The 144,179-nt window shown below is 40.2% G+C and overlaps 5 protein-coding genes across 9 annotated transcripts in view; 2 read left to right on the top strand and 3 right to left on the bottom strand.

Moving 5' to 3' along the window:
* The window catches only part of tmcc2 (transmembrane and coiled-coil domain family 2), a 16,990-nt gene extending 2,962 nt beyond the window's left edge, over positions 1-14,028 (bottom strand). The window contains exons 1-4 of one of the 2 annotated variants that reach the window (XM_061932396.2): positions 13,858-14,028; positions 6,153-6,554; positions 3,672-4,321; positions 1,384-1,519 (exon numbers count right to left, since the gene is read on the bottom strand). In XM_061932396.2, coding sequence (XP_061788380.1) covers positions 1,384-1,519; positions 3,672-4,321; positions 6,153-6,554; positions 13,858-13,860 — 1,191 coding nt within the window. In that variant the 5' untranslated portion in view covers positions 13,861-14,028. The remainder of the gene's footprint in view (positions 1-1,383; positions 1,520-3,671; positions 4,322-6,152; positions 6,555-13,857) is intronic. The other variant, XM_061932397.2, reaches the window with a different exon arrangement.
* Positions 14,029-20,966: 6,938 nt separating this feature from the next.
* Positions 20,967-27,917, bottom strand: cdkn1a (cyclin dependent kinase inhibitor 1A). Of its 2 annotated transcripts, none has more exons than XM_061932469.2 (3): positions 27,784-27,917; positions 22,748-23,183; positions 20,967-22,626 (listed from the first exon to the last, which is right to left on the bottom strand). In XM_061932469.2, exons 1-3 carry the CDS (start codon positions 27,790-27,792, stop codon positions 22,571-22,573), a joined length of 501 nt encoding a protein of 166 aa, XP_061788453.1. In that variant the 5' UTR covers positions 27,793-27,917; the 3' UTR covers positions 20,967-22,570. The 2 variants fall into 2 exon arrangements, with proteins under 2 accessions (XP_061788453.1, XP_061788455.2); XM_061932471.2 differs by lacking the exon at positions 27,784-27,917 and adding an exon at positions 24,388-24,678.
* A 15,743-nt stretch (positions 27,918-43,660) lies between these two features.
* srsf3b (serine and arginine rich splicing factor 3b) lies at positions 43,661-55,774 on the bottom strand. 2 transcript variants are annotated; one of them, XM_061932868.2, is made up of 6 exons: positions 55,616-55,774; positions 52,031-52,241; positions 51,812-51,955; positions 48,980-49,018; positions 48,821-48,907; positions 43,661-44,192 (listed from the first exon to the last, which is right to left on the bottom strand). In XM_061932868.2, exons 2-6 carry the CDS (start codon positions 52,231-52,233, stop codon positions 44,165-44,167), a joined length of 501 nt encoding a protein of 166 aa, XP_061788852.1. In that variant the 5' UTR covers positions 52,234-52,241; positions 55,616-55,774; the 3' UTR covers positions 43,661-44,164. The 2 variants fall into 2 exon arrangements, 1 of the variants encoding a protein (XP_061788852.1); XR_009811857.2 differs by lacking the exon at positions 43,661-44,192 and adding an exon at positions 49,563-50,006.
* A 24,118-nt stretch (positions 55,775-79,892) lies between these two features.
* On the top strand, positions 79,893-106,895 carry LOC133578361 (S-adenosylhomocysteine hydrolase-like protein 1). 2 transcript variants are annotated; one of them, XM_061932729.2, is made up of 17 exons: positions 79,894-80,372; positions 87,284-87,395; positions 87,484-87,627; positions 88,266-88,366; positions 92,656-92,758; positions 97,561-97,655; positions 97,738-97,844; positions 97,908-98,024; positions 100,508-100,571; positions 100,750-100,838; positions 100,932-101,002; positions 101,064-101,158; positions 102,314-102,412; positions 102,500-102,568; positions 102,717-102,795; positions 102,868-102,988; positions 103,298-106,895. In XM_061932729.2, the coding sequence occupies exons 1-17, from the start codon at positions 80,085-80,087 to the stop codon at positions 103,302-103,304; spliced, it is 1,761 nt and encodes a 586-aa protein (XP_061788713.2). In that variant the 5' UTR covers positions 79,894-80,084; the 3' UTR covers positions 103,305-106,895. The 2 variants fall into 2 exon arrangements, with proteins under 2 accessions (XP_061788714.2, XP_061788713.2); XM_061932730.2 differs by lacking the exon at positions 103,298-106,895 and having other exon boundaries at positions 79,893-80,372; positions 102,868-102,992.
* A 6,131-nt stretch (positions 106,896-113,026) lies between these two features.
* strip1 (striatin interacting protein 1) lies at positions 113,027-143,944 on the top strand. Its single transcript, XM_061932671.2, has 20 exons — positions 113,027-113,393; positions 117,991-118,060; positions 118,134-118,208; positions 118,290-118,424; positions 118,489-118,609; positions 122,586-122,761; positions 122,967-123,094; positions 130,710-130,892; positions 130,998-131,218; positions 131,301-131,366; positions 131,433-131,496; positions 131,578-131,649; positions 131,818-131,892; positions 135,222-135,319; positions 135,680-135,806; positions 139,183-139,283; positions 139,437-139,503; positions 139,620-139,724; positions 139,797-140,001; positions 143,402-143,944. Exons 1-20 carry the CDS (start codon positions 113,337-113,339, stop codon positions 143,647-143,649), a joined length of 2,394 nt encoding a protein of 797 aa, XP_061788655.2. The 5' UTR covers positions 113,027-113,336; the 3' UTR covers positions 143,650-143,944.
* The last annotated feature ends 235 nt before the right edge of the window (positions 143,945-144,179 follow it).

Below are 144,179 nucleotides of genomic sequence, written 5' to 3'. Positions count from 1 at the left end.
TGTTTCAAAAAAGCTGGCACAAGTGGCAAAAAAGACTGAGAAAGTGGAGGAATGCTCATCAAACACTTATTTGGAACATCCCACAGGTGAACAGGCTAATTGGGAACAGGTGGGTGCCATGATTGGGTATAAAAGCAGCTTCCATGAAATGCTCAGTCATTCACAAACAAGGATGGGGCGAGGGTCACCACTTTGTGAACAAATGTGTGAGCAAATTGTTGAACAGTTTAAGAACAACATTTCTCAACGAGCTATTGCAAGGAATTTAGGGATTTCGCCATCTACGGTATGTAATATCAAAAGGTTCAGAGAATCTGGAGAAATCACTGCACGTAAGCAGCAATGCCCGTGACCTTGGATCCCTCAGGCGGTACTGCATCAAAAAGCGACATCAGTGTGTAAAGGATATCACCACATGGGCTCAGGAACAGTTCAGGAAACCACTGTCAGTAACTACAGTTGGTCGCTATATCTGTAAGTGTAAGTTAAAACTCCACTATGCAAAGCGAAAGCCATTTATCAACAACACCCAGAAAGGCCGCCGGCTTCGCTGGACCCGAGCTCATCTAAGGTGGACTGATGCAAAGTGGAAAAGTGTTCTGTGGTCTGACGAGTCCACATTTCAAATAGTTTTTGGAAACTGTGGACGTCGTGTCCTCCGGAACAAAGAGGAAAAGAACCAAAACTCACTTTTCTTTGTTCTCTAAATTTGAAAATGTTGTAATTTGCTTTTAACTGTATTTCCATTTTCTTTTATTTACTTGGCTGGTTTCAAAAATTGCATTCATTTACAAGTCTTACATTTTCAACTGCTGTACTCATAAAATCTGCACTAAATCTATGACTTTATTAGACTATCTTAGATTAGTTTTTCCTTTGTTCTCTTTAATTTTACATTTATTGTATTTATTTTTTAACATCATTTTAATAAAATGTATTTAAAAAGAATGTCACTGATTTATTTGTACTAATCTTTCAAAGTTTATTTACCAACTGCTGCAATAAAAAAAAGCAAGAATTAGACAAAAACATCATTGAATTCTTGTTTTATTCCACATTAATAGTTTTTATTTTATATATTTAATTTTACATTATTCTTTTTTATGTGATTTAGTTGTATTTTATTTTCATGAATCCACTTACATTGCACTCATTTTACAAATGTAACTCACCATCTAATATTTATTTTCTTCTATGTGTCTTGTGTATATTTCTACGCAGCGAAAAAGAGATGATTTATGATTATTCTTCATTTATTTTTCTTTGCCACTATTTATGCACTTCCTTTAATTAGGAGCCTCACTGAAAAATATGTTATGCTCGCATAATGATAATAAAGAATCTTGAATGAAATTTATTATGATTGATAATGATGGCGCTAACCTGGATGTCTCGTGCTCGCTCATAGGACTGATAGGCCACTTTCTCCTCCATGCTGGCCAGTTCCTGTTTGAGGTTGCTCATCTCGTTCTGATGAAGCTCCGTCAGGTCACTCAGCTGTTCTTCTAGTCGTTCATACCTAAAAACATCCAAATAAAACATTTTTAGCAACATTTTCCTTCCCATTTGTATTTTTTTAATGACCAAAAAAAGAGTTCTTAGAAAATGTAAATAGGATATTAGTATACAAAAAAGCCATGCACTTTAATTAGCAGACAACATGACTGATTCTATATTTCCTCATATAGTGGCCTTACTCAACTGGAGTAAATACCAGGCCTCTATTAGGGCAAAGACGTTTTCATTTTATTATATTACTGAATTGTCATCATTTCCCCACAAATGGTGGTAGTTGCGAATGCAGACAAGACCACTTTTTGAGGAAATACGGAACAACTGGTGTTTGGGGAGTGGCGCTATTCGAGGAAATAGGGATCATTCGGTGTTTGGAACATGGTGTCAATTATGCTGGAGGTCGCTATTTAAGGAATAATGGAACATTTGGTGTTTGGGGCATGGCGTAAATTACAGCGAAGGTCGCTATTTGAGAAAATACGGAACATTTGGTGTTAAAGGGGATTAACTTTGGCATGGCATCAGGGTGGAGACTGCTATTTGAGAAAATAAGGAACATTTGGTGTTAATTGCAACTTATTGGGGCATGGTGTTAATTTTAGTAGAGGCTGTTATTTGAGGAAATATGGAACATTTTGAGTTTTTTATCTGAAAATATTATTACAAACTGAATGAACTGGATGTAAGGTAGGATGTGTTTGAGTTGTGTTTAAAAATGGCAAATTAAATTGTTAGTGCAGTATGCCATTGGAGTGTCTATATCAGGCCTGGGCAAATTAAGGCCCGGGAGCCGCATGCGGCCCGTTAAGTTTATCAATTCGGCCCGCCGGACATTCCCAAATAATTTTTTTAGATCTTTAAGATGGAAACTGTAGCTGCCATTATGATGTGCAGTGATGTTTTCAAATGACCGTAAGTCTTGAACTATACAAAGTATTTCAATGGTTGGAATCTGTGCTTTTGCATGATATACTAGTTACTATGGTAACCTAATTAGTTACTATGGCAATCTAAGTCACAGCAGCTCAGACGAGGCACCAAGCAGTGTGGGTGGGGTGCGTTTCTACAGAGTGTTTCCAGAGCGACCAGCCTGAAATGCGGGTGTCAGGGACAGACGCGGAAGGAGATTTTGACAACAAAGTTCTAAAGCTTTGTGATGTATCAGATGTATCAGATTGTAGGTGGGGGTTTTTTTACCCTTCACGTTCATATTTTGCTGTTTGTTGCATTTTTTTTTGCGTTTCGCTTAATTGTAAAATATGTCGATCGAGAGGGGGTGTGACGTTCATATGTTGTCAATATTCCGTGTTTTATCGGTCATAGTTAATATTGTAAATCCCACATTCATTATTTTCATGTACATTCTGGGGGTCTCATTCAGTAAAAAAATGTTAAATTCCATTCCATTTTTTAAGGCGGTCTGTCATAACGTTTTTAGCATTCAATCAGACATTATTGGGAGGTTTTGTATTAGTGTTCCTAAAAATCAGATATACCGGCCCCCAGACACATTTTTTTCTCTAAATTTGTCCCCCCCACCCCCCACCCCCGAGTCAAAATAATTGTACCGGTATGTGTGTAACAGGGTCAATTTTGTCTTCTAAATGTAATGTATTTTATAACCTTTTATTATTGTTATAATTACACAAAATGTGTAAGTTACATGAAAGTTTGATTGATGTTTTGTCAATATGTGAAACCCTTGTCTCACCATGTCCCCCTGACTGCCTCTTTATATGTGTTGGACATGCCTTTCTACCTCCCTTTTGTTCACAATGTCTACGTGAAAGGTCGGCGTCCGTGTGATGACAGAAAATGTTATTTATTGTCTCATTAAGAACTTTATTTCACTATTATTTCTTATTCTGTATTGTTGAATTTGGGAAGGGGCTCGATATATTGACTACACCATTTGTATTTCCTGTATATTGTCAGGTACTGTATGTTATTTTGATTTCACTGTGTTATCGTATATGTAACAGCCCTTGTGTCCACAATATCTACTTGAGAGGGGCTCGACATTTTGCAAAAAATATTGATTAGACCCTTTTGTATTTCCTGTATATCGTCAGATGCATCGAACAAGTATAATGCATCTCTACTTGTCGTGTTCTTAAAAGTCTTCCCACACAACGCAGAGGAAAACGTGTGTGCACCTGTATCTCTCCTCTTGCAGGCACTGTGTCATGTAGGAGTAGTCGCTCTGCAGCTGGCCCTTCATGTCCTCGATGGTGTCTTCCATGTGGGCCTGACTAGCTTTGATCTCCTGCAGGCCCTCAAGGAGAGAGTCCCACGAGCTGTGCACATGATGGTGATGATGATGGTGCCCGTCTAACCTGGGACTCCCCATAGTGGGTCCTAACACTCCTCCTCCTAATCCTCCTACTACTCCTCCTACTCCCACTCCTCCTCCCACCCCGCCAGAGTTGCTGCACGCAGCTGAGCCGGACGTGGCGCTGGAGCACTCATCGTCGCTGCCGTACTTCGGACTGGAGACCAGCGTGGCGCTGCCACTCAGGGCACGGGGCGTGGGGGTGTCGTCTGCGTGGCACCCGACGCCGTCCTCCAGCGTGTCCTTTAGGTGAGCGATGTTATCCGCGCTGCCAAACTTGTTCCTGATGAGGCTGGCAAACTCTCTCGGCTTAGAGACCACGGCAGTGTGAGTGAGGGCTGACACGCCACCTTTGACCCCTTCCACAACGCCACCGCCGAAGCCACTTATCCCTGCTCGGACATTGGCCCCGACGTCCTTTAATCCTTGCTGCATGTCCCGCAGGACGTCTTTTGGCTGACGGGCCGGTCCATTCTGTAGAGAGCAAAGAAAGACAGTGGCACTTACTCAATGATCTGGAAGAAGGTGCCATATTATATGTTTGAACACATTTAAATATGTCTGAGTATGGTATATAGTCGGTTGATGCTGGAATTTAGACAGTATAAAACACAGCACTTTATAATGACCAATATAATAATATTAATACAATTAATAAATAATACATATCATTTGTCTTGGGAATTGTACAATTTCAAAAGATTGAAACCAGTAAATATACAGTTGTGGTCAAAAGTTGACATACACTTGTAAAGAACATAATGTCATGGCTGTATTTAGTTTCCAATCATTTCTACAACTCTTATTTTTTTGTGATAGAGTGATTGGAGCACATACTTGTTGGTCACAAAAAACATTCATTAAGTTTGGTTCTTTTATGAATTTATTATGGGTCTACTGAACATGTGACCAAATCTGCTGGGTCAAAAGTATACATACAGCAATGTTAATATTTGGTTACATGTCCCTTGGCAAGTTTCACTGCAATAAGGCGCTTTTGGTAGCCATCCACAAGCTTCTGGCAAGCTTCTGGTTGAATTTTTGACCACTCCTCTTGACAAAATTGGTGCAGTTCAGCTAAATTTGTTGGTTTTCTGACATGGACTTGTTTCTTCAGCATTGTCCACACGTTTAAGTCAGGACTTTGGGAAGGCCATTCTAAAACCTTAATTCTAGCCTGATTTAGCCATTCCTTTACCACTTTTGACGTGTGTTTGGGGTCATTGTCCTGTTGGAACACCCAACTGCGCCCAAGACCCAACCTCCGGGCTGATGATTTTAGGTTGTCCTGAAGAATTTGGAGGTAATCCTCCTTTTTCATTGTCCCATTTACACTCTGTAAAGCACCAGTTTTATTGGCAGCAAAACAGGCCCAGAGCATAATACTACCACCACCATGCTTGACGGTAGGTATGTTGTTCATGGGATTAAAGGCCTAACCTTTTCTTCTCCAAACATATTGCTGGGTATTGTGGCCAAACAGCTCAATTTTTCCTCCAGAAGGTCTTATATTTATCCATGCGATGTCAGATGAAACAAAAATGTAGCTGCCAATGGACATGTAACCAAATATTAACATTGCTGTCTGTATACTTTTGACTTTTGCTCACATTTTCAGTAGACCCATAATAAATTCATAAAAAAATCAAACTTCATGAATGTTTTTTGTGACCAACAAGTATGTGCTGCAATCACTCTATCACAAAAAACATAAGAGTTGTAGAAATTATTGGAAACTCAAGACAGCCATGACATTATGTTCTTTACAAGTGTATGTAAACTTTTGATTACGACTGTAAGTTCAACTTGTTACTTCAAACCACTATCTGGCAAGTTTTGACCCTCAAGGACTTCCGTACTTGGTAGCACGGGGCTATCCATTTTTGGGGATACCAGGAAGTAGCCCAGCTCGCGACCTCGCGACAACATTTAGCGAACACATAAACACTGTAAAATGTGTTTCATAGCTTCAAAAGGCAGCAGTGACTTGTGTCGTGATATTACCTCTTAAACCTGACGCCAGCGAGCTCTATTAGCGCTAACTAGGGACTGTACCGCCAACGGAGGAGCGAAGGACAGCTTGGTGGTAACACACCAGCTGGCACCGATGTGCATTGTGGGACTCCTACCATACGCTATGTTAATAATACTGTTATTCCCTAGATTAGCCATTAAAACACATCATAATAAAGGTGAGTCAAAATTTGTCTAATTAATCTGACCCAAAAATAGTGTTTTATTATAATGACTTACTGTCATGATTATAACTACTACAGCACTATCAATTGATGATGACGTCACCCACCTGCTCGATCTCCTTTAGCTTCTTGTGATAATGCTCCAACTTTTTGTGCAAGTGTGCGATGGTCTGTGCCGACTTTTGGTTCTTCTTCTCAAACACCTGCTTGATCCTAGACGCCTGCTGCTTGTCGGCGTTGTGGGCCAACTTCAGGTACTCTGCCACGTTGTCGTCGCGGGCCTCCTGTTCTACGCGGATCTGCTCGGTCACCTTCAGGATCTTCTGCTGCAGGTGCTCCAGGGCGGCCCGCGTCCGATGAGGCTCGCCGGCCCCCATGCCGCCCTCCGCGCCTGCCGCTGTGACCCCCGATGATGACCCCGCCGCGCCCTCTGCGCTGATGTTACTGTCAGAGCCGCCATGGCTGGTGGTGGCGGGGAGGCTGAGCGTCGTCGCCTCGCTCTTGTCCAGCTGTGAGGATGAGAAGGTTAGTGTAACTGGTCCCACACTAGGGGTGTGAATCTTTGGAAACCTGACGATTCGATCCGATTCTAATTCCAGGGGTGATGATTCAGAATCGATTCTTGATTTGGTGAACATAGTTTTGTTTTTGATTGATTGATTGAGACTTTTATTGGTAGGTTGCACAGTGAAGTACATATTCCGTACAATTGACCACTAAATGGTAACACCCCAATAAGTTTTTCAACTTGTTTAAGTCGGGGTCTACTTAAATTGATTCATGATACAGATATATACTATCATATATACTATCATCATAATACAGTCATCACACTAATTTCAGCGGTTCTTGAACTCACCATAGTGTGGACTGTGACGCAACAGTTTGTTTACATGTAAAATCTTCCACTCCTTCTTTGTCTCATTTTGTCCACCAAAAGTTTCATGCTGTGCGTAAATGCCCAAAGGTGCACTTTGTTGATGTTATTGACTTGTTGGAGTGCTAATCAGGCATATTTGGTCACTGCATGACTGCAAGCTAATCAATGCTAACATGCTATTCAGGCTAGCTGTATGTACATATTGCATCATTGTGCCTCATTTGTAGGTATATTTGAGCTCATTTACTATCCTTTACTTGTACCCTCTTTGTATATAATTTAGTTTTGTATGTCTCATGACTAGAGATGTCCGATAATGGCTTTTTTGCCGATATTCCGATATTGTCCAACACTTAATTACCGATTCCGATATCAACCGATACCGATATATACAGTCGTGGAATTAACACAGTATTATGCCTAATTTTGTTGTGATGCCCCGCTGGATGCATTAAACAATGTAACAAGGTTTTCCAAAATAAATCAACTCAAGTTATGGAAAAAAATGCCAACATGGCACTGCCATATTTATTATTGAAGTCACAAAGTGCTTTTTTTTTTTTTAACATGCCTCAAAACAGCAGCTTGGAATTTGGGACATGCTCTCCCTGAGAGAGCATGAGGAAGTTGAGGTGGGCGGGGTTGGGGGGGGGCCTTCTCTGTGGTCGGCCCTAAGCTCCGGAACACCATGTTCAAACTGCTCCCACAGTGCAGTGTTTTAAGTCTCGTCTTAAGACCCTCTTTTATTCTTTGGCTTTTAACACTACGTGTGTTGTGTGATCCTCTGTCCTCTGTGGTTTTTTTTATTTTTTTATAAATTTTGATTTCTATTTACTGTTTTAATTGGGGAGAGCATGTCCCAAATTCCAAGCTGCTGTTTTGAGGCATGTTAAAAAAAAAAAAAGCACTTTGTGACTTCAATAATAAACATGGCACTGCCATATTTATTATTGAAGTCACAAAGTGCTTTTTTTTTTTAATAAACATGGCACTGCCATATTTATTATTGAAGTCACAAAGTGCTTTTTTTTTTTTTAACATGCCTCAAAACAGCAGCTTGGAATTTGGGACATGCTCTCCCTGAGAGAGCATGAGGAAGTTGAGGTGGGCGGGGTTGGGGGGGGGGCCTTCTCTGTGGTCGGCCCTAAGCTCCGGAACACCCTGCCCCTCCATGTTCAAACTGCTCCCACAGTGCAGTGTTTTAAGTCTCGTCTTAAGACCCACTTTTATTCTTTGGCTTTTAACACTACGTGTGTTGTGTGATCCTCTGTCCTCTGTGGGGTTTTTTTTTATAAATTTTGATTTCTATTTACTGTTTTAATTGGTTTTACCCTTAAAAATCGTTTTTAATCATATTTATTTTTATATTGGTTTTATATGTATTTATTTTTTGTTTTTATTCAGTCATTGGTGGAGCTAAGGATAATATTTGAATATTATGTTTAATATTGTTTTTAATATTGTCTTTAATATTGTTGTGCAGCACTTTGGAAACATTTTTGTTGTTTAAATGTGCTATATAAATACAGTGGATTGGATTGGATGGGGGGGGGGGGGGTGTTTAGGGGGGGGGGGGGGTTAGGTGGTAGCGGGGGTGTATATTGTAGCGTCCCGGAAGAGTTAGTGCTGCAAGGGGTTCTGGGTATTTGTTCTGTTGTGTTTATGTTGTGATACGGTGCAGATGTTCTCCCAAAATGTGTATGTCATTCTTGTTTGGTGTGGGTTCACAGTGTTGCGCATATTTGTAACAGTGTTAAAGTTGTTTATATGGCCACCCTCTGTGTGACCTGTATGGCTGTTGACCAAGTATGCTTGCATTCACTTGTGTGTGTGAAAAGCCGTAGATATTATGTGACTGGGCCGGCACGCAAAGGCAGTGCCTTTAAGGTTTATTGCCGCTCTGTACTTCTCCCTACGTCTGTGTAAATTGTACTTTTTGAAACCGATACCGATAATTTCCGATATCACATTTTAAAGCATTTATCGGCTGATAATATCGGCAGCCCGATATTATCGGACATCTCTACTCATGACACATTATCTGTATGTAATATTGGCTGCATTTCTGATGTTTGTGTGCCAAGTTGTTCCAGACCACAGTAAACGTTACCATTTTGTTCCAGACCACAGCAAGTGTTATCCAGTTTGCAAAGATTGTAATAAATCTATTAAAAGAAGACAGCCTGTCATTTCCTTAACTTGGACACACACATCTATACCTTTGGCCTTTCTAAGCCAGTAATTTCCAGGAGTTATCTCACCTTCTGAGTAGCCTCTGATTTACTAATGTTTTGTAATGTAAAAAAGTGAAGAACAAATATTAAATTTCAACATTTCTGTCAACGAAGATTTGCTTCAGCCTGCTACACATAGTCATTTTGATAGTAGGCTATTATAGCTAATATAGACACTTACGTCATGTGTTGCCTTCATTATAACACTTATATACAGCTTTTCATTTTTTGCGGCTCCAGACAGATTTGTTTTTTGTATTTTTGGTCCAATATCGCTCTTTCAAGGTTTTGGGTTGCTGACCCCTGTGTTAAGAAATACAACTACCCATCAGTCAGTTACAGACGTGGGAATTAGACCATTTTGTTTTTCTTCAGTGATTAGGTCCAGGGTGTACCCCGCCTACCGCCCGAATGCAGCTGAGATAGGCTCCAGCACCCCCTGTGACTCCAAAAGGGACAAGCGGTAGGAAATGGATAGATTAATAATAATAATAATAATAATAATACATTTTATTTGGTATAGCGCTTTTCAGGGTACTCAAAGACGCTTTACAGGATAAAAATGTAAATATAAAACAGTTCAAAGTAATAATAGGCTAACCCAGCATTATGTTGTGTAATGTTAGCATGTAGTTCACATCACATTTAAGTCCCCCTGTGCCACTCCTTAATGTTATGTTGTTGTATTTGATTAATGGCATATGGTCTTTTTATGTTGTAAAAGTGCTGAGTTATGTTGTTTATGTCAAATTTGGTTAAAATACTTTGTAACTAAAAAAAAAATCCAGGCTTTGCTACATGTCTTAAATTGAAGCATGGTACTTTGCCAACTTTGTGAGAATCACCTGCAGATGTAGTAGCTGTAAAGCAATGGCGAATGTACACATTAGCACTTCTTGGGGACACATACTTGGGGACAAAAACAGCTCTTCAGCATTAAAGCTACAGACACACAATACAGTGTGTTACCTGTAGAGCAGGCCTGGGCAATTATTTTGACTCGGGGGGCCTAATTTAGAGAAACAAATGTTCTCTGGGGGCCGGTATGTCTGATTTTTAGGAACACTAATACAAAACCTCGCAATGTCTGATTGAATGCTAAAAACATTATGACAAACCGCCTTTAAAAACGGAATGGAATTGAAAATGATTTTACTGAATGAGACACCCAGAATGTATATGAAAATAAAGAATGTGGGATTTACAATATTAACTATGAATGATAAAACACTAAACATTGACAACATATGAACGCAACAAAAATGCAACAAACGCAGAGAAATTTGAACGCAGGGGTAAAAAAAAAACCCCCACCTACAATCTGATACATCACCTAGCTTTAGAACTTTCTTATAAAAATCTCCTTCCACGTCTGTCCCTGACACACGCATTTCAGGCTGGCTGCTCTGGAAACACTGTGTGGAAACGCACCCCACCCACACTGCTTGGTGCCTCGTCTGAGCTGCTGTGACTTAGACTAATTAGCTAACTAATTAGATTACTATAGAAACTAGTATATCATGCAAAAGCGCAGATTCCAACCATTGAAATACTTTGTATAGTTCAAGACTTACGGTCATTTGAAAACATCACTGCACATTATAATGGCAGCTACAGTTTCCATCTTAAAGATCTAAAAAAAATTTGGGGGAATGTCCGGCGGGCCAGATTGAAAAGCTTAACAGGCCGCATGTGGCCCCCGGGCCTTCATTTGCCCAGGTCTGCTGTAGAGGGTATTAAAAACACTTTAAAACCGTTACATTCCAGCATCAAGGCTACATTTTCAACAACACACTTCGAATACACTATTCTGGCACCCAGGGAACTTTTTCACACACCCCTGTATTAAACTACCGTTGAAAATCTGATCCATGAATCCATCCATTTACCCCCGCTTGTCCCTTTCAAGGTTGCAGGGGAGCTGGAGCCTATCCCAGCTGCACTCGGGCGGAAGTCACCACCTCATTGCAATGTTTCTGTATGTGTGAAGCCAGCAAGTGACTAGCTCAATATATAGTTTCTTCTACTTAAGGATATTAAATACCCTAATTATCCACTGTAATTAGGATAAACCCAAAAGCAATGTGTACTTGCTAATATTATCTGCTTAGTCTGTTGTTGAAGTTGAGCGCTGCTGCTACCTAGCTGGAGGCTTGTGTATCGTTCAAGCATGAAGAAAGACGCTGATAGCATAAGTACCCCACCGACTGGCAGGCTGACCGTCTCTCCCACTCTTCTTTCCATCACCAGAAGGCGCATTTGTCCCTCTCTTTTACCATCATGTCTATAGTACATCTAATGTTAATTATCATCGAGCTAGCAAATGTTGAAAAGGGGACCTTACTTTTGACCGCTTTCTATCAGGCAAGCTTGAAAAATTAGATTACCTAAAGCAGGAGTCCCCAAACATTTTGACTGAGGGGCTACATTGGGTTAAAGGAATTTGCTCAGGGGCCGGGCTCACCCCAGCTACTTCGTCCAGCTCTTCCTGGGAGATCCCGAGGCGTTCCCAGGCCAGCTGGGAGACATAGTCTGACCACAGTGTCCTGGGTCTTCCTGTGGTCTCCTACCGGTCGGGCGTGCCCTAAACACCGTTCCAGAGAGGCGTTCGGGGTGGCATTCTGACAAGATGCTCGAACCACCACGAACGACAAAGGTTCTTACCCTATCTCTAAGGGAGAGCCCCGACACCCGATGGAAGAAACTCATTTCGGCCGCTTGTACCCAGGATCTTGTTCTTTTGGTCAAAATCCAAAGCTCATGACCATAGGTGAGGACGGGAATGTAGCTCGACCGGTAAATTGACAGTTTTGCCTTTCGGCTTAGCTCTTTCTTCACCACGACGGATCGATACAGGGTCCGCATCACTGCAGACGCCGCACCGATCCGCCTCTCCATCTCAAGATCCACTCTTCCCTCACTCGTGAACAAGACCCCGAGGTACTAGAACTCCTCCACTTGGGGCAAGATCTCTTCTCCAACTTGGCAATGACACTTCACCCTTTTCTGGGTGAGAACTATTGACTCTGACTTCGAAGTGCTGATTTTCATCCTAGTCGCTTCACACTCAGCTGCGAACCGATCCAGTGAGAGCTGAAGATCCTGGCCAGAGGAAGCCAGCGAAAAGCAAAGACCTAATCCTGCAGCCACCAAACCGGATCCCCTTAATGGCCTGACTGCTCCAAGAAATTCTGTCCATTAAATTTGTACACAGAATCTGTGACAAAGAGCAGCCCTGGCGGAGTCCAACCCTCGCTGGAAACGGGTCCGACTTACTGCCGAAATGCAGACCAAGCTCTATGTCCACGCAATGCTGCAGAGTCTTGTCAACCAAGACAGCCCCACAGCATCCAGCGCCTTAAGGAACTCTAGGCGGATCTCATCTACTCCTGGGACCCTGCCACCGAGGAGCTTTTAACTACCTCGGCAACCTCAGCCCCAGAAATAGGAGAGCCCATTCCATAGTCCCCAGGCACTGCTTCCTCATTGGAAGACGTGTAGGTGGGATTGAGGAGGTTTTCGAAGTATTCCTTCCACCGATCCACAACATCCCCAGACGACGTCAGCAGCACACCGTTCCTACTATACACGATGTTGACAGTGCACTGCGTCCCCCTCCTGAGGCGGCGGATGGTGGTCCAGAATCGCTTTAAAGCCTTCCGGAAGTCGTTCTTCACGGCTTCTCTGAACTCCTCCCGTGTCCGAGTTTTTGCCTTTGCAACCACCAAAGCCGCACACCGCTTGGCCTGTCGGTACCTGTCCGCTTCCTCCGGAGTCCCATGAGCCAAAAGGACCCGATAGGACTCTTTCTTCAGCTTGACGGCATCCGATGTCCACCAGCGGGTTCTGGGATTACCGCCACAGCAGGCACCGACCACCCTGCAGCCACAGCTCTGATGGGTTGCCTCGACAATAGAAGTACGGAACTTGGTCCACTCAGACTCAATGTCAAGCGCCTCCCTCGTAACATGTTCAAAATTCTTCCAAAGGTGGGAATTAAAACTCTCTCCCAGCAGACCCTCACAATACGTTTGAGCCTGCCAGGTCTGTCCGGCATCCTCCTAAAAAATTGTTGAAGCTGAATCAACAGGGCTTCTGCTGGTTGCATCCAACAACTGCATCCTCATTTTGCCCATCTTTGCAAGTGAAAAACGTCATTAATTAAGAAGGTTTAAAGGCTCCAGGAAGGGGATCCCCTGGTTACATGGTTACACTGTCGCCTGGCAGATGGCGGCCAGTTTTATGCCCACCCGCCCTCGCCTCCCCCTGACATCAAAACAGTGTAATCAGAGCCTGCAAACATGAGCTCAGCGCAGACACATGACACTGAGCATCTCGGCTGCCGTGCTCTCATTTCTCTGGACGGGTTAGTGGGAGGATTTAACCATGCATATACCCCCCCACCCTTCCCCACCCACACCCCTCCCTTGCATGGTGGTGTGATGATACGCACTGTGTCTCTGTAAGCTAAAAGCCATGCGGGCCTGCGAAAGTAGGTTACTATAAAAAACAAACAAACAGATGACTGTGCCCGGGTGGAGGGGATATGGCGGCGGATGGATAGAGACAACAACAACACTGCAGCAGCAGCAGCAATGGATGTCGCCAGGCGGCGGCGATGAGAATGACACGGGAGAACACGACGGGACACGATGGGGGGTGAGGACGAGTGGACTGAATTGAAAGGAGAAACATTACCATACTGTTTTAATCCAATTGCTGCCGTGCCATCGCAAGTCTGCCTTCCAGGCCCATCCTCCTCCCTCCTCACCTCCTCTTCCTCCCCCTGAGCCCCCCACCCCACCTCGTCACCCTCAGCCGACGCCTGGCTGACGGATCACCTCAGCGCATCCTCTGCAGCTCCGTTGTTGACGGAATCCATCGCTGCAGTCTTGCTTTGTAGGCTGCAGCGCGCCCCTCTCGCTCCCCCCCGCCCCCTTCTCTCTCTCTATCTCTCTGTCTACATGCAAACCTGCCCTATAATGGATGTGGGAGCAAAGGAACAGATGATGGAGGGGGGTTGGGATGGGTTAGCGCAGGCGTACCGGCGCCAGCGCTGCTGCTGAGGCTGGAGAGGAGGTGGGAGGGGCAGAGGGTGCACAGTAGGGATGGGAAGGGGATGAACATGCGTGTTTGTCTGTCTAAACGCCTCCTATTCATCATCAGCTGTAGCCGGTCACTTAAGGAGGTCCAATCTTGCTCATTTCAGGGGTTTTGAAATGATTTTGGTCTTGAAATTGTTTACACTATACTGCAGACCTGGGCAAATTAAAGCCCGGGGGCCGCATGCAGGCCGTTAAGCTCTTCAATCTGGCATGACGGACATTCCCAAATAATTTTTTTAGATTTTTAAGATGGAAACTGTAGCTGCCATTATGCTGTGGCATAGGGCATGGCATTTATTGCAGTGGAGGCCGCTATTTTAGAAAATATGGATCATTTTGTGATATCTTTAGTTTATTTGAGCATGGCATCAATTACTTCAATTACGCTCTTTAAGGGAATATGGAACATTTGGTGTTTGGGGAGTGGCGTCCATTACAGTGCAGGGCACTATTCAAGGAGATATGGATCATTTGGTGTTTGGAACATGGTGTCAATTACAGTGGAGGTCGCTATTTGAGAAAATATGCAACATTTGGTGTTTGGAGCACGGCGTTAATTACAGTGGAGGCTGTTTTTGAAAAAATACGGACCATTTGGTGTTTGAGGAGTGGCATCAATTACTGTGGAGGCCAGAATTTGAGAAAATATGGATCATTTGATTGTTTTTCTATTAAGGGATGGCATTAAGTGCAATGGAGGCCACTTTTTGAGGAAATGTGGATACTTTTGTGTTATGGGGTGATTTATTAGGGCATGACATTTATTACAGTGGAGGCCGCTATTTTAGAAAATATGGATAATTTTGTGATATCTTTAATTTATTTGAGCATGGCATCAATTACAGTGGAGTCCGCTCTTTGAGGGAATACGGAACATGTGGTGTTGAGTGTGAATAACTCTGGCATGGCGTCAGGGTAGAGACTGCTATTTGAGGAAATATGGAACATTTGGAGTTTTTTTATCTGAAAATATTATTACAAACTGAATTACAGTGGATGTAAGGTAGGATGTGTTGAGTTGTGTTAAAAAGTGTAAATTAAATTGGAGTGTCTATGTCAGACCTGAGCAAATTAAGGCCCGGGGGCCACATGCGGCCCATTGAGCTTTTCATCTGGCTTGCCGGACATTTCCAAATAATTTTTTTCGATCATTAAGATGGAAACTGTAGCTGCTATTATGATGTGCAGTGATGTTTTCAAATGACCGTAAGTCTTGAACTATACAAAGTATTTCAATGGTTGGAATCTGCGCTTTTGCATGATATACTAAAAACCCCGTTTCCATATGAGTTGGGAAATTGTGTTAGATGTAAATATAAACGGAATACAATGATTTGCAAATCCTTTTCAACCCATATTCAATTGAATGCACTACAAAGACAAGATATTTGATGTTCATACTCATAAACTTTATTTTTTTTTTTTGCAAATAATAATTAACTTAGAATTTCATGGCTGTAACACGTGCCAAACTAGTTGGGAAAGGGCATGTTCACCACTGTGTTACATGGCCTTTCCTTTTAACAACACTCAATAAACGATTGGGAACTGAGGAAACTAATTGTTGAAGCTTTGAAAGTGGAATTCTTTCCCATTCTTGTTTTATGTAGAGCTTCAGTCGTTCAACAGTCCGGGGTCTCCGCCGTCGTATTTTACGCTTCATAATGTGCCACACAATTTTTAATGGGATTAAGGTCTGGACTGCAGGCGGGCCAGGAAAGTACCCGCACTCTTTTTTTACAAAGCCACGCTGTTGTAACACGTGCTGAATGTGGCTTGGCATTGTCTTGCTGAAATAAGCAGGGGCGTCCATGAAAAAGATGGCACTTAGATGGCAGCATATGTTGTTCCAAAACCTGTATGTACCTTTCAGCATTAATGGTGCCTTCACAGATGTGTAAGTTATCCATGCCTTGGGCACTAATGCACCCCCATACCATCACAGATGCTGGCTTTTCAACTTTGCGTCGATAACAGTCTGGATGGTTCGCTTCCCCTTTGGTCCGGATGACACGATGTCGAATATTTCCAAAAACAATTTGAAATGTGGGCTCGTCAGACCACAGAACACTTTTCCACTTTGCATCAGTCCATCTTAGATGATCTCAGGCCCAGAGAAGCCGGCGCCGTTTCTGGATGTTGTTGATAAATGGCTTTCGCTTTTTAGAGCTTTAACTTGCACTTACAGATGTAGCGACAAACTGTATTTAGTGACAGTGGTTTTCTGAAGTGTTCCTGAGCCCATGTGGTGATATCCTTTAGAGATTGATGTCGGTTTTTGATACAGTGCCGTCTGAGGGATCGAAGGTCATGGTCATTCAATGTTTGGTTTCCGGCCATGCCGCTTACGTGGAGTGATTTTTCCAGATTCTTTGAACCTTTTGATGATATTATGGACCGTAGATGTTGAAATCCCTACATTTCTTGCAATTGCACTTTGAGAAACGTTGTTCTTAAACTGTTTGACTATTTGCTCACGCAGTTGTGGACAAAGGGGTGTACCTCGCCCCATCCTTTCTTGTGAAAGACTGGGCATTTTTTGGGAAGCTGTTTTTCATACCCAATCAGGGCACCCACCTGTTCCCAATTAGCCTGCACACCTGTGGGATGTTCCAAATAAGTGTTTGATGAGCATTCCTCAACTTTATCAGTATTTATTGCCACCTTTCCCAACTTCTTTGTCACGTGTTGCTGGCATCAAATTCTAAAGTTAATGATTATTTGCACAAAAAAAAATGTTTATCAGTTTGAACATCAAATATGTTGTCTTTGTAGTGCATTCAATTAAATATGGGTTGAAAATTATTTGCAAATCATTTTATTCCGTTTATATTTACATCTAACACAATTTCCCAACTCATATGGAAAAGGGGGTTGTACATTCTGGGTGTCTCTTTCAGTAAAAAAAAGTCAAATTCCATTCCAATTTTTAAGGCGGTCTGTCATAACGTTTTTAGCATTCAATCAGACATTATTGTGAGGTTTTGTATTAGATGTACCGGCCCCCAGACACATTTTTTTCTCTAAAGTTGGCCCCCCAAGTCAAAATAATTGACCAGGTCTGTTGTACAGGGTAGATCCACATTCTTCTCCTCTTGGCTGAATCCTCCCACCCGTCCTCTGACAACAATCCAAATTTTAAAACCCCATGGTTTTTTTATGGCATCAGGGGTAACCAAAGTGCACCCAGAGGGCCAATTCCGCCCACAGTTCTTTTTTTATTGGCCCTTCGGCGTATTAAAAAACCCAAAAGGTAATAATAGAATATATATATTACACTGATATCGTCCTGAGAACTCTAGACTGGACTCTCACATTATTAACTGTATCACTCGCATCAAATGCACCGGTCGTTGTTTCTATTGGATTGAGTTTTTTTCTTGCCCTGATGTGGGATCTGTGGCTTGTGCAGCCTTTTGAGACATTTGTGATTAAGGGCTATATAAGTAAACTTTGATTAATTGATTGATTGAGAACCATTTGTGTTTTGTTTTCTTTTGTCAGTTACACATTTAGAAAAAAATGACTATAAGTACACAATAAAATGTTTTAATATACATATACGTATATATAACATTTTCATAAAAAATCAATTTTATTAATTTGTATTGTATTGTATTGTTTTATTTTTTTCAGTGGATAGTACATCATTACATGTTGTACACAGACTAATTTAAACTACTTGATAAACTGTGAAAATTAACCAGAAATATCTCATGTACATGGTGAGCACCTTTATCTGAATATTGACAGCGGTTGCCATCATGACCGAGCAGAGACAGACGTGTGTGTGATGACCCCAAAAAAAGATTGACAGAAATCAGGTCAACTGCTAGCAAACATGAAAAGCATCAGAGAAGCAGTGTGTTCATCAGGCTTCAGTTAGAAGTTGCTATAGCGATGATGATTCCGTTAGACTGAAGCTACTTGGGCAGCTCAGTCGCCAGCATTTTACTTAAAAAATAAAAGTTGGACCATTTCTGTCGTTTTTAGTGCACTGTAAAAATAACGACTCTAGGTTTTACAGTTAAAAAACATCTGGGAGCTAAGGTACCAGAATTTTACTGTAAAAATAACAGTGGTACCGTTTTTCAATTTACAGTAATTTGCTGTAAAGATTACCATAGATTTTACAGTTAAAAAAAAAAAGAAAAAAGATGGTAGCTCAGTCATCAGAATTGTACAGTAAAAATAAAAATAAAATGTCAATGTATCGTCAGCTTCCATTCTACTCTAGACAATTAAAGAGGTAATAAAGCTGTGAAAATATAATTTTTTTTTCATTGTCTGATTTTGCTGCATCCATCCATTTCCTACAGCTTGTCCTTCTCGGGGTCGCGGGGGGCGCTGGAGCCTATCCCAACTGCACTCGGGCGGAAGGCGGGGTACACCCTGGACGAGTCGATTATATAATTTCATAAAATAAAATAAAATACTCATATGTATATATACATGCCATTTAAATGTCAATTCTGATGAGAAAACGGTCGATCACAAATGGTACGCATAATTTTGTTTTACATTTAAGGTCAAACAAAAAAACAATAATAACATTTTAAATAAATAATGAACGAAAAGAAGCAGAAAGAAGCAAAACGTATTACTGCCCCGTACTAACATTTGTTGTTGTTTTGTTTTTTAACATAACATTCAAATAAATCATAAAAAAAACATGAATGAAAAGGAGCAGAAAGAAATAAAAACTTACATCTGCCCCATATTCACACAATTACAATAGTAATACAATTAACAGTTACAATGTTTGTTGTTCAACTCAGAAGACTATAGCTATATATATTCATAACATACATCACTCACAATCAACAATTTGTCCAATGCCACTCCCTTATTTGTATTAATGCACAACCAATTCCAACCTAGTCAGAAGATGTCTGAAATATGAACATGTCTGGACATGTTGCATGATCAATTAATCAACATTTTTTGATATAGCCCTTAATCACAAATGTCTCATCTTCTTTTGTCGTGTGTCTTTAGATTTTCAGCTCTGTTGAGGCGAGCCAGGTCAATGTGTCATCGTCCAGGTCAATCAGACCTTGTTCGCCATTCGGTGGCCGGTGTTTGGGGCAACTAGTTACTATATGCTCTACTGTCTGGACTGGGTCCCCACACTCGCAGGAGGCATCTCCCGCAAGTCCCCACCTCTTCATTGCTGCTCCGTAGCGTCCGACGCCGGTCCTCAAGCGGTTGAGGGTCGTCCACTGCTTCCGGGGAAGTTCCTGGCGGGAGACGTCTGTGGGGTCGTCGATGTAGTGGTGCAGCCTAGATGGTTCTGCTAACTTCCACTGTTCTCTCCATCTCGTCTTGACCCAGGTGGCCTTGGAAGTATCAGCTGATGTTGTGCTGAGCAGCTCGTGGGCTTGCATGGCAAAGGGGCGCCTTGACTTTAGGCGCACGCGTCGTGGTGTTTCTGTGACGATCTCTTATGGAGGAGGTGGGATTCGCTGGTCTGTGCTTTTCGGGAGAGGGCCAGTGTGGCTGCTTCTCGTCTGATGTTTGCCGGGGCGATGCCAGCGAGGATGGGCAGTTGGTTTACTGGGGTCCCTTGCAGGCACTCGGAGACGGTCCGCAGGGCGCTGTTGAGGGCGACATCCAACTTCTTTACATGGGCGCTACGGCACCAAACCGGGGCACAGTACTCGGCGGCTGAGAACACCAGGGCCAGCGTGGACATGTGCAGTGTCTTCGTCGTGGCTCCCCATGTGGTGCCGGCTATCCGCCGTATTAGGGCGGCACGGGCACTTGTCTTTGCCTTGGCACTGTGCAGGTGTTGTTTGAATGTCAGTGTTCTGTCAAGCTTCATACCGAGGTACGTGGGAACGGGTTGGGACTGTAACCGGGCACTATCCACCATGATGTTCATCTCATGGGCTGCTTCCATGTTGTTGAGGTGGAACATTGAAGATGTTGTCTTATCCATGCTGAGCTTGAGACGCCATTTCCTCAGGTATGAGGACAGGGTGTTCATGTCCTCAGAGAGGCCCTGTTCTGCTGCTTCCCAGGATGGCTTACTAAGTAGGATGGCCAAATCATCTGCATAGCCATACTTCTTTGACTGAGTTGCAGGCAGGTCATGGATATAAATGTTGAACAGCATTGGTGCCAGCACTGAGCCCTGTGGGACACCATTCTTAAGTTTCCTCACCCTGCTGCATTGGCCATTGCTGGTGTGTAGTCGGAAGCTGCGGTTGCTCATCATCTCCATGATGAAGCTCACCATATGTTTGTCTGGGATGGTTTCCAGAAGTTTCATATGTAGCCCACGCATCCAGACAGTATCGTATGCAGCTGTGAGGTCCAAGAAGACAGCGCCAGTCTTCTCCCCTGCCTGGAAGCTGTCCTCTATGTCTTGACACAGAAGGGTCACCTGGTCCGCCATGGACCTACCGCTTCGGAAGGCAGCCTGTTCTTTAGGCAGCTGGGGGTCGATCACCGGGTTGAGACGTGTCTCAAAGGGCTGCACAAGCCACGACATCCTCGGCTCAGATCCCACATCAGGGCAATAAAAAAAGTCAACCCACTGGGCGCAATGAGAATCCTTCGCTGGTACTACAGATGTGGGAACTTGGCTTATATATACATATTTTTTTAATGGGGGGCATTGGTCGTGAAGCTGATTTTGGTGCAGACACTGTGGAATCCCAATTTAAAACTGTGATTGGAAATGACAAAAAAAAACACCAAATTCTGACACTTTAATTTAATTTCATAACAAAGTAAATCAACAAGGCATGGGACAATAAATATATTTTTCATTTTGTAGCTTTACACATAAAACAGCTGTGCACATCAGTTTGTCATGATTAGCGTTTCAGTCGCCGTGTTGAACATGTTCTGCTCAGCCACAGCAGCAGGAGCATACGTAGGATCCATGATGAGACAAACATTTGAGGCAGATCACAATGAAGTCTGATGCACTGCATGATTGTTACAGGTGGTACACCATTAAGCGCTTAAATTACTGCATGTGAAAACCCTAATGCTGGATGTGTGCATGTGCAATACTGCAATGGGTTTACTATTCATCAATGCTACTTTACAATGCAGTGATAAACTATATACTATAAAACTAATATCTATATCATATATATATATATATATATATATATATATATATATATATATATATATATATATATATACATACATTTTGTACATGTGTTCAACTGTGTTAACCGTTCAGTGCACAAGACAGAAGACAACATGATGGCACCCGTGTCTAATCTAAATTTAGCACATTAGAACTCTTCTAAGTGTTATTCCTGTGAATTGGTGGTGCGTGTGGATATCCAGCCATCCATTTTCTACCGCTTATCCCGTTCGGGGTCACGGGGGTGCTGGAGCCTATCTCAGCTGCATTCGGGTGGAAGGCGGGGTACACCCTGGACAAGGCGCCACCTCATCACAGGGCCAACACAGATAGACAGACAACATTCACACTCACTCTCACACTAGGGCTAATTTAGTGTTACCAATCAACCTATCCCCAGGTGCATGTCTAGGGCCAATTTAGTGTTACCAATCAACCTATCCCCAGGTGCATGTCTAGGGCCAATTTAGTGTTACCAATCAACCTATTCCCAGGTGCATGTCTAGGGCCAATTTAGTGTTGCCAATCAACCTATCCCCAGGTGCATGTCTAGGGCCAATTTAGTGTTACCAATTAACCTATCCCCAGATGCATGTCTTTGGAGGTGGAAGGAAGCCGGAGTACCCAGAGGGAACACACGCAGTAATGGGGAGAACATGCAACCTCCACACAGAAATATCCCGAGCTGTAAAAGGTAAATATACTTTGGAAAGGAAGTGCTTATGTCGAGTTAACATTAAAATGACTCATTCCCCAACAACAAAAAGTGGACTCCTGTTAGTCAAGAGGACCTTCCATCTTCAATGGATGACATTCCTCGAGGAAGACTGTTATGAACTCTGAGGTGTTTCAAGTATTATTATTGTTCATCTTAAGTATTGTCCACCACTGAGTTGCGGAATGCACAGATGGAATAATTCAGTCGACACTTGGACACCCGCTTGATCCAAATGAGTATAAATCCACCATTGAGGAGATTAACGGTAATCTCCCCAGATCAAATGTCAACTTCTTACCAACTTGGAAAACCTAAACCACCCGTTCAATCTTCCTCCCCTTCAAAAAAAAGCACCCTAATTTTGAACAATTTCCCTTGTGGATCAATAAAGTTTGTCTAATGAACCGTGAAGACAAGGTGTTGAGGTCCCTTCTGAGTGATGGAATATTGGCACTCCATCAGGGACTGCTGAAGGATTCACTCCACAGATTTACTCTGCGTTCCAACCACTCTTCGTTTTGCCTGATAGAAATCTGTTGGGATAGCGCCAGGAAAACATTTAGATGGCAAATTAAAAGCAGGATGGTTTTTTATAATAATTAGCTGTGTCAAATAGTTTCAATAAAGAGGACAGGATTAAAGTGAAATAATGACCTGTAATGTTAGTTTGTTTCCTTCTGAGCCCGACTTTTTCTTCCTTCTCTGGTGTTTTCTCCACGTCCAGAGGACATCTTTCCAACGCGTATTCAGGGAAGTTCTCCTTCTCGCACTTTGGTGACGTCGCCGCTCTTCTTTTCTTGGGACCGACTGCCGCCCTTTGACCTTTCGTCTGAGCGATCACACCGGCCCTGAAAAGCCGCGGCACCGTGGTGCCCGGGACACTCTCCCAGTGGAAATGGCCGCTCTCCAGAGGCTTGTCGGCAATGAAGTCGTAGCTCCAGCGCCGCGACGCCTCCTCCAGGTCTTTCCTCATTTCAGTCCGGAAGAACACGTGCAACTGCTTGTGGTTGACCGGGCCGAACAGGTTCCGTCGTGCGGTGCCGCTCCCCTGACGTCTTGGGATGAGCTTTTGACTCACCATCATTCGACACTAAAGGAAACAAAAGCATGTGCATGGTTAGTAGACTTCGACAAACTTTATTGATCCTCAAGGGAAATTGTTCCACACAGTAGGTCAGTTACAAAGGATAGAAAAAATGCACACAAGGGCACAAAAAGAGGGCGAAAACAAAAAGGTATAAAGTAGACTAAAAATGTACCACAGTAGCAATATAACATATGTAATATTTACATATTATATATACAGTATATAAAATATACCAATATATTATATTATTACATCTTCATATATTTAATTATTAACTGCTTCATTATTTTTCAATTGTGATTGTTTTTAAAGGGCTTTATAAATAAAGTTGGCATGGTAAAACCTGCTCAGTGGCCTTGTGGTTAGAGTGTCCGCCCTGAGATTGGTAGGTCGTGAGTTAAAACCCCGGCCGAGTCATACCAAAGACTATAAAAATGGGACCCATTACCTCCCTGCTTGGCACTCAGCATCAAGGGTTGGAATTGTGGGTTAAATAACCAAAATGATTCATGAGCGTGGCCACTGCTGCTACTCACTGCTCCCCTCACCTCCCAGGGGGTGGAACAAATGCAGAGAGTAATTTCACCACACCTACTGTGTGTGACTATCTGATAGTCACTGATAGTATCAGTGGTAATTTAATTGTATTTAATTTAAACAACAGTTGGTTGAGCAAGTAAGGCTAAATGGGGTGCAGTACGTGGCTGCAACCAGCAGAGGCGCTGTCGATACAGTCATCGAAGTTGTCAAAAATGTTTTGATAAGTTATAAAATTTTAATTAATATACTCCTATGTGCATTTTCTGCCATCTATACGTCAATTCAGATGATCAATCACAAATGTTACTCATAGTCCATTAACAATTTGTCCAATGCCACAAACTAATTTTAATATTGCACAACAAATTCCAACCTACTCTGAACATATACGAGATATGAACATTTTACATATCTAAATTTGAATTTATTCTAAATATGTTTTGATAAAAACATTAGACATTAGTTTTTTCCTTGTACATAAAAAATAGTGTTTGAATTTAATAATATACATAAATATTTAGCCTTTTAGTGACAGTGAAAAAATATTATTGAACAAAAGTGTGAAATATCTGGAACTTGACAAACACTTGATATGTCCAATTAATTACAATTGAATGAATACAAGATAATTAGTCTATCTGTGCCCGTTAGTATAAAAGTGTCTTACCATTGTTTTAGTCTTCCTCAGTGACCACACCACACCACACCACAGCAGCTGACTGTTGCTGCTGCTGCCGGGACTGTATTTGTACTGAGCAGCCATGACTCACTGTCACGTGGCAGTGGCCGGGATATGCCTAGACATTGCCTCCTCAGACATGTAAGAACATGTCCTCGGTAAAAACTGCAGGAGGAAAGAATCGCCACTAGAGGGACTCTGAAACACCAACTAGAGTTCCTATTGACATGAATGTGTGCAATGCCTGGGAAGACAAGGCGTGACGTTTCAGTTATAAATAGAATAGAGAAGCGCAACTATTTAACTGGTCACATCATATAGAAAATGATTACATGAAGTAAAGGAAACTATGAGTCATTACATTCATCCAGGAAGGGTTGGGTAGGATTCCCATAGCCTATGGCTTTACATTTTGTTACATATTTATATTTTGCATACTATTTTAGTTACTTTATTGAGTTTACAACCCCCTGGCGCTCTTTTGTACTGTTTTTGTACTTGTTTTGATTATTATTTCTCAATTGTTTGTAAATGTTGCAGATTATAAATAAAGGTTTATTTTTAAAAAAAACTGTGTTTTTCAACCACTGTGCCGCAGCACACTAGTGTGCCGTGAGAGAATATGTAATTTCACCTAATTGGGTTACATTTTTTTTTGCAAACCAGTAATTATAATCCGCAAATAATGTGCTGTTGTTGAGTGTCTATACTGTCTAGAGCTCGGCAGAGTAACCGTGTAATACTCTTTCATATCAGTAGGTGGCAGCAGGTAGCTAATTGCTATGTAGATGTCGGGAACATGGTTTGTCGTAATCACAATATGCAGACGACAGCGGTCAAAAGCTATCTAATGCTTAAACCAAAAATAAACAAAAGGTGAGTGCCGCTAAGAAAAGGTATTGAAGCTTAGAGAAGGCTATGCAAAACGAAACTAAAAACTGAACTGGCTGCAAAGTAAACAAAACAGAATGCTGGACGACAGCAAAAACTTGCAGCTTGTGAAGCAGAGACGGCGTCCACAGAGTACATCCATACATGACATAACAATCAACAATGTCCCCACAAAGAAGAATAGCATCCGCACAACTTAAATAATCTTGATTGCCAAAACAAAGCAGGTGTGGGGAATAGCGTTCAATGAAGACATGAAACTGCTACAGGAAAATACCAACAAAACAGGAAAAGCCACCAAAATAGGAGCGCAAGACAAGAACTAAAACACTACACCCAGGAAAACACCAAAGAACTCAAATTAAGTCACAGCGTGATGTGACAGGTCGTGACAGTACACCTACTTTGAGACAAGAGCTATAGTGATGCATGCTTGGTTATGGTTTAAAGTCATATCCAACAATTGCAGGAACACATTTATATTGTCAAGATCGACTACTGAGTTTAATTTTTTTATGATTTCTGCTGGTGGTGTGCCTCCGGATTTTTAAAATTAAAAAAATGTGCCTTGGCTCAAAAAAAGTTGAAAAACGCTGCTCTAATACATGTACCGATACATCAACATCCATCCATCCATTTTCCTACCGCTTGTCCCTTTTTGGGGTCGCGGGGGGTGCCGGAGCCTATCGCAGCTGCATTCGGGCGGAAGGCGGCGTACACCCTGGACAAGTCGCCACCTCATCACAGGGCCAACACAGATAGACATATGTGTCACATTTAAAAAGTGCATTATGTTAATGCATTCACAGGTTTGTAGCACTTTGTGGTATTTGTTGTCATGTTGGCCCAATTATGTAGAAGGAATGTCAATAAAATAAAACGACTTTTGACATTCGTCATGCTACTGTAACTTCATCACCCGCGCCTGACAACCAAGTCAGATAATTGTGAATTAATCAGTTTATTCATATTTATCTCATATTAAAGTCATTTCCACACCTAAACGTGGTTGTTGGATTTTCCGTGAGCACACACACGCACTTCGGTAGTTATTATTATAAAACATTTTTTTTTTTTTTTTTACATTTTGTTAAATTCTGTTCTCTATTACACACAGACTACATAATGTATCATTTAGACTAAACTAGGCTCCAGCACCCCCCAAGAAGGGACAAGCGGTAGAAAATGGATGAATGGATGGGCTGTCATTTTTTTGTTCAACTTCGGCAAACACGTCCACAACAGTACATCACAAGCTCTACTCCATTTCCGGTGCATCACTGAATAATGGTCCTGTTGCAACACAAACAATAGTTCCGAGGGAACACATATCTTAACATCCATCCATCCATCCATCCATTTTCTACCGCTTATTCCCTTTGGGGTCGCGGGGGGTGCTGGAGCATATCTCAGCTACAATCGGGCGGAAGGCGGGGTACACCCTGGACAAGTCGCCACCTCATCGCAGGGCCCACACAGATAGACAGACAACATTCACATTCACACACTAGGGCCAATTTAGTATTGCCAATCAACCTATCCCCAGGTGCATGTCTTTGGAGGTGGGAGGAAGCCGGAGTACCCAGAGGGAACCCACGCAGTCACGGGGAGAACATGCAAACTCCACACAGAAATATCCCGAGCCCGGGATTGAACCCAAGACTACTCAGGACCTACGTATTGTGAGGCAGACGCACTAACCCCTCTTCCACCGTGCTGCCCCATATCTTAACAGTGAAACCTATTGTTACACATATATAAAATGTGGTATTTTTCATAAAGGACTGTAACATAGAAATGTGTGTCAACATTATTGTGCTCCAAGCAAAAAATGTTCTACATAAATGTAGATTTATGAAAGTAAGGCCTACATTTTCTAATTGGCTTAATGGTTTACAATTATCAATCAAATCTTGGAGAGTACAAAAGCCCTTAAATTGATATATTTGTTAAAAATATTTAAAGTGATTTAGGTAGCCCTTTTTTTGTTCTCTCCATATTTTTTTTAATTATTTATTATTCTATCTGCGTTTGCTTTTGTTTTCTTTCCTTGACATGTTTCGCTGATGTTGAAAGTGCCTTGACTTGTGTGCAATATCAATGTATGTGTGTTGTTCAATAAACAAAATTAAAAAAAATACTATTGTTACACAAGAGGAAATGACGTAATGCAAGTGAGGCGCATTCAAGGCTGTGGCGGGAGTTTGCAGAGTCACGCACGAGCTGGACTGGGAAGACCCCGCCCACTTACTATCAGCCTTCACTTGAGCGTAGAGCTCGTGTCGGCGAGTCAAGAGCTGTTAGTCCAACCCGACGGACCAGCAACACTTAAGTATTCATTATTTTACAAATAGACATAAAGTCTGGATGTTATCCCACTTGCCTCGTGAAACGAGCTAATACTTATATTTACGCCATTAAGCTAGCTAAGCAGATTTTGACCACAACGTAACATGAGGAACTAGCTCATGTGGCTAAAAAGACGTTACCTACGTTCTCCATGTCCAATTTACTCCGGGCTAAGCGATTCTTGTAGGCTTTGAAACGTGGTCCAAAAAGGAGGTTATCGTCTGGTTCGGCTAAAGACTTATGAGCTCGTGGGTGAGCTTTCCCATACGAGGAGTCTCGTCAAGGGGCGGGGCGAGCACACGTGACACTTGGCATACTTGGCTAAAGGAAATTCCAGCACAGGAGGGGCCTTTGTGTGTGTGTGTGTGTGTGTGTGTGTGTGTGTGTGTGTGTGTGTGTGTGTGTGTGTGTGTGTGTGTGTGCGTGCGTGCGTGCGTGCGTGCGTGCGTGCGTGCGTGCGTGTGTGTGTGTACGTGCGTGCGTGCGTGCGTCTTGAGAGAACAAGGAAAAGTACCTTCCATATGAGGACCGGTGAACAAGTTAGGACCGAAGTCATGGTCCCAATACGGAAAACCATTGCATCTACTAGAGAGCCAAATACTGGAGTCTGTGAACATTGCTCCAAAGTCAGGATTTTTTGTTGATTTGATGTGTATACAAAAGTAAACATTGACAGGTGCAAAGGCAGCAATGTATGATAAAACAAGATGGCAGCTTAAGAAGGACTTCCCTATTTATGCCTGAAAAAAACAGCCAGGTGAACAGCTGATTTTACGACTTCAGGTGCTGACGTAAGACAACCCGCGTGACCATCGGATGAACAAATACACTACGGTACTTAGGCAATAGTGGCCAGTTGGTTTTTACAGCTGGGTTGCCCAAAGTGCGGCACAGGGGCCATTTGTGGTCTGTGACTCGTTTGTCATCGGCCTTAAGCACATTACAACAAATAGAAAATAGAGATCTCATTTTCACTCCTGGTGGTGAAATCTATCAAAATGAGGGTGGTCTTAAAAAGGAGGGTTTTTTCAAATTGACTGTGTCAGTTTTAAAAGTGCTCCCCCTCTGGTCAACACATGAAATAAGTGTGTGTAAAAATTCAAAGTGTTCTCCCTCTGGCCAACATGTAATAAGATATTGAAATGTTTCCCCTTTGGCCAAAATTAATAAAAATAAATAAATAAATATGCATATAGAGACATACTGTAAGAACTTGAAGTAAATAATGAAGATTAAAAACCAATTACAAACCAAAAATTAAAAAATATATAAATTAACTAAAAACAGACTTCTTTCTTATAAAATTGGGAACAATTTCTCATATTTGTGTTTCTTGTAAAAATTATTACTTTTTTATGTAAAGTCATTACTTTTTAATGCAAAATGGTGACATTTGTCACATACAATTCTGACTTATCACAATATTGACTTTTTTTTTGTTCTTGTAAAATAGTGACATTTTTTGAGTAAAATTATGACTTTTGTCATAATTTTGCAAGATAAAATTCTGATCATTATTATAATATTGCCAAAACTTTAAAGTTTTCTTATGAAATTGTCTTTTGTCGAGTAAAATCACAACTCTTTTCATAAAATTGCCAACATTTTAAGCTTTTATTGTAGAATCGCAACTGTTGAGTAAAATTCCAACTTTTATCATAATATTGCACGAATGTTCAGTTTTTCTTGTAAAATTTTGACTTGCGCTGAGTAAAATTACAACTTTTATTATAATACTGCCAAAATGTTTAGTTTTTCTTGTGAAATTGTGACCTTTTTCTTGTGAAATTCCAACTCATTTTTCACAACAAGCTTTATAATATTTGCATAATATGTATATATTATTAATGTTGTAAATACAAATCATTATATATCTAGAAAGGGTGGTCCTAAAGAGGAAGGCATTTTTCGGAGGTCTCAAGAAGTTAACAAATACCAAGTGTGTGTGTGTGTGTGTGTGTGTGTGTGTGATGAACTGCATCTTGTTTACCTGCTTGTCCCACATGTGACTGCAATCTACAACAGTTAAAGTATGAGGAGTCATTGTTAAGAATGAAGTGTAGGATGACACAGTCAGCACAGTTGCCTACTTCAGGCCCCTTTCCACAAAAAGTTCAGGAACGTTGAGTCCCTGAAAGCTTTAATTCCTGGAACTATAGCTCCCTGTAGACTTGGGTAGTTTGCTTCCACAGCTAGCTTTTGTCCACAGTGCAAAAGTCAGGAAGTCGCCCCCTTAGTAAATGATAAATTCACGAGGCTCGGTCGAATCCTTACGATCCATTTCAGCTGTAAATAACAATAAATAAACATCAGTGTTTATCTCACGGCGATAAAATAATCACATCAGCTTGTTAGCATGAGCATTCGGTCACCCGGGTTGAGACTAATAACTATTGTTACAGCTCATCCATCCATCCATTTTCTACCGCTTGTCCCTTTTGGGGTCGCAGGGGGAGCTGGAGCCTATCTCAGCTGCATTCGGGCGATAGGCGGGGTACACCCTGGACAAGTCTCCACCTCATCGCAGGGCCAACACAGACAGAAAACATTCACACTCACATTCACACACTAGGGCCAATTTAGTGTTGCCAATCAACCTATCCCCAGGTGCATGTCTTTGGAGGTGGGAGGAAGCCACATGCAAACACCACACAGAAAGATCCCGAGCCCGGGATTGAACTCAGGACTACTCAGGACCTTCGTATTGTGAGGCACATGCCCTAACCCCTCTCCCACCGTGCGCCTATTGTTACAGTGTATAATACAATTAGTCGTGAATATTTCATGTGATTTACCTTGATTTAAATAGTTTACTGCCAACTCTATTTTACATTTATCTTCAAACAACAAGGAGTCGCGTTGATCGGCTAGAGTCACCGCTTCAAAGTCCGTCTGAATACTTTATATTCCTCTGTAAATACAGTACAAGCCAAAAGTTTGGACACACCTTCTCATTCAATGCGTTTTCTTTTTTTTCCACGACTATTTACATTGTAGATTGTCACTGAAGGCATCAAAACTATGAATGAACACATGTGGAGACATGTACTTAACAAAAAAAGGTGAAATAACTGAAAACATGTTTTATATTCTATCCATCCATCCATTTCTACCGCTTGCCCCTTTTTTGGGGTTGCGGGGGGTGCTGGAGCCTATCTCAGCTGCATTTGGGTGGAAGGCGGGGTACACCCTGGACAAGTCGCCACCTCATCGCAGGGCCAACACAGATAGACAGACAACACTCACACTCACACACTAGGGCCAATTTAGTGTTGCCAATCAACCTATCTCCAGGTGCATGTCTTTGGAGGTGAGAGGAAGCCGGAGTACTCGGAGGGAACCCACGCAGTCACAGGGAGAACATGCAAACTCCACACAGAAAGATCCCTATTCTAGTTTCTTTAATATAGCCACCCTTTGCTCTGATTACTGCTTTGCACACTCTTGGCATTCTCTCCATGAGCTTCAAGAGGTAGTCACCTGAAATGGTTTTCACTTCACAGGTGTCATAGTTTTGATGCCTTCAGTGACAATCTACAATGTAAATAGTCATGAAAATAAAGAAAACGCATTGAATGAGGTGTGTCCAAACTTTTGGCCTGTACTGTACGTTTAAAAGAGTCCGCCTACTTCTCGAAACTTCGCGTATCAAAATGAAGTTTGTAAAACAGTATGAGACTGCGATTTGGAATATGTCATTGTAAGGTAATTTAATAACATTGTGTGTTGGAATACGCTGATTGAGTTCCCATTTCTTTGACATTTTTACATTTGAATTAATCTCTTCAAGGGTCAAACCGTGACCACCATAAAACCTTTGTCAGTGTTTGAGATCACTGTACTACAGGAAGTTTCATTGTTCTGGTGGAATTATTTAATAAAAAAACACAAATCAAAGGGTGTCCAAACGTTTTCTATTGAAGGCTGCATCCTGAAACATCAAATGATGTAGAGGAACTTTGATAAATTATTTTTCAAAAAGACATGTAGAGTAGTACCTCAACTTACAAGCTTACGTGACCGAGCTCTTAACTCTAAACACTTGTATCTCAAATCAACGTCTCACATTAAGATTATTTAAATCAATTTGATTGGTGCGTGGTCCTTCAAAACCAGCACAATTTTGACTTTGTAACATGCATTCACAAAAGAAAAACAAACTTTTAGATAAGAAATATTGTATAAAAACAATAAAATAAGAATGTACTACAAACAACCACAGTAGTTTTATGAAGTAATAATAATAATAATGCACAGTACTTACCTTGGAGAGTGGACTTCTACAGTATCTCCTTCTAGCTCAGCGCTGGGCAAATATTTTGACTCGGGGGGGCCACATTGAGAGACAAATGTGTCTGGGGGGCCAATATGTATGTGTGTGTGTGTGTGTGTGTATATATATATATATATATATATATATATATATATATATATACGCATTTAGCTGTAAAAATCTGCTGTACAGTATGTTTTTTTTGGGTCCCTTTTTTTCCAGGAACACTAATACCAAAAGTCACAATGTCTGATGGAATTCTAAAAAGTTATGGCACACCACCTCAAAAAAACCGAATGGAATTTTACAGTTTTTTACTGAATGGGACACCCAAAATGTACATTAAAATAAAGAAAGTGGGATTTACAATATTAAATTAACTATGAACAATAAAATATTAACAACAAATGAACGTCGCTCCTCTTTTACTTCTCAAAAATGTAAAAAAAACCCCAGCAAAATATGAATGCAAAGTGTAATAAACACCTACAATTAATATATTATCATGTAAAAATGTGCTTCCGCATCTGTTCCTGACACATGCGTTTGGGGTTGGCTGCTCTGGAAACAAACCCCGCCCACTCTGCTTTGTTCCTCGTCTGAGCTGCTGTGACATAGATTACCCTAATAACTTGTATGACATCCAGAAGCGCAGATTTCGACCATTGAAATTAGAGATGTCCGATAAATGCGTTAAAATGTAATATCGGAAATTATCGGTATAGGTTTTTTATTATCGGTATCGTTTTTTTTTTTGTTTTTTTTTGTTTTATTAGATCAACATAAAAAACACAAGATACACTTACAATTAGTGCACCAACCCAAAAAACCTCCCTCCCCCATTTACACTCATTCACACAAAAGGGTTGTTTCTTTCTGTTATTAATATTCTGGTTCCTACATTATATATCAGTATATATCAATACAGTCTGCAAGGGATACAGTCCGTAAGCACACATGATTGTGCGTGCTGCTGCTCCACTAATAGTACTAACCTTTAACAGTTAATTTTACTAATTTTCATTAATTACTAGTTTCTATGTAACTGTTTTTATATTGTTTTACTTTCTTTTTTATTCTAGAATTGTTTTTTAATTTATTTATCTTATTTTATTTTATTAATTAAAAAAAAAAAAGTACCTTATCTTCACCATACCTGGTTGTCCAAATTAGGCATAATAATGTGTTAATTCCACGACTGTATATATTGGTTGATATCGGTATCGGTAATTAAAGAGTTGGACAATATCGGGATATCGGATATCGGCAAAAAGCCATTATCGGACATCCCTAATTGAAATACTTTCTATAGTTCAAGACTTACTGTCATTTAAAAACAACACTGCACATCATAATGGCGGCTACAGTTTTGATGTTAAAGGTCTAAAAAAATTATGTAGAATATCCGGCGGGCCGGATTGAAAATCTTAACGGGCCGCATGTGCCACGCGGGCCGTATTTTGCCCCGGTGTGTTCGAGCTGCTTCTTCACCAAACACACCACCAGCAGCTTTTCCACATTTTCATAGATAAATGTCTACTGTTTAGGTATTACTTTATTATTCTTGACTGGTATTAGGATAGGACAGGATACACTTGTATTCATCGCACAATGGGGGAATCACGTTGTTGCAGTGCAGGTTTTTACATACAGTAACAAAAGTAAAGTATAATGAAAAACAAACAAATAGTAATAAATACTACAAATTTCTCACTAATATGTATAGATGTAAGATACGATTACCGGTACAACAAAAAAATACTAACATCCATATTGCACAAAATGAAAATCATCAAAAGAATCAGTAATCACATAAATGTGTTGTGAGGTCTTATGGCTGTTTAGACCCCAAACAATTGAGCCATGGCTAAAAGGCTCCTGGGAAGCAGTTTCAAAAAGTATAAGTAGCGTAAAAGTAACAAAAGTGCAACCCTTCGTTGCGCAGTCCCAAAGGGGTTTGACCAAAAAGGTAAAAACACAAACAATAGGGAAACCTTTATTTATTCAATGAATATCATCCACTTCTTCTCAGCACTGTCATTCATTTTTTCCCTTTTTTTTCCACTTTCTTCCTACTCATGGCTGAAAAACTAAGTTATGTCGGTTGCGCAAGATTCTTTAGTTGGATCACACAGGGTTCACTGTTCGCAGGGATGCTTGGAACTCAACTTAAAGCAACAATTAGCTGAGAGACTGCTCTTATCTCAAAAATACTCTTTAAGTTGAGGGACCACTGTAGTGTTTAAAGACATTCATTAACATGACATGTTTTCCTTTTTACATTGTGCATTTTTTCTCTTTTTTTTGTTGGATTTTATCCCTAAAATGCACCGTTGGCCATTAAGAAACGAGCCGCACTTTGGACACCACTTGTATAAACAATAGGCATTTTTTGGAGATTTTTATGCAGTGCATTTATTAACCATTTGCAAAAAGCGGGGGTCTATACTGTACAAATAATCTTTATATTTTGTCTACCTTATTAATTACAGCTATGACAGATTAATATTGTGTGGAAAAGATCATTTATGTCCGAAATAGTCGTAACTGACCATATCACTGCAATTATTAAAATAACACTGCCATTCGTTTGTGCCATTAAAGAGTTTTTAAATTACCGTATTTTCCGGACCATAGGGCGCACCGGATTATAAAGCGCACTGCCGATGAGCGGGTCTAGTCAGGTCTTTTTTCATACAAAAGGCGTACCGGCTTACAGGGTGCATTAAAGGGGTCATATATATATATATATATATACACACATACATATATATATATATATATATTATTTTGTATTTTCTAAATGGAAAACACTTCCTTGTGGTCTACATAACATGTAATGGTGGTTCTTTGGTCAAAATGTTGCATAGATGATGTTTTACAGATCATCTGACAGTTGCTTCAGGATGCGCCGTTTTGTGGGCGTTCTTATTTACGTGGCTCACCTTCGACTGCGTCTTCTCCCCGTCATCTTTGTTGTAGCGGTGTAGCGTGCAAGGACGGGAGTGGAAGAAGTGTCAAAAGATGGAGCTAACTGTTTTAATGACATTCAGACTTTACTTCAATCAATAACGGAGCAGCATCTCCTCATCCGTGGCTCACTAGTGCAACAACAACACAAATGTGTCCCGTGAAAAAAACGTCCGACCGGAACTCTAATAACTAAAGTTCCTTGGGTGAATAATGTAAACTCACTACACCGGTATGTTTTCGCGCTTTCATGGCGAGTTAAGTAAGAACTTTACACTACTTTATATTAAAAATGGCAACAGTGGCATGAATGTCTCATAACAAGAAGATAGAGAAAAAGAAGAAGCTTATCGACCACGATGTCGCCACGGACTACAAAGGCGAACGCGGGCACATTTTCAGGACTTATACAGATCAGCAGGTACCAGAAGGTAAGAAAAGTTGCTTTTGCATAATGTGAAACAAAACGCCAGATAATATGTCTTACCATATACACACACCATAATAATACTCGTATGTTGAAGCACAGTACCATCCATCAAGCGGTGCGGCTTCATAGCTTACCAAAGTACTAAAACATTTTGATTGATTTTTCAGCGCCGTGTGTAACGTTCTATATTTTCAATGGAACTTATACAATTTTGGTGTTGTTTACTTGAGTTGACCTGCTCAGTGGCCTTGTGGTGAGTGTCCGCCCTGAGATCGGTAGGTCATTAGTTCAAACCCCGGCCGTGTCATACCAAAGACAAAGACTATTGAAAAAATGGGACCCGTTACCTCCCTGCTTAGCACTCAGCATCAAGGGTTGGAATTGGGGGTTAAATCACCAAAATGATTCCCGGGCGCGGCCACCGCTGCTGCCCTCACCTCCCAGGGGGTGAACAACGGGATGGGTCAAATGCAGAGGACAAATTTCACCACACCTAGTGTGTGTGTGACAATCATTGGTACTTTTACTTAAATATTGCAGTCTACACATATCTCTTATGTTTAAATGCCATCTACTGGTCACACTTATCATTTCACCATGTACCAAATAAAATAGCTTCGAGGTCGGTAAGCACAACCAAAATGATTCCGTATATTAGGCGCTCCGGGGTATAAGGCGCACTGTCGAGTTTTGAGAAAATGAAAGTGTGCCTTATAGTCCGAATAATACGGTATTCTAAAATGAATTTTCTGACTTGTGATGTCATCCAGTGAAAATCACCCTAAACTTGTCCCATTAGTTTGTGCTGCAAACATGTTTTGTCTAACTATTATAGATATAGGGCTGATTATGAATAATAACACTTGATTAACAAAATAACTATAATAGACAAATGTTGTAGCACAAACAAATGGGACACGTTTGGGGAGATGTTGACATAGTTGGGGGTCTGGTTATCATTAATAACATAATATATCATAAAAATAATTATTAACATAATATATCATAAAAACTATACAAACTATACAAACTTTGATAGTTAAAAACAGTTTTGCTGCACAAACGAACTTAATAGCTTTGGGGAGATTTTCACAAGGAATGGATGAATGAACAATAAAACGTTAGTAACATAAATAGTTCAACAAAAAAATGCAGCGCAAATGAATGGCTGTTATTTTATTATTTGCAATGTTAACATAAAATACACCCCCGCTACCTCCAAACGCTTGTAATATGTAAATATGCTATGTAAATATGTAAAATGTAGTAATACTTTATTACTAAATTTTTTTATTTGTTCTAACATGTGAAACATATAGTAAGTGAAAATACCACACATTGAATAGTTATTGTCAATACGCTCTACTTCTTCAGTCACCTTTTCGGACATGTTAAATTGTGCAAGTTTAAACATGTGATGTACTTCATGTTTCAAATATAGACTCAAATATATTCAAGTTGTCACTGTAGTGTTACAATAGTAAGAGGCATTTTGTATATAGCCGCGTTAAATCTGTGATTTTCGTGTGTGATATTTGTACAGATGCAGATGGAACGACTCACTAGTTGCATACAACTTAGTGACTATAGCAGCACAAGGTCTTATCTTTCACAGGGAAAGGGTTAAACTCCCTGCAGTCACCTTGATTACATACAGTTGTGGTCAAAAGTTTACAAACACTTGTAAAGAACATAATGTCATGGCTGTTTTGTGTTTCCAATAATTTCTACAACTCTTATTTTTTTTTGTGATAGAGTGATTAGAGCACATACTTGTTGGTCACAAAAAACATTCATGAAATTTGGTTCTTTTATGAATTTATTATGGGTCTACTGAACATGTGACCAAATCTGCTGGGTCAAAAGTATACATACAGCAATGTTAATATTTGCTTACATGTCCCTTGGCAAGTTTCACTGCAATAAGGTTTTTGGTGACCAACAAGTATGTGCTCCAATCACTCTATCACAAAAAATAAGAGTTGTAGACATGATTAGAAACTCAAGACAGCCATGACATTATGTTCTTTACAAGTGTATGCAAACTTTTGACCACGACTCTGTATCACCAAGAAAGAGGGAAATATGTGAGACACCAGGTAACTTTACCTGATTAAATGTCGTGAAGTTCATTTGTAATATGACCTGTTGGAGATACAACTAATACACTAGCTCTATAGTCAATACAATTTATTGACTTCAGACAAGGGCAGCACGGTTTAAGAGGGGTTAGTGCGTCTGCCTCACAATACGAAGGTCCTGAGTAGTCGTGAGTTCAATCCCAGCCTCGGGATCTTTCTGTGTGGAGTTTGCATGTTCTCCCCGTGACTGCGTGGGTTCCCTCCGGGTACTCCGGCTTCCTCCCACCGCCAAAAGACATGCACGTGGGGATAGGTTGATTGGCAACACTAAATTGGCCCTAGTGTGTGAATGTGAGTGTGAATGTTGTCTGTCTATCTGTGTTGGCCCTGCGATGAGGTGGCGACTTGTCCAGAGTGTACCCCGCCTTCCGCCCGATTGTAGCTGAGATAGGCTCCAGCGCCCCCCGCGACCCCGAAGGGAATAAGCGGTAGTAAATGGATGGATGGATGGACTTCAGACAAAATGTCTACCCTGATATCCTTTTCTATGGGCATTGAATGGAACATAACTGTAATTCCAGCTTCATCAATTTATTTTTATTTACGGACATAATTTTATATCATATTATTGTTTCTTTAGTTAATATTAGAGTCCTTTCTGCAAAAAGGGAATCCCTAGAAGCGTAAAGCTTATGGATAGGGTCCCGCAGTTAAAATATACATCATATAATATACAAAGTACAGTACAATTATTTTCAAAATCTACCCACCCAATACCCAGTTACAATTTCATACCAATCTACCAACAGATTTACATTTAAAGAGAAGGACGTTTTTAATCCACCAAATCAATCTCAATATCTTATTAAATGTGATTAAAAAGTTGCATCATGAAGATTTGCGATAATTATACCATCATTTTGCAAAGATCAAAATTGTGCAACCAATGTGAAATCCTCAGCCATGAGGGATGTGCTCAATACACTAAGCATAATGTAGCAATATTATCCCACCATCATGCTCAAGACAAGATGGGACATCCATCCATTTTCTACCGCTTGTCCCTCACGGGGTAGCAGGGGGTGCTGGAGCCTATCCCAGCTGGGACAGCTCCAGTTTATTGAGCAGAGACTAAAGCTTGATAGGACAGCTGTAGTCTGCAGTAGAGCTAGATACTATATATCCCAGCTTCCTCAATCCATCCGACCACCTTCAGTTCATGCTCAAAAACTAAATGGAACAGCTCTCGTCTGTGCTCCAGATTATTCCAATTTAGTTTGGTAATATTTAGGGCCACGCAAAAAAATTGTGGAATTCACATTCAGTACAGCCTTGATAGCTCACGTCTACAGTGCATTTACAAGGAAATAAACATGCAACACACAACATCAAAAAGGCATTCCAGTTAATATGTAGCGTAATTAGATGAAACTGTTGGTGAATCTTGTAGTCTTGGCTGGCAATGATCTATGGCGCCTCCCTGAGGGCATGAAAGTGAACAGCATGTTAAGGGTCAGAGTGATGCTGTGTTAGTGTGTCTAAGGAAGGGTGTTACGGCTGGATTCATCAACGATGCACTGTAGTTTTTTTGTATGAATGTGAGTCCAAATGACCAAACCAAATGGTTATAGAGAAGGTGTATGCTTTGGATGATTTGAGCCTTGAGGTATAGAACTATCGGAGGTTGGGTCTGACTCTGAATTTTCTGAGCTGGCGAAGGAAAAATAGCTGTTGATTTGCTTTTTTGTAGATGTGATATGACTGGAGTTTCCAAGATATGAGTGCCGAGAAATTTTTAAAGTGTCTGTGATGGAGATGGGTTCAGAAGCGATGTACAGTGGGGATTTTATTGTGGGTTTACGGGTGATTTTCTGCGTTTTAGCGGTAGAGTTGGAGTTTGTTGTTTTGGCACCAGTTTACTGTTTGAGATATTTGCAGACAGTAGTGTTATTGTTTATGACTCCAATTATGAGGGTATCATCTGCATACTTGATCATGGAGACTGAGTTGTGGGTGGAGTTCAGGTTATTTGTGTACAGAGAGAAAAGCCATAGAGACAGAACGCAGCCCTAGGGGCCCGGTGCTAAGGTTCAGAGGTCCAGATAGGCCACTGCTGATCCTGACTCTGTCCTTGAGGAGAAAAAAAATGTAAATCCAGTGGCATATGGTAGTTGTGGGTGGAGTTCAGGTTATTTGTGTACAGAGAGAAAAGCCATAGAGACAGAACGCAGCCCTAGGGGCCCGGTGCTAAGGTTCAGAGGTCCAGATAGGCCACTGCTGATCCTGACTCTGTCCTTGAGGAGAAAAAAAATGTAAATCCAGTGGCATATGGTATGTTCAGGATTCAATGAATGTTCATTTCTTGGAGTTTATTTAGAAGATTGGCTGGGTTGATTGTATTGAAAGCGCATCTGAAATCAATAAACAGAATGCGGGCGCAAGTGTTGGGGTTCTCCGGGTGCTGCAGTATTGTATGATGTGCAAGGTTGACAACGCATCTATTGGCACGGTATGCAAAATTTATAATTGTCCAACATTGGAGTTGTCATGTTTAAGTGTGGTAAAACAAATCATTCAAATGATTTCATTATCACATGTCAGTACAATGGTTCTGTAGTTATTTAGGCACAAAATGTTTGATTTAGGAACAGGGATGACAATGGAGACTTAAATCATTTTAGTACCATACACTGGATGAGAGACTGATTTGAAAATGCAAGTGAAAATAGGGGCAAGTTGAGCAGCACATAACTTAAGACTTATTAATTCAATCAGGATCTGGAGCTTTATTTATTTTGTTCTTAGTGAAGGGCCCTCACTTCCTCCTCCTAGATGGCACAACGTGGTGGGGGGAGGGTGGATGGTGGAGACTGATAACTGTTCAAATCTGGTGTTAAATTGGTTGAGTGTATTTGGGAGATCATTGCCAGTATCAATTGCAGGTGCAGACTTTTAAAAACATTTTTTTAATGCTTTTCAACTTTCTCCAGGTGGCTCTGGATTCGTTGGAAGCGGTTTGCTGTTGCACTCTGTAGGTATGAGAATTACGCTTTCTTGATCGCTGATTGTAGTCCGTTTTGAACACTTTTACATTGGTCGTTATTGCCAGAGATTGGCTCAGTTTTTATTTTACCGTAACAATAGCATGTTTGTGAACTAGTTTGTTATTGCCAAGTGTTTTTGTTTTGGTGGTCACACAAAAGTTGACATGACGTCACAGTGTCAGCTTGTTCAGGTTGCCAGCAGCTGCAATGAAGTTGTCCCTATCAGTACACTCAAGGCAGCCTTGTAGTCTCGATGGCATTGTTGGACCAACATTTAACAGTATTGGATTTTACACAGGTGGACTTAAGCTTCTGTTTGTACTTTGGCATGAGAAGGCGTACCGCATGATCTGATCCACCCATCGGTGCCTGCAGGAATTAATGGCAAGCGTCTTTCATTGCCACGTGTTTTCCCCCCTACTTGTGCAGATGCACTGTTGGGCGTAGTTGGGGAGTTCCACAGACAGGCTAGTGTAGTAGGTCGCCAAGAACAAGGACAACTGCATCTGGGTTTCTACAGAAGATATAGAGGCAGAGAGTTCTGATATGGCTGTGTTGACGTTCGCTGATGGTGGGATGGTATATGTCAATGAGAATAGCCGATGTAAATACTCTTGGGTCATAGTAGGGTCTGCATTTAACACTGATATATTCCAGGTAGGGAAAGCAGAAATTCTGAAGAGTTGTTGCACCATCGCCGGTTTACCAAAAAGTAGATTTCTTTGACAGCTCCACTGACTTGTTAGCTCGATGGAGAATGAAGCCGAATGGCGTTATGGCCTGATCAGGCACATTAAGGTCTAGCCAGGTCTCAGTAAAACATATGGCGGATAATTCAGTGTAGTCTTTGTTGGTATGGGTGGGGGGGAATAGTTAATCAATTTTGTTCCTTAACGATCTCACGTTTGTCAGGATCAGAGCTGGTAGTGATGTTCTGAACGGCCACTTCCTAAACCAGGTCCACACACCGGCACTGGTTGATTTGTGCCATGCCAGGTGGATTAGCATGTATGTGTCTTGCTAGTATCTCCACTGGTATCGTTGAAATCGTTGTTGGATCTTTTGTCCTTGAGATGCCTCTGAGTAAAAGCAACTTTAGACGTGTGTATGTCTGGCAAAATATATTTTTGAGGCATACTACAGACTAACAGGCCATCTTGACATCCAACCAATGTTGACGTTAAATTCACTAATACTGTGCAAACAAAGTGTCTACCCTGGTTTAATTTTCTTAGAGCATTGAATTGATTGCAAATAGAATCTGCATTGCATCAATTCGTTTCACTATCTTCAGTTCATGCTCAATAGATATAACAGCTCTAGCATCTGCTCCAAACTAAAGCTGTCCTATCTAGTCTGAATCACTGCTTAAGACTAGAGCTGTCCTACTTGAGCTCGAGCTGAAGATGGTTGGATAAATGACACTTTGATACATTGTATTTAGCTCAAGACTTGATAGGACAGCTCTAGTCAAGCACTAGAGCAGGGTTAGGGAACCTATGGCTCTCGAGCCAGATGTGGCTCTTTTGATGACTGCATCTGGCGCTCTGATAAATCTTAGCTGACATTACTTAACAGGATAAGTACTGAATAATTCCGCTGGTAATCACAGTGTTAAAAAAAGTTCAAAATATAAAACCTCATGCATTTTAATCCACCCATCCGTTTTCTACCGCACCTGTTCAAGAAGTCGCATTAATGGTAAGAAGTATTTTATTTATTATTGGTTAGCTTCAGAATAACAATGTTATTAAAAAGAATGAGACTTATTATACTCTAAAAATGTTAGTCTTACTTAAAAATACACGCATTTAGTGTTAAAAAAAATATTTTATGGCTCTCACGGAAATACATTTTAAAATATTTGGCTTTCATGGCTCTCAGCCAAAAAAAGTTCCCGAACCCTGCACTAGAGGCTTGAGCTGTCCTATCTCACTTGAACTCGATGTAATCTACCGGAGCTCCAGCTCTATTCTCTGGTCTAGTGCAAGATTAGTGCAGTCCTATTTAGTCTAGTTTTTCATTTATTCAAGATAAAGTCTCTGACACTACAACTGTCTATTCTAGTTTTGAGCTTGAATTTAATATAGCCTGCTTGGATGAGTCTTCAGCAGAGACAAGAGATGTTTTATCTAGACAGCTAAAGTTGTCCTCTACATAATCTTACTCTTGAGCATCAACTGAAAAATATCTAATTAATTGATTAGGCTTTGGTGAAAGGCAATACTGTCAAAGACAACCTGCACATTTCATTTGCGATCCATTCATGTTTAATCTGTGCTCCAGACTAGGGCTGTCTTGAAAATGAACTGAAGATGGGCGGATACATTTATGAAACTTGGCTTCCAGTTGTGATCCATTCAATGTCCTAAGGATATTGGAGTAGCATTTTGTAAGCAAAGTATCAGTGCATTTAAAGTCAACATTGTGTAACATAGCCCCAAATGTTACCAAAATAAATGTCTGGAGCACAGACAAGTGCTGTTTTATCTAGTCTTTGGCATGAACTGAAGATGGTTGGATAGATTGTGAAGCTCAAGACTCGACAAGACAGCTCTACACTGGAGCAGACTAGAGCTCCAAATATTGAACATAGACACCAAGGGCAGTATCAGTGTCAGACCATTGTGTTTTTGTCAATTTAAAAAGTTGTTGTCCATTATAATGTAAACCAACAAAACACCACATTACCATTAACTATTTAAAAGAACTGATTTAACAAACATAGTGTCTATATTTGTCACAACTGGAAATTAAACTTAGTAAAAATGGCCATGCAGCCTTGTGCTGCAAAGGTAACCTAACAGTGACACAGCAGCTTTTGGCCTACCCCAATACACAGTGCCCTCAGTGGAGAATAAACGGAACATACAATACTATATACTCTAGGCCAGGGGTCCCCAACTTTTTTCCTTCAGGGAACGGTTTAATGTATGCATTATTTTCACAGGCCGGCTTCCCACATGTGGCTGATAAAAACAGCCAAAAATTAGCATGAAAAATCAACTCCCTATAACGCTGGAGTTGTAATAATCATCTATTAATAAACTCATTGGTGCATTTGGTGGGACAGGCAAAAGCAATGTCGGAGAAAATGCGGTAGTTTATGAATCAATTGTTTATGTGCAACCCGGTAGCAAATGTGTCAGGGACGGGGACCACTGTACTAAGCCACATATTTATTATTGGACTTAGCCTAAGAGAGGAAATGCTATGAAACGTGTTTTAAACCACCATTTTGTTTAATTGAGAGACAATTTCAAATCGTATCAAAGGAATGAAACGTGTACACAAAAATACATCCTGTAATTTACGATTCAGGTGTGTTCCATATCTTAAGCAATCTGTCTGCCTTGTTTAAAAAAAGAAAGAAAAAGAACGACTAACAAGCACAGATGGAAACCTTCACTGTGAAGTAAGAAAGTCACACGGTGAACACGAGTTGGCTTTCTAGATAAAACGTTAAGGTTTCTTACCAAGCAACATAAAACATGAACTCCTACTATGTGGCAAACTGTTAATATCCATTTACAAAAAAGGCAAATAAGAACAAGTAGTAAATATAACTGGTGAAATGGAATGCTCGGTGGTGCACTTTTTTTTCCAGGACATCCATACTAAATTGATGGTGTTGGGACTAAAAATCTTGACTGATTAAAAAAAAACTACACAAATGTCCATGTGAAAATGTCAAAACATTACAGTTTTCTTCCACTCACTTCCCGCTCTACTTCCTGTCATTTGATCTGGAGCGACTGCGGACAAAAGAAACAAGAAATTAATTCAAGGTGGTAAGTAATGCTGCACACACTAATTGACAGTAAGATGCCATCTAACGTCTAAACAGTTTTATTTATTTATTTGATGAGCTGCATCACAAACACTGCACCTTTGTTGGCATGGCAGCAGACACTTCCTTCCCCCTAGCAGGGCTCCGCAGCCAGGGCAAACTCGCATAAATGAACTTTTCTATTTGAGCTGGATGATTATGGCAAAAATAATAATCACGATTATTTTTGATTGATATTGTAATCACAATTAATTACAGTTATTCATTCATTTGAAAACACGACTATTGTACCAGCAAAACTCAACTTAATATAGTTTGAAAAAACGAAAATATAAATAAGTAACAAACCACATCAAGTAAAATAGTAATAACAATAAATTTAAATATCAATATAAAAAATGTATCCGTTTTGTTTGTAATTCTGTTTTTTACCATTTACACTTATTTTACCACCATAGAGTGAGCTTTTTGTGTAAAATATAATTTGATAAAATGTTTAATTAAATGCAAAGATCCTAAATGTATTAGTGCAATAAATCTTTGGACAATTTTGACCAGTATTTTAGGTCAAAGTATAATCATTTTATAAATGTATCAATACGTGCTTTAAGTGCATTATGCTTGTGTATGGTACTTTTTTGAAACCCTTATTTTGAAAGTTGCGACCACTGTTGGTTCACGGATGTTACATGAATAATGTTACAACAACACAAGCAGAAGAGATGTGTATGGATTGTTTTTGCTAGCTTTAATTTAGTAGTTTGGTAGCCGTTTCAAACGATCGTCTCGACATTCACATTTTTTATCAGAACGAGTAGCAGTTGTGTGCAGGAGATAAATGAGCGCCACCAGACACATTTACTCCCAAAAATGTTCCTTTTCCTAACAATGACAACATTTTACTTACATTTATCTCAATTTCCCTGATTATGTGACTCCGTCCATGGTTGCACGAATGCGGAAATCATGCCGTTGTTGTTGTGTAGTGATTATTAATTAGCCATACTAGTGCTGTGTCAAAAAATAGCAACCATGGGGACATCCCAAACTTCTAGTAGCGATGTTTCCCCCCCCACTCATTTTTTCGCTCCTCTGTTATAGTCACAAGCTCCGGAATTTTCATGCCCATTAAGTGTTTTTTTATTATTATTGAAAATAGATGGATGGTATTTTCATACTCGTGAGAAGCCAAAATCGAAATTAATATTTAAATAATTGTCCAGCCCTACTGTCGCATAATATACTGTGGCGTAGGGATGCAACGGTACACGGCAAAATACCGGAAAGTTGAGAAAATCTTTCCTCATGGACTGCAGTTTTTTGTTTAGTAAAGAGGGACAAGCAGTAAAAAAATGGATGGAATTAATTTTGCATTGTGTACGGCTGTGTGGGTAGCGATATTTTCTATATCTAAATATTTTTAATAACACTTTATTTGTTGCGTTTGCTTAAATTCAACCCCTCAGATATAACATGTACCAAAGACCTTTACAGTTGGGGTTTGTCACATAAGCTGTTAAACTTGCTCCTGAAATAACCAGTGAACATATTTTATGATGGCATACATTTTTCTGCACTACCTCAAATTCTAACTGCACTTACCGTATTTTCCGCACTATAAGGCGCACCTAAAAACCACAAATTTTCTCAAAAGCTGACAGTGCGCCTTATAACCCGGTGCGCTTTATTACGATTCATTTTCATAAAGTTTCGATCTCGCAACTTCGGTAAACAGCCGCCATCTTTTTTCCCGGTAGAACAGGAAGCGCTTCTTCTTCTACGCAAGCAACCGCCAAGGAAAGCACCCGCCCCCATAGAACAGGAAGCGCTTCACCCGCCCCCGGAAGAAGAAGAAAAAACGCGCGGATATCACCGTACGTTTCATTTCCTGTTTACATCTGTAAAGACCACAAAATGGCTCCTACTAAGCGACAAGGATCCGGTTCATAAAAAGACGCAATCTCTCCATCCGCACACGGATTACTACCGTATTTCACAGCAACTGAACCGCACTGTGGAACGGGAGCACGTACGGTGAATATTCGCACCACAGGGAATGAGAAGTCATCCTTCACTGTGGTTCTAGCTTGCCATGCTAACTTCCACCCATGGTGATATTCAAAAGGAAGACCTTGCCAAAAGAGACCTTTCCAGCCGGCGTCATCATAAAAGCTAACTCGAAGGGATGGATGGATGAAGAAAAGATGAGCGAGTGGTTAAGGGAAGTTTACGCGAAGAGGCCGGGTGGCTTTTTTCACACAGCTCCGAAGGCGAACACACCTTCACTAAGACGGGCAGACAGCGCCGGACGACATACGCCAACATTTGCCAGTGGATCGTAAATGCCTGGGCAGATATTTCGGTCACAACTGTGGTCCGAGCTTTCCGGAAGGCAGGATTCACAGAACTACTGGACAACAACAGCGACACTGACTCCGATGACTTCGACGAGACAGAACCGGCCATTTTGGATCCCACGCTTGCGCAACTTTTCAATTCGGACACCGAAGACGAAGAATTCGAAGGATTTACGAATGAAGAATAACTTCAGAAGGTGAGCGCTATGTTTATTTTGTGTGTTGTGACATTAACGTTCGAGCAACATTATGTTGCTATTGCTCTACACCATTTTGAATTTTACTATGTTTGTGATTGCACATTTGCGTACATTTTGGGACAGAGTTGTTAGAACGCTGGTTTTCAATATATTATTAAAGTTTGACTGAACTATCTGACTGTTTTTTTGACATTCCCTTTAGCGCAGCGTAGGCGCGGCTTATAATCCGGGGCGGCTTATTGGTGGACAAAGTTATGAAATATGTAATTCATTGAAGGTGCGGCTAATAATCCGGTGCGCCTTATAGTGCGGAAAATACGGTAGCTGTTTCTTCATTACATACCGTATTTTCCGCACTATAAGCCGCGCCTAAAAACCACAAATTTTCTCAAAAGCTGACAGTGCGGCTTATAACCCGGTGCGCCTTATATATGGATTAATATTAATATTCATTTTCATAAAGTTTAGGTCTCGCAACTACGGTAAACAGCCGCCATCTTTTTTCCCCGTAGAAGAGGAAGCGCTTCTTCTTCTATGGTAAGCAACCGCCAAGGTAAGCACCCGCCCCCATAGAAGAGGAAGCGCTTCTTCTTCTACTGTAAGCAACCACCCGCCCCCGTAGAAGAAGAAGCCCCCGGATATTGCGTTTCATTTCATTTGTGTGTTTACATCTGTAAAGACCACAAAATGGCTCCTATTAAGAGACACGCGTACAACGCAGAATTCAAACTCAAGGCAATAAGTCACGCAGTAGAACACGGAAATAGAGCAGCAGCGAGAGAATTGAACATAAATGAATCAATGGTGCGTAGGTAGAGGAAGCAACAAGATGACCTGCGCCACTAAGACAGAGAGACAGCGCCGGACGACATACGCCAACATCTGCCAGTGGATTGTAAATGCCTGGCGGATATATCGGTCTCAACTGTGGTCCGAGCTTTCCGGAAGGCAGGATTCACGGAACTGCTGGACAACAACAGCGACATTGACTCTGATGACTTCGACGAGACGGAGCCGGCCATTTTGGATGCCGTATTCGCCCAACTTTTTAATTCAGACAATGAAGAAGAATTCAAGGGATTTATGGATGAGGAATAATTTCAGAAAGTGAGCTTTAAATCTTTATTTTGTGTGTTGTGTGACATTAACGTTCGAGCAACGTTGAGTTATTGATGTTACTATTGCTCTGCACTAATTTGAGTGTTACTATTTTTGTGATTGCACATTTGCACATTACATTTTGGGGGTGAACAGAGTTGTTAGAACGCTGGTTTGTAATATAATATTAAAGTTTGACTGACCTATCCGACTGTTTTTTTGACATTCCCTTTAGCGCAGCGTAGGCGCGGCTTATAACCCGGGGCGGCTTATAGGTGGACAAAGTTTTGAAATATGCCATTCATTGAAGGTGCGGCTAATAACCCGGGGCGGCTTATAGTGCGGAAAATACGGTATAAGATATTTGAGGTAATAAAGATCTGCAGTTTGGGTCACCGCTTGCCCTTAAGGTGTGTCCTGCTGCCAAACTACTAATGAAAAGCACTGGTATATTCAAGTACCGGTAGTCAAGTAATACAAAGACATTTACCATACGAGAGTGTTTTAGTCACGGTTAACTTAAGAAAATTCTTAATAGTATTCATTACACCATTGATAACTTTGCTTGCCTCAAAATGCAGTCTTTGCTGACAAGCAAAATATACATTTCTGATAGAAAAAAAAAGTATTGACAATGAACCGTTTCAAAAACAGACCATTCTGTGTGTTATCTGTACCATTGTGAGCATGCCAAATTTATGACTTAAAGGATAATTTTCACTTTTTTCTTTTTCCCTGTAAACTGTCCTTCCAGTGGTAAATTATTTAAAGCAGGGGACAACAAAGAGTCTAATAATAATGAAATAAAACGATTTCTTTAAATCTAAAGCAAAAACCACCCCAGAGAACCAATATTTATATTTTTGGCAGAATAGTGCAACATAAGTGTCATGCATCGAACGATGTACAAAGAGCATCCTCCATTGTTGGTATATTACCTCCTTGATCGAGAGAAGGACCTTGAAGGTTTGTGGTTCCTGTCCCGGGAAGCGGACCGCTCCCTTCTCCTGTCTCGTGAGAAAGACCTGCACAAAAACATCTAAATTTCAGAGCAACTTTCAACCATATGATGCATAATCAACCAGTTTGTGACTTACCTGCTGCGACTACGACTAAAGCTCCTCCTGCGTGGAGATCTGTGCAGGGAAAATGTGAAGATGTTAAGAACCTCAACTGATACATCCGCCATCGCACGCTGGTATGCGGGCTTCCATCAACAAGGCTTGTTTAAGTAAAAATTCAACTACTGGCATGGAGCTATATTGAAATCTTCAGCCACAGTACAATGTGCATCCATGAACTATGTTAGTTATTCTAGCAGATTAAGATGTGCCTCAACAAACCGGAGGATGGAACACTGCACTGTGGACGGTCACAAAGGCAACATAAGCAAATAGAAAGGAATAAACCTTGACAAACAGGCTAGAATATGATTAAAGCACAGAACTGAGCTCAGAGCCCCGAGACAAAAACTTCCAATCCAAATCTCTGGACACAAAGTTCCAGACATTTGGTGGTGGACCCCCTTACCCTTTGACACACGGAACTATAGCAATGGGTGAGGACAAAATGACAAACTTATGTAAATAATAATTTAAAAAACAACAACCTTTTGTAACCCAGCTCTGTCTTCACTTGTAAAACTGTTATCAGTGAACTGAATGAAGCAGGAAAACTTACTAGTATTTTTGGTTTTCAACAAGCTAGATATGACGAAAGGGTGGCAGACTGTTGGCCGGGTAGGTAGAATTGGCTGAATAGACCTGGCCAGATGCTGCGAGATGATAAGGTGGCAGGCAGGTGGGGGCTGGCTGTGGACTTTTTCCCTGCTTTAATTGGTTAGCCGAAGGCTGCTGTTGGTAGGTTGTCGACATTTGGAAACGCGATATGCTGATTGGAATGTGAGGCGGGCGCTGCCATTTGGGTTAAGGTTGAAGGAGGAGGTGGTTGAGAAGAGCATGATGAGGAACCAATGGCCTGGTGCAACCTGACGACTGGCCGTGCCTGGGTCATGTGACAGCACCGGCCAAGCTGATTGAGGCACGATGGTCAGCAGTCACATGATGCTGAAAGAGGACTAGTTGATTGACTCTGAGGGTGGTGAGAAGAGGCATGGTGGTGGCTCTGCAACGGGTTTCATTCTTATTAATATAGATGAAAAATAAAAAGCATCCTCAAACAAAAAGGAAAGCATCACATTTTCCACTCTTATCCCCACTAATGAAAAAAGTGGCTTTACTTCAGTTATGGAAGAAAGCTCAAGAGTGAACTGCTAAGCAGAATCTAGGCCTTACAAGCCATATTTAAACTTCGAAAACTGTTACAGATTATGTGTAGTCCCCGCAAAGTGATCACCAATCACCCGTAATGCTCATTGAAAGTAAAAAAATGTGCCGACTCCAATAGAAGACAATTCTGACGATAAGACCCTTTTTTATACCAGTTTTTGCAACAGTAATATATTTTTTGTAACCCTTATTTACCCAGGAAACCCCCAATTAGATTAGGAATCGTGCCACACACATTCCTACACCAGTGTGGCTAAGGGTCTTGCCAAAGGATACGATGGCAGTAGCAAGATTCATACCAAAAACTGAAGTTTCTGGACAACCGCTCTACCATTGGAGCTATTATTTTTATTTTCACGATGAGTGATTGCATGAAAAGCTCAGACTTCCTTTCATATACGAATCGACTTTTTTCCTAGTAGAAATTAACTTTTTTTAATCCACTTATATTCAGGTCAAAAGACAGTCAATACCCACCTATCCACAGTTCGGCATTTGCTCCCCCGCATATTCACCATTTCCCCCCTACGCTTTAAAATGCAAAGATTTCATTTTTTGCAATAACTTTTAAAATGTATTCAATAATTGAGGCATATACCGTATTTTTAAGATTATAAATCGCTTTTTTTTTTCATAGTTTGGCCGGGGGTGCGATTTATACTCTGGAGCGATTAAAGTGTGAAATTACGCCCAGGTAGTTGCCAAGGAGATTAATATAAATTACTTTGCATCATATAACGTACACTTATTCAGCCTGTTGTTCACCATTCTTTATTTATTTTAAATTGCCTTTAAAATTTCTATTCTTGGTGTTGGATTTTATCAAATACATTTTCCCCAAAAATGCGACTTATACTCTCGTGTGACTTATATATGTTTTTTCCCTTCTTTATTATGCATTTTCGGCTGGTGCGATTTATACTCCGGAGCGATTTATAATCCGAAAAATACAGTAGGGTTTTGGTACTAAAATAGGCCTTTTTGGGACATTTGTATGGATGTATCTATCTTTAGTTATTTCACGCTGGGTGTTTGAGAAGGCTACCTTTGCAAATAGCTTCTGTATAACTGATACATTTCAGGAAATAATATATACTTTGTTTCTGTAAAAATAAACTATAAAGTGTCGACAAGGGGTGTTTATTGGTTTAACATCTACCCTTGAATACAATTACCATTGAATATTAGCAGTCATATATTGTGAATACATCATTACAAGATTAGCAACAGCCATGAGTTTTATCTGACCTTTGAATGAGATATATATATATATATATATATATATATAATTACCATTATCAATAAGCGCAAAAATTTGAATACCAATTTAAAAAACGGTGGTGACAACATTTTGTGAAGAATTTGATTAAATAAGTACACAACTTGTGTTCACTTTGCGGGGATTACAAAAATAGGCGCGTCTATTGTAATCAAGTATATAACTATTTGTCTCTATAAAATGTTATGAGCCTTACGTATAGCAAGACAAAAAATTCTGAATAATTACAAAACACTAGCCCTTATTTGGGAAAATCTTACTGCCAGGAAGAATACTTTGAGTGAGAGGGGGTAGCAGCGTTTGTCAAGTTTCAAATACAAATTGCTTTTGATTGGCCAATGACAAAACATTTTCCAGGTCACCTTCGCCGTGGCGGTGGGCTGCTACGTCGCCTGTAGTCATCTCGTTCTCGAGGGCGTCGGCTCCACGAAGGGGGGGCCCCGCGGCTGCGGCTCCGCTTCTCGCCATTGGACAGCTCCACTCGTACACGGCAACCGCATAAAGTTCTGGAAAGCAGCACACATTGCCAATGAATATTCTCATTATTGTGTCAGATTTAGCTGCAGGCCGTCACTTCCTACCTCCCATCAAGCTCGCGCACGGCATCAACAGCATCTCTGGGGTCTTCAAATTCGACAAAGGCAAAGCCTGGTGGGTTCCTCGCCACCCATACGCTGCGAAGAGGCCCATAGTAACTAAAAGATCTTTCTAACTCGGTCTTGTTTCCATTGTTCCCAAGATTCCCAACGTAGACCTTGCAGTCAAGTGGACATTCACGATGCATGGCTGGATCTAAACATGGAAAAAGGAAAAAAAAGAGAAACAGACTTTTAAGTTTGAATCCAGGTTAACTGACATGCGCATCAATCAAATGGGCACAACGGTTATAATGGTGCATTCCATTTCTTTTACTGGGAAGTCTAAATTTACGAGTCACTAGTCGGAATTTCAACTAGAATGCCCGGATTTCCGACTTGGAAAGTCATAGCATTCCCATCACCCCTAAGTTTGTTGTTTTAAAGATGGCTGCTCTGGATGTTCACTATGATATCAGCTTCTATATCCATTATTAGCACGTCTGTTTAGTTTTGGTCGCTGTAAATAAGGCATATTGTACATTTATATATGGTATCGTCAATTGTAGTGTAAACTACATTTATTTTGTGTGTTATGTACGTTCTGTATAGCTAGCAGTATAGTCTGTGCTTCCTCTTCATCCACCGTGTTTGAAGGTTGCAGAAAGAGTGCATATTGTCCCATAAGTTGTTTATACTCAGACAAGACAAGCGCAAAAATGGTTATTGTGGATATGGCCATTTTGATTTCCGACCTAACTGGAACGCTAACAACTCGGCTGTGACGTAATTCCCAGCTCCGACTTCCAAAGTAAATGAAACGCAGTATTCTCAATACCTGAACTGTTTTTTGTGCCTTTAAAAAAATAATTGGAACTCTACTTTAAAACGCGCTCTATCTCGAACAACCAAAAGGCAGTGAAAACGATGATGCTGTGTTCCAAATTTGGATTATTTACGGAACTTGTGTGAGCCTATGGCTTTACATTTTGTTACATATATATATATATATATTTTGCATTCTATTTTAGTTACTTTGAGTTCACAACCCAGTGTTTCCCACACATTCATTTATTTGTGGCGGCCCGCCACCAAAGAATTACGTCCGCCACAAATTGATTTTTCGGCTTTTGACTCGCTCGACCGCTCATAAAAGCAATGGGACTGTCTGTGAATGTTGATTGTAGTTACACCTCCGGTGCAGTAGGTGGCAGTAGCCTACTATGCATTGTAACTCCGCCAATAGCACTTAATTCACCTGGTGGGCCAGAAGAAGAAGAAGACGAAGAAGAAGAGGGACGGATGGGATCAAAGTACTCGCCGGCTACTTTTCATAATGATGGCGCTTCCTACGTTTCTACCTCAAACGTCCAAAAGCTGCTGAAAGCCTTGATCCAGGATGCCATGGGGAAAAAAACTTAAATGGTGCCTTTTGGCGATAGTTAGCAGCTTGGTGGCTCATAGCCGGCTAGCTAACGCTTGCTAGCATTGCTTCATTTTTACAGGTGTTATAGGTAGATATAGGTTATAGCTGCATCGCTCGCGGCTCGTCATATATTTAACGTTAATCCGCGATTTCACCGAGCGTTTCACCGACGAGCTAACGTGTCCAGCCCTGTTGTCAATAAACACACATGGACTAAAGCTAAATTGTCCACTGTAGCATGTGAATGCAATGAAAAGAATAAAATCTGAGCCAACCAGCTGTTAAAATGTTGTCCAGGTTAATGTTTTGGCCATTAAAGGCCCTTCATTTCAAGATTTCAACTGTGATCGGGCTTTAAACAGGTGGTTGACCTGTTCAGATGGGTGTAACTGCTACTGGTCAAATAATGTGAAATAGCATTTAATTTTACATGTATGCAATGCCATTTAAATGTAATTATAGATAATAATAATAATTACTGTGTAGTGTTGTAAATAGTCAACAGGAAGAATTTTAGTAAGATATAAGCCATGAGCACTACACAGCCAGAAAAAAACCTAGGCAGGACAAGTAAAAATATTGGGGCAAGTAGATTTGAGAAGTCACGCAAGTAGAAAAAAACCTTAACGTTGAACCCTGCATGTGTTGAGCTGCTGCCGCTTAAGGTTAGACGGCACTGTACATAGAGCGCTTCTGCTCGTTAGTAATAAATTCTAATGTTGGATGTTCACTCCTTCACACAGATGAGTATAGAAAAATATTTTCAACGGCCGAAAAGGGCTCGACTTGGAGAGGAGGTAGGCCTACAGTCCGGACCACAGGTGCGACCTGTTCAGCAGCAGCAGGAGGAGGAGGAGGTTGACTGACTGTGGCAGGACACCTCTGCCTCTGTTTCACTTCATGTTTCTGGTAAATAATATGGTTGTAGTAGTAGGCTAATGTTAAATTATTTAGTATTCACTAATTAAAGGGGCAGAGCTTTAAGAGACATTTTAGCTTTTATATTTTATAAGATATATTTTTTGTAAGAACCACAATTAATAAATATATTTCAGTGAATCACTAATTGTTCAAATCTGTATATAAATATGTACATAAAATGTAATTATATTCCAACTCCGCGTTCTTCTTGGTCATCGCCGCTGCCGCCGCCACCCCCCACCCCACCACCACAAATAGATGCCTGTCCTGTGGGAAACACTGCAACCGCCTGGTGCTGTTTATACTGTTTCTGTAATTGTTTTGATTATTGTATGTAAATGTTGCATATTATAAATAAATGTTTATAAAATAATCACCACAGTTAAGACACATCGCTTCAAGGCTCGTGGCCTAGTGGTTAGAGTGTCCGCCCTGAGATCGGTAGGGTGTGAGTTAAAACCCCGGCCGAGTCATACCAAAGACTATAAAAATGGGACCCATTACCTCCCTGCTTGGCACTCAGCATCAAGGGTTGGAATTGGGGGTTAAATCACCAAAAATGATTCCCGGGCGCGGCACCGCTGCTGCCCACTGCTCCCAGGGGGTGAACAAGGGGATAGGTCAAATGCAGAGGACAAATTTCACCACACCTAGTGTGTGTGTGACAATCATTGGTACTTTAACTTTAACTTAACTTCAATATCATGCAACTGCAGTCAATTGATACCAAATTCTTGCTTAGCAGGAAGTGTTTCAACAGTATTTGGAACAATTCCATAAGACACAGGGCTTCATATCATACATAAATGTGATTTAATTCGTACAAAACAAGATTTGGAAGCAGATTTCTCACCACAAAACGAACTGGTCTTGAACGCAAAGGGTCTGGGCCTACCTTACTGCTGAAACAGTACTAACAATAGCTTGTACGGCCGAGTCTCAGTGAGGTGAAAATACATCGACACAATGTTTTTGTATACAACTAAACCATTACCCCTCACTCGGTACCCTTAAATATGTAACTTGCGCCATAGTGTATCATTGTGTCTATTCCACACTAGCAGTAGAGAGTGGCTAGCTCAGGATAGCTAAAATGGCCGCCGCCTCCGCCGAGGCCTAGCATTAGCCTGCAGTCCAATAAAACAATGGCTCACGCTGATTTGCTTTTGCTGTGAATGCACCAAGTATTACAAAACACAAAGCTGTGAAGGAATAATGCATGCACATTTGTTGCAAAAACTAACCGTATTTGTTGTATTTCGGAGTGAAGTTTTGTCGGCGCGTCTTCTATCACAATGTTGCCCTTTCCGCGTTCCGCTCGTCTATGAAAATGGCGCTTCGATCGACAACCCAGCTACTCTGGTGGGGGCGGGGCCATTTTGTGTATTTCTTCTTCTTCTTTTGTTGTTTTACGGCGGTTGCTGGCTGATTTAGTACATTACCGCCCTCCTTCGGATGTGAATGGTGACTTAATGGCCCGCAGACTAAACTATTTATACAGTACATTGATTCAAATGTCATATTAATATACACACCTGCATATCTGTATGTACACACTCATTATATATAAATCATTCTTATTATAACCAACAATAATTATTTGCAGACGACACAACAGCGTTTTGTTCAGTGGAGCAGTTTTTTTCAACCTTTTTTGAGCCAAGGCACATTTTTTGCGTTGAAAAAATCCGTAGGCACGCCACCAGCAGAAATCACTAAAAATGAAATTCAGTTGACAGTAAAAAGTTGTTGTCGCAATTTTTGGATATGACTTTAAACCTTGGGTCCCCAAACTACGGGTGGAGGACAGAGTAAAACAACTTGCACTGAGCCTTGTCTATAAAATCTGCTACACCTCCCTGATACCGAAGTACATGTCAAACTACTTCCTTAACGTAAATGACCGCCATAACCACAACTCCAGGGGGAGCTCCACTAACCACGTTAAACCCAGATTCCGAACTAACAAAGGTCTTAACTCATTCTCTTTCTTTGCCACATCAATATGGAATGCACTCCTAACAGGTGCAAAAGAAAGGGCATCTCTATCCTCCTTCAAAACCGCACTAAAAGAACACCTGCAGGCAACTACAACCCTAAACTAACACCCTCCCTTCCACATAATACCTCTTCGGATTGTAAATAATCAAACCTACCAAGTCAGTCCTACACTGTTTCAATATCCATTTCTCTGATGATGCAATTGTTGATGCTGATTGTTGATGACTGAAGTGTTGATACCAACCAAACCTAATCCCCCCCCCCCCCCCCTCCATATCCCACACCCCGGATTGTAAATAATGTAAATAATGTAAATAATTCAATGTATATACTCTGATGATTATCTTGTGTGATGACTGTGTTATGATGTTAGTATATATTTGATCGTATATATCTGCATCATGTATCAATTTAAGTGGACCCCGACTTAAACAAGTTGAAAAACTTATTCGGGTGTTACCATTTAGTATTGTAATTGTACGGAATATGAACTTCACTGTGCAATCTACTAATAAAAGTTTCAATCAATCAATCAATACGGCCCGCGGGCCGGATCCGGCTCCCCAGCATCCAAAAAATGGTATCTTTCCTTTCTAATCCATTTTATACCGCTTGTTACTCTCTGTGTCTCCCAGCCGCTCAGGCAAATCATATTGTCTAAAAATGAATTTTCCCATCGATAACGTGACAATGTTAAATGTTGATGAACATCAATGTTAATTGATGTTAAATGACAAAACGGATTAACTCGCTGGAATATAAAGACAAGGTATATATATATATATACCGGTATATATATATACCGGGGGGGGGGCGATGACCAAGAAGAACGCGGAGTTGGAATATAATTACAACATTTTATGTACATATTTATATACAGATTTGAACAATTAGTGATTCACTGAAATATATTTATTAATTGTGGTTCTTACAAAAAATATATCTTATAAAATATAAAAGCTAAAATGTCTCTTAAAGCTCTGCCCCTTTAATTAGTGAATACTAAATAATTTAACTTTAGCCTACTACTACAACCATATTATTTACCAGCAACATGAAGTGAAACAGAGGCAGAGGTGTCCTGCCACAGTCAGTCAACCTCCTCCTCCTCCTCCTCCTCCTGCTGAACAGGTCGCACCTGTGGTCCGGACTGTAGGCCTACCTCCTCTCCAAGTCGAGCCCTTTTCGGCCGTTGAAAATATTTTTCTATACTCATCTGTGTGAAGGAGTGAACATCCAACATTAGAATTTATTACTAACGAGCAGAAGCGCTCTATGTACAGTGCCGTCTAACCAGCAGCTCAACACATGCAGGGTTCAACGTTAAGGTTTTTTTCTACTTGCCCGACTTCTCAAATCTACTTGCCCCAATATTTTTACTTGTCCTGCCTGTAGTGATATGTGCTGAGAACGGATATGACGCGGCGGATGCACGACGGACCACTGATGATGTAACACCACTACTAGGATGCCGGCCATGTAAACAACCGGGTTGAAATAAAACATGTTCCAGTCATAACTACCCAGTGTATTATTTATACACATACAATAATACTTCATGGTGGCAGCGGTGACTAAAGTGATCACCCACGGAGCAGAACGAGAGGGGGAGTTGTCCGAGGATAATTCTGTCGTCGCCCGCACCACACGTGAGGAGCCGAGCTAACTGATAGCAGCAGTCTGCACGTCGGGAGCAACCCAAACGAGAGTGCGCCATGGCTACACACCTACCGACCATGAACTGGACCGACCCGGACCTGAGTGAGGCCATATCACTGTTTAAACAGAAAATTATTCTTTACCTAGAGGATGAAGAAATAACAGATGCTGCTAAGCAAGCGAGGAAAATATGCCGTGGCATTGGAGATGAAGGACTGAAACGGCTGAATGCAAGTGGTCTCAGTGAGGATGACAAGAAGAAGCCTGCTAAACTATGGGAATTCTATGAAGGTCAGTTGAAACTGAATGTGAATTTTAGGATCCATAGACTCCACCTAATGCAGTACAGGCAAAAGCCAAATGAGAACATTGATGACTTTGTAACCAGAGCCAGAACGTTAGCTCAAAAACGCCAGTTTACTGATGAAGAGCTCAACGAACGTCTAATTGAACTCATCATTGCTAGTACACCTCATGATGCTCTGAGAAATGACCTGTATAGCAAACCCAAAGGCCACTCTCTGGCGGATGTACTAACAGAAGGGCGGAAATACGAAGCCCTATCAGCAGGCAATGAACAGTTACAGCAACTTGGCATGTCACACAGTGAGAAAATCCACGCCGTGGACAGAGGGCGGACGTGCCCAAATTGTGGTAGGAGCCATAAACCCCGTCAATGTCCCGCATATAATGACGAATGCTCTGCCTGTGGTGCAAGAGGCCATTGGGCGAAGTGCTGTAGGAAAAGCAAGCAGCTGAGACAGCAACGCTCTGGGCGGGGTGGGGGCCAAAGGAGCAAGTCCCCCCCACCACAACAGAGACGTGACAGACAACAAGCCTCCAGGGGCCACAACAGGCAACGTGGTGAGTCTCATATCAACACCATAGACGGCTCGGAGGCTGATGAGGAATGTGAGTACCAATCACAATTTCATTCAATCACCATCAGCGAGAAATGTATGTACAGCATAGAGAGCAAAGCACCCAGAGAAGAGGCATACACAACATTGAAGGTGAGGCCGCCTGACTTACGGGGTTACGGATACACACTCCGCCTAAAAATAGACACAGGAGCATCTGGCAACACACTCCCACTACGCACCTTCAAGCAGATGTATGGCAAGGATGCGTGTGCACAGAAAAAGCTGAAGAAAAACTACAGGAGGCTATCAGCATACAGTGGTCATCAGATCCCCTGTCTGGGTACCAAATGGGTCAACACCAAGTTCTACGTAGTGGATGTACCAGGTCCGGCTGTAGTTGGACTGCCGACGAGCGAAATGTTGAACCTGGTAACTGTCAATGTTGACGCAGTGAAGGAGAGGGACAGTGCCAGAGACAGAGGGACAGGGCCACTGAAGAGGATAACAACCATCGCAAAACTTAAGTCAGCTTATCCAGACCAGTTTGACAAGATAGGCAATTTCAGTGGAACCGCCAGACTCTATTTAAAAAAGGATGCTGAACCATTCATCGACCCCCCTCGGAAATGCAGTATCCACATAAAGGACAAGTTGCAAGCAGAGCTGAATAAAATGGTAGAGCAAGATGTGATACGGAAGGTGGAAGAGCATACAGACTGGTGCTCCAGTCTGACATACAGCACCAAAAAAGACGGGTCACTTAGGATATGCCTGGACCCTAAAAAACTGAATGCCGGCCTTCGGCGGTGCCCACACAAAATCCCAACTGTGGAGGAACTTAACCCAGAGTTTGCAAGGGCGAAAGTATTCAGCAAACTTGACGCAAAAGCAGGGTATTGGTCTATACGCCTTGATGAAGAATCACAACCCCTGACAACATTCCGAACTCCATTCGGCAGGTACTGCTGGAAGCGCTTGCCATTCGGTCTGAGTGTCTCTCAGGACCTCTTCCAGGCCAAGATGGACCAGATCCTGGAGGGGCTCCGGGGTGTGGTCAGCATAGCCGACGACATAGCGGTCTGTGGTGAAACTGAGGAAGAGCATGACAGGAACCTAATCAACCTGATGGAACGAGCCGTTGAGGCAGGTGTTGTGTTCAACAGTGAAAAATGCACAATAAAACAAGACAGCATTACATTCTTTGGCAACATGTACACAGCAAAAGGCATCAGGCCAGACCCAGCCAAGATTAAGGACATACAGAAAATGCCAACACCCCAAAGCAAAGAGGGTCTGCACAGATTCATAGGGATGATGACTTACCTGTCCCCATATATACCAAAGTTTGCGGATAAAGCTCACACCTTGAGGGGGCTGCTAAAAAACGAAGCACCATGGATATGGGACACTGACCACCAGGAGTGCTTCGAAGATCTGAAGTCAACAGTCACCGAGCATGCCTGCCTGAAATACTATGACCCAAACACTCCTTTAACCCTCGAGGTTGACGCGTCACAGAAAGGATTGGGCATGGCCCTTGTACAGAACGACAGACCCATCGCTTTTGGCTCCAAGACACTGACTGACTGCCAGTCGAGGTACAGTAACATAGAGCGAGAGATGCTAGCCATAGTGTATGGGATGCAGCGATACCACGCATACCTTTATGGGAAATCGTTTATTGTGGTAACGGACCACAAACCACTAGTCACCATATGTGCGAAGCCATTGCATGCTGCACCACCACGACTCCAGCGCATGCTGATAAAGACACAGGGATACAACTATGATGTCATATACCGACCAGGACCCCAAATGATTCTGGCGGACACCCTGAGCCGGCTGCCAAACCCTGAAAACCACGGAGACATAGAGCTGGATGAACGCATTGATGGTGTCGATGCAGAGATCGAAGACCCACAGCAACACACTGTTGCAATAATAAACTTTTCCCCTGAGAAGCAGGATGCTCTCCGCACTGAGACTGCCAAGGATCACAGACTCAACGCACTCAAAGACGTGATCCACCAAGGCTGGCCAGAGAACATCAAGGACATGCCGAAAGATCTGCGTGCCTACTGGTCCTTCAGAGATGAGCTTGCAATGGAATCAGGAGTCATATTCAAAGGCAGACAGATACTCATTCCAGAATCTATGACTGATGACATACTGACACAGCTACATGTTGGCCACCAAGGCATCGAGAAAACACGTCGCCTTGCAAGAGAGAGTGTATACTGGATTAAAATGAATGATGACATTGAGAGTGTGTGCAGGTCATGCAGGGTGTGTGTGGAACATCAGGATGCAAACCCAAAACAACCCCTTCACCCACACCACTTACCGTCAAAACCATGGCAGTCTGTGGCCTCTGACTTATTCGAGGTCAAAGGTCGCCAGTTCCTTCTAACTGTAGACAGGTACTCCAAATACCCATTAGTAGATGAGATGCCTGTGCCGGCGTCGAGCCATGCGGTCGCACAAAAGCTGCGATTATACATGTCGCTGTTCGGACGGGTGGACGAAATCCTAACAGACAACGGGCCTCAGTACACAGGGCAGGCCTTCAAGATATGTTTAACAGACTGGGGGATCAAGCACATTACAAGCTCGCCCCACTACCCAAAGAGCAACGGGTTCATTGAAAGGCATGTGAGACACATCAAATCAATTGTAACAAAAACCCTGGTACATGGAGGCGACCTTCAGATGGCATTACTGCAAGTCAGAGCAACACCCATCGATAGCAAACTACCATCACCTGCAGAGCTGATGTTTGGAAGACCTATTTCTACCCTGCTACCAAGCAGAGCAGATCCAGGGAAGGAGGAACATAGGCTACACCTAGAACAAAGAACAGAGGACATGAAGGAGCACCACGACCGTGGATGCCGCAGAGAACTGCCCCCACTCTGCCCCGGACAGCATGTAACGGTGGTGAACAAGGACAGAGGAACATGGCATCCAGCTGTTGTTGTGCAGAAGTGCAGCGAGCCAAGAAGCTATGTTGTGCAAACACCAAATGGCAACCGGATCAGACGGTGCAGGAGCCACCTGCGTGAGCTATACAACCCACAAATGCAGAGAAGCGTAAACCAGGCCCACATTGCTGAGCCACAGCACCAAGAGGAGGACACTCACGAGGGTCACCATGGGCCACCGGACACGGCCACAACGCCACCATGTGACACACAGTCTCCCAATAGGCCAGATCCTAAACACACCAGATCACAGGCACCCAATAGCCCAGGACAAAGGCACACAAGAGGTGGTAGGGCTATACACAGGCCCTCTCACTACAAGGACTATGTGTAGTCCATGTTACGTTGGTTCTTATTGAATCATTGACGTTATTGTTCTTGCAGACTAGGTGTTTACAAAAAAAAAAAACAGGAACAAGGGAATTGATGGACATTACACTACTTACTGATGTTTGCACTAATGTTTGAAAGTGATATCGCTAATGTTGGTTACCTGAGGAATGTTATGTTTTTGTGTTTCTTGCAGAGAATTTTTTATAACTAAGTTTACAGGGGAGGTGTTAGAACTAAACAGGGGGGATGTAGTGATATGTGCTGAGAACGGATATGACGCGGCGGATGCACGACGGACCACTGATGATGTAACACCACTACTAGGATGCCGGCCATGTAAACAACCGGGTTGAAATAAAACATGTTCCAGTCATAACTACCCAGTGTATTATTTATACACATACAATAATACTTCACTGCCTAGGTTTTTTTCTGGCTGTGTAGTGCTCATGGCTTATATCTTACTAGAATCCTTCCCGTTGACTATTTACAACACTACACAGTATTTATTATTATTATTATTATCTATAATTACATTTAAATGGCATTGCATACATGTAAAATTAAATGCTATTTCACATTATTTGACCAGTAGCAGTTACACCCATCTGAACAGGTCATCCACCTGTTTAAAGCCCGATCACAGTTGAAATCTTGAAATGAAGGGCCTTTAATAAAACATTAACCTGGACATTTTAACAGCTGGTTGGCTCAGATTTTATTATTTTCATTGCATTCACATGCTGCAGTGGACAGTGGACAATTTAGCTTCAGTCCATGTGTGTTTATTGACAACAGGGTTATAACCTGGACACGTTAGCTCGTCGGTATGAAAACAGGTGACCGAGTCAAACAGCGGCGGTGTTAATGAAGCAGCGTCAGGCGAAACCGTCAGTGAAACGCTCGGTGAAATCGCGGATAAACATTAAATATATGACGAGCCGCGAGCGATGCAGCTATAACCTATCTACCTATAACACCTGTAAAAATGAAGCAATGCTACCACGCTAGCAAGCGTTAGCTAGCCGGCTATGAGCCACCAAGCTGCTAACTATCGCCAAAAGGCACCATTTAAGTTTTTTTCCCCATAGCATCCTGGATCAAGGCTTTCAGCAGCTTTTGGACGTTTGAGGTAGAAACGTAGGAAGCGCCATCATTATGAAAAGTAGTCGGCGAGTATTTTGGTCCCGTCCGTCCGTCCCTCTTCTTCTTCTTCTTCTGGCCCACCAGGTGAATTAAGTGCTATTGGCGGAGTTACAATGCATACCGCCACCTACTGCACCGGAGGTGTAACTACAAGCAACATTCACAGACAGTCCCATTGCTTTTATGAGCGGTCGAGCGAGTCAAAAGCCGAAAAATCCATTTGTGGCGGACATAATTCTTTCGTGGCGGGCCGCCACAAATAAATGAATGTGTGGGAAACACTGATATATATATATATATATATATATATATATATATATATATATATATATATATATATATATATATATATATATATATATATATATATATATATATACAGCCCGGCCCCCGGCCAAATATTTTTTTAAAGTTTAAAAGTTTGGGGACCCCTGCTTTAAACCATAACCAACAATGCATCAATATAGCTCTTGTCTCAAAGTAGGTGTACTGTCACCACCTGTCACACCACGCACTGACTTATTTTGAGTTGTTTGCTGTTTTTCTGTGTGTAGTGCTTTAGTTCTTGTCTTGCGCTCCTATTTTTTTGGTATTGTTCTGTAGCAGTTAAATGTCTTCCTTTGAGCGATATTTCCCGCATCTACTATGTTTTACTCCTCTCTGAGCTGCCTTCTTAATGTGGTAGAGGAGTTTGCGTGTCCCAATGATCCTAGGACAGTGGTTCTTAACCTTGTTGGAGGTACCGAACCCCACCAGTTTCATATGCGCAAAATAGTGAAAAATAAAATGTTTTTTTTTTCAAATTCAAGACAAAGTTATATGTTTTTGGTAACACTTTAGTATGGGGAACATATTCTAAGTAACAAAGACTTAATTTAGAGTTATTTGGACACTAGGGGGAACATATTCTAAGTAATAAAGACTTAATTTAGAGTTATTTGGTTAGGGTTAAAGTCAAGGTTAGAGGGTTAGGGTTATAATAAGGCCATGCCGAATAAGGCATTAATAAGTACTTAATAATGACTAGTTAAGAGCCAATATGTTACTAATTTGCATGTTAATAAGCAACTAATTAATGGTGAATATGTTCCCCATACTAAAGTGTTACCATGTTTTTTTACTGGTGCATAAAATGAACCGTGCATGAACATCACCTTGTTCAAACAACAAAACCAATGAAAGGGCATCTCTATCCTCCTTCAAAACCGCAATAAAAGTACACCTCCAGGCAACTTCAACCCTAAACTAACACCCTCCCCGGATTGTTAATAATCAAATGTAAATAATCAAATGCAGATACTTTTTCTTATGCTTTCTGATCTCTCTCTCTCTCTCTCTCTCTATATGTCCACTACTTGCTGTACATATCCTACCAAGTCAGACCTACACTGTTTCAATGTCCATTTCTCTGTTCTTAATTGTTGATGACTGAAGTGATGATAACAACCAAACCTATCCCCACCCCCTCCACATCCCACACCCCGGATTGTAAATAATGTAAATAATTAAATGTATATACCCTGATGATTATGTTGTGTGATGACTGTATTATGATGATAGTATATATAGCTTATAGTATATATCTGTATCATGAATCAATTTAAGTGGACCCCGACTTAAACAAGTTGAAAAACTTGTTCGGGTGTTACCATTTAGTGGTCGATTGTACGGAATATGTACTTCACTGTGCAATCTACTAATAAAAGTCTCAATCAATCAATCAAACCAACACAGTGCATAAACTCACAACAAATTACACACCTGCAAACCAGTCAGCTGTTGCCGTATCCGTAATACGCCGATAGGGAGAAGTTTGTATTTACACGATGAGAGTGTTTTGAGTGTGTTTTGACCTCCGCCGAACCCCTGAGGCCAACTCATCGAACCCCTAGGGTTCGATCGAACCCAGGTTAAGAACCACTGTCCTAGGAGCTATGTTGTCCGGGGGATTTCATGCCCTCTGGTAGGGTCTCCCAAGACAAACAGGTCCTTGGTGAGGGATCAGACAAAGAGCAGCTCGAAGACTTCTATGGGAATGCATCAACAAGGACTCAGATTTCCCTCGCCCGTACGCGGGTCACCGGGGCCCCCCTCTGGAGCCAGGCCCGGAGTTGGGGCACGATGGCGAGCGCCTAGTGGCCGGGCCTGCCCCAAGAGGCAACGTGGGTCCCTCCTCCAATGGGCTCACCACTCATGGGAGGGGCCATAGAGGTCGGGTGCATTGAGAGCTGGGCGGAAGCCGAAGGCAGGGCACTTGGCGGTCTGATCCTCGGCAACATAAGCTAGCTCTTGGGACGTGGAACGTCACCTCGCTGGGGGGGAGGAACCTGAGCTAGTGCGCGAGGTAGAGAAGTTCGGGCTGGATATAGTCGGACTCACCTCGACGCACAGCAAGGGCTTTGGAACCAGTTCTCTTGAGAGGGGATGGACTCTCTTCCCCACTGGCGTTGCACGCAGTGAGAGGCGACGAGCTGGGGTAGCAATTCTTGTTGCCCCCCGGCTCAAAGCCTGCACGTTGGAGTTCAACCCAGTGGACGAGAGGGTAGCCTCTCTCCGCCTTCGGGTGGGGGGACGGGTCCTGACTGTTGTTTGTGCTTACGCACCAAACAGCAGTTCAGAGTACCCACCCTTTTTGGATACACTCGAGGGAGTACTGGAAAGTGCTCCCCTGGGTGATTCCCTTGTCCTACTGGGGGACTTCAACGCTCATGTTGGCAACGACAGTGAAACCTGGAGATGCGTGATTGGGAAGAATGGCTGCCCGGATCTGAACCCGAGTGGTGTTTTGTTATTGGACTTTTGTGCTTGTCACAGATTGTCCATAACAAACACCATGTTCAAACATAAGGGTGTCCATATGTGCACTTGGCACCAGGACACCCTAGGTCGCAGTTCCATGATCGACTTTGTAGTTGTGTCATCGGATTTGCGGCCTCATGTTTTGGACACTCGGGTGAAGAGAGGGACGAAGCTTTCTACCGATCACCACCTGGTGGTGAGTTGGCTGCGATGGTGGGGGAAGATGCCCGACAGACCTGGCAGGCCCAAACGCATTGTGAGGGTTTGCTGGGAACGTCTGGCAGAGTCTCCTGTCAGAGAGAGTTTCAATTCCCACCTCCGGAAGAACTTTGAACATGTCACAAGGGATGTGCTGGACATTGAGTCCGAGTGGACCATGTTCCGCACCTCTATTGTCGAGGCAGCTGATTGGAGCTTTGGCCGCAAGGTAGTTGGTGCCTATCGTGGCGGTAATCCTAGAACCCGTGGGTGGACACCGGCAGTGAGGGATGCCGTCAAGCTGAAGACGGAGTCCTATCGGGTTCTTTTGGCTCATAGGACTCCGGAAACAGCGGACAGGTACCTACAGGCAAAGCGGTGTGAATCTTCAGCGGTCGCAGAGGCAAAAACTCGGACATGGGAGGAGTTTGGGGAAGCCATGGAAAACGACTTCCGGACGGCTTCGAAGCGATTCTGGACCACCATCCGCCGCCTCAGGAAGGGGAAGCAGTGCACTGTCAACACCGTGTATGGTGCGGATGGTGTTCTGCTGACCTCGACTGCGGATGTTGTGGATCGGTGGAGGGAATACTTCGAAGACCTCCTCAATCCCACCAACACGTCTTCCTATGAGGAAGCAGTGCCTGGGGAATTCTGTGGTGGGCTCTCCTATTTCTGGGGCTGAGGTTGTCGAGTTAGTTAAAAAGCTCCTCGGTGGCAAGGCCCCGGGGGTGGATGAGACCCGCCCGGAGTTCCTTAAGGCTCTGGATGCTGTGGTGCTGTCTTGGTTGAAAAGACTCTGCAGCATCGCGTGAATATCGGGGACGGTACCTCTGGATTGGCAGACCGGGGTAGTGGTTCCTCTCTTTAAGAAGGGGTACCGGAGGGTGTGTTCCAACTATCGTGTGATCACACTCCTCAGCCTTCCCGGTAAGGTTTATTCAGGTGTACTGGAGAGGAGGCTACACCGGATAGTCAAACCTTGGATTCAGGAGGAACAGTGTGGTTTTCGTTCTGGTCGTGGTACTGTGGACCAGCTCTTTACTCTCGGCAGGGTCCTTGAGGGTGCATGGGAGTTTGCCCAACCAGTCTACATGTGCTTTGTGGACTTGGAGAAGGCATTCGACCTTGTCCCTCGGGAAGTCCTGTGGAGAGTGCTCAGAGAGTATGGGGTATTGGACTGTCTGATTGTGGCGGTCCGCTCCCTGTACGATCAGTGTCAGAGCTTGGTTCGCATTACCAGCAGTAAGTCGAACACGTTTTCCAGTGAGGGTTGGACCCCGCCAAGGCTGCCCTTTGTCACCGATTCTGTTCATAACTTTTATGGACAGAATTTCTAGGCGCAGTCAAAGCGTTGAGGGGATCCGGTTTGGTGGCTGCAGGATTAGGTCTCTGCTTTTTGCAGATGATTCGGTCCTGATGGCTTCATCTGGCCAGGATCTTCAGCTCTCACTGGATCGGTTCACAGCCGAGTGTGAAACGACTGGGATGAGAATCAGCACCTCCAAGTCCGAGTCCATGGTTCTCGCCCGGAAAAGGGTGGAATGCCATCTCCGGGTTGGGGAGGAGACCCTGCCCCAAGTGGAGGAGTTCAAGTACCTAGGAGTCTTGTTCACGGGTAAAGGAAGACTGGATCTTCAGTAATGCGGACGCTGTATCGATCCGTTGTGGTGAAGAAGGAGCTGAGCCGGAAGGCAAAGCTCTCAATTTACCGGTCGATCTACGTTCCCATCCTCACCTATGGTCATGAGCTTTGGGTTATGACTGAAAGGACAAGATCACGGGTACAAGAGGCCGAAATTAGTTTCCTCCGCCGGGTGGCTGGGCTCTCCCTTAGAGATAGGGTGAGAAGCTCTGCCATCCGGGGGGAGCTCAAAGTAAAGCCGCTGCTCCTCCACATCGAGAGGAGCCAGATGAGGTGGTTCGGGCATCTGGTCAGGATGCCACCCGAACGTCTCCCTAGGGAGGTGTTTAGGGCACGTCCAACCGGTAGGAGGCCACGGGGAAGACCCAGGACACGTTGGGAAGACTATGTCTCCCAGCTGGCCTGGGAATGCCTCGGGATCCCCCGGGAAGAGCTAGACAAAGTGGCTGGGGAGAGGAACGTCTGGGCTTCCCTGCTTAGGCTGCTGCCCCCGCGACCCGACCTCGGATAAGCGGAAGAAGATGGATGGATGGATGGACTTTGTTTTAGCAATGAAGAATATTTCAGTTGTTTTTATCCTTCTTTGTGGGGACATTGTTGATTGTCATGTCATGTTCGGATGTACTTTGTGGACGACATCTTTGCTCCACAGTAAGTCTTTGCTGTCGTCCAGCATTCTGTTTTTATTTTGTAGCCAGTTCAGTTTTAGTTTTGTTCTGCATAGCCTTCCCTAAGTTTCAATGCCTTTTTTATTTTTTTTTATTTATTTAAATTTATTTTTTATTAAATCAACATAAAAAAACACAATATACACTTACAATTAGTGCATCAACCCAAAAAAAACCTCCCTCCCCCATTCACACTCATCCACACCCACTCACACTAAAGGGGTTGTTTGTTTCTTCTACCAATATTTTGGTTCCCACAACATAGAACAACACAGTCTGCAAGGGACACAGTCCCTGAAGCACAGATTTTGTGTGCTGCTGGTCCACTAACATTTTCATTACCGTAATTACTATTTTTCATGTAATTGTTTTTATATTGTTTTACTTTCTTTTTTATCCAAGAAAATGTTTATTTATTTATTTATCTTATTTTTTATTTTATTTAAAAAGGACCTTATCTTCACCATACCAGGTTGTCAATGAAATTAGATTTGTTTAAAGGGTTTTTAAAAACAGGTCCAGTCCAGATAATGTCCAAGTCGGACTCAGCAACACACACCTTCACCCATCTACACTGAAAATTAGGGAACACAACAGATTGCATGTAATTTATAAATAAAATTACATTTTCAGAATAAGCATTTATGTACCGTACAGTCCAGATTATGTCCAGGTCAGACTCAGTAACACACACCTTAATTTATGTACACTCAAATTAGGGAACACAACAACAGATAGCATATAATCTATAAACAAAATTAGATTTTCAAAATAAGCTTTTGAGGATTTCCCATCTTTTTTTTATGTTTTTTGGCATCATTATCTTTTCAACCATATAACTTTCTAAAGTTAAAAAATACTGAATAAATGTTTTAAATAAAGTAATACTGAGTGAATATCTGTTTTTGGCCTTAAAAATAAACCTTTTACTGAGTACTATAATTAAATTAACTAAATCATGACTGTCAACGAACTCTCCTAAAATAACAGAAATCACATCAAGCTTCATCAACAAACCAATCCTTAAACACATTTTTTCAACTTCCACCCAAAACGAAGACACAATATGACAATACCAAAACAAATGTGACAACAAAATCTGCAATCATCTGACTCTGTCATATTCCATATTTTTAACATTTTTCCCGTGGATAAAAAGTTATAAATAATTTTAATTTGAAAATAACGATTTTGCACATCGATAGTAGTTTTGTAGATTAATTTGAATATGGCATCCCACGGCAACAGACAGTCAAAAAAGTCCTCCCATTTTCCATATGTGTTGTATGGGTCAGCCTTCAAAGATTTCTTTATTAAATAAAAATTATATATTTTTCTATTTATTTTAGTTCCTTTTTGCCAACTAGAATTTCTTATTAGAGTTTCACAAACTAATAATTTAGTAGTTCCATAATTAATTATTTGTTTCCATCTTTTCCCAATTACTCCAGTTAGTTGATTAAATGAAAAGCTTGAACAAGCATCACCATACATAGTTGTAAATTCATCATACTTCATAATCTTACCATTCTCATTGACAGTGTTGGGTTAGTTACTGAAAACCAGTAACTAGTTACAGTTACTAGTTACTTTATTTCAAAAGTAACTCAGTTACTAACTCAGTTACTTAAACCAAAAAGTAATGCGTTACTGTGAAAAGTAACTATTTAGTTACTTATATATTTTCTATTTATTTTTTTAAGGCCCCATTTAATGCCCTTTTAGCCTTCATTTTAGTACTGTTATTGCACTGGAGAATAATACAATGTGTTGATCAACTTGACATGCATTTGCATCACTGAACTCTGCTAAGCAATGTGCTCTACATACAACACACAAAGACAAAGATATGTTTTAAAGGGCCAATTTGTTTCAGACCAGAACAAATTGACAAAACTATTTTAAATAGCTGCAACTTAACATACATAAGTAACAAACAGCATAATAACAACATAGCTGTAAAACAAGAAAGGCACACACTACATACATAAAGCCTAACCAGGCGTTTTCTCAAGGAATTCTGAAATAAAATCATGTCTGAAGCCCAGAACACTCTACACATTTCCCCACTTAGTTTAGAGAAAAGGAAATATTAGCCTCTTTAGGTTTGTGAACTTTATAGTCTAAACATTTAGAGTGATGTGATAATCAAACACTCTAAAAGTTTAAAATGAAAGAGTATATAAGAGAATTGACAGAGTGTGTGTACCTTCAGTGTGCAGTGCCTCATTAAAATCCAGCCGCTGTTGGAGGTGGAGGTGAGTGTGTGTCTCTTTACTAGCTTCGTCGAAGCATGTTGTTTTTGTCACTGTTTCAGCATATTTGAAACTTACATTCAACTAAAATGTTATTTTCTTTGTGGTCAATAAAAGAAACGTACTGAAAATATCTCCATTTTAAGAAACTCGGCTTCGGGGTTCGCCATGACGTCTTGATAGTAGACACAGACACGCCCCCTCCCACACACATACACTCACACACACACACACACACACACACACGTACACACAGACAGCGCGCGGCGCGCCTCTTTTTTGTCGCCTCTTCAGCAGCGCTGCAACACTCAGATCTTCTCAGTTTCTAGCCGATACTACATACAAAATAACGCAAAATAACGCAGTAACGCATCATGTAGTAACGGTAACGGAGTTACTGAATATAAAAAAATAACGCGTTAGATTACTAGTTACCGCCGATAGTAACGGCGTTACAGTAACGCGTTACTTTGTAACGCGTTAGTCCCAACACTGCTCATTGATAATATCATTGACAAAAATTATTCCTTTTTCAAACATATTTTTCCAAAAGAAAGGCTTTCCATCTATTACAATATTAGAGTTCATCCATATTATCTGCTGCAAAATGTCATCTCTTTTTTCTGGCACATAAAATTGAAAACACCACCATGAGTGGATTGTTTCCTTTATGAACCCCGCCATGTTTCCCAGCAGACTCTACATAAGAAAAATGGGAGGGCATCACTTGTAAAAACGGATACAATTTCTTTTGATACAGTACATGTTTTTTGTCCAACAGGACATTTGTGTACCACTCAGTGTTTAGATACATCTTTGGAACAATTGATGCTTTTAAAGACAGACACATAGCTTCAATCAATCAATCAATGTTTATTTATATAGCCCTAAATCACAAGTGTCTCAAAGGGCTGCACAAGCCACAACGACATCCTCGGTACAGAGCCCACATAAGGGCAAGGAAAAACTCACCCCGGTGGGACGTCGATGTGAATGACTATGAGAAACCTTGGAGAGGACCGCATCAAGGTCAAGAAGTTTCAGGCCCCCATATTCATATTCATTGTACAGAATCTTTCTTTTAATCATTTCTGGTTTGCCGTTCCAGACAAAATCGAAGACCCTCCGCTCATAAACCTTAAAAAAGTTTTGTGATGGACCTGGTAATGACAAAAACAAATTAATAAATTGAGGAATAATTAACGAGTTGACAATAGATATTTTACCATACAAGGTTAAGGATTTCCCTTTCCATAATTGCATAATTTTATCCAGCTTTCTTAGTCGATTATCATAATTTACTGAGCCTAGATCTTCCAGATTCTCTGGGACAACAACACCAAGTATGTTAACTGGTCCATTTGACTACAAAACAGGCAGTTTGCATTCCATTCGAAAGGACGTTCCCTTTAGATTTCCGATCCTTAATATTTTACATTTATCATAATTAAGCTTAAACCCAGATTGCTGTGAAAATATGTCCAAAAGATTAAGAAGGTTTCGCAAACAATGAGGATTGGGGCTGATAAAGAAGCTTGTATCATCTGCAGACATTGTTTTTTTACTTTCAATATTATTATTACTGAGCCCTTCAGTATTTTTATTCAATCTAACTTTAATCGCCAATATTTCCACAGCAATAATAAATAAGTATGGAGACAAAGGGCACCCTTGTTTTAGACCTCTTAATTGAGGTACCTGATTGATCTTGGTGAATAATATTTGACAAAACAGACTTAAGTCGTGTAGCCAAACATTTTGCCAGCATCTTAGCATCGTAACACTGAAGTGTTATTGGTCTCCAATTTTTTAGATAAACTGGGTCCATATACTGACCATTTATTTCCTGTTTCAATAATAAAGAAATAAGACCTTCTGTTTGAGTGTTAGACAAAAAAACTGTTTTATATTAGTAATTAAAACTAGAAAGCAATAGTTTCTTAACCTCTTCATAAAATACTTGATAAACCTCAATAGGTATTCCATCTAATCCTGGGGTTTTCCCTGGATGAAAAGATTTAACAGCTTCCACAAGTTATTCCTCTCTAATGAGGCCTTCACATGAATGGCTTTCTTCTGAATTCAATTTTCTTTCATAATTTTCTGGAAAAAAATTTGTAGTTTCAGGAGGGGTTACCGGATTTGAAAAAATATTTTTACAGTAATTTTCCATTTCTTTCAACAATGTAGTGTGTGTATCCAATACCTTTCCATTTGTTTTAATAAGCTTGGAAATATTCTTTTTAGAACGATTTTTTGTTTGGATATTTAAAAAGAATTTTGAACACTTCTGAGCTTTTTTCATCCAGATTGCTCTGTTGCAGTCATAACTTTTCAATAATTGTTTTTCAACTAAGTCTGCTAACTCCTCTTGTTTGGCTGTAAAGGAATTCAGTTGCTCACTAGTTAGATTATCATTACTATCAATGTTTTTTTGTAAATCCTCAATTTCTTTCTTTAATTCCTGTTCTGCCATTTTAAGTTTTTTTCTTCTTCCATGAAGAGTACGCAATGGCATATCCCCTAAAACAACATTTGAAGGCTTCCCAGACTATTTGGGGATTTGATGATCCTACATTATTTTTAAAAAAGTCAGTAATAAATTGCTTTGTTTTTTCAACAAATTCATCATCCTGTAGAAGCATTTGATTAAACTTCCAATATCCGGGCCCACGTGTATTGTCTTCAATTGCAATATTTAATCCTATACAATTATGATTAGAGCGCAATTTATCATCGATTGACATTGCAGTCACTTTGTTTAGCAATGAAAATGATATCAAAAAATAGTCAATACGACTTGCCTGGTTTTGTCTTCTCTATGTATACCGTACTAACCTAGGATTTTTGAATCTCCAGATATCAATTAAATCAAATGCATCCATAACATTTTGAATGTTTTGTAAAGATTGAGGATGATAATCCATTGAAAAATTCCCTTTTCGGTCCAGAATTTTATCCAAGGCAACATTAAAGTCCCCACAGTAATAATTTCCCCTTGTTGTTCTTGCAACATGTCACTTATTTCTTCAAAAAAGGAAGGTTCATCAACATTTGGCCCATACAAATTCAAAACATATATCTTTTGACCCTGAATAATCATATTTAATATTAACCAGCGTCCTTGTGAGTCTTTTTCCATAGAGTTAAATTGAACATTTTAAAGTTTTTTTTTAATCAAAATCACCTTTTGAATTTCTGTGACCATGTGAAAAGAAAATCGGACCATCCCATTCTTTTCTCCATTTTTCTTCATCTAAATTTGTTGAATGCGTTTCTTGAAGACAAAAAATATCTTGTTTTTTTTCCTTCAGCCACATAAATATAAGTTTTCTTTTTCTGTTGTCTGCAAGACCATTGCAATTATAACTAATTATTCCAACTTCATTATCGTTCCTATAAACCATATGACCTGAGTAAATTCATAATATATTTTATTGATTCTCTTAATACCATAAGTTTCATAGACATGAAAATCTTGTAACTAAAAACTGCTGCATCACCTGCTATTTTCGAGGAAACCAATATCCCCTCTAATAAACCCACAGACACACCATTCACACCACAGTACACAGGACAAACAAACACTTACCCCCCAAAATATATTATTCGCTGACCGTTTCCCAATATCTAACTACATTGTCCAGTCCCAGAATAAACTAAATAGCTCCAAAACAAAAATGTCAATTCATATCCGTCAAGTCGTCACCATGGCAATGTTGCAATGACACAATCACTGCGCGACATTGTTATTGTTCCTCACATGCTTCTGTACAGCTCACCGTTAACGTACAGTTTATACACAACAAGACAAGCTTGTTGTCCTTTCTGCCTAAATGACTTCATAATTGGAATTAACTTACATCGTTTCTCCACCACCTCGATTGGGTTTTGGCTGGTCATGAAGAATGTAGTACCTTGCAGTCTTCTGGAGAGAGCAAGCACTTTGTCTTTGCATTTGGAGTTAGTAAACTTTACAAGCATAGGTCTCGGGCTCGCATCCTCCTTGCGTTTGCCAATCCTGTGTGCTCGTTCCATCTGGATCCTCTTGACTTCTTCCTCCGGGATGCCGAGTTGGTCCTGCAGAGAGGCTCTGACGAAGTTCTCCGCGATGCTGTAAGTTCAATGCCTTTTTTTAGGAGCACTCACCTTTTGTTTATTTTTGGTTTAAGCATTAGACACCTTTTTACCTGCACGCTGCCTCCCGCTGTTTCCGACATCTACAAAGCAATTAGCTACCGGCTGCCACCTATTGATATGGAAGAATATAACGTGGTAAGTCTGCCGATCTCCAGACAGTCCAGACACTCAACAACAACACATCATTTGCAGACTATAATTACTGGTTTGCAAAAAATATTTTTAACCCAAATAGGTGAATTTAGATAATCTCCCACGGCACACCAGACTGTATCTCACAGCACTCTAGTGTGCCACGGCACAGTGGTTGAAAAACACTGCAGTAGAGAACACAGAAGCTAACACAAATAATAACAGAAGAAATTAACAAATTAAAAAGATGGTTTGACAAAAACAGACTATCTTTGAATCTCAATAAAACTAAAATAATGCTATTTGGTAACAGTAGAAGAGAAAGTCAAACACAAATACAAATAGACGGAATATAATTTTAAAGAGTAAATGAAACCAAATTTCTAGGTATGATGATGATTGATGATGAATTGAACTGGAAATCTCATGTAAAAATATACAACATAAAGTAGCAAGAAACACGTCAATAATGAATAAAGCAAAACATGTTCTAGACCAAAAATCTCTTCATATTCTCTAATGCTCGCTTCTGTTACCATATCTGAGTTATTGTGTAGAAATATGGGGAAATAACTACAAAAGTACACTTCATTCATTAACTGTGTTACAAAAAAGATCAGTTAGAATAATACATAATGTTGGATATAGAGAACATACAAACCCTTTATTTATTCAATCAAAAATACTGAAATTCCACGACATAGTGAATTTGCAAACTGCTAAAATTATACACAAAGCAAACTATAACACGCTGCCCAAGAATATACAACAATTCTTCTAAAAAAAAAAGAGGAGAAATATAATCTTAGAGAAAAACTTAAATTAAAACATTTGTATGCACGTACAACACTTAAGACCTTTAGTATATCAGTATGTGGAATTCAATCCACAAAATATAAAATTCAGGAAAAACACTCACTCTCCAAAAAACATAATAAAAGAAAAATAAAGAGTTGCACAGCAAAAAGTGTACTTAAAGAAAAAGCAAGGCCAGCAACACTTGTGTCATTCTTATAATTTTAATATAAACTGCACAGGCACTTACCAAACACAGACCGGTTTCGACAAGGTCTTCATCAGTGTGAAGTATTTGGAATATTCAGTAGGTCAATGATTCATGACAACATAGATTTTAATAATTATTATTTTTAAACTAACAGTTTAAAAAAAATCACACTAAATTCTCATGGCCCCACTCAAACAAGTGTTATAAAAGGTCATATTATTATTATTATTATTGTTTACTTTCAATGTCTAAATCTCCAGTTCAACTTGAGATCCATCCGTCGATTATAAGTTTTTATTTTTTTTTATTTTTTTTTTTTTTTAATGCTGTTTTTGTCATAAAAAAATTTGAGTTTTTACAGCAAAATCACAAAATTCGCCAAGTTGCCATGTAATTGGGATTTGGTATACATTGTATATATTATATAAAAATATAATATAATAATATAATGTATCACTATATATTATATACTGTATATATAATATGTAAATAGTACATATATGTTATATTGCTGCTATGGTACATTTTTAGTCTACTTTATACCTTTTGTTTTCGCCCTCTTTTTGTGCCCTTGTGTGCATTATCCTTTCCATCCTTACCCTTTCCACCTTTGTAACTGAGCTACTGTGTTGAAAAATTTGCCTGGTGGATCAATAAAGTTTGTCGAGTTTGAAGTTTTTCTTCAAAGTGGAATTTTTGATTTGAAGTAATGGGAGCCTTGAAGTAATTGGAGCCTTGAACAGGTCAATAATTAATAACATCATTGATTTGTATTCATGATTATTTTTTGAGCAATGCCAGTTTTAAAGAAAAAAAAAATCAGCCTGCATGGCAGCTTTGTTTTTTTTAGAGTCAACATTGCAACTTTGTTTTATTACATTTCACTTGTTTGCTCTTTTATTGCATTTTTTTATGTTTTGTCTGTAATAGTATTCTTAGAATGTGTTGCGGGCCGCACTTTGGACACCCCTGCCCGAATACATTCTCAACTGATACTGACTTTATGTAAATCTGGATGGTGATTACTTAACCGTCTATTTTGAAAGAGGGAATCAGTACGTATGGCCAATAAAACTAGTCGTTCTGTACACAAATATAATTTAAATAATGTGTAAACAACGCTTGCCGAATTTAAGGTATTGATTAAGTCAGTGTTTTTCAACCACTGTGCCGCGGCGAGATACAGTCTGGTGTGCCGTGGGAGATTATCTAATTTCCCCTATTTGGGTTAAAAATATTTTTTGCAAACCAGTAATTATAGTCTGCAAATGATGTGTTGTTGTTGAGTGTCGGTGCTGTCTAGAGCTCGGCAGAGTAACCGTGTAATACTCTTCCATATCAGTAGGTGGCAGCAGGTAACTAATTGCTTTGTAGATGTCAGGAACAGCAGGAAGCAGCGTGCAGGTAAAAAGGTGTCTAATGCTTAAACCAAAAATAAACAAAAGGTGAGTGTCCTTAAGAAAAGGCATTGAAGCTTAGGGAAGGCTATGCAGAACGAAACTAAAACTGAACTGGCTACAAAGTAAACAAAAAACAAAATGCTGGACGACAGCAAAGACTTACTGTGGAGCAAAGACTTACTGTGGAGCAAAGACGGCGTCCACAATGTACATCCGAACATGACATGACAATCATCAATGAAAGATAAAAACAACTGAAATATTCCTAAAACAAAGTAGATGCGGGAAATATTGCTCAAAGGAAGACGTGAAACTGCTACAAGAATATACCAAAAAAAGAGAAGAAGCCACCAAAATAGGAGCGCAAGACAAGAACTAAAACACTACACACAAGAAAACAGCAATAAACTCAAAGTAAGTCACGGCGTGATGTGACAGGTCGTTACAGTACACCTACTTTGAGACAAAAGCAATATTTGATGCATGCTTGGTTATGGTTTAAAGCAGGGGTGTCAAACTCAAATACAGAGTGGGCCAAAATTTAAAACTGAACAAAGCCGCGGGCCAAGGTTGAACAAATTAACCTTTTAATAGGGACCCAAACAAATTTTGCATTGAATATTGAACAAGCAAGGCTTATATAACTTTATAGTGACATGCAAAATCGAGTTTCAAATAATAATGATAATAATTAAAAAATATCAATGGCATATGAAATACAATTTAAATAAATATTTAATGCCTCTTTTCTATTTGCAGCCTTCTGAGGTAAATATCAACATTAACTTTTTCCACAGGCTAATAAATTAGAAAATAAAATAACAATGAATAAACCAACCATTCAGGACTTTAAAATGCTCAGTTTGCAACACACTGATCTAATCTAATGTGCCCAAGCCAGATACCTGCCATCTTTTCTTGGATGCTAGTTCATTAATGATGGGGCTCAGGCTTTGAGCTGAGGCAACCTTCATTATCGAACAATGTGTTCATCAGTCATTATATCTCGTAGTCCACCCGGACCACAGTCTTGGGGGCGTGCCTTAAAGGCACTGCCTTTAACGTCCTCTACGAGCTGTCGTCACGTCCGCTTTTCATCCATTCTAACAATGTGCCGGCCCAGTCACAAGAAATGTGTGGCTTCTGTACGCACACGCACGTGACTGCAACGCATACTTGATCAACAGCGATACAGGTTACACTGAGGGTGGCCGTATAAACAACTTTAACACTGTTAGAAATATGCGCCACACTGAATCCACACCAAACAAAAATGACAAACACATTTCGAGAAAACATCCGCACCGTAACACAACATAAACACAACAGAACAAATACCCAGAATCCCATGCAGCCCTAACTCTTCCGGGCTGCAATATACACCCCCCCCCCCCCCTCCGTGCATCAGTTGAGGTGGGCGGGGTTGGGGGGGTCGGGGTTTGGTGGTAGCGGGGGTGTAACCTGTATCGCTGTTGATCAAGTATGCATGGATTCACTTGTGTGTGCGTGCAGAAGCCGCACATATTATGTGACTGGTCCAGCACTCGTTGGACCGGGTGAAAAGCTGACGATTATCGGGAGGGGCACTGATATTTGGGAGTCTCCCGGGACGGTTGGCAAGTATGAGAATTAGCAGTGAAAGCGGTATTACCGCGGCACCGCCGCTGTATATAATCGGCGGGCCAGCTCTAGTGTTAATTTGATATCGCCTCAAGGGACAAGTGAAATTACACGGCGGGCCAATTATGGCCCGCGGGCCAGAGTTTGACACCCATGGTTTAAAGTCATATCCAACAATTGCGACAATGACTTTTCACTGTCAACTGAGTTTCGTTTTTTAATGATTTCTGCTGGTGGTGTGCCTCCGGATTTTTTTCAACGCAAAAAATGTGCCTTGGCTCAAAAAAGGTTGAAAAACACTGGATTAAGTGAAGTTTCATCCCTCAAATCTGATCTGTTGTGTAGGACTAGATTTTACAATCCCCTAATGCATACTTGAGACACCTATGCGACTTTGTGGGATGGTCAAGTGAGTGAAGGCATCCTCTGGGTTATCAAGTGGGCGCCCCCCTTCCTCAGTGTTTCGCTGATAGGCCCACGACACCTCCAGAGGGTTCAGCAGTGAGTCCCAGCGTCCCAGGATCACTCCCTAGATGCCATCACTCACTTGAAAGCCCAGGTGGAGTCCCTTCGCTTGACCCACAGCCACAAAACAGAAGTTCCAAATGACCTTGCTAGAATCGATTTTACCCTGAACGCAACACGCTTTGGACACGCCCCCAAGCTTGGTTGCCGCCCACAATCTCACCCAGCCAGGTGACAGTTGACGAACGACACTACCACCTTCAAGATAACTCAGCATCATACCACAGCTAGACTCGCAGCAACAATCCAAAAGGAATTATTTTTGTCCGTAATCAGCAAAAAAGTGCAATTGAGACTTAATTTCCCGCTTCCGCGTAGCTTCCTAGCGGCGCGAGGACATCGATGACACGAGCTTGTGACGTTGACAAGCACACACAAGAAGACAACAGAAGTGCGACGTCGACGGAAGATTTACTCTCCTTTTTCTGGGTACCCGGTAACGAACGGACAGTCTCGGTCAACATGTCGGAGTCCACCGGGGAGGCAAAGCAGGCGAGCAAAGAGGTGAAAGAAAGCGAAAATGTCGCGGAGAAATACTCCGCCTTGACGGTGAGCAAGAACACTGAAATGAACATGGAAGAGCTGTCGTCTGCCTTCAGCGCGGTGCCCACTCACAAGCCCGTTAAAAAGGTAAGACAGTAGTCACCAAGCAGGTAGTATTACTAGTAGAAGTGGATGTATAACAATTGTTAACACTAGTTTGCATACAAGCGTATATAAGACGCTAAGTGGCTGTAACATGCAGCTATTTCGGGCAGTAATCGTTTAATGACCATTTAACACTAAGCTAACAGCTCAGCTGTGCCTTTACTAATCCTGTGAATTTATTCTCGAGATAAATACATATATTCATCTATCCCCTGACTACTAGGGCAGGGTTATTCAACTGGCAGCCCGCGGGCCAGATCCATCCCCGAGAATGAAACCACATTGTCCCGCTTGAAAGAGACCAACATTTTTCTAGCAGATTCCTAAAAACACTGAAGCGCTGTCATATAGACAATCTTTAACTAGCTATTTTCGCAGTAGGTCCTGGAAAACAGCACAGTGTTCCTCTTTTTTTTCCAAATTCCGTAACTTTGACAAAATAAACACAAATCAGATGTTCACCGCAGAGGACGCTGTTACTCGGAAATATACAAAGTAAGAATATTAGTAAAGGGTGAATACCCCTCCCTCAAAACTGTTTTGGTTGAATGGCCTTGCACTAGGGCAGGGGTCACCAACGCGGTGCCCGCGGGCACCAGGTAGCCCATAAGGACCAGATGAGTAGCCCGCTGGCCTGTTCTAAAAATAGCTCAAATAGCAGCACATACCAGTGAGCTGCCTCTATTTTTTTAAATTGTATTTATTTACTAGCAAGCTGGTCTCGCTTTGCTGGACATTTTTAATTCTAAGAGAGACAAAACTCTAATAAAATTTGAAAATCCTAGAAAATAATTTAAAGACTTGGTCTTCACTAACTGACAAAGAAACAGATAACAGATTTGGTGTCCAGTTCAAAGTGTGACATGATTTATTTAAACATTTGAGTGTTGACTTTTGTATTTTACATGAGTTATTATTTGTACAAACATGGTGCAAAGTAATTCATGATTTGTTAAAAAATGTTAGTGGCTAGCTAGTTAAAATGGGATATTGTGATTTCACAAGACTGTCTTAGAAGTGATCATTTGAAAATGTTCAATTTGAAAAATGTGCACTTAGAGAAAATATAAAAATAAAGTGTTGCATATTGATATTTATCTGTTTCTATATATATTTATTGTGAGAAATCATTAAGATGATCAGTGTTTCCACAAAGATAAATATCATTAATTATTAATAATAACATAGAGTTAAAGGTAAATTGAGCAAATTGGCTATTTCTGGCAATTTATTTAAGTGTGTATCAAACTGGTAGCCCTTCCCATTAATCAGTACCCAAGAAGTAGCTCTTGGTTTCAAAAAGGTTGGTGACCCCTGCACTAGGGGTTAGGACCGGGATCGGCAACCCAAAATGTGCACCAAAAATACAAAAAACATTTTGTCCGGAGCCGCAAAAAATTAAAAGCCTTATATAAGTCTTATAATGAAGGCAACACATGATGTAAGTGTCTATATTAGTTCTATTAGCCTATTATCAAAATGACTGTAAAAGTCTTATATAAGTGTTATAATGAAGGGAACACATGATGTACGTTTATATTACTAAATGACTGTGTCGCAGGCTGACGCAAATCTTTGTTGACAGAAATGTTGTGAAATTTAATATTTATTCTACACATTTTTACAACATTGGAAAACAGTAGTAAAACGGAGGCTTCTCAGAGGGTGAGATAACTCCTGGAAATTACTGGCTTAGAACGGCCAAAGGTATAGATGTGTTTGTCGAAGTTAAAGGAAACCGCAGGCTGTCTTCTTCTAGTCTATTTTTTTTACAATCTTTGCAAGCTGTATAACGTTTGCTGTGGTCTGGAAGAACATTCTGCGATGAGGTGGCGACTTGTCCAGGGTTTACCCCGCCTTCCGCCCGAATGTAGCTGAGATAGGTTGCAGCACCCCCCGCGACCCCGTAAGGGACAAGCGGTAGAAAATAGATGGATGGATGGAACAGCATGGCACACAAACAACTATCAGAAATGCAGCCAATTATACATACAGATATTGTGTCATGAGACATGCAAATATAAATTAAATACACAGAGGACATAAGTAAAATAAATTAAATGATCTCAAATATACCTACAAATGAGGCATAATGATGTAATATGTAAATACAGCTAACCCAAATAGCATGTTAGCATCGATTAGCTTGCAGTCATGCAGTGACCAAATATGTCTGATTAGCACGCCACACAAGTCAATAACATCAACAAAGCTCACCTTTGTGTATTCACGCACAGCATAAAATGTTTGGTGGACAAAATGAGACAAATAAGGAGTGGCATAAAACATGTCTTTCTGTGGCAGCGCCATAGAAAGTTATACTTGTAAACAAACTAAGGTGAGTTCAGGGACTCCCGTAATTAGTAGAATAAAACGGTGCTCGCCAATTGATTGAGTTAAACAGTGGGATTTCTAATTATTAGGAAGGTTTGTGTCATGTTTGTCAGAAACCATATTAAAACAAAAAATATAATAATATATTTTGAAAACTCTCCAGGGAGACACTAGGGTGGCGCTAAAGATGTGGCTCTTGAGCCGCAGGTTGCAGACCCCCGGGTTGGAATATACTCTACTGGGAATGCTGTCATCAATCTAATAAGTATAAGTATTCTTAGGGTCATTATTGCAGGTACTGATACTGACCATTTTTATTTCATGATTTTGTCATTTCCTTAATGTGTTGGTCATGATTCTAATCAGACAAAAAGTTAAAAAAATAACCCCACAGACAACACTGTGAAAGCATACAGGAAGTCATCAACACACAGATGCTTATCTAACTTGCAGTGTGGACAAAACCAACACAATAGTTCAACACAAATACAATACATGTTCATTGAACTTTGGTGCTGTCCAGTCGTTAAATAATACTGTGTATATTTGAGAAATCTGTGTGGGGAAAATGTCCGCAACTTGGGTCAGCGTTTTTTATAGCGCTGTCAAACCGGTTGAGAACCACTGGTTCAAAGTATCAAGAATAGGCATTTTTAGAGGTGTGTCCATAATAATACCAAATCTCAAAAATAGCAAAGCACTCTTGCAGAAAACAGTAAAAGTTGAGACATTTTTGCAGCATGATTTGAATGGAAAAAAATGTAGCACTGTCTGGTAAACAAATATCCATATATTGAATTGAAGGCCAGTTGTCCCATTTGAAATGTAACCTAGAGAATTGCATCATGTTAGGTAAATACATGTGGGATCCTAAATAACATTTTCAATGTTTTTTAATTGGTTGTTTTTGTGTGGTATAACCATTTTAGGCCCATTTAACAAAAACAGATTCCAATCCTAAAATGTTTTAAAAACTAATATTATCTGGCAAATTTCACTCATTTTCATTCAACACCCCCAACATAGCTTAAACAATAAAACAAAACTGAACCCCAGAATCTCTGAAGGGTTAAATAAGATTTCCTGTGAGCTGAACAAGGCCATCAATGAGACAGTTAGATTGACATTGAGCCAAATTATGTCAGATAAACCTGAGCACCGTTTTAAAGTTGGAACAAAAGGAGAGGCTTGTGCTCAGACATGTCAAACAATGAGCAGGTGTCAGTTTGTAAACACGGTCTTAAACAATTTCCTTTGTATTGCTATTATTTGATACAACATGTGGGTTTGTTCCGTGCCATCAAAAAAACAGGAAGAACTCTCCTATGTGAGACATATTTTTTATTGTGTCGAAGCTAGTGTGTACAAAGTAAGACTGAGCAAAGTAACCTTCAGTAGGTCTAATCGGAAGATTTTGCCCAAACCTTAGCCCAGTTTACTGTCTATCAACAGGAAGTCTTGTGCGAGAGTTATACTTTCACATCCTCATTACTTTTAAAAATGAACACCTTTCCATTGTGTCGCTGATGAAATGTAGAATACTACAGTGTTCCTTCGATTATCACTGGGTTACGTTCCAGACCCCCCCTGTGGTAAATTAATTTCTGCAAATAGGGACACTATTTATTATGATTTATGTGACTAATATATGCATTTAAAGTCTTTATAAACACTACGCACAGCTTTCACACACGTTTATGCTCTTAAAACACTTCATACACTTGAAAACCTAAATGGGTGCTCGAAAATCTCAATTTACTCAATGGTACTTCAAAATCTGTAATGCACTGAGACAATAGTCTTATTCATCCATCATTGTATACTCGTTTGTAACTGGACCGTTAAGGTTGTTTTAGAAAACGTTTCATCTCTCATGCTTTCAGGCTTCATTTCACGCTCAAAAGACCAGAGCAGCTGTCCTGTCTGTTCTTAACAGTCCAGCTGTGATCAATTCCATACCCTGAAAATGTAATGTGGTTGTGAATTGTGAATATGGTTGCAATCAGACACATTGGGTAGAATTGTACTCTTCTTGGTGCAAATATTACAAACGTGACATGCTGTTCTTAAAAACAAAATGGAAATCAAGTCACAGTAATACTGATTATGTAATCCTTCTGGTTATTTGGCAGCTTCTTTTGAGCGATATGAAAATGTGCCGTCTGTGACCAAATCTGCATTTGAACAACATGAAGTGGGTGGGATTAAAAGACTAATAATTGTGTAGGCGTGTGCATGTGCTAAACATTTGGTGAAATCATTATGTACTGACTGAGTTATCTTGGTTTTCGTGAGTAACTGTAAAGACAAAAATGTAAACAAAGTTTTCCCACAACAAATAAGACACTTTTGACACCCAAAGATATAAACACAAACACATGTTTTAGAGAATACTTATACTTTTACATGCAGAATACAATGCCGATTACCCTTGTAAATAAACTTTATAGCATCAAAGTACAATAAAGTGCATACGATGCATGAACCAAATCACACTGGCTCAAAAAACCTGAAGTAAGTTCTCCCAGCATTAAACATAACAATCACACATCAGTGTGTAAGCCGTGAGCCCTGGTGCCTCAACAGGTATGTGGGGTTCCAAGAACTTTGCCAAAAAGTATTTTATTTACCTCTGCCAACTTGTGCAGGTTGAATTATGCAGCATCTTGTCATGTAAATCTCGAGAAACGGCTTCCCATTGTTCTTTGTTGCTACGTTATATCTGATGGAATGCTGCCAGGGTTTAGTAGCAGGTCCTTGAAATCAGGTATGAATCACAATTGAAGATCTGACTCACCTTCTGAGCACAAATGGCATCTCACTCAATGGCCAAATGATTGGTTTTTGGTCAATTGTAGACTCTTGTTGCTCAGAATCTTATTTCCTGTTGGAGAATAAGGAATCAAGTGTCTACTCTATTACGTCTAATAGGGCTGCAACTAACGATTGTTTTAATAGTCGACTAGTCGTTTTGTCGAATAGACTGCCATTTTTTTACGTTGTGTGTGCGACTTGATATTAAACTCAGTTTTAAAACCTATTCTAGTAAATTACATTGTATCAAAAGAAACATAATTTACTGAGAAAGGAATGGTTTTACTTTTTAAACAAAGTATATAACCACAGTGAAAATATAACATACTTTAAGTGCAATATGTCTTGTAAATATACCATTCAGTGCAAAAAGTATTTGTATCCAGTACTGTTGGGGTTATTTAGCTGCAATTATTTACCTAAAAGTGTAAACATAAACATTCCTGACAGTCTACCAATAAATTGTATCAAATGACTAGTCGAAATTAACAAATCCTTGTTGAAGCATTTTAATAATTGACGTAGTTGATTAGGTCAACTAGGCATGAACAGTATTAATGGTAACCGCGGTAAAACTCCCAACAGTTACAATTACTGTTTTAAATTTAAATGATCTTAAAACTAAGATTGATAAATGCACTTTGATAAACTCACAGATGGACTGGCAACAGCTGGAATGTTTAACTGAAAACAAGTGAAATTAACGTATTTCGCCATTTAGAAACAACACACCCCAATCTAAATGTATATAAACACATTGCAGTCTCTGCAACTAAGATATTCAATTGGGCAGATTGAACCTACAAGCTGTGTGTGTTTTCTTAGCACACAGTGATTGTTCTATACACGGATCAATACAAGAAGGAGGTGTTTTTTACGGTGCGTTCAAAGACCGCTAAACACAGTTTGACACCACAACGCACAACAGAAAAATTCTATAATAATAACAGATTATTTGTTACACACTTCTCATTCAAATGAATCTTAAAGTGCCACAGTACAAACCAATATTTAAAACTTAAAAAGTTTACCCATTAAACAGATAAAATACTAAGACTAAAATAAGAAACACAAAACGTGCAAAATAGTGGCTTTTCTAACAGTGTGTGTATTTATTTGAGTTGTTGGATGGCGTGACTTGGGTGGTCGAGCGGCCGTGCCATCAACCTGAGGGTTCCTGGTTCGATCCCCGGCTTCCGCCATCCTAGTCACGTCCGTTGTGTCCTTGAGCAAGACATATCACCCTTGCTCCTGATGGGTCGTGGTTAGGGCCTTGATTGGCAGCTCCTGCCATCAGTGTTTGAATGTGTGTGTGAATGGGTGAATGTGGAAATAGTGTCAACTGTCAAAGCGCTTTGAGTATCTTGAAGCAAGAAAAGCGCTATACGAGTATAACCCATCTACCATTTGTTTTAAAGATAATTACTTGTAAGCGACAAGCCAAAAAGAACATAAACAAAATGGATGCCCGATCTTTTGGTGGCAGTCCAAATAAAATTGTAACCTCAACTGCTGTAAGTCCATCCATCCATTTTCTACCGCTTATTCCCTTCGGGGTTTTGGGGGGGCGCTAGAGCCTATCTCAGCTTCAATCGGGTGGAAGGCGGGGTACACCCTGGACAAGTCGCCAGCTAACTGCTATAAGTGAATGTATGAAAAACACGGATACTCTCAGTGGAGAGACTTTGAAATCACAGATGCATGGAACTTATGCTGTTACCTATATATGTCTTATTTTTTATCAGCAAATCCAGTTTGTGGAGGACAAGCAGGAGTTCAGCAGGTTTCCCACCAAAGCAGGCCGCCGTTCGCTGTCCCGCTCCATCTCTCAGTCGTCTACAGACAGCTACAGCTCCGGTAAAAAGCAGCGTCAGTCTTTTTATCATCTAATTTTAGTCTCAGACTAGTTTATATTACCTTTTGAACTTTTTGTTCTACCTCTCAGCCGCATCCTACACCGATAGCTCAGACGACGAGACCTCCCCGCGGGACAAAACACAGGTCAACTCCAAGGGCAGCGGTGACTTCTGTGTCAAGAACATTAGGCAAGCAGAGTTTGGCAGACGTGAGATTGAGATAGCGGAACAAGGTAAGACGCACAGAGGACACAAAACTCACTTGACTCTACATCAGGCACAGCTGCACATTGAATATCATGTAATGCAAGCTTTTCTTTGTTGCATTGTGCAGATGTGCTTAATGCGGTATCCAGTGAGTGGCATTGCCTTCCATTCCACCTCTGTTTCTTACACAAGTGTGTGTTTTTGCTTTGACATCTTTGACATTGGGCAGCACGGTGGAAGAGGGGTTAGTGCATCTGCCTCACAATACGAAGGTCCTGAGTAGTCTTGGGTTCAATCCCGGGCTCGGGATCTTTCTGTGTGGAGTTTGCATGTTCTCCCCGTGACTGTGTGGGTTCTCTCCGGGTACTCCGGCTTCCTCCCACCTCCAAAGACATGCACCTGGGGATAAGTTGATTGGCAACACTAAATTGGCCCTAGTGTGTGAATGTGAGTGTGAAAGTTGTCTGTCTATCTGTGTTGGCCCTGCGATGAGGTGGCGACTTGTCCAGGGTGTACCCCGCCTTCCGCCCGATTGTAGCTGAGATAGGCTCCAGCGCCCCCCGCGACCCCAAAAAAAGGGAATAAGCGGTAGAAAATGGATGGATGGATCTTTGACATTGTTCTTTCTCTCTAACACTAATCGCTCCTAACGTTATGTTCTCAGACATGTCAGCACTGCTCGCTCTCAGGAAGAGAGCACAGAGTGAGAAACCGTTGGCAGGTGCCAAAATAGTGGGCTGCACACACATCACTGCACAGACTGCTGTAAGATATTTCTTTGTCTTCAAGCTTAAACATAGATATAGTATTTTGTATTGTATTGTAGTATTCCTGTTTCTCAGGACTCACTTGCACTGCCCGTTGTACCCGTTGTTCACATTGAAGGTCAATTCTGATTTTTTTGCTCACATGTGACCTGTATCAAATTTTTTCATGTCAATCAGAACAGTACAATTCCGAATTTTTCAAATCCGACTCGGGCCTCTTTCGTATGTGAATGTAAATCAGATATCTATCTGATTTGACTGCAGTCTGAACGATCGGGTCGCGTTCTTCTCACCAATACATGATCAATAAGCGACGAGTCTCTTCGGAGCAGGCATCGAAGCAAATGTCCCGCAAACTTCGAGAGCCAAAATGCTTGCCCTTTTCTATGGAAGTATTATTGTAGCAAAATTATTTGCAAACATGTATCTCAATCTATGTGTGTGTAATCCAATGTGCGTGCGTGTGTACTAATATGTGTGTCTGTATATCAATTCGAGTGTGTGTATTCAGATCTGCGTACGTGTCTTTTTAGAACCGCGTGCGTGTGTTTTAAGTTGTCTGTCTGTCCCTAATCAGAAATAACCTTCAATAGGCTGTCTATTTACTTAGACGTGACTTTTGCCACACTTCTGCCGTGTAATATTTGAGTGTGCACATCCACATTTGTGAGAGTGTAATACAATTTGTGCGAGCATTCGGAAGTGCATGCGTGTAATACAATCTGCGTGTACATATCTATGATCTGCAAGAAGCAGGGACCCTCTATTGTCTGTCTTTATTACACGTGACTTTTGTGACACTTCTGCCTGTACGATTTGAGCAAGCGCATTTAGATTCACGAGTGTGTAATACAACTTGTGCGCGCAAATTTAGAAGTGCGTGCGTGTAATAAAATCTGTGTGCGCATATCTGAGGTGTGCCTACATTTAACCAACCACGGAAGACACTACAAAATTTAAACCAATCAGAAACAACATACAGCCTAGGTGCGTGAAAGAGAGGAACAAAGACCCGCCTTACGTTGTTTCTGATTGGTTTGAATTGTGTAGTGTCTTCTGTGGTTGGTTAAATGTAGGCACAGTGGATTGATGGATTGGTTATTTCGATCTGTCTGTACAGCAATTTGAACGTGTAAAAAGAGTTGTTTGTCTGTAACTCCCCCTTGCCTTTTCTTATACTCACCACTAGTGTTTAATGGTATTCTGCAATGATGTCAACGATGGACCAAACTCGAACACTTGCTCTGAGCTGCCAAGCTTCACGCTTTGAGCGTGACAGTCACGCAATTTAACCCTTTCTCACGCCACACACCACACTTGACATTTGTCACACTTATATTCCCCATTCACTATTCTATATTTTGTTCATAATGATAACATTTGCAGCTTGCCATAGTTTGATTAACTCTGATTGATCAAAATGGCATCTTGGCAGACGCACCTCAGCTGTATGTTGTTTCTAATTGGTTTAAATTGTGTGGTGTCTTCTGTGGTTGGTTAAATGTAGGCACACCTTGAGATACGCACACACAGGTTTTACTACTCGCATGCACTTCTGAATACGTGCGCACAAGTTGTATTACACACTCAGGAATCTGGATGCGCGCACTCAAATCTTACACAGCAGAAGTGTCGCAAAAGTCACGTGTACGTAGACAGCCTATTGAAGGTCCTTTCTGATAATGGACAGACAGGCGACTAAAAACAGACGTACGCGGATCTAAAACACACGTACGCGGATCGGAATAAACACTCGGTTTGTTATAGAGACACAAATTGGTACACACGCACGCAAATTGGATTACACACGCACAGACTGAGATACACGTTTACAAATAGTTTTGCCACAATAATACTTCCATATGGTTCCTTCTTAATCTTCTACGCGCAATAATTTGGTTAAAAAAATATGGACTTTGATTGCACAAAATTCTTTGAATTTGCCACAGATGTGCTAGGGCTAAAACCTATTAGAATTGTATTTATGTTTACTTCCGTAAACCCTGCAGCACGTGTGACAACAGTCATATCTGCATGCAGGTCAGATTGCGTTCACATTAGACATTCCATTTTTTGCAATGTGAATGACTCCATAAAAAGATTGGATTTGACAAAAAAAATATGAAATGGACAATGTAGCTATTAATACCAATAGATACGTAACACACTTTTTAGCTGTAAGTATTCCATCATTGTGGAAGGCACGGAAACAAAGACAACAGAAATGCAGGGACATTGTGCTGTATGCAGTTGCAAAATACACCGTATGGTTGAATCAAGAACACAGGCAATAATCTTTAATAGGTACACAAAATGTGTGTTAAAAGCACATGTTTGTACATTGTCAATAAAGTAAACCACATTAAAATCGACTGAGCAATAAACAAGTTGTGATATATTTACAACATACAACTCATTGTATTGTATTTTCTTGATAGGGAAAGTGGCAAGATGGCCGCCACATTGGCTGCTACAGCGTGCTGGCGTATTTAGTTAAATCTATGATTCCACTCATCCACACTCACACTGCTCTAAAGGATTTGTGAGCAGTCACTTTATTAAACAACATTTTGCTTTTAGATTGGTTCTGTTTGTAAAACCTAGTGGAAGGAGCATTCCCATGTATTACACAAAGCAAGTGTTCCGTCGCTTTGACTTTGTGAATTATTTTGTATTAAAATGTGGCCATTAAGAGTGATTCTAGAATATAAAATAACACTAAATTCGAGACAGACCATCTTTTTGAGATCGTTTTTTCATACAAAACAAACAACTCATCAAGTCCACAGTGTTGTTATACTTACTATCAAGTGACCAGTTAAAGCTGCTTTATGTCACGGTAAACTAGATGCTTAGAGGCCACTTGCGTTCGATCATTGTGACCCGCCCTGTCCCTAGTTCAAACCTTCGGATTCACACACACAAGTAGAAAAAGAACAAAGCCACGGAGAAAGGGCGGTGTTTGGAGTGATTCATGGTCTCCCTCACTCGTTTAAACTCTGCACGCCCGCCAATTAATCCAATTTTTAATCCTTTTGTATGAAAAGATCTCTCCCTTGGGTGGACACGCACGTGTATGTACATGAAAAATAAAAGCTAATCAAAGCCAACTTAAGTACTACAGATGGAAATGAGGTGTTAGCTAGATCTGAAGTGATGATAACAACCAACCCCAACCCCCCCCCCCCCCCCCCCACATCCCACACCCCGGATTGTAAATATTGTAAATAATGTAAATAATTCAATGTATATACTCTGATGATGATTATCTTGTTTGATGACTGTATTATGATGATAGTATATATCTGATAGTATATATCTGTATCATGAATCAATTTAAGTGGACCCCGACTTAAACAAGTTGAAAAACTTATTGGGGTGTTACCATTTAGTGGTCAATTGTACGGAATATGTACTTCACTGTGCAATCTACTAATAAAAGTCTCAATCAATCAATCAATCAATCATCTGGTGCACCCATCGATTCCTTGTAATTAATGTATTGTGCATACTCTCTATGAACTAATTTAAAAAAAAAAACCTTTTCATTCAGCACTTGTGAGGTGTTTTACAAAGTTAAACTTCTAATTATGACACATATAAACATTTGTTTAGGAAATCAGTTTTTCTAAAACCCCGAATGGTAAGATAAGCTAGCGGTGGTGTTATTGTTATGTATTTTGGTTTGAAAAATGTGACTTTGAGCAAGTTAATACAAACATGCACACTGTGACTTCCTGTTCAGTGCAAAGTAAGCTCCAACATACAATCATGGCAGTATTAACCTGGATTTAACCACAACAAACAACAAATTGCTACCTTTTTTGACTGTCAATGTTACAACTCATCTATTATTATAAGTAAAATTTTAATTTAGGAAATTGAACAATATATCATGACTCTTCCTTTGTTGTTTGCTAATTTACTACCTCCTTTTTGAGTCAGTTTTTTCCCAAACAGGCTCTCTGTGTCATATTACCTAGTCACTGGTTTGAGTGCATGCGCTTGTTGGTGATAGGACCAAAACCCCGTTTGCATGTATAAATCGCTAAACCCAAAATATAAGACACGTCTTTTTCAGACTTTGGGTGTCAAGTTAATCCAAGCAGGCCACAGAGTGCCTAGTGTGAGTGCCCTCTAAGTGTTTTGTTGACATGCCGTCAGATATTTTGTCCATCTTGTTGAGCCTTTTGTGTTACTGAAATGATCAAATAATAAACAAATTAGAAAAAACCTGTTCTTTTTTTGTTTTTTCAGTCAATGGCTTTATCTTATCTGCGTTTGTAGGTGCTGATTGAGACTCTGGTGGCTCTCGGTGCACAGTGCCGCTGGACTGCTTGCAACATCTACTCCACGCAGAATGAAGTAGCTGCTGCCCTGTCAGAGATCGGTATAAACACTAACCAAGACAAAACACATTTACCTAACATGCTGGCAAGTTTCTTCTTTGTAAATGTTAATGGCAGACATGATGCATTATACGTGAAAGAAGCACCATCACTTTGCTATGGGATGGTGAAAGTATGCCATTTATTTCACTGTAGCTCATTCCAGTGGTCTGGCATTTTAATAGCTGAAAGAAGAGCAAGCAGTGTAAATTACATGGAACTGAGTTGTAGAGGGTTGTCTGCTATTTAGAAAGTTGCTGCTGGAGTGCACCATTTAAAAAAAAACTAATAGCCCTTTCCATTGTTGTTATTCTGTCAGTTACATAATTGCAATGTCCTGTAAAGTACTAAGGATGCGCTAAAATATTTCAGCTACACTGCACTCTTCCTGCATAAAAAGCAAGAGTATACTGTAAAATTGCTTGTACTATTAGTTGGCATGTTGCCTTTGATCTCTTTAATTGTGTGTGTACAGTTGAAAAGTGGTTCAGACCACCCTATTTAAATGAGGTTTTTGTGTATTATTTTGGCACTATGTGCCCTACACATTCATGTTATTATGCTCTCCAACCTGTGTGCAATGTTTTTGTACTAACGGCATACATCTGTAATTTGTACCACCTTTTTTGCAATTTAGAATTGCAATCGATAGACAACAGAAACTATTTTTAGTGCATTGACAAGCTGCAAGGAGGTGGTGGACCATCACAACTGCAGTGCATTAATGCGTCTGGACTATTATAAGCGCTAACGCAGAGGAACTACTTTAAGCGGCGCTGTGATCACAAATAGGTACCTAGCTTATGCAACTATTGTCATACTGAGCTGCTGCATCAACTCTGAGCTGGTAAAAGTTAATTCTAGATTATAAATCATGCCTCTCACTTGTATAGTAGAAGGTTGTTGCCATAATATGAGAAGTTGGTGAACTTTCTCATTCAACATAAACACTGAGGTCGCGAGAAAGACATAAAAAGACGCTTATTTTCGGCCACTTTTATCTAAATGGGAAGATATTAACATCTCATCAGTTGGCATCTTAGTGAGAGCAGACCTTGTGCTGTAAGTGATTGTTTTATCATGTTGGTAGTTTGTATTTTTTATTTAACACTTGGCAATAGTGGATATGTTTATCACAAAGCTTCTAAAATGTGTGGCTCATCCTCCATATATTCAAGCTAAAAAATATGAGGTTCTGGTTCATCATTTTCCCCAAAGTAGTCGTTGTCTCAGCAGGTAGTCTGTCATGATTAGTAGAGGTCTTGTTGTTTAAGGAAATAGCGAACCTTGTGATGCGTCTGTAAAATTAATACACCTCTGTATGCTCAAAATGACCAAAATATGTAAATATTACATGTTATTATGAATGTGCCCGTTACTACATTACACATATACTTACAGCATGTATATAAATGTTGATGGAGGTTTTTGGATGTTTTTTTAGAGCGCTTTATAGTCGGAATAGAGATAATTCCATTAGCTCAGTTGTTTGCTGACTTGTGAGCGTTTATTTACGAGTTAGAATGCATGAAAAACGTGTGCTTGTCTCTCATTAGAATTGTGAATGATAGGCAAAATTCCAAAAAAGATGCAGTTCCCCTTTAAGTCACCATTAGCTATACAATTATATTGCTGAACAGACAGTATGTCCAAACACTTTTATTTACAAACCCCGTTTCCGTATGAGTTGGGAAATTGTGTTAGATGTAAATATAAACGGAATACAATGATTTGCAAATCATTTTCAACCCATATTCAGTTGAATATGCTACAAAGACAACATATTAGATGTTCAAACTGATAAACATTTTTTTTTTTGCAAATAATCATTAACTTTAGAATTTGATGCCAGCAACACGTGACAAAGAAGTTGGGAAAGGTGGCAATAAATACTGATAAAGTTGAGGAATGCTCATCAAACACTTATTTGAAACATCCCACAGGTGTCCAGGCTAATTGGGAACAGGTGGGTGCCATGATTGGGTATAAAAACAGCTTCCCAAAAAATGCTCAGTCTTTCACAAGAAAGAATGGGGCGAGGTACACCCCTTTGTCCACAACTGCGTGAGCAAATAGTCAAACAGTTTAAGAACAACGTTTCTTATAAGTGCAATTGCAAGAAATTTAGGGATTTCAACATCTACGGTCCATAATATCATCAAAAGGTTCAGAGAATCTGGAGAAATCACTCCACGTAAGCGGCATGGCCGGAAACCAACATTAAATGACCGTGACCTTCGATCCCTCAGACGGCACTGTATCAAAAACCGACATCAATCTCTAAAGGATATCACCACATGGGCTCGGGAACACTTCAGAAAACCACTGTCACTAAATACAGTTGGTCGCTACATCTGTAAGTGCAAGTTAAAGCTCTACTATGCAAAGCGAAAGCCATTTATCAACAACATCCAGAAACGCCGCCGGCTTCTCTGGGCCCGAGATCATCTAAGATGGACTGATGCAAAGTGGAAAAATGTTCTGTGGTCTGACAAGTCCACATTTCAAATTGTTTTTGGAAATATTCGACATCGTCAGTGTTGGGACTAACGCGTTACTTTGTTAGTTTCGGCGGTAACAAGAGTTATTTTTTATATTCAGTGACTCAGTTACCGTTACTACATGATGCATTACTGCGTTATTTTACCTTATTTTTTATGTAGTATCGGCTAGAAACAGAAGATCTGAGTGTGTTTTATTGCAGCGCTGCATTGTCGTCCTTCTGAATCTCTTGTGTCACAAGAGGCGCGCTCTGTGTGTGTCTAGGTGTGGTTGTGGGTGTGGGAAGAGGAGGGGAGGGGGGGGGGGGGGGGGGTGCGCAATACAACGTAAACCGTTGGCCAACCAAAAAGTAACCACAGAACACTATACGGTATAGTGTTACTTTTTGGTTGGCCAAGCAGACGTGACGACAGGCTGCCCTCACTCAGGTCCGCACGGACCTGTAGGGGGCGTGCCTTAAGTCCGGCTGGAAATCGGGAGAAATTTGGGAGAATGGTTGTCCCGGGGAGAGGCACTGAAAATCGGGAGGGTTGGCAAGTATGAGATATTCTCACTTCTTTTCTTTTGTTGAGCACAAAGAAAAGAACATTTTAGTTAAATGTAAGTTGTGTCTTGGATCAAAGATCCCGTCTACTGCCCAAAACAACAATTCAAATCTGCCTGGTTATGCTTTGTGTATGTCACGTGTGCCTTCCTTAGGTGAAGCCAGGTTTACAGCTATGTTGTTATTATGCTGTTTGTTACTTATGTATGTTATGTTGCAGCTCTTTAAAATAGTTTTGTCAATTTGTTCTGGCCTGAAATAAATTGGCCCTTTGAAACATATCTTTGTCTTTGTGTGTTGTATGTAGACCACATTGCTTAGCAGAGTTCAGTGATGCAAATGCATGTCAAGTTGATCAACACATTGTATTAATCTCCAGTGCTGCAGTACTGAAATGAAGGCTAAAAGGGCATTAATGGGAGCTTTAAAAAAAAAAAGTAGAAGTAACTAAATAGTTACTTTTCACAGTAACGCATTACTTTTTGGTGTAAGTAACTGAGTTAGTAACTGAGTTACTTTTTAAATAAAGTAACTAGTAACTGTAACTAGTTACGGGTTTTCAGTAACTAACCCAACACTGGACATCGTGTCATCCTGACCAAAGGGGAAGCGAACCATCCAGACTGTTTTCGACGCAAAGTTCAAAAGCCAGCATCTGTGATGGTATGGGGGTGCATTAGTGCCCAAGGCATGGGTAACTTACACATCTGTGAAGGCACCATTAATGCTGAAAGGTACATACAGGTTTTGGAACAACATATGGTGCCATCTAAGCGCCATCTTTTTCATGGACGCCTCTGCTTATTTCAGCAAGACAATGCCAAGCCACATTCAGCACGTGTTACAACAGCGTGGCTTCGTAAAAAAAGAGTGCGGGTACTTTCCTGACTCGCCTGCAGTCCAGACCTGTCTCCCATCGAAAATGTGTGGCGCACTATGAAGCGTAAAATACGACAGCGGAGACCCCGGACTGTTGAAAGACTCTACATAAAACAAGAATGGGAAAGAATTCCACTTTCAAAGCTTCAACAATTAGTTTCCTCAGTTCCCAATTGTTTATTGAGTGTTGTTAAAAGAAAAGGTAATGTAACACAGTGGTGAACATGCCCTTTCCCAACTACTTTGGCACGTGTTGCAGCCATGAAATTCTAAGTTAATTATTATTTGCAAAAAAAAAAAAAAAGTTTATGAGTTTGAACATCAAATATCTTGTCTTTGTAGTGCATTCAATTGAATATGGGTTGAAAAGGATTTGCAAATCATTTTATTTCGTTTATATTTAAATCTAACACAATTTCCCAACTCATATGGAAACGGGGTTTGTATGACAGTCCAAATATGTTGACACACGCATAGGGCGGATGACTCCTTGTCCATCATCTGTTTTTGCAGCACACACTTTTCAGACATGCTAAATAAAGACACAAAATAGCGCCCGCAGAACAGTGATCAGCCTTGAAAAAATCACATTGTGTGTGCTGAATGATTATCTTTGCATATCCTCCTCTTGCTATTGTGGCCGTTCTAATGATCAGCATATACTCTGCATATTCATGAAGACAGACACGCTAAATGGATTGGGCTCCTTATTCTGCTCACTAAAGAGACGCTATTCTCTGCGCACAATTTCAGTAAATCAGCTTTGCATGTGCTGTCAAGTTTGCATGTGTTTTAGTATGCGCGAACCTCTCTAAATTTCATCCAGTCAGGGAGCTGCTAATAGGACATTGTAAATATCACCTGCATAATACGTTTCAGGCGTGGCTGTGTTTGCCTGGAAGGGCGAGTCTGAGGACGACTTCTGGTGGTGTATTGACCGCTGTGTCAACAATGAAGAATGGCAGCCTAACATGGTATGCTAGAAATAACTGCCATGCAGTCTAGAAACTAGCTGTTTGAACTGACTAATGAATATGATCTCCCTCTGCCTGTTAGATCCTGGATGACGGAGGTGACCTGACGCACTGGATGTACAAGAAATACCCAAATGTATTCAAGAAGATCCGAGGCATCGTAGAAGAGAGCGTCACTGGGGTTCACAGGTTATCTTTGGGCTGCAATAAATACGCAGGTACAATGTGAAGTTGACAACGGTATCTTTGCAGGTTGTACCAGCTCTCCAAGGCAGGGAAACTGTGTGTGCCAGCCATGAATGTAAACGATTCTGTCACAAAGCAAAAGTTTGATAACCTTTACTGCTGCAGAGAGTCCATCTTGGACGGGTAAGTAAGTCCGTCGGCCAATCCAGAGTGTAATGTCCAAACATTTGTACATTTTGTTTGTTTAGCAGCTCTACAAATAGAGATAGTTAAAGCCTGTGATATGTCAGCAATGCAAACTGTAATAGCTCTGTTAATTTTTACCAAGGCTGCCAATGAATAGTTTAGTACTCTCTAACAACATGCGCTCAGCTCTGGAATGGGTAAGCAATTTCACCTGTCTTACTCCCAGTCCGCGCTGCAATTTATTACTTCCCTCTGATTAATAATCTGCCAGCAAGACTGTTGTCTTGTGGCAAGTGTTCCATCATAAATTTAGATGGCTTGCAGTAGAGAGCAGACCTCTGCCTAGGTTTCAAATGGTTTTCCAAATCATTTAATGAAAAATAAAATATATAGGTGGAGTAGCGCCATACTGAAAAGAAAAACTGTAACATAAAACCAAATGTAATACGACTGCTGGAACAATTATAATTAGGTTGTAATAATAGTAGTTGACAAAGATAGAGATGTAAATATGTCACAAGATGAATCTCAAACTGAAGTCTGAAGTCACATTATTTCAAGAATTAGAAAAAATAAATCACAGTATTGCATTTAAAAACCTTAATTTTATAAGAATTAGAACTAGTAGAAAAAACTTAATCTTTTTTTCTACATTTAAAACATTTTCTTGTGGTCTACATAACATGTAAAGGTGGTGCTTTGGTCAAAATGTTTATAGATTATAATTATGTTTACAGAACATCCTTAAGCCACTTTATTACCATCTCTTCAGAATGGTCTGTTTTGTGGGTGGTCTTATTAACGTCCCTCCAGGCCAAGTCTTTTTTGACTTTGTCTTCTCCCCGTCAGCCAGTTTTTATTGCTTTCCTATGGAGTCTACTGACAGATTTAAGTTAGAACTATGCACTACTTTGTATTAGAAATGGCAACAGCGGAGAATTTTAGCATGCATGTGTATGTACGAGCCAGTTTGCCCCACAACAAGAAGATGGAGGAATATAAGGAACGTATTGACAACAATGTCGGACTACAACTCGATAGAAATGGTGGACTAGCGCAAAGCTCTTAAAAACCTCTACCATATATGGAGATATTGCTAACGTAACTAAAACAAAATATGTCACTAAAGTCTCAAATTCCAAACGGCTCGTTTGAAAGAAGACAAGATTGTTTTACAAATATCTTCGCCATGACTCCATGGCTTGATTTCACATTTTTGAGACTTATGGGGATCACAATTACACCAAATCAGGTACCAACAAGTAGGAAAAGTTGGCTTTGCATAATAGGCCCCTTTTAATATTGCATTGAAAACTAGTAGCTTTAGTGATATTACCAGTGCAAAACATTTTCATTATAATAATTTTATATACAAAAATGATAAGTGGTGTCCCGATACAATATTGGTCACGCGTATTGATCCGATATCAGCATAAAACAAATAGGTTATATTGGATTGCATCTAAAATCTCTGATATAAGTGCTCCGAAAACAGCAGTCCTGGAACGTTTTTACTTGTGCAAAGCTAGATAGCCAGTTAACATCTAACATCTAAATGTCTTCCAATAAGCACACATTGTTCTTTTAATCTATTTTAGTCAAGTCATTTACCAAGCTAAACATTCGGTAAGTAATAAGCCTCCTTAATTGAACAATATTACAGTCTAAAACAGCACCTTTGTCAATATAAACAAGTATAAAATAATTATACCTTCATGTTACGTACACATACAACGTCTCCAAGATAGAAGCAGATTAGAAAGTATCCAGTAAAAAATGTGTTCGTATCATTCAACTTACTGCGTCATGAACTTAACTTCACAAATTATTGTGGCAATTAGGTGTCTTCAAAAAAACAATTACCCCTCCACTCCAACCCATAAATAACATAAGTTCATTCCAGACAGTAAATAAATTCATCCCTAATATTGTTCTGTTTGACTAATTTCACTTGATTAAACCTTTTCTAACATTCCACACTATAAAATAATAAAACATGTATGATTTATGCTCATATCGTATCGGACCAATATCTGTATCATATTGGAAGTGAATATCATTGTGTCTAGAATCCTTAAATTACAAGTGCAAAAATGAATATGAGCGTAAAGTTGTAATATTACACTGGTCAAAATTGTTTTTATGGCAGTGAAGTCGTAATATTACTAGAAAGAAAAGTGATCTAATTGGAATAAAATTGTAGTATTACAGAAAAAATATTTTTAATGCGAATAAAATAGTAATATTGTAAAATAAAACCTTTGTTTTATAAGAATAACGTGTTATTAATATGAGGGAAAAATGCATCTTAAGCTAGTTTTCACTTTGGCCCTAATACTAAAAAAAAAAGAAAACTTAATTGTTGCAGCTAATGACTCTGCAGGCTTATAATTGTTGGTGTGGTATAGCGAGTCCTACAAGGCTCATTGGAAGGTACAGTAGCTGCACATGTGCTAACTACTATACTCCATTGTTTTTAGCTTGAAGAGAACCACAGATGTCATGTTTGGAGGCAAACAGGTGGTTGTGTGCGGCTATGGTGAGGTGAGATACTACCTGTGGTACTTTGCTTACACAATATTTCCTTCAGTCAATGGAACGGCAAAAACACTTGTCAGACCTCAATGCTAAATTATAGTTTGACAATTCTTAAACATGTTGTTCAATGTGCCTTCAGACAAGAGGTCTTTACTTTTACAGTACAGTGTTTTGTCTTTTGCAGGTTGGGAAAGGTTGTTGTGCCGCATTGAAAGCTCTTGGAGCCATCGTCTACATTACTGAGATTGACCCCATTTGTGCCCTACAAGCTTGGTGAGCGAAGCGTAAAATAACATATTAATAATAAAACATAACCGCAATACACCCGCAGTTGTCACTGTGCTGATTGCGGCTTCTTCTGAACAGCATGGATGGCTTCAGGGTGGTCAAGTTGAACGAGGTCATTCGCCAGGTTGACATCATCATAACGTGCACTGGTAAATCCCCTCGCCTTAGAATGATTGTGTGGTGCTTACGGATTCTGCTCCTTGTCTGCAGGAAACAAGAATGTGGTGACCAGAGACCAGCTGGACCGCATGAAAAACGGCTCCATTGTGTGCAACATGGGCCACTCCAACACGGAGATTGATGTGGTAAGTACCTAATTATCTACGGAGCATTTAGGGGTATATAAATGATACTAATTGATTTGAAATTCAACAATTTTAAATATGTTATAGAGGTCCCACCATACTGTATTGGAAGTGCGTTGCCCAAAATCTAGCCTTAAAAAGTACACAGTTTAAAAGTGCTTTTTGTAAACCCAAATGACAACACACCGTTTTGTGCATTTGTATCATTAATGCTAATAGGCTGTGTTTGCTCCAATAAGCACACTCTAACTTTGTGCTTATCCAACCTTAAAAACGGCATTCAGTACATAAGTGAAGTGAAGTGTGAAGTGAATTCTATTTATACAGCGCTTTTTCTCTAGTGACTCAAAGCGCTTTACATTGTGAAACCCAATATCTAAGTTACATTTAAACCAGTGTGGGTGGCACTGGGAGCAGGTGGATAAAGTGTCTTGCCCAAGGACACAATGGCAGTGACTTGGATGACGGAAGCGGGGATCGAACCTGGAACCCTCAAGTTGCTGGCACGGTCACTCTACCAACCGAGCTATACCGCCCCATTACATACAACAACGTAACTTAAAGGAGTGGGACAGGACATCGGGAACGTTAGCGACACTAGCATAGCGATGTGAGCTACACGCTAACATTTTAACATTGACATCATGCTAAGTTAGTCTATTGGTGAAGAAAAATGAAATAATCAAACTTACAGCTTCCAATTCTGTCGCTGACTGACAGATAGCTGGCTGAGTTCCAGGCTGTATTTTAAGATGTGTAGAGAAGCCTGTTTTAAAATGTGTTTTTACAAAGCTTTCCTCTATGAGATTAGTGGGCGTATTCACTGGACAGGCTCATCTCGCTAGGGGCGTGTCAGAGGTGGAATCATGTCCATTAGGAATTTTTTTTTCTTTCATGATGTCATGAAAACAGAATTTTTAAAGCGAACATTTCAGTGCCTCTTTTCTCAAAAGAGGAACAAACAAGTGAGGGAGATGATTGTTTGATGCTTATAACCAAGCATTAGGGACTAATGTTAGTGTTGGAGCATTATTTAAAAATCCACTTTTTCATAATAGGGGACCTGTAAATATTATTTTGCGATATTACGTTACAATATTTTGATTATCATCAGCTGTGTCAAATGATAAAATATGAATATCAAACATACTACAGGCAAGCCTTCGCACGCCCGAGCTGACTTGGGAGAGAGTGCGCTCTCAAGTGGATCATGTCATTTGGCCTGATGGCAAGAGAGTCATCCTGCTGGCGGAGGTGAATACACACATTCTTATTTAGCAAGCATGCGAGACTAACTTGTGGAAAACATGCTCATATTTTTTTTATTGTCTTGCTTTTCAGGGACGTCTCCTTAACCTCAGCTGCTCCACTGTTCCTACCTTTGTCTTGTCCATCACAGCCACCACTCAGGTAACCACTGACAGGCTGGGACTTGGACACAAACGAGACCCATGTTACACAAGAAAGTGTAATTTCTTCAGTGCTGTTCCATCAAAAGCCATAATATAATATTAAACATGTGTACTCACTTTTTTCATCATCTCATGCACATTTTGAGGCCCTGGCTATGATTGAGTTGTACAACGCTCCAGAGGGACGATACAAGCAGGATGTTTACCTACTGCCCAAGAAGATGGGTAAAAATATTACAAATGCTTTGATTTATGTTTGATTATGTACAGTAATTCTCACGTTTTTTCCAAATCTAGATGAATACGTGGCCAGCCTACATCTGGCAACCTTTGATGCTCACCTGACGGAGCTCTCAGATGAGCAGGCGAAATATTTGGGCCTTAATAAGAACGGTCCTTTTAAACCCAACTACTACAGGTAAATAGTCAAAGGGAGGTACCGGAATCCCTAGTGGTACTGGAAAGTACTGCAGGGTAATAGCTGAGATTGAAAGCAGTACCAGTTAGAAGTTTGGACACACTTTCCCATGTTATTGAAGGAGAACGTGTATCCAAACCTTTGACTGGTAAGGTATACAGCGAAGAAAATAATAATTTAAATTTAAACTGAAGCTATCTTAATTCAGATTTGTTTATTTTTTCTCAAGCTGTACCTCACACTTGTCGAATGAATGGTGAATGAAAATAGTTGTAACGTATTTAACATCTATTTTTTTGGTCTTCACAGGTATTAGTCTGCAATAAGCCACACCAACGTGTTGAGGGTCGCCAGGCGCATTGCCTACTTCCTGATGTTCACATGAAGACGCAGTGTGTGTTCTTATTTGTCACATCAAATGCATTTCTCACTGTCTCTTGTCCTTGTTAGAGCCACATTAGTGCACTATGCTGTGTATTGCATGCATATCAACCCGGTATTGGCGCATTTGCATCAATAATATTTAACATTTTTAGAATGATGTGCCAAAAAACTGTAAGAGAAGATGAATAAGGAAGTGATTTAAAAAATTGTGTATATTTTATGTGTGGAAAAAAGTCTAGTAATCATACTTGCCAACCCTCCCGGATTTTCCGGGAGACTCCCGAAATTCAGCGCCTCTCCCTAAAACCTCCCGGGACAAATTTTCTCCCGAAAATCTCCCGAAATTCAGGCGGAGCTGGAGGCCACGCCCCCTCCAGCTCCATGCAGACCTGAGTCCGCTTTCCCACGATAAAAACAGTGTCCCTGCCCAATCACATTATAACTGTAGAATGATCGAGGACGAGTTCTTGGTTTCTTATGTGGGTTTATTGTTAGGCAGTTTCATTAACGTCCTCCCAGCGCGGTAACAACACACAACAGCAGCGGTCACGTTTTTTGTCTACCGTAAAGCAGTTCGTCTGCCGTAAACAGCAATGTTGTGACACTCTTAAACAGGACAATACTGCCATCTATAACATCAATAACATATACGGCTTTTAGAGAGTGCAGTGCACAACTGCGCACACAACAAGGAGACGAAGCAGAAGAACGAGGAAGATACAGCCATGGCGACGCCGACGACGAGTAAGATGAAGAAATACGCTTTGTTGCACCTTTCCTGCCTGAGTCCGGCGATTAGTTGCAAATCTTGCTTTATTGATTGCTTGCACACAGCCAATCCAACACAAAACAAACAAGTCCCGCCCGCACTGACGCTACCGCTCCCTCTCTTCTCTCGCCCACACACTCACTGACGTCACTCACCTCACATGCTCACCTATTAAAGGGCCACACACACACATACGCTACTCTCATAACAGCTTGTAAGTTCCAAGCCGCAGCTGCGATTGGACCTAGATAGCCTCCGGGAAGAAGTAGTGGACTACCAAGTGCTTGGCACTGAAGATCTTCCTCAGGAAGCAAAGATTGACCGGTTTTGGGCCATGCTAGGGAGAGATGGAAGATTCCAGTCTCTAATGCATTTGATGAAAGCACTTTTGTGCGTGCCACACATCAATGCATCATCAGAGAGGGTGTTCAGCATGGTTAGAAAAATAGTGACAGAGAATAGAACAAGGATGGACAATTCAACCCTTAACTCAACAATGAGTAGATGAGTGTTATGTGCGTGTATATGTGTAAATAAATGAACACTGAAATTCAAGTATTTCTTATATATATATAGCTAGAATTCACTGAAAGTCAAGTATTTCTTATATATATATATATATATATGAAATACTTGACTTGGTGAATTCTACCTGTAAATATACTCCTCCCCTCTTAACCACGCCCCCGACCACGCCCACCCCACCCCCCACCTCCCGAAATCGGAGGTCTCAAGGTTGGCAAGTATGCTAGTAATACTTCTCTTGGTTGTGAAGTCAACTCTCGAGAAGTGACTGATGCCTTTTAATTTGTTGTTGAGCTCTAAAGCGATTGGTTTATTAAGACATTTTAAAGCAATGCACTGGCATTTTGAAGTACTTTATTACATGATTTAAATCTATATATTTTATTTGCTGGCCCTGTAAACTGAATACATTCCAATGACAAGCTATAGAGAGCTCTTTAGTGTTGCACTTGTCTCTGCTAACACTGCATATAGGTGTAGCGCTACAATAATATTAGGAAAATAATTAGTTTGTTTCTGGAAAAATAGGGATAATAATAACATATCCACCTCAGGGTATTTACACTTTAGCATTGATGTAATTCTCGTGATGTGAACAAAAAGATCAAACAGTAAGGCCATACTGTGGCAGCTAGACAGTAGATTTTTATTTAGTGTATATCAGGTGCTGTAGTCACATACCTGCATGCTGCCTCGGCAAATACAGTGTTTGTACTGTATACACCGCCACTAAGAAGTTTAACTTGGAGTGGCTTTTCTGTCAATGGTAGTTGGGTTAGCAGCACATCTGACTTATGCAGGCTTTTTATTAATACAAATAATATGAATTATGCTACATTTACTTGTGTTTTCAATGAATGATTCATTTACAGCAGGGGTGTCAAAAGAGCGGAACAGCAGCAATTTTCAGGTTGTAGCTCCTTTTTTTAGTGACCTTGGACATAATGTCAGAAATACTGTTAGGTATTTAAAATAATTTGCTCTGTCACCTGTAACACAAAGCTAAGATGGGAATGTTTTATTCAGATCGCTAACAGTGTTTCCCAGACTTTCATTACTTGTTCTCCTCTCCTAAACACATTATAATGGGACTGTCTATACATGCAGCTTGTCATTACAATTCTGTACAGCAGGTGGTGGTATGCATCGTCACTGAGCTTCTTAACACAAGTCATACACACCTGGTCTGCCAGAGAATAAGCAAATATAGTAGGAGGGATCAGTGTTGCCAACTGAACAACTTTGACACTATGTTTAGTGAGTATTCATCAGACCCCCTTTTTAAATGTAATTTGTGTTTCTAAGCATACTTGTTTTGCTTTTCATGTTTTTTGCTCACTCTCCTACAGCATCCGTATTTATGCAAATTAGATTATGTTGTCTTCGGATTTTTTGCAGCCCACACGTGTTTTTCTATTAGCCTGTGGCACATTCAAAACATAGAATGAACACCAAAGCAATTAGAATAATGATATTTAACGGTGTAGCACTTCTTCTTCATCCTTTATTTTCCCTTGATAGAAAAGTTTGGACGCCCCCGATTGAAGTGATTGTACTAGCTTGCTTCATCTAAATCAAAACTCACGTCGTTACTAGCCCGCCTTAGAAATGTGGCGTATTCCTGCACCTTCCTTGCAACTTCATGAACACTAGAGCCAAAGGTATTGTTACAACATTACGGCGCCATTGTCACTGTAACCATGGTTACTGGCCAGTTGACAGTGCCTTGTGATTCACTTAGTACAATTTAAATGAACAAGTGTTTTTTTAATATATATTTTTGACGCTGAACATTGTTGTGATTCTGCTATGCATTTTTCTTCTGTCCAAAGTATTTTAAACATGTTTGGAGATCGGTATTTTAGTGTCTGAAGTCTACTTTTATTATCTAGTCTTTTTCCCCCCTTCCACGTCATTATAAAGAGCACTTAATACATCTTCTCTAATCTATTTGTTTTGTGTCGACTGACAACTCTTTTAATCATGTATTATTTTAATTGATAGGACATATGCATGTGTGTTTTGTCAAATTGGATAAAATATGCGCACCACTGTGATTTTTACAATTGTACGACTGCTGGTTTGAAGTTTTTGACGTGAAAACAAACTCCTGTATTACGCTTTGAACACTCAAACTGTTGTTTAGTTCTAAAACACAATCGCAACACGATATGTTCTGAAAGATTATGTGCACCTTTCCCTTTAATAAAAGTCTGGCAACTTAGTAAATTGACCCTGGTGAATCTTTTTTTTTTTTTTTATATATATTGTAAAAAATCACTAAGATAGTTATAAAAGCAGGAGATGTAAAACAAGGTGAGGACCTGGGGTTTAATCTGTGATAGCAAATATTTATATGTATAGTTTTCATTTCATATAGTACAGGCCAATAGTTTGGACACACCTTCTCATTCAATGCGTTTTCTTTATTTTCATGACTATTTACTATGAAGAAGGCAAGTGTGGAGCTGGTGTGTCTGTATATTGTGGTGGGGCACACAGTATTGGCCACAGAGATTGTGAAGCGAGGATAAAGACTGCTGAAATTCAAAACATAAAAACTTGGGGGGGGGGGCATACTTGCCAACCCTCCCGGATTTTCCGGGAGACTACCGAAATTCAGCGCCTCTCCCGAAAACCTCCCGGGGTACAAATTTTCTCCCGAAAATCTCCCGAAATTCAGGCGGAGCTGGAAGCCACGCCTCCTCCAGCTCCATGCGGACCTGAGTGACGTCAGGTGCGCAAAACCACGTAAATCGTTGGCCAACCAAAAAGTAACCCCAGTACGCTATAGCCAACATTCACCAGGAGATGGCAACAGACAAACAGATCACTATTACATTCCTCCCCTTTTAGAAATGTATAGAAGTTACTCAAAATAAATAAACAACCCAACCAAAAAATGCAGCAGCTCAATTAAAAAACTGTACTTAAGCCACATTCTTTTCTTTTTTTTTAGTACTGAACTCTTAACCCTCATTTGTAAAAAAATAACATGCTTATTATACAAACAGTATTTGTACACCTTTAACACAGATTTTTATACTGTCTTCAGAGATTCAGTTTTTTTGGTGGTACTCGAAACCTTTCTGGGTACCTGCGAAAGGGTGTTCAGCATGGTTAGAAAAATAGTGACAGAGAATAGAACAAGGATGGACAATTCAACCCTTAACTCAACAATGAGTAGATGAGTGTTATGTGTGTGTATATGTGTAAATAAATGAACACTGAAATTCAAGTATTTCTTTTATTTATATATATAATAAAATAAATATATATATAGCTAGAATTCACTGAAAGTCAAGTATTTCTTATAAATATATATATATATATATATATATATATATATATATATGAAATACTTGATTTGGTGAATTCTAGCTGTAAATATACTCCTCCCCTCTTAGCCCCGCCCCCAACCACGCCCCCCCCCAATACTGGGGGGGAATATGCAGAGGCAGCAAAAAAAGTACATGAAAATTAGACGGAGAAAAGAGTAACCACAGTTATTGTGGAAGCTGTAAAAAGCTCTATTCCAGAGAGGTCTAAAAGTAAGAGGAATTAATTAGTTCCTTGTTGGAGAGAAGAATGCTCAGCTGCAGTAAAAACCAGAAACAATGTTTTTTTAAATTAAATAACTGTGAATTTCAACAACTATATTGAAAATAAAAGAACAGGCGAAAGTAAGGAAAATAATAAAAAATGTAAAAATTAGTTTTTGTAGAAGTTTTGTGAAAGTGCCGGTACAAAGACTATATGGGGAGTTGTTAAAAAGATGAATGGTGTACAAAAGTCTTGGAACTATCCAGTTTTAAAGAATAAAAAGATAAAAGCAGTTAAAGATGAAGACAAGGTAAATATGATGGCAAAGGTATTAGCTTAAGTGCATAGCTGTGAAAATGTGACTAATGAGGAGAGAATCGTACCCGTTCATTGTCAAGTTAGTAAATCAGAAGTCAAGTCATTAATTAGGAAATAAATTATTAGGCTGTCTTAAGACCGGTGGAGTCATGGAGATAAGGGAAGTTGGCTCGGGACATCGGGGTAGAAGATGCAGAAAGGAGGAAACCATAATCATTCGTTTGAGGTTAGGACATACTAGGTTAAATACAACACTGTTACCAATAGGCCAACACAAGACTGGGAAAAGTGACAAATGTAATAATCCTTAAACAGCACAACATGTCATTTTGCATTGCACTAAGTATGAAAGAGAAAAAAATAGAATACAAAAAAAATAGAAGACTTGGGAGAAACATTTGGACTCAAGAATATTCTAAGTAAAACATCAGATCACACAATATATGTTTGAGTTCCTGAAGGAAACCAAGATCATTAATAGAATATACTATCTTTATTGTTGATTACTGTAAGTATTATTGATATATATTGAGTGTGTATATAAAGATATGCAGGTGTATATATTAATAGGAAATTGAATCTATATATAATTTCAAACTTCTCCATTAGGCCAGGTGTGGAGAATGATCAAGAACATGTCAGGGATCAGAAGAGAACATAAACATCATGTGATGAAAGATGGGACATAGTGTGTGGTAGGAAATAAAGAAAAGGCAGAACTTCTAGCAAGGCAATGATAATTAGAGAAATTAATAAAAATGAAATAGAGAAGAAACAATTTAAATATTGGTGAAATGACTGATGATTTTAATGGTTTTAGAAACACAATAGATATGAAATGTTCTATGAATGTGTTCTAAAAGTGTTCTGTGGTCTGATGAGTCTACATTTCAATCTTTTTTTGGAAACTGTGGACGTCGTGTCCTCCGGACCAAAGAGGAAAAGAATCATCCGGATTGTTATAGGCGCAATGTTCAAAAGCCAGCATCTGTGATGGTATGTGCGTGTATTAGTGCCTAAGGCATGGGTAACTTACACATCTGTTGAACAACTTAAGCTGTACATCAAGCAAAAATGGGAAATAATTCCACCTGAAAAGCTTCAAAAATTGGTCTCCTCAGTTTCCAAACGTTTACTGAGTGTTGTTAAAAGGAAAGGCCATGTAACACAGTGGTAAAAATGCCCCTGTACCAACTTTTTTGCAATGTGTTGCTGCCATTAAATTCTAAGTTAATGAATATTTTTGCAAAAAAAAAATTCAGTTTTCCAGTTCGAACGTTAAGTATCTTGTCTTTGCAGTCTATTCATCCATCCATCTTCTTCTGCTTATCCGAGGTCGGGTCGCGGGGGTAGCAGCCTAAGCAGGGAAGCCCAGACTTCCCTCTCCCCAGATACTTCGTCCAGCTCCTGGACATAGTCTTCCCAATGTGTCCTGGGTCTTCCCTGTGGCCTACTACCGGTCAAACATGCCCTAAACACCTCCCTTGGGAGGCGTTCGTGTGGCATCCTGACCAGATGCCCGAACCACCTCATCTGGTTCCTCTCGATGTGGAGGAGCAGCGGCTTTACTTTGAGCTCCTCCCAGATGGCAGAGCTTCTCACTCTATCTCTAAGGGAGAGCCCCGCCACCCGACGGAGGAAACTCATTTTGGCAGCTTGTACCCGTGATTTTGTCCTTTCGGTCATAACCCAAAGCTCATGACCATAGGTGAGGATGGGAACGTAGATTGACTGGTAAATTCGAGAGGTTTGCCTTCCGGCTCAATTCCTTCTTCACCACAACGGATCAATACAGCGTCCGCATTACTGAAGACGCTGCACCGATCCGCCTGTCGTTCTCACGATCCACTCTTCCCTCACACGTGAACCAGACTCCGAGGTACTTGAACTCCTCAACCAACCCGTAGATGGCACTACACCCTTTTCCGTGCGAGAACCATGGACTCGGACTTGGATGTTGCTGATTCTCATCCCAGGTGCTTCACACTCGACTGAGAACCGATCCAGTGAGAGCTGAAGATCCCGTCCAGATGAAGCCATCAGGACCACATCATCTGCAAAAAGCAGAGAGACCTAATCCTGCAGCCACCAAACTGCATCCGCTCAACGCTCTGACTGCACCTAGAAATTCTGTCCATAAAAGTTATGAACAGAATCGGTGACAAAGGGCAGCCTCACTGGAAACGGGTCCGACTTACTGTCGGCAAGTCTACCCAATTGAATATAAATTGAAAACGATTTGCAAATCATTGTATTCTGTTTTTATTTACGAATTACACAGCGTGCCAACTTCACTGGTTTTCGGTTTTGTACATTGTAGGAAATACAATAGAGAAAGGGAAATACTGGGAAATACGAAAGAGAGGGTTAGGTTAGTAGTGGAAGATATTTTAGAATTGCACTCAGAACACATAGGATACTATTGCACATTGGTCGATCGTGTCACTCTCCCAGGACAGAGTGACTGTGTGCTGTGTGATGAGCCCAGAAGACGCCAAGAGGAAAAAGCTTTATTTGTTTCAGCGAGCCTCAGACAGGACCTGCAGGTATCCCGGAGAAGAATTGGGCCGAATCTCTTCTGCTGTCCTGTCGGACAACTGTCCTTTAAATACCTTTTCTGTAAAACCCCACTCTTTGTGGGTCTAGTCTTGGTGCTGATGAGTCTGGCCAACACCCAGTTTGCTGCTTAGCCTATTTTCTGTGATCAGTTTGAGTCGGGTGACCTCCAACCCCTATCCTCTGCCCCTATCTGTGGCGCTTCCTACCAAATGTTGCTCATGTCTTTATTATCTCTCCTAAAACACAACTGATGTTGTCCCTTAAGTTCCTCAATGTCTTGGGGTTGTAAACCCCCTCTCTGGACAAGCTGTGCTGGACATGGACTTTTGACCTTAGAAGAATCCTCTAAGGCAATGTCTACACTAAGTCGTTTAACCCCTTAAACGAATAATTATTTAGCCAAAGCTCTGTTTCAGCCACACTAAACCAGCGTTTAAGGTCCCCCTCCTCGGACAAATTTGTACACGGGTAAGTCAACCGTGTAATTATTGAATCTCCGACACTTAGCTTTGTATGGACTCATTGATCGTTTACAAAGTGAGTTCGAAGAGGAAGTTACGCCGAAAAGACCACACCCACACGGGAAGTGACGTCAGAAATAAGACACCACAGCCAGCTTCATAATAAAGCGGTTTCATAACAACCGGAGGTAACAACTGGAAATATGGAGGCGAGTAATCCAGACATGCCCGTGTTTCTCCTTCTTCTACATGTATAGACGCTTGTGGAAATCACACATGAATACCTTAAGAGAAAGCGATTGCAGCTATTAGGGATACAACACTTCTCAGACGGCAAGAGAACTTTGGAATGTCCGGCCGGGTCAGCTGTGATGCTACTTAGCGAAAAACTTTGTCCATTTGTCGAAGGACAGACTATGAGAATGCGGGCTCCCGTGGATGTGATAAAAAAAGGTGTGCTTTGTATTACCTGGCCGTCGAGGAAAACGGCGAATGCATTTGGACTGGCAAAGCAGACTGTATCAGTTATTGTCCGCCGTGTATGTCCTGGACTCGACGTCTAGGTCCAGAGTATATAAAGTCACCAAAAAACGAATGGACAATGAAGGTGAAGGCAAAAGAGTGAGGAGTGTCCTGACCAGATATCTAGATAGAAAGATAGTACTTTATTGATTCCTTCAGGAGAGTTCCCTCAGGAAAATTTAAATTCCAGCAGCAGTGTACATGCAGAATTGAGATACAGTTTAAAAAGTAAATAATAAATAATGGGGGTATATGTTATTGTTTTGCATTCCCTGTCATCTTAGTCCACCCCCCACCCCCCAGAGAGAAGTTGTACAGTCTGATGGCGTGTGGGACAAAATAGTTTTTGAGTGTAATCTAATACAATCTATATGCCTAGTTTGATTCATGTAAAATGTTCTTTATAAGTTAAAGTACCAATGATTGTCACACACACACACACACACACACATGAGGTGTGGCAAAATTGTTCTCTGCATTTGACCCATCACCCTTGATCACCCCCTGGGAGGTGAGGGGAGCAGTGAGCAGCAGCGGTGGCCGCGCCCAGGAATAATTTTTGGTGATTTAACCCCCAATTCCAACCCTTGATGCTGAGTGCCAAGCAGGGAGGTAATGGGTCCCATTTTTATAGTCTTTGGTATGACTCGGCCAGGGTTTGAACTCAGCCTACCGATCAGGGCGGACACTCTAACCACAAGGCCACTGTTTACGTGTCTAATAAAGATGTAATTATTTAATGATGGCTCAGGTGTGGTTCACTACAATAGGGCCCCACAGCACACTAGATTCCAGTAAATTGAAATACCACAACACTGGATATTGTTGATAAATTACATTTAAGAACTTGCCCACAAAGGAGGTGACTATGACGTGTGCATTTTCCGCGCATGCGTACTAGGTCGTGTTGTTCCGGCGGATAGAGGGTGAGGGGGTCTTAAACGGTGGCATTGTTGTGTGTGGACACGGATAAGGTTAGATGGGATTTACCCTGGATAACCAGGGTAAACGGGGCCGAACGGATTCAAACACGTGTTATTTCCAATCATATAAGAAAATTGTACATGATATGATTAACCTCAATACAAAGCATAACATTCATTTTTAAAACTGGGTTAAATAAAGGACAGTTTAGGGTCCACACTCCATATCAAAGGGTGGCAGTAATGCGCACTCTAAGGTTGCTTGCAAACCGCCATTAAACCGGAAAAGAAGAAGAAGAAGTGTTTACGGTGGTGGGCTAGCCGTAAACAGTAAACAAATAGCTATGCTGCCGAACAAGAGCAGAGGGGAATTTACCCGCAACCAGAGGAAGGATTCAGAGGTAAATAAATGCATATATGTGTGACATTGTCCATGATTAGATATTGTTCACAGCAGGCCACACACGGGCTTGGCCATTTCCTCACTAGACACAACACGGTAGTGTTAGCTAGCTCAGTGTAGCTCAGCCACTATATTATTTATCTTTTTTTTCTAAATACTTTAGAAATGTGTTTCTCCATTTCTGCTGTTTTATGTTATACTGTCACTTGTTAAAACAACTGAAGATAAAAGCTAATGCCCGACAACAGCGTATCTTCTTAGCGTAGCCGAGCATGATGCTAGTTAGCTTCAGCTGTCGCCAATCAGTCGACCTGTAACCGTTAAAAGATCCACTTTAAGTCTCATTTTCATCATGTGTAAAAGTCTGTTCTTCCCTGTCAAAAATGGCTGTTGCAAAAAATCTAATCTTATAAAACTGTAATAATATATTTTCACCACTTGTTAGATTGTGTTCCTGTGCGTACACCAATACTTGTACAGTATTTGTAATGTATAGCCTTATTGTGACATTGATCTGAACTCGTCTCATGCATATTAAATTCGAGTTCTAAAAAACACGTGTTTTGATTCATTTGACAAAAAAATACTCAGATAAAACATAGTACAATGCAGTGTTTCTCTAGCTTGTTTACCTCAAAACCTGAAATACCAAATTAATGACCATCATTAAAATACAGTAGCGTAATAGGCCTAAGTATTCATTTAAAACAAGGAATAGTATTTATTTAACAAGTTTATTTAATATTTTGGCCACTGTAACATTACACACAGAACATTAACACTGTATTTGAATGTAGGAAAATAAAACACTACTTTAATGAAGTGATTATTTGACGTACAACTAGTGGTTCATGTACCACAGTTTAGCACAGACTAATATGCGTTAAAGGGGTCCTGTTATGCAAAACCAACTTTTTTTTTACCTATTGGTACCTGCTGTTTTGTATTTGAGATCTGCATAAGTTCCGAACATTTGAATTCAAACTGTGGAGGCATTGCAGAGATATTTATAAAACAATTTTGCCTTCCTTTATTCTTCCGCAAAACTTTCGGTTTGGAATTTACCCCATAGGTGACTTCAGCGGGTTGTCCATATATGGTAGAGATTTACCCCAAGTGCTTTGTGCAAGTCCACCATTGTAGTCAATAAGTTCCTTCTTCTTCAATATCCTCTTGTTGTGGAGCAGACTGGCTCGCACATGGACATGCATCCTCCACTGTTGCCTTTTCTAATACAAAGTAGTGTGTAGTTCAAACCTAATCTGTCTGTAGGCTCCATATGGAAGGGCTTAAAACCACAACAAAGATGGTGGGGACAAGGAGCCACGTAAATAAGACCGCCCACAAAATGCCCAGAAAGCGGCTTGAAGATGGTCTGTAAAACATAATCTACTGTGACTTGTTAAAACAACTGAAGATAAAAGGTAATGCCCGACAACAGCGTAGCTTCTTAGCGTAGGCGAGCATTCTGCTAGCTAGCTTTAGCTGTCACGAATCAGTCGACCTGTAACCGGTAAACAATCCACTTTAACTCTCATGTTTTGTTCATTTCATGTGTAAAAGTCTGTTCTCCCCTGTCAAAAATGGCTGTTGCAATAAATCTAATCTTATAAAACTGTAATAATATATTTTCACCACTTGTATTAGATTTTGTTCCTGTGCGTGCACCAATACTTGTACAGTATTTGTACTACCGGTATATACCCTGATTGTGACATTTATCTGAACTCATCTCATGCATCTTAAATTCGAGTTCTAAAAAACATGTTTTGATTAATTTGACCAAAAAAATACTCTGATAAAACATAGTACAATGCACTGTTTCTCAAACTATTTTACCCCAAAACCTGTCTCTCCAAGTAATAAAGTAATGACTATCATTAAAATACAGTAGTGTAGTAGGCCTAAGTAATAATTTAAAACAAGCCATAGTATTTATTTAACAAGTTTATTTAATATTTTGGCCACTGTAACATTACACACAGAACAGTAACACTGTATTTGAATGTTGGAAAATAAAACACTGTACTTTAATGAAGATAGTGGGGACAAGGAGCCACGTAAAAGCCGCCCACAAAATACACAGAAAGCGGCTCGAAGATGGTCTGTAAAACCTAATCTACGCAAAATTTTGAGCAAAGAGCAACCATCACATGTTACGTAGACCAGTGGTGCCCAACCACCGGTCTGGACCGGTACCGGTCCGTGACGCATTTGCTACTGGGCCGCACAGAAAGTAATTTATAAACTACCGCATTTTATAAGACTTAACTTTGGCCTGTCCCACTAAACACATATATACACATGTTGTAATATACACACGTATATTACAACTCCTGATAGGAAGCCACCATTTGTTATAGTACATGGGGCAATGTACGTTAATGAACATATAAAATGTTAATGTGCCAAATTGTAGCCAAAGGCTAATTCCTATCTGCAGTTCCCAGCAGGGTCATTGTATATAGTACGGGTTCTTAACCTTTTTGACCTTGGTGCCCAACTTTTCCGCTACAGAGGGTCCTGGGGACCACTCCAATATTAACACTCAATGAGTAATCTTACAATTGATTTTGATCATGTTTAAAACGTTTATCTAACCCACTTAGTTTTCTACCTTGTTAATTGATATAAAAATCATGTGTCGCACACAAATATTATTATTAATTTAACAAATAAACCTTATGTTCAGGTCAGGCTGATTAGAATAACACATACTAATCAAAGGAACAATACATTTACATACAATATGTATTATGTATTATAATAAATATGTTTCTCAACTAAGCTGTCAATAAAATGAAAGTGCAAATAAAAATACAGCTTCACCACTTTAGTCACAATGTTTGCGCTTAAGAAATTTCCCTATGACATTAGCGCCAGACTTCTTCTGTTTGTTTTGTATTGTCATTACTGCCACAAGTGGTGGAAAAGTGTATTACAACTAAGTACCGCTGCGGCCTATACAGACCACAGCTAAAAAACAGATATATTACATTCTAGGGGGCGCTCGCGGCCCAACAATGGGCCCCGGCTCTATGGTTAAGAAACACTGGTATATAGCAAATGCCATCAACGTGCCGGGGACCATCTCTTCGCAAAGCAACACGCCCAGGGCTCCCACGACTTAAGCGTTATGGTGAGTTGATTTTTCATGCTCATTTTTTACTATTTTTTTTCTGCCACAAGTAGAAACCCGGTGCATGAAAAATAATGCATACATTAAACCGTCCCTGGTGGAAAAAAGGTTGAGAACCCATTACGTAAACCACAAGGGAGGGTTTTAAATGTAGGAAAAAAATCATACTATGACCCCTTTAGGCTTACCAATAACATTTGACATTTTTATACAGTCACAGAAGGAACTGAGCAACAGTACAGGGTTTCCCCTATACGTATCTGATCGTGGCGCTCCACGGCTGAAATTAAGCCGCCACGCATCAGAAAATAGGATTTTTTTTGTATGTGGAAACAAATTAAAGTAATATATTGTATGACTGGATATACAGCTTATATTATTTAAGCACGATTGACTAGTGATGCGCAGAAAATGTGGCCACTGAAAAACTTTGATCAACCGTAAGACCCACCCAGCCCTTAGAGCCAGTCCTTGTCCTGAAGTTATGGATCTGCCTTGTCGACTTCTCTTACTTGCATTGTTCTAACATGTGATGCCAGATATACAGCAGTGGCGATTACCAAAGGCTGCAAGGGAAGTTCAGCTTCCCCTAAAATATATAAAAAGTGGTCAAATATATTATTTTGTGTTTGCATTTAAGTTAAGTTAAACTTAACTAGTTAATTTCATGGACTAAATGCGTTATAATGCGTTTAATTTTAGTTTAGAATCAGCTACTTTGGCGACAGTGGTACAACTTTTTTTCATTGATGTAGTAGTGTCACAGTGCTGAAGCCAAACTAGACTGTCATTGAATAAATGCTTGATGTTGTTCCTCTCACGGACGCTGAAAGGGGGTTCCGCATGATGATTGGATGATTTGTCTTGGCTGAATACCTTTTTGATTGACAGCAAAATGAACGAATCAGCAATCTTGAATTATAAAACACTGCCATTGCATTTTTCAACTTTCATTCTGTTGTTCCTGTTATGGTGATATTTATAATTTTTTTAAGTCAAGTTTTCTTTGTAAAATCTAGCATGTTTATATATTTTCTCTGTTATTGGAGACTGTACTCATGTTTAAAGAGTAGATGAAAATGAGCTCCCCCTATTTAAAAGACCAGCAGCTACCACTGGTATACAGCCTGTGTTACATTGTACAATAATAACAATTTAAAAAATAGAGCAAAATGATAAAACCAAAATATGTTAATACGAAATGCTAATAACAGACTTATTTTGAAATGTATGTAAATTATTTGTAGCAAAAAATATACATATATTTATATATATAAACATCATTAAACACATGAAAATTATGTCAGATTGGCCACGCCCCCACCACTACATGTAGATTTCAAGCTCGGGGAAACCCTGCAATATGTTATTATTATCCTCTCTATTATTGTTTTGATTCTAATCTTGTTTATTTATGTATTGTAAATACCATTTATGATTTAAATGTGTCCTGTAGGGCCTATCTGAGTCTCCGGACCTTGAGTTTGAATATGCGGATACAGACAAGTGGGCTGCAGAGCTGTCAGGTAAGTGATCCATCGTCTGCTTCTGTCATCACAGATTTAAGGATTGCCGTAAAGTTATTGCATTTTATTGTAGAGCTCTACAGTTATACTGAAGGACCAGAGTTTACCACCAATAGGAAGTGCTTTGAGGAGGAATTCAGAACACATGGTATGTATGTCACACACAAACGTGAAAGAATAACGGTAAAATATAGAGTAGGTATTAAATTCTTCTGTATTGGTCCATCAGTGTCTGATAAGAAGTGGACAGAGCTTGATGCCCCTCATCACAGGGCTCACGCCATGCGACTGCTGGACGGTTTGGAGGTGACCGCTCGCGAGAAGAGGCTGAAGGTTGCTCGTGCCATTCTGTACATGGTTCAGGGTGCGTCGTCATCGTCTCCGCACTACAAACTTGTTCATACTAAACACATTTTTTTCCGACGTAGGAACGTTCGGTGAGTGCAGCTCTGAGGTGGAAGTGCAGCATTGGATGAGGTACAACACCTTCCTGCTTCTGGAGGTCGGCGCCTTTTCTGCTCTGGTGGAACTGCTCAATATGGAAGTCGAGTAAGTATTCTACTGTTTTTTTTGCCTTTCATTTATAAATATTATTAAATAAGCCAAAACTGTGTTACCACTCACATTTTTATTGCAATTATTTCAAATTCTCAAGAAACAACACAATAGTTAGATATTAGTGATGTAGCGGTATTATAAATACCTCGGTATTTCGGTTTCAAAGTTTTCTCAATAATACCGTGATGTGTGATCGTATCAAACGAAATCTTGGTGAGTGTAGATTTTTTTTCTGCTGTTTTAACGTTGGCCGGGTTTGTAAATAAAGTACATGTCCCAGAATCCTCTGCGAAGCGCGGGAAAGGCAAGGTGTGGGCGTTGAATGCCATAAGCAGGAAGTGAAGCGTGTTTGTACTTGTCGTAGATTAAAGGAATTGTTTTTTTGGACATTAAATCTGTCCATAACTGGTTGAGTTACTAACAAACAACAAACAAGCCCAGGTCAAAACATAACCTCTTTGGCAGAGGTAAGAAAGTCTGCGTTCTGCAAAGCAAAGCGCATCCTATTCGTTTCGAGGGTTTCCAAGGCGACGCAGAGCCAGCCGGTCTCGTCGCATGGCACAGCAAGAAATCACCAAAAAAAAACGTTCAACGCGGGGTATCCAGTAAACTAAAAAATTATTCGATACACCCTTAATCCATCCATCAATTTACTACCGCTTGTCTCCCTCGATGTTGCGGGGGGGGGGGGCTGAAGCCTATTCTAGCTGCACTAGGGTGGAAGGCAGGGCTGGAAAAGTCACCACCTCATAAACCATCACACGGAAAATATATTTGAAGCCAAACATCATTTGGCGAGGTATTTACATAATTAAACATTTTATCGTTAGTTTACTTTTCTGAGAAACAACATTTTCCAGACTGATAATGAAATGACCACTTTAGCTGACACTGTTTCTAATAATGTAAAAGTTGAAAGACACTAAACTGCACATTATTTACAGTTGTTAAACTGGGTGTTTGGCCCTGCGATGAGGTGGCGACTTGTCCAGGGTGTACACCGCCTTCTGCCCGATTGTAGCTGAGATAGGCTCCAGCGCCCCCCGCGACCCCGAAGGGAATAAGCGGTAGAAAATGGATGGATGGAAATTGGGTGTTTACATTATTACTTTAAAGACATCAACTGTAAGTTAGTCTTTGAAATAATTGTTTGAAACAGTAGATGTTCCTGCACAATTATTTGCACTTAAAAGTTCTTGTTTGTAGTAATAAATATGATTAGAATATTTTAGCATTATGTTTGTGTTCAATTACAATAAGTGTGTTATCCTCAACATTCCCGCCATTTCATTATACACACCATGGCATTTTTACCAAGTTTTTTTTTTTTGGACATATACCGCAATAATATTGTACTGTGGCCTTAATACTGTGATAATGTCCTACAGTGAGATTTTGATTCCGTTACATCCCTATTGGATATACTTTAGAGCAGGGTTATCCAAAGTGTTGGATAACCCTGCCCAGGGTGCCAATTTCAGTCCGCAGCTAGTTTTTATACGGGCCCTTGACATATTGTTAAAATAAAATGAATTGATTATTATTGATATGTTATTAATACTGCTGTCAAATGAGTATTTAAAAACAATCAGATTAATCACAATTTTGAATTTGAATTTATTATGATTAATCAAATGTATAAGTACTATTATAATAATTTCAATCAACTTAGAAATTGCAATTGATTTAAAAAAGACTCCAATATTTGGACATAAATGCAATTTTATTGTTAGAATAGATTAGAAAGTAAAAGAGCAAATTAAATTATACATGATTAATTCAATATTTTTTTGTGATTAATGGCATGAATTAACTTATTTTTTACAGCTCTGATTATTAGATATTCCACTAATTTTGTTTTTCACCTATAAGACAAAGCTAATTTGGATGTTTTGTTCAGGTAGTTTAGCAGATATTGACAAACTCTGGTTTGCTTTTAACATCTTTCAATGTACAAAATATCTAAAAATGGCCCCACGCATCATTTAATTTTTTTTAATGCGGCCCTCGCTGAAAAAAGTTGTGCTTTAGAGTAGGGCTGGGATATATGGCCCAAAAAATTATCACGATTAATTTTGTTATATCATCCGATCTCGATTAATATCACGATTATTTAAAAAAAATTAATGTCGGGTTGTGCCGTGCAGGATTATAGCGAGTATCGTTGCATCCATACTGTTTACTACTGCAGTATCTTGTAACAGACATTTCCGCCATGTTTGATCGAGGTAATATATGCTAACAGCTGACACCTGTCATTTTGTTCATATATATAATTGTGCTTACTAGAGGTGCAACAATACAATAACCCACACTGTGGTCCTTTCCTCGGTTTTAGGGCCACGGTTTTGCTTCTTTTTTGGTGAATTTTTGGGAGTAGAGAGAACAACTTTTTTTCCTCTCAGTTATTTTGTTTGTCATCAAGAAGTGCATCCTGCAGTAAACAAATACTGCAAGACTTTTACTTCAAGGTGACATTTACTAAACAACACTTTCAAATGGTAAATTATTATTTGCATTGCTTAAATACTTGTATACATTAGTGCTTCTCACCAGTGCTTTGGCAAGCGGTGACCCCGATTGTGGAGTTTTTTAAAACTCAAATTATGTAGCATATATTGAATACAATTACATTAAAGTGCAGTTTGAATTTGAGGTACTGTAAAATAATGTATACCAACACATGAAGCAAGAATAATGAATATTTCAAGAACAAAATGTTTTTTTATCCACACACTCAAAATGTTTTTGAACACAGTGTCTGTATGCAAGTTTTTTAGTACATATTAAATCAGAGGTGTTGAATCTTTTCAGACACTTAAACAAAAAGTCTGATTAAAAGATATTAAGATACAAAAATGCGTTTATACGAAGGTCCTGGGTTTGATCTTGGGGTCTTTCTGTGTTTACATGTTCTCCCCGTGACTGCGTGGGTTCCCTCCGGGTACTCCGGCTTCCTCCCATCTCCATAAACATGCACCTGGGGATAGGTTGATTGGCAACACTAAATGGTCCGTAGTGTGTGAATGTGAGTGTGAACGTTGTCTATCTTGTGATGAGGTGGCGACTTGTCCAGGGTGTACCTCGCCTTCCGCCCGTGTGCAGCAGGGATAGACTCCGGCGACCCTGAGAGGGACAAGCGGTAGAAAATGGATGGTTACTCTGTTGCAATTAGTGGGTGCGTTTTATTATCCCCGTCGGGACTAATAAAGACTCCTGGGAGTGCTTGCAAGTCCGCATTCAGGGCAGGATTACTGGGGCGCTGCAGCAGATAGTGAAACTAAAGCCTGTCACTAAAGCCGTTGCTCCTCCGAAATGTTGTTTCAACGTCTATGCTAGTTTTAGTCATATGTTTTTATTTAGTTTTTCTGGGCTGCACTTCCTGCTGTGTAAGGGGAAGAGGCACAACGCTGATTGAACATTAATTACGTCATAACGAGCCTGATTTTAGCGCGGTAGAACAGGAGGTCATGCACATACACGGACACAAACACTTTTACAAAAACACACGCAAACGTACACATTCACAGACACACACACACTCACTCACTCACAGTCAATAAAGTTTGTTACGTGCAGGATTACACCAAGCATCGTTGCTTCCCTACTGTTTACTACTGCGGTAACGACTAACAGACAGGTCCGCCATGTTTGATCGAGGTAATATACTAACAGCTGACCACCGTGATCAAACTCAAATTAATCGCGATCACGATCATATAATTGCCCAGCCCTACTTTAGAGTAGTTTGTGTAGATTACAGATTTACTATTGACTGAAAATGATAGCTGACAACACAAGTAAGTAACAATATATTTCCTATTATGTTGGCCACATGGGTGTTAAGAAAAGCATGGTTTCCTCCCACCAACTAACAAGAATCCAATTATCACACTAAATAACAAACATTATTGTAATTTGCTTGTAAAATAATAAGAAACGTTTGTTTTTTTCTTCCTTCTTTCAGAAACAGCGCCGCCTGCAGCAGCGCGGTTAGAAAACCTGCCATCTCCCTCGCAGACAGCACGGATCTCAGGGTGCTGCTCAACATAATGTACCTGATGGTCGAGACCATCCAGCAGGAGGACCCTGCCGACATGCCTGATTGGAGAGTCATCAGGGAAACCTTCAGAGCGGAACTGGGTGGGTTTTAATGGGCTGCGCAACATTAAGAACACCTGCGCAAAGAACAAGAGCTGGGTCAGCAATACTGCCTTTGCACCACACTGTTAGAGTGGTTGCAAACACACTGTTAGAGTGGTATTGTGTATCGTTATTTATTTTAGTGTGTTTCATGTGGTATCCAACTGGGCTCGCTAAACAGTGATGTAAATTCTTCTTAATCCAGGTTCCCCGCTGTTCAACAACGAGCCCATTGCGGTCATGCTCTTTGGGATGGTCACCAAGTTCTGCAGTGGCCACGCGCCTCACTTTCCAATGAAGAAGGTGTTGTTGCTTTTGTGGAAGAGCATACTGGTGAGTAATATGACAGTCCAGTCTTTCCCTTAAAGTCTTCCCTCCTATATCGGGGATAATTGGTTCAAGACCCGACAACGAAAGTTGGAATTTATATGAATTTTTTTTTTTAAACTGTTTACGACTTTCTAAATAATTTTTTTAAAAACATTTTTATAGCTCTTTAGACATGAAATAACAACCCTATAGTCACTTTTACTCTCTTTTTACCCTGTATAGTAGACATGCCATCCAAGTTGCTGCCGTTGTCCTTGAGCAAGATCGTTCACCCACCTTTTTCTCAGAGACCCACACTATGTATAAATCTGAGTGAATGTTTGTAGCAGGATTCCCTTGAAAAATAGATTATAATTTTTTAATCTCAATGGGTCTTTCCCGAGTACATAAATGTTAAAAAAATTCTAATAGAAAATAAGATATACTGTAGTGTAATACATGTAAGACGCTAACCTGTGAAAATGATCTGCTGTGCAGTACAGAACAGTAGGGATGTAGTGAAAGAAAAAAAATTATATCATGTTATCATTATTAACACAGTATTGTTGAATGTGTTCAAAAAGTACTCATACACACACGTAAGTTTTATATGAAAATTAAGTACAACAAATAAATAGCCACACAACATATTTATCGGCAGAATAAATATGTTGTAAAATAATATTGTTATGGCTACTTAAGGGACATGTTATTTTCATTTCAGTGTTTATATGTTTTATTTTGTAAAAGTATGTGTTTTTAATGATAAAGAAAGAAATATGTGTTGGGTGCGTCACGTACTGGTCATGTGACGTCACACAAAATCCTGTTGTCATATTACTTGGAATATCGATTGATCTCTCTGTTCCAAGAGAGCACAGCTTGTAGGTTTAATGTGCAATTTAATATCTTAGTTGCTCAAATAGTAGTATGTTTATCCAAGTTTAGATTGGGGAATGTTGTTTTTTTAATGGAGAAAGAGGTCAATATCTTATTTTCAAGTTAGCATTTAAGCTAGCAATCTAGCTTGCTTTTCCAGTAAATGAGCAGTGAGTAACTGATAAGTGTTATCAATCATGTTTTTTCAATAACTTTAATTTAAAACAATATTAGTAACAGTGGAAAGTTAATTATACAGTTTATGGTTACATTCCTAGAGTGCTGTTTTAGGTTTCAAGAGTGTTTGGCCATTTTTATGCTTGAAAATGTTAAATTTAGTCAAAAAATGCATAAAATGTGCTCAAATATGCATTTAATTTAGTATTAATAGAGTACTCTAACAGTGAGAAGCCGTGATACGATTTTTTCAAATAAATATATTTTGAAAAACCACGATATAGAGTACCGGTATTACTATTAGACACCACCAATAAGTTAAAGGCTAAATGTCTCTTTAACACAGCATTTATATTTCTGTCTTTGCATGGTTGCTTGTTGAAGTTCCTCATCTGCTCTATTGCGTGCGGAGGAGCAATCACATTGATTGAATGATGCGTCTTTGAATTGTTTTCTGTTTCTGTCTTATTTGAAAGTTTGTGAAACGTAATTGTTTTAGAGCGATTGCAACACAGCCGGGTTTGACCCCACCCTCCTCCAACCCAAATGTAACTGTAGAGAAGAGATGGCAATAGGAGTGTTACATATGACGTCACATCTGTTTTTCTTCTTCATGACTTATATAATACGATGGTCAAGCAGCTTGAGCATAGCATTAAAACAAGTGAGAGTAAGTGTAGTTTGAGCAGAAAATGCTGCATTGCTGTTCTGTTTTTGGGTGTTCCAATTGTTCAAATAGAGAGATAGAAAATAGCTTACATAGAGTCCCGAAAGAAGTGGTTCATATAGGTACTAAAGTCAGGAAAAAACGAAAATACATTGAAGGAAATGGCTCTTAAAAATATCACTTTTAATCGTCTTGTGGAATACAATTGGATTGCTTGTGTCTGCAGCGATCACTTTGTAAAATGTTTGTTTGAACATTTGATTTGTTTGAGAAACTTTCTGTTATGCAATTGAGTTTATTCTCTACTATATTAGTAGTGTTTGATAGCAGAACTAAACGTAAAGAAAGGACAAAAGATTGCATTAGTTTTTTGTTCTTTTGTGGTTGCTGTGCCTAAATATAACTTCTATAAGACTTCCTTGTGCAAATAAACTAAGACCTGGTATTTAATATTGTGATTGTTGGTCCAATCCACCGTATTTTCTTTCTCCATTTTCATAACAGAAACTAAAAGCTTAGTTGTTAGTTAGGGGAAAAAAGTGCTTTATTCGACACGGATGCCCACATTTTAGCGTCTTTAATAATATTTGTTAGCATCAAGATAATATCCTTAATAGTATTAATAAACTAGATGACTCAACAGCATATACTGAATTTTGATATTGCAAGCAAACATTGCTGAATAACAGGGACATGTATAGCTAAATAATGAGACAAAATATGAACTTCACACCATACAAACAACTGCGGACATGAATTGTAAATGAGACTAATATTTGTAGCAGGTAATCAACTTCAAACAAACTTAATTTTTTTTTCATTAGCGTCATAGTCACAGCAGCACGACGTTCGTTATGTCAATAAAATATGTTATCGCTAGCGATGCACAAATAAGTCCAACTTTGTCTTTCACCAATTAATGCTTAATTTTTGTCCCCTTTTAGATGAAAAGACATAATGTGCCTCTAATATTTTATTTTCTAAATACCGTAAGTGGCAAGTGAAGTGAAGTAGCAGTAACCTCTTGGTAATGATAAATGTTTTAAATCTTTAAAAAATATATATTTTTCTTAAGAGTGTAAAAATCCACTCCATCCCATGTAAAATATTTTTTTTTATGATTGCCTTTATATTTGCCTCTGAACCTTCCAAAATAAGCCTCAATGTGCAATTATTAAGGTAAATAAACAGTAACCTAATGGGGCTCAGACCATCGCCTGAAACCCAAAAGTGTCCGGATATACCTCTTGGTCACGTTGACTGCAACCCACTTATACAGTTCAAGTCGGTCAAGGAAGCAGGGCGAAACTTTCTCACGACGTGCAGCAACAGAGCGACCAGAGCGGCGTGTGCTGTGCCACTCGTGCGGGCATTAGCCCTTGAGTGCCCGGTAAAATAGTAAATTCCGGCGTCGCTAAGTGTCTACGTTGGTGTGGCTCGTTTCTAGCCTAGATCCAAGTTGCACTGCAGCCGGGCTCGGCTCACCTTCAGCTGTGGCCCAGGTTAGCATGGGTCCGAAGCCAAGGAGAGTGGTTAGCCCCCCTGAGGACGACATGGAAGAAATTAAGAAATCTCTTGAGTTCTTGTCGGCTGAGATCGCAACAATTGCTGACCAGCAAAAGAAAATTGTGGATCTAATGGGTGACATTCAGTCACTCAAAAGACTGAACACGGAGAAAGACAAAGCTATAAAAGTTTTGGAATGTCGCATGGCCGACTTGGAGCAGTACTCCCGCATGAACAACGTGATCGTCAGCGGACTTAAGACCAAGCATCGGTCATACGCCAGTGTGGCAGCCCGGGAGAACGGTCCCGTAGGGCGGGAGGGAGTTCAATCGGAGTCAGAGGTGGAATCACTGGAGCAGCAGGTGGTCAGCTTTTTGGGGAGCAGGAGGATCTCCGTGGACAGGAGCGACATTGAAGCCTGTCACACCCTGCCTACGAGAACCAAAGGAGCAACACCAGCGATCATCATTCGCTTCACCAACAGAAAGAACAAGATCGCGATCCTAAAACAGGGTCGCAAATTAAAAGGAACGGAGGTGTACATTAACGAACACCTCACCAAAAGGAATGGTGAGATCGCCAGGCGCGCACGAATCCTGAGGAAGCAAAGCAAAATTCAGTCTACATGGACTGCTAGCTGTAAAGTGTTTATCAAGCTGAATGGTACCACCCCAGAAGAGGAGAAAGTCATGGTCATCAACGACATCAGTGATTTGGACAAATTCGATATCTGAGGAACTATCTGCGGCGAGGTAGGACCCCTGTGTCTACTCATGGACACTTTTCACACACACATCATGACTGTCACTCATTGTTTCCCTTTTTTATTCTTTAGTTTTTTTTATTCTTTAGTTGTTTGCTGCAGTTGCAGATGTCATGCCTATGTACGAGTTGGGCGTTGTTATATATGTCTACCTGTACGGCTTTTTATGCCTCAAAGCAGGCCTACTCTACTGTGTTTCAGGGTCAATTGTAAAAAGCAATATAAGTCATCAATCGCTCTCTCTCTTCATCATGGTTTCATACAACCTTAAACTACCCGGCAAAGGCCTACTGATAGCTCACTTGAATATCTGTAGCTTAAGAAATAAAATCCCTGATTTATGTATGATAATGAAGTCTAATGATATACACATTATGGCAATATCTGAAACCCATCTTGACTCCTCTTTTGAGGATGATGAATTAGCTGTAGATGGATACACAATTTTTAGGAAGGATAGAACAAGATATGGTGGAGGTATAGCTGTGTATGTGCAGAGTTACATTCCTGTGAAAGTAAGACATGATTTAATGTTGGCTGATATTGAGGCCCTGTGGATCCAGGTTCACCTGCCACAGACCAAACCCATACTGGTTGGGTGCTGCTATAGACCACCTAGTGCCGATATAAAATACCTGGATTTAATATGCAAGATGTTGGATAAATCTAGTGATGAGAACAGAGAGATATATTTTACTGGGGACACAAACATTGATTGGTCTGCTATGTGCCCGCTGAAAAAGAAACTTATTGCTGTAACTAATGCCTGTAACCTCACACAGACTATTACACTACCAACCAGATCAACTATAAATAGAAATGGGCTAAAGTCATCCAAATGCATTGACCACCTATTCACTAATGTTCCTGATAAATGCACTAAAACAGTATCAATAGCTCTTGGCTTTACGGACCACAACTTAATTGCAATAAGGAGGAAGACCAAGCTCTCCAAAGCTCCTAGTGTGACTATACATAAAAGATCTTATAAATATTTTAATGAAGTAAAATTTATAGATGATGTGGAACATGTTAACTGGGAAATTGTGTGTCTTGAGGAGGATCCCGAAGCTGCTTTGAGCACATTCATGAAGTTATTTTTGCAGATTGCAGATAAGCATGCTCCTGTCAGGAAAACAACTGTCAAGGCAAATGGCCCCCCTTGGTTAGGGAATGAGCTCAAAGCACTTATGAAGCAACGTAACCAGGCTAAAAAGTTGGCAGACTCTTCTGGTCTACTTTCTGATGCGATGATCTATCGTAAATTAAGAAATCGTGTAACTAAAATAAATAGAAGTAATAAAAAGGTATATTATCAGACAAAGATCTATGACTTTAGACATGATGGAAAACAATTGTGGAAAATTTTAAATCAAATAATGGGAAGATCAGCATCATGTAAAACAAATTCGTATATAGAAGTTGATGGAGCTTACCTGACTAAGCCAATGGAAATTGCCACATATTTTAATAATTACTTCACAAACAAGGTGGAAAATCTGAGAGTGAATATGACGCCTTCTGATGGCTCCTCCTCATGCACATTAATTGAAAATCATATAATGAAGGGTAAAAACTGCAGGTTTGATTTTGTACCAGTTAGTAGTTCTGATATTGAGAAATTGTTGTTATCACTGCCATCTGATAAACCTGCTGGGACGGACATGCTAGATCGCAAATTGTTAAGAATTGTGGCATGCCATGTATCAACTCCGATTTGTCATATATTTAATAAATCATTAAGATATGGAGTCTTTCCTGGGGTTTGGAAGGAGGCTAAGGTCATCCCTCTACCCAAGGACAAAAATAAAGATTTTACTGGTAAAAACAGTAGACCAATAAGCATACTTCCTGTTCTTAGTAAATTGATGGAAAAAGTTGTTTTCAAACAAATTCAAGATTACTTTACCTACAACAAACTGATGTCGGGTTCCTAGCATGCTTATAGGCAAGGTCACTCAACATCTACTGCTCTAGCTCAGCTGACTGATGACTGGCTGTCACAAATGGATGTCAAGAAGATGGTTGGTACTGTCCTGATTGACTTTAGTGCGGCATTCGATGTCATAGATCACAACATAATGATCTCCAAACTGAGAAAATATGGTTTTAATAGTATGTCACTTTCTTGGATGTTGAGCTATCTATCAGCAAGATCACAGAGAGTGTGTTTTAATGGTAGCCTATCTGAACGCAAGTACAATTACTGCGGCGTGCCTCAAGGAAGCTGCTTAGGTCCTTTACTTTTTATTATTTTTACTAATGATCTTCCCTGTGTTACAACAAACACCAATATGGTTATGTATGCAGATGACACAACTCTATACAGTACTGCCTCTACCTTAAATGACCTAGAAAACAACTTAAATCAGGACCTGGAGAGAGTGTCCCCCTGGGTAAATGATAGTAAACTTGTTGTGAATAGTGACAAAACAAAAAGCATTATTTTTGGATCCAGGCATATGCTTGTTGATGACCCACAGCTTCATATTTTAATGTCAGACATACGTATTGAGCAGGTCAAAAAAGCAAAATTGCTTGGTGTGCTATTAGACAGTCAACTGTCATGGTCCGATCATATTAATGGTATTTCAATGAGAATGGGAAGAGGTTTAGCCATGGTCAGGAAGTGCTCCACCTTCTTGACATCCTCAACAATGGCTCAAGTCATACAGTCCTTGGTTTTCTGTCATCTTCATTACTGTCCTATAATATGGTCCGCTACGACTAAGTCTGACCTGAACAAACTGCAACTTGTTCAGAACAGAGCGGCTAGACTGGTACTTAAATGTTCTTTGCACACTAATATTTCATTTATGCATTCACGCCTGTCCTGGTTGTCTGTTGAACAAAAGATGCATTGTAGTCTCATTATGTTCTTTAGAACTATAATTTTAGATCAATCACCAGATTACTTTTACAAACAGTTTTTAAAATCAACTAACACACATATTCATGACACTAGGAATGCCAGCAATGGCTATTTGGCACTTCCTGCTCCCAGGACCAATCTCCTCAAACATACAGTCATGTATAGATGTACATCATTTTGGAATGGGTTGCCATCTCACATTAATCTCTCACAAAGTAAATTGTCATTCAAGACAGCTTTGAAGATACACCTATTGCAGCTGCCCACATGACGAGAATTTTTAATACTGGTTTTAACTAGCTTTTTATCTTATGTTGTATTTTTCCATTGTATAATGTCTGTTATTGCATGTATTCTTTGCATTTTTATTTTGTATGCTCCTATATGGACCCCAGGAAGACTAGCAGTCGCCTTGGCGTCAGCTAATGGGGATCCATTCAATAAACAATACAGTCGGCTGTGCTGACCCCCCTTCCCCCACTTCAAATGTAACTGTAGAGAAGTGATTGCAGTACAGATGGCTTGGTTGCGCACTTGCTTGTGTTTGTGTTGATAATCGTTGTTCAAATCCCCCCTCTACCCCAATAGACACACACAAACACACATGTCCGTAGATGTGAGGAGCGATCACATTACAGTTCACTTGGCTGCGCATTTTGCATCAATATTTGTATGTTATGCTGGCCATCCCAAAGCTGAAAACGTTTTATGATGACAATAAACATAAAATCTTGCAAGTATCACATCTGGATTACTCTTCCTTTTGTTTATTCAGTTCACACTGGGAGGGTTCGAGCAGCTGCTGAACATAAAGATCCACAAGCGTGAGAGCCTGGGTCTTCCTCCTCTACCGGAGGACAGTATTCGAGTCATACGCAGCATGAGAGCCGCTTCCCCCCCGGCATCTGCCTCCGACCTTATTGAGCAGCAACAAAAAAGGGCACGGCGTGAACATAAGGTACGTACGTATGCGGGTGAAACCTTGATAAGGACAACATAGTCGACAAAAAATACACTTAATTGTGTCATCAAGTTCTTCCAAGTTAACATTTTCTTCATCAAGGCGCTGATAAAGCAGGATAACCTGGATGCCTTCAATGAAAAAGACCCCTACAAGGCAGACGACCCGCGTGAGGATGAGGACGACAACGACGACAACGACAACTCAATGGAGGCAGAGACTTTCCCACTAGAAAGAGACGAGGTGATGCCTCCGCCCATTCCTCACCCTCCATCTGAGAGGGTGTCCTTCCCCAAAGGGCTACCATGGGCCCCTAAAGTCAGGTACTTGACAGTCAGTGTCTTCGCAGGATAAAGTGCAAAGATCTCAGTTTGTGCAACGGTAACGTCTCTTTTTGTCTGTTAGGGAAAAGGACATAGAGAACTTCCTGGAGTCAAGTAGAAGTAAATTTATCGGTTACACACTTGGAAGGTAAGGACAGTAAGGTTATAGCGTGTGAATGCACAAATCAACTGTCTATCCTTGTGTGTGTCACAGTGATACAAACACGGTTGTTGGCTTACCTAGACCCATTCACGAGAGCATCAAGACTCTAAAGCAGGTATTATATCCCCATAGAAATCACTAATCTTCAAAAATAAAAGCCAGCTTCCGTCCTTAATGTGACTTCTCTAATTTTCAGCATAAATATATCTCTATAGCGGAGATTCAGATTGCAAAGGAGGAAGAGTTTCAGAAAACTCCTCTCTCAGGGGTGAGTGGATTCAGGAATAACAATGAAACTGTTGGACACTAACGGAAGGGTTGCACTATAATTTGGATAGTTTGGTGTTGCACACCAAACTATCTTGATCTACTTTAATCTGTTAGCATTATGTGTGTGTTTGTGTGTATGTGTATGCGTGCGCTTTCTGATCTTTAGGGGGAAGAGGAAGTGGAGGTGTGTGCCACGGAGTTGCTCTATCAGGGAATCCTGCCTACATTACCTCAGTATATGGTTAGTATTCTCATAACTAGGGATGTACCAATCTGGGATTTATACTGCCCATTCCGATATCAATCAGCCGATACCAATATTGATACCAATCACGTGTACTAATGTTACATTTTTCTATTTATTTATGGAGAGTACTGTTGACAGTTTAAAAATATTAACACAATATTTAAAGTACTTCTTTATTTCTCTTTTTATGACATACAAACCCCGTTTCCATATGAGTTGGGAAATTGTGTTAGATGTAAATATAAACGGAATACAATGATTTGCAAATCCTTTTCAACCCATATTCAATTGAATGCACTACAAAGACAAGATATTTGATGTTCAAACTCATAAACTTTTTTTTTTTGCAAATAATAATTCACTTAGAATTTCATGGCTGCAACATGTGCCAAAGTAGTTGGGAACGGGCATACCACTGTGTTACATGGCCTTTCCTTTTAACAACACTCAGTAAACGTTTGGGAACTGAGGAGACACATTTTTTAAGCTTCTCAGGTGGAATTATTTCCCATTCTTGCTTGATGTACAGCTTAAGTTGTTCAACAGTCCGGGGGTCTCCGTTGTGGTATTTTAGGCTTCATAATGCACCACACATTTTCAATGGGAGACAGGTATGGACTACAAGCAGGCCAGTCTAGTACCCGCACTCTTTTACTATGAAGCCACGTTGATGTAACACGTGGCTTGGCATTGTCTTGCTGAAATAAGCAGGGGCGTCCATGGTAACGTTGCTTGGATGGCAGTATATGTTGCTCCAAAACCTGTATGTACCTTTCAGCATTAATGGCGCCTTCACAGATGTGTAAGTTACCCATGTCTTGGGCACTAATACACCCCCATACCATCACAGATGCTGGCTTTTCAACTTTGCGCCTATAACAATCCGGATGGTTCTTTTCCTCTTTGGTCCGGAGGACACGACGTCCACAGTTTCCAAAAACAATTTGAAATGTGGACTCGTCAGACCACAGAACACTTTTCCACTTTGTATCAGTCCATCTTAGATGAGCTCAGACCCAGCGAAGCCGTCGGCGTTTCTGGGTGTTGTTGATAAACGGTTTTCGCCTTGCATAGGAGAGTTTTAACTTGCACTTACAGATGTAGCGACCAACTGTAGTTACTGACAGTGGGTTTCTGAAGTGTTCCTGAGTCCATGTGGTGATATCCTTTACACACTGATGTCGCTTGTTGATGCAGTACAGCCTGAGGGATCGAAGGCTTAGCTGCTTACGTGCAGTGATTTCTCCAGATTCTCTGAACCCTTTGATGATATTACGGACCGTAGATGGTGAAATCTCGAAAATCCTTGCAATAGCTGGTTGAGAAAGGTTTTTCTTAAACTGTTCAACAATTTGCTCATGCATTTGTTGACAAAGTGGTGACCCTCACCCCATCCTTGTTTGTGAATGACTGAGCATTTCATGGAATCTACTTTTATACCCAATCATGGCACCCACCTGTTCCCAATTTGCCTGTTCACCTGTGGGATGTTCCAAATAAGTGTTTAATGAACATTCCTCAACTTTATCATTATTTATTGCCACCTTTCCCAACTTCTTTGTCACGTGTTGCTGGCATCAAATTCTGAAGTTAATGATTATTTGCAAAAAAAAAGTTTGAACATCAAAAATTTTGTCTTTGTAGCATATTCAACTGAATATGGGTTGAAAATGATTTGCAAATCATTGTATTCCGTTTTATATTTACATCTGACACAATTTCCCAACTCATATGGAAACGGGGTTTGTACAATTGTTTAAGAAAAACTAAGTCGATAGCACACAATAACTTAACTAAAGCAAAAATACTTATTTAAATCATTAGGTTTTTGCCCTCGAAGTTCTTCTGTTCCAAGGAATTATTTCCTGTATTTGCAAACATTATCATAAACAACAAAACATGACATTAAGAAAATAAAAATATCGACCTAATCACACTATCACTGACCGTATTCTGATATAACCTTTGGTGTCAACAGCCCTAATTTATGGATCGATCCGCTCTCCATACGTGTCATGCAATTCTGACTGTGACAATGCAGACACATTGACAGTTACCAACCGTTACATTATCCTCTCTCTTACTCTTATTAAAAATAAACACAGTGTCAGTCAGGAAGTCCGCATTTATGATTGCCCTTAAAAGGCATTAATCAGCAACGGCTATCACATACTTTTTAACATAAATCGACCGATACTGATCGGTAGTCAATTGATCAGCACTTCCCTTCTCATAACAGTTTTCACCATTTACACACAAATAAATTTGAGTGCAACAATACTTTTTTGATAGAGAAGAGATTTTCGACGACACAGACATGAAAGCTCTTCTCAACTGGCAAATGGTGCTGGTCTGGGCCCCTCACCCCTTCAAAAAGCACTTACATATCACAACATAACGACAAAAAGAATCGACCGAAGTAAATTAATTTGTACTTCTGAGCTTATTGTTATATTTTTCATGTTTTTTTGCCTATCTTTTACAAATATGCCATGGCCAATTTTTCAAATTTGACGTCATTTCCAGACAATTCCACCACCACAGATTGCGATCTTAAAACACGTATGGCCATAAGGTACACTTGCACAATCTAATGACATGCAATCCAAAATACTGCCTTTACGAAAATAATCATGCTGCTTTCTGATTTACGCCTAGTTGTCAAATCTTCAGGTTGACTGACTCTATTTAAAATGATTTTAATTTATGTACCAACAACTATACTTTTTTTCTTTAACAAGAAATGGATATACAGTATGAAGAAGGCATATATGAGGTTGTATTTAAAATTTAAATATGGGCACCAGAATTTGCTGCAAGCTTCTCTAGCCATCCAGGATGGAACTTGGACTTTTGGGTACAAGTTGTAACTTCTCATATTTGCCCTTCAAGTTTTTCCCCAAGTCTTTGTTTAGTACAGTAGATCTGTTCCTTCACACAATCCTAAAGAAAAAAGTTACAGGGTTTTATGTTGAGATCCTGGCTGGCCGCTCATATGAACATCTTACATGAAAATTAAATATTCAAAATTCTGCCCACAACTGGCCATTAAATATTATTATTATTAAAGAACAAACACAAATAAATTAACATTTAGAACTAGGAAGTTAATCACCTTGTAGTTTTTGTATTGAATCTTCTATAGACGGTTCGGGTGTTCCTAATGATATGGGAGGTGAGTGTGTTTCAGTAAATAACTCATAAGTCTAATTTAGACTCAACAATATCACAAAACCTCATAATTCACACTTAAAATCACTAAATTTAGGCATCTTACTGTTTAATTATTAACGTGTATCAACGGCTGTCTCATTGGACTGCAGATCGCCTTATTGAAGATCCTCCTTGCGGCAGCTCCCACCTCCAAAGCCAAGACAGATTCCATCAACATCCTGGCAGATGTGCTGCCGGAGGAGATGCCGTGAGTGAGGCAATTCCTTGCTGACTAGGAAGCCTTTTGTTTTTTGCACCTCTACAGCCAAATTAAAGAACTGACAGTATTGTAAAATACATACATACATGACAGTGTCAATCAAAACTCTGCACTGTTAGCTGTAAAGATGCAGCCTTTGTATTGGATCTCTGTAGATTGTTCTGTACAACTGTATGTGTACTTAACCACGACTGTTTACTAATAAAGATGGTATGATTCATAGGATTATGGTGCAAGTTAAGTGTTGAAGTCAAAAGACTAAATAACAGTGAAGCATTTTAACACAATGGATGTTTTGTACCTTGAGGGAAGACTAATGTTGTACAATGGTTCTGTTTTACTCTGAAGGACCACAGTGCTGCAAAGCATGAAACTAGGCGTTGATGTCAATCGACACAAAGAGATCATCGTGAAAGCCATCTCTGCCATCTTGCTGCTGCTCCTCAAACACTTCAAACTCAATCACATCTACCAGGTACCGGTACTTACATCAAACGCTTATCGATATCTTAGATTATTATTCTCCTTCATTTGTAAAAGAAATAGAGTGGAACCTGTTTAACTTGGCCCCTCTTATGTTGGCAATCCATCCATGTTGACCAAATGACCAAATCTTGGTCCACCACGTTCTTATGCTAAAAATGCCTGCTCAAGTTGATGTCAACATACATGATGTACCGGTACTGCTTTTGACCATGTATAATTCAAGAACCAAAGTGGTAATTTCTTTAAAAAATGTGTTCTTAACGTATGTCAATATGGATATCTGTTAAGGAATGGGTACGAAATTGGGTACTTTTATTCGGACCGACTTCCGTTGGTATTACCGGGTATACCGATTCACATAAAATCAAACGGTACCATATTTCGACTGGGCGCAGACTTAAGCACTTGGCAGGATAAAGGTGTATTTATAGCGGACTGCCTGTGGGGTAATGTTGCAGTTTTCCATGCCAATAAATCAAGCAGGCTTGATAGAAAGTGCTCAAAAGTAAGGAACCAAATGCATGGGCAGCATGGTGGAACAGGGATTAGTGCTGGTTCCTCCAAAATAAAAAGGTCCTGGGTTCGATCCCCGGGCTTAGGGTCTTTCTGTGTGGAGTTTGCATGTTCTTCCTGTGACTGCGTGGGTTTCCTCAGGGTACGCCGGCTTCCTCCCACTTCCAAAGACCTGCACCTGCGGATTGGTTGATTGGCAACACTAAATTGGCCCTAGTGTGTCAATGTGAGTTTGAATGTTGTCTATCTGTGTTCGCTCTGCAATGAATTGGCTGGATAGGCTCCAGCCACCCCCGCGAACCCAAGAGCGACAAGCGTTAAAAATGGATGGCTGGATGTAGGGCTGGGCGATATATCGATATGCGCGATATATCGCGGGTTTGTCTCTGTGCGATATAGAAAAGGACTATATCGTGATAATCGAGTATGCGTTCTCACGCAGTTGCTTTTAGCTGCGGACATTACACTACAGGTTCTCCTCGCTCTTTCCTGTCTCTCCTTCTCACAGACAGACAAGCGCAGCTTCTACACACGTCACATACTGTCACGTCATACGTCACATACGTATACGCCCTCGCATGAGAGGTAGCAGCATGGCTAACGTTAGCTGTGATGCTAGCGGTAATATGAGAGAAAAAAGGTGTGAATCTGGTAACAAATGAAGGAATAATTAATGCCCCCCAAAAACAGCAGGGGGTCCATCGTCTGGCGGTGGTTTGGCTTCAAGTGGGAATATGTCGAACAGACAACCGTAATTTGTCAAGTGTGGGGCAAAAGCGTTGCTTTAAAAGTAGCATTACTGCTAATATGTAGCATCATTTGAAAAGTCACCTGTTAAAGTTAAAGTACCAATGATTGTCACACACACACTAGTACCAATGATTGTCACACACACACACTAGCTAGAGAATGAACAGTGCTTACTCCGCATGTCACAGTGCTAACTCCGCATGTCAGTTTCAACATCTCCGTTCGGTGCCACACGCCCACACCATCAAAATGCAGAGGCAAACAGTTTAAGAAGTTGTTTAAAATAATAGTGCTTACAAAGTACAAAGAAGAAAAATTATGAGAAATACTTTCAACCTTATTGAAAATAAGATATTCTTCATCTCAGTATGTTAATAATGACTGAATTAATTAATTACATATTACAAAACTGTTTATACTAATTCACAGATGTTATTTTATTATATAAAAAGGTCAGTAAATTATTCTATATATTTGTAAACGCTCTGAAGTGGTAAAGGGCTAGGATTAAATAAGCTTTGCTTCTTCCTACTCCTTTTCAGGCATGATGTAAAATGAAATGATATGAAATTGTGTGATGTATTATACTGTAAGTGTGTTCATGTTCGAAATAAACTAAAGAAAGAAACATTTCCAGATCAACATCGTATGAAAAAAATAGTGATTTTTTTAGTTGTGATTTCCTTCTCTGCATGAAAGTTTTAAAGTAGCATATATTAATGCAGTATGAAGAAGACGGCGTGGCGAAGTTGGTAGAGTGGCCGTGCCAGCAATCGGAGGGTTGCTGGTTACTGGGGTTCAATCCCCACCTTCTACCATCCTAGTCACGTCCGTTGTGTCCTTGGGCAAGACACTTCACCCCTTGCTCCTCATGGCTGCTGGTTAGCATCTTGCATGGCAGCTCCCGCCATCAGTGTGTGAATGTGTGTGTGAATGGGTGAATGTGGAAATACTGTCAAAGCGCGTTGAGTACCTTGAAGGTAGAAAAGCGCTATACAAGTATAACCCATTTATCATTTATTTATTTATTAAGAATGTTTTAATGTAGACACATAGAATCATCATACTGCTGTGATTATATGCATCAAGTGTTCATTCAAGACTAAGGCAAAATATCGAGATATATATCGTGTATCGCGATATGGCCTTAAAATATCGCGATATTAAAAAAAGGCCATATTGCCCAGCCCTAGATGGATGCCAAATGCATGCAACTGATAAGTATTAGGGATTTACTGGCCGATTTTGACACCACCAAATTTGGTAACCAAAACTACAATTAAGATACATGTTACAATCAAACAGTAAGTAATAAATACAAAACTTATAGTATAAACACTTTGTAGGGCTCAACCATATATAAGACTGGCACATTCAACTTAATGGCAAAGACTATTTATTGACTACCAGCGACAATACGCCGAGGACAAACTGAAATTAATGCATACTTGCAAATGAGACTCAGAAGTGTAAGAAAACAAGCTATAACAACTGGACGACACAATTGTCATTATCAGCTCACTATTAAATAAAAACATGAGATTTTATTATCAAACAAATGAACATTTATTACCGCATGATCACACACAAAAGTTCTGAAAATTGGTACTGTTGAGTACCGGTATTGATTCCCAGGTACTGGGTATCTGTTCAAATGTGAAAGGTACCCATCTCTGCATGTGTTGTCAACTTTATCATAATCGCTAAGCAGCGTGAAACCACAACAACCACATAACTACTGCCTCGTGCACACAGTGACTTCTTGTTCAGTGCAAAGCAAGTTTAAAAATAAAAACATGGAAATATTCACCTGGATAACAACTAACAAAATGCACCATTTATTTTTGGATGGTGAGCCATGACAGATTTGCACTAATACGAAACCTTTGTCTTTGGAGTCAAAACATACAATTAAATAACTGCAGCAGCTCTGTTGGATAAAAGTAAGAGTAGTTATGTATAATTTAAAGGAAATTATGCACAAATATAGGAAACTCATGCGAAACTGTTGCCTGCCAGTTCGAGGGCCATCGACCTTAACTGGTTCCCTAGGTGGCTAATTATGATGTAATATTTAGACTATTTTGTGTGTGTGTTCTCAGTTTGAGTACATGGCTCAACACCTGGTGTTTGCCAATTGCATCCCCCTCATTTTGAAGTTCTTCAACCAGAACATCATGTCTTACATCACCGCTAAGAACAGGTATTTCATTTTAAAACCTGCATGATCCCTCAGAAACCAGTGCTTCAATAAAATTGTTGCCATGGATTGTTTTTTCAATCTACCAAGTCAAATTCCTTGTGTGTTAAACATACTTGGCCAATAAATCTGATTCTGATTTTGATTGATTTGCAGCATCTCAGTGCTCGACTTTCCGCACTGCGTGGTGCATGAGCTCCCCGAATTAACGGCAGAGAGTCTGGCAAGTTATTTCGATCTCGTTTCAGTCTTCTGCCTGTGTTTGTTGTGGTTGAGCAAAGTGTTTGCTTTCATCAGCATTATTCATTGCTGATGATGTGTTTGTGGAATACTCTGCAGGAAGCGGGAGACAACAATCAGTTTTGCTGGAGAAACCTGTTCTCCTGCATCAATCTGCTCAGGATCCTTAATAAACTGACTAAGTGGAAACACTCCAGAACGATGGTGAAGAGACGTCTCTTAACAAAGTGTAAAATGAATAGATCCAAGCACCGTAACCAACTTTTTGTCACCCAGATGCTGGTAGTGTTTAAGTCTGCTCCCATCCTGAAGAGAGCGCTGAAGGTGAAGCAGGCCATGATGCAGCTTTACGTCCTCAAGCTGCTTAAAGTGCAGACCAAGTATCTTGGCCGCCAGTGGAGGAAAAGCAACATGAAGACCATGTCGGCCATCTACCAGAAGGTCCGACATCGGCTTAATGATGACTGGGCGTATGGAAACGGTGAGTTGACCAAGACCAATAAGTATAGTGGAACCCGATTAACCTGTCTAATGTCCAATAACTCATTAAGTCCCAATTTACCATGTTTATATTATTATTAAAAAGTGATCATTTATGTTGACTTAATCAATCGCTTCTGTCGACATATTTCCACGTCCAGATTTGTGAGCGTGTAATACAACTTGTGCGCACATTCAGATGTGCATGCGTGTAATACAATCTGCGCGAAAAGGAAGAATCCTCTATTGGCTGTCTGTTTTACACGTGATTTTTGTGACACTTCTGCCGTGTACGATTTGAGCAGCGCATCCAGATTCGTGAGCATGTAATACAACTTGTGCGCGAGCATTCAGAAGTGAGTGTGTGTAATACAATCTGCGCATACATTTAACCAACCATGGAAGACACCAAGCAATTTAAAGTACCAGTAGAGTGGAAAAACAAGTTGCCTCTATATTGAAGCTATTATCACATATCTGATTTATGACACTGAAAGACTTACAAAGTTTGCAAGTAAATAGATATGATCAAAATACTATCAATTTCACAGAGATTCCCGAGCCATTTTGAGAGATAAGCAGACACGTCATCGCGTGACGTAGAGGTAGGAACCACAAATCTCTTCATTACCAACAAAAATGCAAATCATGCAGACTCTGTGGGAGCCAAAAACGACGACCGGTACTTTTTGGACAAATGATGGTCCAGAACCTTATATTTTTGCTCCTGAATATAAAGAGGGTGAGCTACAAGTTTTAGAAGCACTGCTAAACAGATCCAGCTTTCGTGAAACACCAAGTATCATGCAGCAGTATCGCTAAGTGCTAAACAAGAAATAAAAAATACAAACATAATAACACCATTGCTTACTCTACGATGTCTGCTCTCACTGCGATGACGACTGATAGGATGTTTATATCTTCCCGCAGAGATGAATAATTCATTGTAATCCAAACGCAGAGTTAAGAAAGTTGCTGCTGACACTGTCTTTTTTTATAGTGTTTGTTTCCATCTCCAGGTATAAATTGAATGTCACAACCCCGAACGGGACAAGCGGTAGAAAATGGATAGGATGGAGAAGAACAACTTTTAGATTCATGGCTAAATCCTCCTATTATCCAGATGAAAGGCATAATTTAGGATTTAGAATAACTTTAACGAGCCAAGACGCGATGCAGCAGTAGCAGGAACGGCAGCAAACAAGAAATCGCCGGCTTTATGCTGCATATGCTGCTTCTTCTTCTTCACAGTTTTACGGCAGTTTGCATCCATATATGTTGTATTACTGCCATCTTGAGTTTCATTTTATAATTACATTAAAGTCTCTCCCTTAGTCCAGTGCAGCATAAACTATAGTTAGCTCTCAGTAATCAATGCTAAAAATAATTTGTTTGCGTTAGTGCTTATAATAACAACATTACTAATATTTGTTTAATATTCAGGTCACAAGATGTAGATAGAGTATTGTTTGCAGGTTTTGGATGGTTATTTTGAGAGTTTTGTGGGCAAATAGAGAGCCCCCATTGACTCCATGATTGTTAGCATACTTTTTTTTTGTTATTAATTTACGACTTAGAATGCATAAAAAAGGAAAAACATATGTGCTCATGTCTTTTATAAGGATTGTGAATGATATACAGCACATCTCTTTATACATGTTTTTATAATTTTTGCATATTTTCAATATGACTGATCTGATAACATGGTCAGAGTGCAGAAGCGTTCCTCCAGGGACGTCAATCTCCAGAAGTAGCCAAAGGTATTTGGAGTGGAATATTCAAAATGGCGGACTGAATTTGTGGCATTTTGTGAAGTTTAGACTGTATTTTTATATACTTTGTGGATTGTAAAGATTAGATATGGTTTAATGGGCACAGTGAAACAATTAAGCATATAAAATCAATTCGTTTTTCCACTTTAGTGGTACTTTAAACCAGTCAGGAACAATGTGTAGCTCAGGTGTGTGAAAGACGCCAAGACTCACCTTATGTTGTTTTTGATTGGTCTAAATTGCGTAATGTCTTCCGTGGTTGTTTACCGTATTTTTCGGACCATAGAGCGCAACGGGTTATAACGCGCATTACTGATGAACAGGTCCGTTCATGTCTATTTTTATACAAAGGACGCACTAAAGGGATTTTTCGTCTACATTTAAAACACTTCCTTGTGGTCTACATAACATGTACGGTAATGGTGTTTCCCTGGTCAAAATGTTGCATTGATTATATTTTACAGACCATCTTCAGGCCGCTTTTTGACTGTCTCTTCAAGATGTGCCGTTTTGTTGGCAGGTCTCATTTACGTGGCACCACTACGACGGCGTCTTCTCCCCGTCATCTTTGTTGTACCTTTGTAGCGTGTAAGGACGGGAGTCGAAAGAGAAGTGTGAAAAGATTGAGCTAACTATTTTAATGACATTCAGACTTGGCTTAAACTAACAACTGAGTAGTAGCTCATCATCCGTGGCTCACTAGTGCCACGACAACAACAATGTGTCCTGTGAAAAACCGTCTGACCGTAATTCTCTAAAAATAACAAGTTCCATAGGTGAATTATGTAAACACACTATTCCAGTAGTTTTTAGCGCTTCCATAGCGAACTACTGACAGATATAAGAACTTAACATTACTTTAAATTAGAAATGGCAACAGCAGAGGATAAATGCACCATAACAAGAGGATAGAGAAAAAGGAGTTTATAGACTACGGTGTCAGCGCAGACTACATGGGCGGATGCGTGCACATTTTTGGGACTGCAGATCCCAAATATAGATCAGCAGGAACCAATAGGTAAGAAAAGATGGTTTTGCATAATATTGTGAAACAAAACACCAGTTGATGTCTCCTAGTTGGTGCCATTTTGGGGTCCTTATAAAGGTTTTGGGCTTCCTTGCTAACGCCATCTTGCAGTGCACAAATATATCTTATGTGTGACTGCCATCTACCAGTCACACTTATCATTACACAATGTACCAAATAGAATTGCTTTGAGGTCAGTAAGCGCAACCTGAATTGACCTATACATTATACGACTGAATTTGTGGCATTTTGTGACGTTTAGATGATTTTCACATACTTTGTGGATTGTAAATACCATTAGATAATCCTAAAATTTAGCTGTAGAGCAGTGCATGAGCGTATTTAAGGCGGAAAAAGTACACAAAATTAGTACATATTGGCAGGCTTTTGAGTACTCTCGTGCTACAATATCATATCAAAATATGCACAAACTATATCAACAGACTGCCGTCGTCACAAAAAACCTTTATTAGCTCCTATTCGACTTACTTTTCGGGTTTTGGCAATGTCAACTCATGTCGATGTTAGTCAGCCAGTCCGAAGCAGGTTCCACTGTAAAACTTTGTGTTCTACCTACTAATGTGGTCAATTACTGGGAGCAGATCTCGACGCTCGGCCCTGGGACTTTCAGGCCGAGGAATGTGCCCTGCGCGCCAACATTGAGCGCTTCAACAGTCGCCGCTACGACAAGACTCACAGCAACCCGGACTTCCTACCCGTGGACAACTGCCTGCAAAGTGTCCTAGGACAGCGGGTGGATCTGCCCGAAGACTTCCAAATGAACTACGACCTCTGGCTGGAACGAGAGGTCTTCTCCAAACCCATTTTGTGGGAGGAGCTCCTTCAGTGAGAAACGGTCAAACATCCTCTGTCCTTTTTTATTGATGATCACACTACATGAATGTGGTAACACTTGTCAATCAACTAGGTCACATGTTTCGTACTAGGCCAAGTTCTTTAGTTCAATCCAATGCCTTGTAAATTCTAGTTATGTTGTGACCCTGAATCGTTACCCAGTTATTTCCGTGAGGTGCCGCCTTGCCGATGCACATGTACAATAGTAACGAGGTCACCAACTTTGTATCACTCGCTACATCACTACCCATGTTAAATACATGTGTTTAGAATAAATACACCTTTTAACTGTTCCACTCAGACTAGCTCTTTTTAGGTCTTTTACAACATTTAGAATCTTTAAGAAATGTTGTGTTCCTCGATCGTCATAGGAGCTTTTCACTTTTTTTGTTTTAGCATTTCCATTTATACAAAAAAAGGTGTAGAAATATGTTTACAAGTTGTTTTAATTTATTTGCTTGGTTTGTCACATGGTTTCATGCTGTGGATTTCAAAGGAACCTTCATGAAAATTACACATATCTTA

Source organism: Nerophis lumbriciformis, linkage group LG38 (assembly GCF_033978685.3).
Source record: "Nerophis lumbriciformis linkage group LG38, RoL_Nlum_v2.1, whole genome shotgun sequence".
Classification (NCBI taxonomy): domain Eukaryota; kingdom Metazoa; phylum Chordata; class Actinopteri; order Syngnathiformes; family Syngnathidae; genus Nerophis; species Nerophis lumbriciformis.
Note: the sequence above shows the minus strand (reverse complement) of the source record. Positions and strands in the feature narration are given on the sequence as shown.

Coding starts and splice junctions, on each gene's coding strand:
- cdkn1a (XM_061932471.2), bottom strand. CDS start 24,483: ATGGCTGCTCAGTACAAATACAGTCCCGGCAGCAGCAGCAACAGTCAG. Junction 23,184..24,387: donor TGAGGAAGACTAAAACAATG/GTAAGACACTTT, acceptor TGTTTCCTTTAG/TGTCGAATGATGGTGAGTCA. Junction 22,627..22,747: donor GAAACAAACTAACATTACAG/GTCATTATTTCA, acceptor CTATCCCAACAG/ATTTCTATCAGGCAAAACGA.
- strip1 (XM_061932671.2), top strand. CDS start 113,337: ATGCTGCCGAACAAGAGCAGAGGGGAATTTACCCGCAACCAGAGGAAG. Junction 131,219..131,300: donor CCATGGGCCCCTAAAGTCAG/GTACTTGACAGT, acceptor TTTGTCTGTTAG/GGAAAAGGACATAGAGAACT. Junction 135,807..139,182: donor AACTCAATCACATCTACCAG/GTACCGGTACTT, acceptor GTGTGTTCTCAG/TTTGAGTACATGGCTCAACA.
- srsf3b (XM_061932868.2), bottom strand. CDS start 52,233: ATGCATCGTGAATGTCCACTTGACTGCAAGGTCTACGTTGGGAATCTT. Junction 51,956..52,030: donor GTGCGCGAGCTTGATGGGAG/GTAGGAAGTGAC, acceptor GCTGCTTTCCAG/AACTTTATGCGGTTGCCGTG. Junction 48,908..48,979: donor TTTAGTCGTAGTCGCAGCAG/GTAAGTCACAAA, acceptor GTTTTTGTGCAG/GTCTTTCTCACGAGACAGGA.
- LOC133578361 (XM_061932729.2), top strand. CDS start 80,085: ATGACACGAGCTTGTGACGTTGACAAGCACACACAAGAAGACAACAGA. Junction 98,025..100,507: donor AGAGAGTCCATCTTGGACGG/GTAAGTAAGTCC, acceptor CATTGTTTTTAG/CTTGAAGAGAACCACAGATG. Junction 100,572..100,749: donor TTGTGTGCGGCTATGGTGAG/GTGAGATACTAC, acceptor TGTCTTTTGCAG/GTTGGGAAAGGTTGTTGTGC.